Genomic DNA, 144,179 nt, shown 5'->3' on the forward strand with positions numbered 1-144,179 from the left:
AGGGTTTTAATTCTCTTGTATTTTTATGGAATCTTTATAATTCAGTTCTGCTTTGCTGTCTAAGGTATTAATGCACACTGATCTAAACTGATTTTGTTAATATTTTTGCTAGAGCTACTGAGCTCCCTGCTACATTTCAATGCTTTGGCTTTCACATGTCGGACTCAGTGACTTACTCTATAATCCTCTGCGTTAAAAAAATACTGTAATCTGACTTCATTCAAACTAGTTATCACATTGGGATAATCAACAGACAACAGATAAAGAGCCAAAATGAAGCATTAGTGCCAGCATCTCTAGTGTCACAAGAGAAAATACTATCTCCAGACCATCACCAGAGGGCACTAAACCCTGAGAAACCAAATTGCCTATAAAAGGACAAGTGAAAATATTAATGATTTCACCGGAACGACACAGGAATTTACTAAGATGATGCAATTTCTTATCTTAACATTGCAATTTAAGAGGCAAAACTGATGGAGTGGCCTTCTCCCAACCCCACCCTATTCGGTAATTTGTTCTGTGAGTGTACCCACATCAGTGCACACCCCATCACAATTAAACACCGAAGTTCACTTACATTGTTTAGGAGCACTTTAGCCATATCAATAGAAATATGTCCATGACAACATGACAAGAGAGAAGGATCAAGCTTCACACTTGTTACTGAGCAGATTTTGTACATATTCAACCATCCTCAAGAATCTTTCTACCAGCAAGAAAGAGATTCATTCTCTCTACTCCCCAAAACACATCATAGCAATTTTTTCTTGTAGGGTTGGGGTTTTTTGTTTGTTTAGTTTTTGGGGGGTTTGTTTGTTTTATTGCTTGTTTGTTTGGGGAGTTTGGGTTTTTGTTTGTGTTTGTTTTGTTATGTTTTTGGGGGGGTTGGATTTTGGGGGGGTTGGTTTGTTTTTGGGGTTTGGTTTTTGAGGGGAGTTGTGGGGTTATTTCGAAGAATTGTTTAGTTTTGGTTTTGGTTTTGGGGTTTTTTTTGTTGGTGTTGGGGTTTCTTTGAGCGGTGGGGAGGGGGCGTCCGGGGTGATGAGGGTTTTGCGGGGCGAAGGGTGAGATGGTTGCTTTGAACTATTCTCTTTAAGAGGGCTTTGGTGGCAGATGGAAACCGGGCAATGCAGCTAAGGGGCTGTGAATGCGATATCACAGAACTAAGCCGCCTGTCTGACCCCGAGAGGGGATCCCGGAGCTCTCGGGTCTCTCCCGCACAGGGCACAGAGCGCTGCAGGGCTGGGCTGGGCTGGACCACGCCCGGGCGCTTTCCTTCCCCTGCAGGCACTGCAAACCCAGCCTTGGTTTTACTTCTGCTATTGCCAGCGTGTAGCGGCGCTGGCCAAGAAAAACACGGCTTTGTAAAGTCATCTCTTTGTTCCGACACTGTAAGTGCTCATGGCTGGCTGCGCTGCACTCCGCAACTTCAGCTGACTGAAAAGTGATGACGTAGGAAAAGAATGCAGTGACTAATGATGAACTTTTCGCATACTTGGTAAAATTTTTACTTCCTTCGAGAGGCGCTGGCACTCTGCCGCGTCTTACCACAGCGCTTAATGGCACTCCCTTTCCGTTTCCTGATGGATTGAGCTGGGTGGTAGCCGGCACACAGAATCAGCTGGCTCTCGATACACGAATTGACGTGCCCATCAGCAGCTTTGCTGTGTTTCTGAGCCCCTAACCAGCTGTTTGAGTAGCTGGGATTCCCTGCGTGTAACAGGAAACAGCAGTCGGATCTCAGCCACTGAGTCGTGTGGAGGGAAGAGTTTGTGGGGCAGAGACTGAAACCCTGACAAGCTGCGACTTCCCTTGGGCTTTCTCTTTCGACAAATTGCATTCTTTCCTTTGCAGTGGCAAGCTCCAAGGCGAGCACAGGGTACCTCATCCATCCCTGCCTCCTGCCTGGCTGGCTGTTCCCTCTCCACAGCGACAGGCTGGTGTGGCAGCCTGACACCAGGACAGGCTGATCCCCTCTCAGCAGCTGTCCTGTGATCTCCCACACTGAGACGTGTTCAAACTTTAACAGGTGTTATTGCCTACGCGTGTTGATTTGCACAGCCAGGTTTTCAGCAGCAGCGCGGTCACAGAGGTGGCTCCTGTGAGAAGCTGCTGGAAGCTTCCACCATGTCCAGCAGAGCCAAAGGCTGGTGGCTCTGAAGATGGACATGCTGCTGGCCAAGACTGGGACAACGAGAGAGGCTGGTAACATCTCTGGGGTGGCATATTTAAGAAGCAAACACAACAAAGTGGGGCATGCACAGTGTTTTTCTAGCCAGAGAAGAGGAGGAGGTAAGAACATGTGAGGGAAACTCCATGGAGACACCAAGGATAGTGGAGAAGGAGGGGGAGGAGGTTCTCCACGTGTCAGAGCTGAGATTCCTCTGTAGATCATGGGGATGACCATAGGGAAGAAGCTGTGTCCCTGCAGCCCATGGGATCCACAGGAGATGCAGAGATCCAACCCCAACCCCTGGGGATCACTGGGGATGCAGAGATCACCCCCAGCCCATGGGGATCCCTGGGGATACAGAGATCACCCCCAGCCCCTGGGGATCCATGGGGATGCAGAGATCACCCCCAGCCCCTGGGGATCCATGGGGATGCAGAGATCACCCCCAGCCCCTGGGGATCCATGGGGATGCAGAGATCCCTGGGGATGCAGAGATCACCCCCAGCCCCTGGGAGGTGCCCATGCCAGAGCAGGGGTGCCTGCAGCAGGCTGTGATCCATGGCAGAGCGGTGGGAGAGGGGCCCTGCTCCCAGGCTGGAGCAGCCTGGCCCTGGAGGCTGCAGCCGTGGCAGAGTGAGCCTGGCACAGCAGCTTTGGGAGCAGTGTGTGCCTGTGGGGGAATCCAGGCTGCAGCAGGGGTGGTTTGGCTGCTGCTTGTGAGAGCACTGCAGAAGTTCACTGGGAGCTGTCTCCTGTGGGAGGGACCCCACAGCCTCACAGGGAAAGGACTCCTCTCCCTGAGCAGCAGAGGAAAATCTTGGTGATGAATTGACCAAAACCATCATGCCCTGTCTCCCTGTACTGTTGGTGGGAAGGAGGGAGGGGCTGGGGGAAGGAAGAAAAGGTGTTTTAAGGGCTTATTTTACTTCTCATTATCCTGCTCTGATTTTGTTAATAATAATCCACTTTGTACCTCTAAGTTGAGGCTGTTTTGCCCTTGGAGTATTTTCTTCTGGTCCTTAACTCGTGAAGCCTTCATTAAATTTTTTCTTTCCTCTGTCCAGCTGTGGCAGGGGAGGGCAAGTGAGCAATTTTTTGTGGGTGCTTGGCATTTGGCCAGCATCAAACCATGAGTTTCTTGGTGGAGTACGTGGACATCAATTCCGCTGCCTCTCGCAAAAAAACTCAGGTTATATTTTCACAGATGCTTCCGTGCCAAAAGTTTTAGATAATCCTTTAAGTGGAATTTTTAAAGTTGGCATCCCAGGATTTCTTTCAAACAGCCTTGGGGTATCTACCTGAGACAACAATAGGCACTGAGATGTCTTTGAAATCTTGTCCTCCAGTCCCACTAATTTTCCGTGTTTATTTTTTTTTTTTTTTAATAAATGTGAAGGCCTAAAAGTCAGTTGCATGGTTTGGAAAAGGACAAACAATGGAAAGGAAGACTTTATAAGAGATACAAACTACCTGTTCTCCTTTAGCAAAAAGAAAGAACCCTTTTCCACTGAATATACTAAGTATATTTGCTGCCAGCAATTTTGGTGAGGCTTGCTACCTTTACCCACAGCTTTCTAGGTATTTTATTATTTTTTGGTTTATGTATGCACTGTATTGGAAATAGCTTTTTAACTCCAAAAGCAGAAATATTATGGTGTACCTGGCTACTGTATTAATATTTTAGGAATAAAATAGTGAAGTTCACCATCTCTTCCTTTATTTTGGCCTTACCTGTTGCTTGCAGTGATTTGTGGAACTGAAAGCCCCCAAAAACCCCAAACTAATAACATGATAATTTGGTTTAATAGGTTGACATAAGTCATGCATCACCTTATCAGCATTCCTTATTCAGAGCGAAATGGAAGGTGGAAGGGAAAAAAGGTGTGTGCCCTTGGAAGGAAGCGTGGTCCCAGATCACTTGGGCAAGCTGTGAAACCACTGAGTCGGACAATGGCTGGTTCAGCTCTGAATATGCAAGAAAACTCAGCACTGGGTATTGCCCAGACCTCCCCTGCGCCTCCACCGATTCCTCATTCTGGAGGAGCATCCTTCTGTCCCATCCCTACCACAGGCCACTGTGCAATTGGCACAAAGTCAGTGCTCAGCACACTATCGGCCTGTGCAATTACAAGAGGCATTAAAATCTTCTTTGGCATGCTGGCTGAGGCACTTACAGAGCTTCAGGTATGGTTGGGTTTGCTGCTGGGTGGAGCTGGGAACAGTGACCATGCAATTAGGAGGAAAACTGAGCAATGACCATGGCAGTTCTTGCTCTTTCTGGCTCTTGTTGAATAGCAACTCTAATTGCATCTTCTGTGGCCACACAAGCATTTATCCAAGATATGTAGTGCTAGGAGGAAATTAAAGGCTTAGGAGTACAGCTCTGAAACAGAGCATTGTGATGTGGTGCACTATATGCAGTCACAAGCTGTTCCAGGGCATCCTTTGGTGCACCCAACCCATCCTCTTTGTTCCCACCATCCTGCATTGGGACATGAAAACCCCAACTAAACATCTTGGGCTTTGGAGACCAACCAGACACATTTTTAGGTCTTGCTCCTGAAAATATACTCCTTGAAGCAGTTATGTTGCACAAATAAAGGCTTAGTACTGTATATAGATCTGAAAACAAGCCCAGCAACTCAGCTGACTTACTTGATTAACTTTTTATTAAGAATTCCATTAATTCGTATTGGTCGTGAAAGTGCTGTTGTGTTACAGTTGCCTAAGTAACAAAACTCCCTGTCAGTTTGGTGTGTAAAGTGGTACTCAGGTAGTAGAAGATGAATATACAAAAAGTCCATTTGAAAGAAGGCCTGAGCTTATAGTAATGAACAAAAAATGTATTAAATAAATTGTGAGAAATGCCAATCATTTGTTTTTAGAATTTTTAAAAGTTTAATAATAATAAAATGGTTATAAAATAGTAATACAATAAGAGTAATAAAAATTTAGAGTCAGGACAATTACAAGACAATAAAAAGCAAAGAATTACAGATGTCTGGATGTTTTTGGACACTAAGCTGCCAAAAACAAGCCTTGTGAACAAAGGAATAGCCTTAAAAGCAGTAGCCTGTTGCATATTCATATATTTCATACATGATGCATAAATTCCTTGCAAATTAAGAACGTTCCCAGTTTTTGTCAACTTCTTCCCCTTAATCCTGGTGGTTCCATAAAGATGGAGAGAAGGTGGAAGAATGTCTTTTCTGATAAGGAGGGGGTAACTCTTTATGTGCCCTTTTGCTGTTATCTCTGTGCAAACAATTTCTTGATTATCTCATCTCTTTCTTTAGCTGGTTAAAAAGTATTTTAAATAGCATAGTTTCTATTTTAACATTGTGCTATAACCTAGAAATATATTTAACATGCTACTTAAGAAAATAAATACAGCATAATTTTCTAACATTACACATAGAGTATTCATTTTAATATTTGTGAAAAGCCAATCATATGCAATAAAATATGCATTTTTCACATACATATAGTGAACAAAGACTGGTTGAAAGTGTCTCAGATGATTGAAGGAAGGAGTAAGAAGCTAGGGCTGTTAAACATGGCAATGGTAGCAGCTCCAGGATCAGGGACAGCAGCTGTGAACGGACCCTCACGAGTTAAAAGTTACATTTCTTCATAGTGTTATAAATGGAAATTTATTCAGACAGATTAAAAGTAAAAATAGTTTTAGTAGTGGTCAAATTCTATCTAGCCAGCCATGGAAAACACAGTGCTGAACCCGGGAATTGACCCTGGGTGTGTGACAAGGAGTTGACCTCAGCAGAGGTTTTCCTCTATGCCCACACCTCCATCCTGGCACAAGCAGGATGGAAAATTATAGGGAAAATTCTGCCTGAGGCCAAGATTTTGGCAGTCTGTCTTTTCTTCCATCCAGAGTTCATAGGTTAATAAGATTTTCTTTTTTGGTGATGAGGAAGAACAATTCAATGTCCGGAGTTGTTGAATCCCTTGATGAAATTTACGGGAACGCTGCATTCACATGTGTCTGTCCGAGGATTTCCATGGTATTCATCTCGGGTCCATGATATCCATCCCAGGTCCATGATATCCATCCCAGGTCCATGATATCCATCTCGGATCCATGATACCCATCTCGGGTCCATGATATCCATCTCAGGTCCATGATATCCATCCCAGGTCCATGATATCCATCTCGGGTCCATGATACCCATCTCGGGTCCATGATATTCATCTCGGGTCCATGATATCCATCTCAGGTCCATGATATCCATCTCGGATCCATGATATCCATCTCAGGTCCATGATATCCATCCCAGGTCCATGATATCCATCTCAGGTCCATGATATCCATCTCGGATCCATGATATCCATCTCAGGTCCATGATATCCATCCCAGGTCCATGATATCCATCTCAGGTCCATGATATCCATCTTGGATCCATGATATCCATCTTGGATCCATGATACCCATCTCGGGTCCATGATATCCATCTCGGGTCCATGATACCCATCTCGGGTCCTTGATATCCATCTCGGGTCACTTACGCCATGACCAGCACCTGGGCATCCCCAGATATGGCCATCTCTTGGCCGAGCCACTCGTAAATTGGGTTTCAACTTAACCAGGTTTTCCTGCGAGGTTGGGGGGAGGGGGGGGGGGGGCTTCTCATGCAAACGAGCATAATATAACAAGTATCCAGTATTACACATTTCATACAAGGAATGGCGCGAATTATGTTTACTACACATAACAATAGCAGCTTTTATGGGTGTAATTTTTGGGTTTGCGATAAGTGCCGATAACAGAGGGCTGTTTCAGACTGAAACGCTTGCGCTGCGCCCAGGCGCCTTACGCTGCTGGGGGTGCACACGCCGCTTGGGAGGGGACGCAGGCGGGACGGCCGAACCCAAAGCACACACGGCGGGCAGGCGGCTCTCGGGCACTCCGCCTAATTTCGGGCTTGGCTGCGCCCAGGCCAGCCCAGCCCCCGGCCCGGAGCCGCCCCGCTCCGCCCCGCGGGCAGTGCGCATGCATGGGCCCGCCCTGAGTCACCGCTCCGCGCCCGGCGGAAAGGCGGCGGGCGGCCACCATGAGCCGCCTGGGGAGGAGAGCCAACGAGACCCTCATCGAGATGGCTCTGTCGGCGGACGGTAGGACAGGCGGCGAGGGGGGAGATGGTGGTTCTGTTCCGCCCCTGTGCCCCGCGGGGCGAGGAGCGAGGCGGGCGCAGGGTGAGGGTCTGCGGGCTCTGGCTCCCCCGGTTCCTCTGCCCAGCCGGCGGCTGTGAGGTGGGGCTGATCTCGGGTGAGTCCTGGCCTCTCCCGCCTCGAGCCTTTAATCCTTCGGCTTTCACTGGAGAAGAGCAAAACCACTTCTCCGTGAGCACGATCCAGCTGTGACTCGATCTTTATAATCCTCAGATAAAACGAAGGCTCTCGTACCAGCGCCCTGCCAAGAACAAAAGCTAGAGAATCCGCTTGATTCTTATCTTTACGAGACAGAGCAGATAGAAAGGTCCCTCTGCCGGACAGCAAACTTCAGCCGCCCTGGAGAGCAGCTGGGACGGGGGCTGGCTCCCAGGGCTCAGGTGGCCCTTTCGGGGTGGTCCCAGCGCCTGGGGAGGTGTGAGCAGCCTTCCCCCCTTTCCTCCCCCTTTCCTCCCCCTTTCCTCCCCCTTTCCTCCCCCTTTCCTCCCCCTTTCCTCCCCCTTTCCTCCCCCTTTCCTCCCCCTTTCCTCCCCCTTTCCTCCCCCTTTCCTCCCCCTTTCCTCCCCCTTTCCTCCCCCTTTCCTCCCCCTTTCCTCCCCCTTTCCTCCCCCTTTCCTCCCCCTTTCCTCCCCCTTTCCTCCCCCTTTCCTCCCCCTTTCCTCCCCCTTTCCTCCCCCTTTCCTCCCCCTTTCCTCCCCCTTTCCTCCCCCTTTCCTCCCCCTTTCCTCCCCCTTTCCTCCCCCTTTCCTCCCCCTTTCCTCCCCTCGCCCCGTCCCAGGTGCTCCAGACAGACCCCGGGACAGGGCATCTGCAGCCACTGGGTTTGTGCCCAGGCCTTGCTTTTTAGCTGTAGCCATGTTACAGTTTCCAATTCATGTCAGTGTGGGATGTCATTACTTAAAATAAATGTGGTCCTGTTAGGATTTTGTGAAATAACGTGACGTAAGTGTGTGTTTATCAGCACCTCACCTGGCAACGTGAATCAACAGTCTGAAGCAAGAGAGCATGTTGATGTTTTCAGAGTGAGACTGTATAGTTTTGGGGTTTTTTTTTTCAAAAAAGGAAAATGCTGACCTAGAAAAATTTCTTTTTTTTGGGAATAATGCTTTGTCATCAGTCCTAGAAGTGAAAATCTTAAAGCAGGAAAGAACCACTAAGTCCCTGTGTTGGCTTCTTGGGTTATCTGTTCTCCTTTACAACTTGTCTGTTTTAGAAAAACATATATAGAGCCATTTTAAACACCTCGAGCACTAGCGGCAAATCATGATTTTCAAAATATTTGTCAGTCTTGTTTCAGAGAGGTGTGATGGCAACATTGGCTGTGAAAGGAACCAAAAGAGGAGCTTTGTAGTGGCAGCAGGGAGGGGTGTCCAGCCGTGGGGAGGCAGCAGGTGCCAGCCGAGCTTTGCCCTCGCTGAGAGCGCCCGGAGGAGCTGGCAGGAGGAGCCGGTGGAGCTGGCAGCTCCTTGGGAACCCAGCAGATGGACACTGCATTCTCCTGGCCAGAGATCCTGTTCCACAGGCGATGTGAGAGACCTGAGTCATTGCCCATCCCATTGCCCGGGAGCGATGCAAAGTGCTGGGACTGAGCTGCTCCCTCCGTGGGTTATTCTTCTGAAGTAGCTTGAGGCTAAAAAATATTTACAGAACACACAAAATATTCCTATTTAGGGAATGATTCTGTGAAGTCAGATTTGTAAACTTCATTCTGCATTATTCAGTTTTCCCATGAGCCTTGTGGGGTTTTTATAGTAAAAAATAGAGAATATAAGGAGATTTGAGGGGTTTCAGTGTTCAAGGATGATTAAGAAGGATTTGCCATATAGTAGCACATAACTCTCCATACAAAATCATATTCTAATTCAGTTCAATTTTGTTAATTAACCACTTTTCTTAAAGAGAAACAAATTGAATATGGGGTGAAGTGAGTAGGCTTTTTAAAAGTTATGTTAATTTGTTGCCCAAAAGTCTCTCAAGGTTAAAAAGCCCACAGAAAATTCCTTAAATTATTGTTTAGAAAAACTAATGGTTTACATATACTGCCAGTAGGACTTCTTATACATCTAAACATATGCTTTGTACCTTTTAGGAAAAGCCTCTTAAGGCTCTAGGTATCTGATGTGAACAGGGAGGGCCTGTGCAAGTCAATAGGAACAAGGCAGGAGAGAAAACATCTGTTACTCATTTTCTTTAAAGACATGTTTCTATTTGGGTAGTACATGTCTATGTAATTCTGATTTACTACTGTTGTTCATTAAACTTGATTTCCGGGGAACAGGTTATGGGGTGCAAAACTCTACCAGCAAGAGAAAGTTTAACTTGCCTGTTTAGAGCCTGTATGCCAAAACTTTTACCTTGAAGGAAGCATCGTGGCTTCCTGTTGAATTACATCTGTGTGAGGTAAAAAATTCCAATTTTGTGTGTGTGATTTTGCTTCCTGTTGGAAGGTGTGTGTCATTTACCCCAAATATGAAAGTCTAAGAAAACTGAATTTGAAAAATTGAAATGTAAATATTAGAGGAAGGAGGCTATATTATGTTGCTAGGATTATTTATGTTTGCGTTCACTTTCAATAGCTTTTTTTCCCTAGCATGTTTAGGCTGCAGTAGCTAAACATGCTGGCGAAATGTTTATATATTTATATATATCCCAAGTCTGCCAGTTTTCTGGAAGCTGGCTGCATGCCGTGATTTGAAGTATGCTGCCTGTATATGCATGGCTCCTCTTCCAGAACTTCCAGGAGCCTGATTTGCACTCAAAACGCTCTTAAGTGATCTTAATTCAAATGCTTACTTAGGTTGGTTGTCATCTTGCTTGCTTCCCTCTGAAAAAGGTGGAAAAACCTCAGCAAAAGGCAGTGGTGCTTGTGCCACAACAGTGCTTGTGCCAGTGTGTTGGCATCTTGCATTCAGGGCCAAATCCTGCTGTTCTTTATTAAAATTGTACTGAACTTGATTGATCAGAATTCATACCAGTAACATAAAATACAGGCCTCCGTTCAAAACTACATCTGTCTCTAATTACTGTCATAGTGTATGTAGTAATTTCTGATCTATTTGTGGAAACGTTGAATGGGAGATCATGTTCCCACAGGCCGAAACCAAAGGGTTTGTTAAGAGGAAAGCTGTTTGGTAGTTAATTTGTAGGTAATGAAATAAAAGCTCCAAGAAATTTAGACGTAGTTCATAATAGAAAAGGCAGGGGAGAAAATACACTTTTAGCCCAACCAGTGTCTGGTTTCTGAGTGGAATTTCTTTACTGGCGGCCATGTGTCACTGCAGGGGCACAGTGTAAATATAGGTTGTTTATTGGAAGTTAAACCTCTTTCTAACAGAAAACCCCTGTTTGTAGCAGGAAAACCTGCTTTTGGGAACTCATCCCAACAACTTGTGTCATATCACTGTATAGCTATGGTGCTTCTAATGTGAAAATGAAAATGTCAAGCCCATTCCACTGCAGCTGGATTTTTCTCCAAAGATTGTGTCAGTTTAAAAAAAAATTGCTCTTGGACAGCATTTTCATTTTAGGTGAGCACCCTGCATACGAGATTAAACTCACTGTCTGCAGTTCAGTGAATAGGAAAGGAAGGATTAAGTCCCCTACATGCCATTTAAATCCAGCAGCAATTTTGTGGGATATTCAGGCCACATTTTGGAAAGCTGGGAAATACAGCTGGATTCCTAGAAATCATTAAGGTTGAAAAAGACCTCTGAGATCCCTCAGGTGCTGAGCTGAGGGATGGTCCTGCCATCACAGATGAAAGCATTTTAGTCTCTTTGTAACAAGGGACCTACAATTTCACTTTCCCGCTCAGAATATGAAAGAAAATGGTCTGCAGCTGTCTCTCCCATTCCTGGAGGAATGGTTTGGCTGAGTGAGGGGCAAAGATTCTGGATTGTGAATGCCAAATAAACACCCAGAAAGCCACTAGGGTCTCTTCTGGTGTAGGGCAGAGTGGTGTTCTCTCAGTGATTCCCTCTCTATCAGTTTGCTGCTGAGGCATTGCCTGGTGTGCTGTGCTGTTCTGAGGTGTTCCCTACAGAAATAAACGGATAACTGGATTATCAAATGGAAGTACACTTTAACCTTTATGTACCAAGACTTAATAATTACTGTGATACAAGGATAAGACAAAAGGGCATTGATGAAAATATCCTTCAAAAATTGTGCTTGTGAACTGTTGGCATATAATTTGTGAAAAAAACCCCAAACAAGCGAATAAACAAAACCACCAAGAAACCAAATAAAATGTCTTCATATTTTGTATCTTTAAACCAATGAGTTGCATATGCACATGGAGGAAACAAATAGTCATCTAACCTAATTGTGTCATCAGGAAGGTATAGGTAATGTGAAAATGTGATCAGCTGTTAAGAGGCGAGGTAATAATGCAGTGAATTTTTGCATTAGTTTTTATTGTAATCTGGGGATTGAGCCAAAGAGCAGTGTAATTACCAGGTTGTATTTTCTTATCTAGTAGTAATTTTATTATATTTGCTGATAGCTTTCCACGTGCATGTGTGTATAAATGCAGAAAGGGGAAGGAAGGTTCTTGTGTTCTATTGCTAGGGATAGTTCTTGCAGTTATAACAATAGTTGTAGAGGGATTTACTGTTATTTGCTGAGTACTGAAGCTGAATAACATGTCAGAAATTATTTCTAGAATAAAGTTTGTCCGTAGTTACACATTGTGTAGCCTTGTTTATTTTGTTGTAACAACTATAACATTTTGTGTTAGATTAAACACTATGTGGGGCAGGAAGTGAGTCTGTTGGGATTTGTTTATTTGAATTTTACTATATAGATATATGTTTTTTTATTGAAATCTAAAGTTGTTAAAGCTGTGGTGTTCATGCCTTTGTTCACCAGTGGCTCTCAGCGAGGACCAGTAGACATGGTGAAGTTCCAAACATATTTTTTAGGGAGTAGATCTTTGCATGAAGGGCAGTCTTCTAACTGGAAATCCCAAGGGATTCTCATCTTCTTTACTAGGCTTGAAAGGGTAAATATGAAATTTGAGGCCTTTGGCAAGCTAGCAGAACCCCAGCAAGCCGTGTGGGTAGGGCTCACGATGCAGATGGTTGTCCTTTCATTGCTGTACTAGCCCTAAATTAGAAAGGGCCCTGTGGTTTGTTATTCAAAGGGGTTGTCTTAACTGTTGGGTAGGAAATCAGAAAGTCTATGTTTGCACAATTTATAGTGTGCTAGAAATATACCATGCCAACAAGTAATGGTTAGCAGATGTGGATTTCAGGCCACTTGGTTCTGCAAACCACTTTGACTACTTTAGTTCTGTTAATTGACTGGTGCTTACATACAAAAAGTTTAGGCAATGGAAGCCATGGCCCATTGCCCTGATTTTCTTGATTGATAGGAGCAGTTTCTCTTTGGGATCAGTATAGGAATTCCATAATTTTTAAAGTAATTTGGACAAAAATGCAGATTCTTCTAAGTCTTGCAAATCTGCCATTTGTTTATAAAATGTCTTCCTGTACTGGTATATTTTCATGTTGTGTAATGTGAGAAAATGAAATACTTGGTGAATACAGTAGCAAAATTTACAATGATGCATTTCATTGGAAGCATAACCAGAAAAGTACTGAGTGAGGTAGAGCATAACGAAGCAGAAGGAGCAAAAATTTGCCATTTAAATTTGCCAAATTAAATGTCTGGCTAACATTAAATTGAGGAATACCACCAGAGGACAGTAAACTTGAGGTGATTTTTTAAAAAATACATATTGCTATATTTACATAATTCATTTCCTAGTTTATGTATCCCTTTTCATTTACAACATCTATAGAAGATCTGTCATACAAGGGTAGGAATGTAATGTGTGTGCACAGAATGAATAGTTCATTGGGCCCTCCACTAGTTTTGGATGCTTGTGTACTGCAAACATGGAAAGAAATTGGAGACTGTTGCCTAAGGGTTTGTATCAGTGATTTCAGTGGAAGTTGGAGAAATGCATTAATGAGTGGTGCTGTGAAGTGATCATTGTGTCTCTGGGCACACTGGAAAAGCAAGTCTGTGCCTAACACTTGTTGAAGTGCTTCCATTGGGCCGTGGTGAAAAACATTCCCGCAGTTCCTCTTTCTCCATTGTAGCTTGAGGGAGAGGCAGGAGCACCTGGCACTTCCATGTGTGTGCAAGGCCATTGCTGGAGCTGTTTATTGCCTCTGCAGTCAGACAGTGCTGATAAATCCAGCCCTGAATATATAAATACTCTTAAAGGCAAGCAAGCACAGCCCTAGTGCTCATGCTTTGTCAGAACTCCTGCAGTCTGGTGTTTCTACCATCCTGTTCTGCTGAGATTTGTTTGGCATTCTAGTCCCTCATACTTGCGTGCATGTAAATGCTGTGCACTTTAAAAATACCTGACTTAATCAATCTATTCCTACTCTGGGCTTTCTTTTTTAACTGCATTTGAACCTGTTAATCAGTTTATGTGTCATTCTGCAGAACAATGATACCTGGGAGGTCTGAATGCTCACAGCATGCTTTGAGTCCTGCCTGTGCTGGTACATAAAATATGGTGATGATTATTACCTGAACTGCATTAAAATGCCATTCAAGTTCTCTGTTACAACACTATGTTTGTGGGTGTTTTGCTAAAAACAGATTTTCACAACTTCTCTTTTTATTGAATGTATTCCCTTTTTTGCTATCCCAGTGGCTTTTAATCAAAAGGGGAGGTGGTTTTGTGGTTCTTTAAAAGGGAGGCAGCTGAAGGTAAACATCCCATTTTGATTTAAAATACCCAGTTACTATACTTGAGATTAGGACTAGAACCACGTGTTTTTTCCAAATGCTAAATGAGATTTCATTACTATTAGGAACAGATTTCCAAATATTGATGCCTATGTAAAGTTCTTTTACTTCTGATGTGTTGATAATTACGTCTTCTCTGGAAGTACTTGTCTAATAATAAAACACATGAAGAAAATTACTATGTCAGTGAAGCAGCCTACACTTGAATGCAATCTTCTTCTCTTAAGGAACTAACAAGATTCTTTTAAAATATTCACAATAGATTTTCTTGGCTTTACTGAGAATGTTTTCATTGTTAAATAGTTTTAAATTTTTAGAAGCATCTCTGTGGGTGCATGCATCACCACTTCAGTCATCATTTTAGGATTGAACCTTTAGCTCAGCAGCAGTTTTACTCTTCAGACAATACCAGCTGGAGTAGCAACCTTATCTTGCTTTCTTACAAGTCAGCTCAGTGGGTTTCCAGTTCCCAGTGGCAGCTCCATCCAGCTGTGGAGGATGTGATCAGTATGTGCCTAAGTTTAGTTGATAAGTCATTTTAAAGCTGCTTTCCTTATATATGAAAGCACTTGAAATAGTCATTATGATGCTTACTTGGAGGAAGCAACTCATTTTTCTTTCCTGCTGGCCAGGCCTGGTCATTGAATAATGTCAGGGGGTTTATCAAGATAGTAACTTCAAAACATCTAGGCATAATGTTTTCTTTCATAGCATGCTAAAGATGAATATTGGGAATTTTCTTCATAGTACAAAGTAGCTACTTCATAACAACTGCAGTGTAAGTTTCAGGATTTCTTAGGATTTTTGTTGGTTTATCTGTTTGTTTTCATTTTACCTGGACCATCAAAATTTTGCTCTAGGGATAGGCATGTGTATAAACTAACATGCCAATGTGTCAGACATGTGTAGAACAGTGTCAATGGTCTGAGAGCTCCTTGCTTGGTTTTTCTGGCTGAAAAGGATGCTGTTATTGTGTCTCTGAAAATTGTGGAAATAATTGAAAGCAGAATTTTGGAAACAATACTGAAATAGCAGAATCAATAATAATACTGTCTTGCTGCTGCTAAACACCTGCATGAGAATCCTGTCTGTGGTTTTTCCTGTGGAATAGCTGTATCACAGGTCTTAAATGTGCAAATGCAAATGATTTTCTAGTTTTAGTAACAAAACAAATTTTGATCCCTAAAAATGTCTATTCATCTGCCACCTGATTTTTGAGGCACCATTTACATATGCAAATGTTTTTAGTGGTATGAACAACCTGTCAAGAACTCTACTTGGTGCAGATGAATCAGGATTATAGAAGTTTGAAGAAAGGGAAGCTTAAAAGCCTTCTCTTGCTGTGTTTTCTGATGCAGAGTTGCTCTGAACTGTGCCAGACAGCAGCATCTGCACACCAGCTGCACCATGCACAGCTGTACCTCAAGTGCAGCATCATCAGCCAAGCTTTTTTCTTTGCCACCTCCCAGCAGACTTGGACTTACTGAGGGTGCTGAAGTAAAAGGATTGTCATCTTCCAGCGAAATTGTGGGTGAGATGCAGTTAAAGGGGCTGGAGCATCCGTGGCTGGGACTGTGCTAGTTATTATAACAGCCAAGGATTTTTTCATTGGCTTTTGAAGATGAGTAGCACAGTCCAGCCACACCTGCATGGCTAAAATCCCTTCTCTCCCTAGCAAGGCATATTTCTCTGTAATACTCTTTTGGTGACCAGACTCCTGTATCCTCCAGAGCGTGCTTCTTCTCCAGCTAGGAGAGTGCTGGAAGCTGAAAACGTTCTTCAAAGCTGAAAAACCATTCTTCCAAGTGCACCAATAGTTGAGTAAGAAGTCCTGTGGTTAGGTCTGTCCTAGGGCTTTTACTTGCCTAGTCGAGGCACTGCTGTTGTGGCCAGGATGTGACCTGTGACAGGTTGCATTCCTCCCACAGAAAGTGCAGTTCCTTTTCTGGTGCTGTTTGCCTAGCTGCAGCTACTATCAGAAAACAGAGTCTGTGGGAGGCCTTGACTTACAATGCCATCCTTACTTTTTTGCAATAGCACTGAACACATGTACTTTTACTTTTTCCTAACTCATCAGTTTTGGCATGAAGAAAAAAGAAGTGATTCTGGCACTGTGAACAAATTTGAAGTATTGTAGAATTTCTGATTATTTAATTGCACAGGGAGCTATTTTTATGCTTGTTACATAAATCATAAGATTACAGTAATGAAAGGACCTGTTTTGTGAATAAACTACTTATATTTTAAGAAATTAAATCAACCTTGATTATTTTCTTCAGTCTTCAGTACCAAATGTTCATTTGTGTTGTGGGCTACTGTTGTTCTTGTCATTCGGGTCTGTAATTGAAGTAGAAGTGGTCTGTAATTCTTAGGGTGGCATACCAAAAGTTTCCAAGTAGGTTGCCCTGCAGCTGGGTGTAGTTTGGGACAGCATATGTTGCCTTATATTGCAGAATTATAGGCCATAGGAAGGTTATTTATTTACAGTAACGTGCACACTGCCAAGGCAGATGTGTTTAAGGAGTTACACATAATAGCTGTGCTGAAGACACCAGTTACACTGGGAAAGAGGCATTTCTTTCAGGTAGGATACATGCACTCCCATGAACAACAGTGATTTGAACAAATAATAAAATTACACATTTCTGAAATAATTTAGTGAGGTTTAATAGTCATGGAGTTGCACTGGAGTTAGTTTTGAACAAAAAACATTTCAAAGAGTTTCTGCTATTTATACAAATTTTATAATAAAGGGCCGCTTCATTTAGTAAGTGTCCTTGTTTGTTGTTCTTGGCGTGCAGATATTTTTAGATCTGTTTATATACCTAAAAGCATGTAGTGTTGAAGAATGAGGGCATACCCTTAAATAGGGAATTTTATCAGAATATTATTGTTTTACTCCCATCTTTAGATATGAAGCAGTAATTTAATGAAGAATTTCAAAAGCCTTTTCTTGACTAGTAGAAACTGTTATGGTCCTCCCCGCAGCTGATAAGGAAAAGTGGCATCCTTGTTTGTGTTGCTGAATAAAGCCTGGACAAAAAGGTGAATGTTGGTGTTCCAAGAGGAGCCAGTGCCATGCTTTCTGTCTAAGTTGCAGTCTCTGGTGTCCAGGGCTTATTCTTTTGCTTTGTAGAGTGGCTGTATTGTAAAGGATAGAGAAGAATGATGAAATGGGTTCATGTTGAAGTGAATTTTACTTCTGGTTCTTACTGAAGTGTTTTTTCCTTTCAAAGATGACATTGCGATTCTCACCAAGTTCAAGCCATCACATTCAGAAGGTATTGTACTAACCCGTGTTTTACCTTTCTCCCTTCTTCTGTTTCCTCTATCCATTTTTCTGGTTTTTTTTCTGCTTGGAGCCTATTGCAAATCAGACTTCAGTTAATGTGAGTCATTGGTATCACATGTGAGCCAGGTCTTTTGCAATGTGATTTGCAAGTCAGTTGTTGGCTATCTGTTGGCAGCTCTCCTGCTTGAGACCTAGCTGTGCATTTACATTCGTGGTGCTTGGTGCAGTTCTGGGATGAGGCCTCTTTACACCTTCCTGTGTGGTTTGGGTGTGCATTGCTTGTGCTGCCTGTGTTCAGGAATCTGATTACATGTTTTACAAGGAGTGGACATACTCAGTATGTTGTACTTTTCAGTTAATATATGTCTTGAGTTCTCTTTTTACTTTCTCGTGTGCTGCCCTAGGGTTATTCAGGTTTATTCTGGTGGAGCAGAGATACCAAGAGGATTTCCTTCCACAAGTTGCATAAGTAATCAGCTGTGGTACTGGGAAGGCATTTAAAATGTGGAACTCTCAATTTTATTTGTTCTCAGGTTGGACTTTCACAATTACAGAGAGGATAAAATTCAGAATGGCTGCCCTCCCCCACTCCAAGGCTGTCATAGGCCATTGAATCTGTTCAAGTTCACCAAGCAGTATAGAAAATGGAATGTTCCTGCTGCAGGGACCAGACAGTTTCTGGCCTGGAATAGGAGAGTTGTGTGACAAAACATCTGTGTTTCTGCTCCTGGGCCCTGGGCTGATACTTTTGGCCAAGTCTGCAGTAGCACCTGCCTCCCAGGGCTTTAGACAGCACAGGTAGCAGAGCGTGGTAGGGATGCTCCCATTCTCCCTGGTGTTCAGATTGTCTCTACTAATACAAATTTTCCAGGTATAGTTTGCCTTAGCAGAATAGCATGCAACAGTGTTAACTGTCTTGGCATTCAGAAACTTATTTGTTGTATTTTACATACCATTGCTTGGTTTCTCATCATACCATATGTATAGCTAAAAATTACAGAGACCATTTTCTGTAAGTGAACTTTGAAGGAGAAAAATTGTAGGAAACAAAATGCTCTCAAGGTGTACTTAAGTAGCTTATTATATATTTTTGAAGAACGACTTTATATCCTGCCTGGATGCAATTTTCACATCAAATATTTGCAGATTACAAAAAGAAAAGTAGGCTCGTTTTATTGGCAGAAATAATGTAACTATAGTTGTCTTGGCAGTGGTCCAGTGTAAATCTGTCCAGTCTAAGCTACTCAGCAGTGCTTCCTTAATGGAGAAAGAAGATGAATCCTCTTTTCTGAAAGAAAGAGACAATGGTATCTCTAGACACAGTCTAGATTTTGATCAGCTGTTTTCAAAACTGCTTATCCTTTTCTGGTGGAGTGATATAGATGCCTGATTGAAGAGACTGGTCTGCCTAATCAGCAGAGATGGTTGCTTACAAAAACCTTCTTGGAGCAGGAGCCTAGCTTATGGGCTCAGAGTTGTTCTCCATAGGAAACTGGTGACAGTGTAAAGTCAGAGGCACAAACCCAGCCAGTGTTTTGATCCAATTTAAGATTATGAAGGTACTGAATAGGATTTTCCCTTTAGCATTAACATTTCACCAATAGTGTCTTTGGTGAAACGATTGTATTTGTGGGAAAGTCATGTTAGAGTTCACTACTGTTGTTAAAACAAAAGCTGGTTTTTTTTGTTTAGATTGTTTTATCAGCTGTTGTTTTGGACCTGAGATTTTTAGGGTTTGTTTTTTAAACAAGAAGCTAAGTAATAAAGTTCATTTTACTATTCTTGATCCTGTTGTCATGCCTCCATGACATGGGCATTTGTAATCTTGAGGTTATGCATCGACTCCTTCACAGAAAAACCACACCCTAATTTGATCTCTAGCAAACACTTCCACAAGTAATTTGACGTCCATAACCAAGGCAGCAAAACTCTGAGTTGAAAGCCTCTTAGACCTAGTAGATATTTGAGACAAGAAAGGTAAGTGATGACAACAGATTTTTTTTCTATCACAGTTAAAAATACATTTCTGTGAATGCAAGGTTACACCAAGGTAGTACAGACTGAGTATATTGTGTCTTGCAGCATTTTGTCTCAAGCATTCTTGCAGTTGTATGTATTTTGAGTATTATTTTCCATCCTTTACTTGTTCATAGTCCCATGCCTTCAAGGTCCACATCATATTCAGAAACAAAAATATTTTTTTAAAAGGGATGTATTTATGTGAATCTCTTTTTCAATGTTCCTTAGGGGAAGAATGCAATGGACCTGAAACTATTTCAACTGCAGGATCAGAAATCCCAAGCAGCTCTGAGGTAAGGTGCAGTAGGAATGGTGTTAGTTAACATACTGCTTGGTCAGAGGGAAGAATAGTTGTTGTGAAAAAGACAATTAGCTTTCAAATCTAATTAGATTGTCTTGTACCTCCTTTTTATCCATGTAAAAACTTTCTTCCTGTATTGTTTTGAAAGAGCAAAGCCATGAATATGACGTGACATTCACTGAGTCTCAGAAGAGACTTACCAGTGTTAGTGCTACAGCACTGGTAGAAAACAGTATGAGCTTAATGGTGTTCCCTGTATCAGTCTTGAAATGAGAATCACAGGATCTTTAAATGTTTTGACAGTTGGAAAAACACACTGGTCCTGCACAAACCAGGTAGTTTGTTTTGTGCTGTGTGTCATATTGCTGGCTTGCTGGGGAAGTCAAGGCACACTAGAGTTACATGGCTCTGGGAACCTTGTGACAGTGCAGTAAGAGTCATGAGAAAGCAAATTAAGATTTGAGTAACTAGAGTACCTCATTATGTGCAACATGGAAAGCATCACCAGCTATACATGTTTTCAGTGCTTCATTGCTTAATATGTACAGTACACAATGTCTTGAAGAGGTATTAGTGTGTGGCCAGTATTCAGTTGAGAAACTGATTCAAAATGAATATTGAAAATATGTCATCTTTACATTGGTATTTTATATTCATTCCTATTGTCTGATTTCTTTATTGTTGTTACATGCTTAGAGGAAGACAGGAAGTTTTAGATAGGAAACGAAACAGCTGTTCTGTCATCTCATACTGGCCATGAGCACTGATCAGAAAATATGTCTGTTGAATTGAGTGTTGAAAAACTGCAGCTGTTCTGCTGAGTTTCTTAAAAGTGAAACATGTCCTCAGCATCTTCTGAGGACCAAATCTGGAGTTGTTCACACAAAGAACTCAGAAGGGCTTCCTAGATTGCACAGATCTTGGTCTTCTTAGAACATTCAGCCATATCATCCCAATGTTTTAATAAATTTACCAGTTCCATTTTAAAACTTGTTCATATGTTCATGCTAGTCCCTTCTGAATCTGTTGTAGGAGTTGTAAGCATCTTTTTCTCCAGGAAAGTTTTCGGTGAACGGCCATATCAAATGCTTCACTGAACAATGGCCATCATACCAAGATTAAGCTGATCCTGAGCTAATTACTAGAATCTCTGAGTGGATGGAGATGACCTATTTCACCAAAGCTTGGAAAAAGTCAATTCCTGACTTAGGACGTGTGAAAAGGCAGGAAGCATGGGAGAAAGAGTGCAACATGTGTCATATATGTAGGGAAATGGGATTTCAACCTTGTTTGAAGGATGGAAAATTGATGATGGGGTGGGAAAGGAGAAGGCTTTGATCTTCAGCACATTCATGTCTGGGAAAAATTTATGTGGTTATCCTCTCAAAAATCTCTCCTTGGTAACTTCATGCAGCCTTTTCTCTTATCCTCTGCTTACATGTTTCCTTACATAATTATTTTTCTTTATACTTTGTTATTAAATGTCACAAAGTATTGTGATTGTTATATTAGCAATATCAGTAAGTAGTTGATAACTTGGGGGTTTTGTTTTGTTGTTTTCATTGTTCCCTCTTAGACGGCTTGTTTGGCCTTAGTTTGTTTCTGCAAATCAGGTGTTTATCTGATGTTTGCTTACATTTAAATTAGCACTTTTCAGTGCTTTGCCCTGTCCTACCCAATGAACCTTAACATGTCATTTATCCCATTTTTGCTTTCCATGCATTAGCCAGACATAAAGTTACAGTTACTCTTGATCTTCTTGCCCACACTCTTATCAGTCATGACAGGCTTAGTTCTTGATGATTAATATCCTAGAATTCAGGTTAAGTCTATATTTAAAAGTTCTTCTATTAATTATTTGCAATAGTAAGATAGACCCTCATATTTATGGGATTTTTTTTTTCATATAGTGTTAATCTTTTGTCTTCATGTGTTGTCACAGTTTCAGTTGTCTTCTGTTTAAACTGGAAGAATTTCTTTTCACTCAGTTATTTTCTAGGCTACCTTTAACATGCTTGATGCATTCTGTAGGAATTCAGCAGAACCTTCTATACCAGCATGGTTCCTCCTCCTTTCACCAAGGCCCTTCTGAGCTCAGGTCAATATGCTTTGTTCTTGGCTTGACAGGTAGCAAAATTATTTAATTCCCTATTAAATAATTTTACCTCTATGATAGGCTGGTAATTTTCTTGTCACTTAATAATGTTTCTGCAGTTAAAAAATATGAACATTTTGAATTCTTAAACCAATCTACGTTAAGTAATTTTAAAACAGAAATGGAATTAATTTAAAAAAACATTAGGAAAGAGTGAAACAAACTTCCATTCCAGTCACTGCTTCATTATGCTTAGGCTGTCTTTTATTTTAGAAGAGAAGAAACATAACATCCAGCAACAGTAAGCTTCTGTTCAGCAGCACAGGAAAAAAGCTAAGGCCTTATTGTTGATTTAGCAACAGAAGAGGGATAAAATAAATCTAGATTTTAATATGGAGAGCAGGAACATTACCCACCCATAATTCAGTGGTTGTTTCTTTCTTTCTTTTGTAATCTGCAAAGGGATATGTGATTTGGATATAAGGAACGATGCAAGTAAAGCAAAAAGTGAAGAACAGTCTGTAGTTAAGCCTGCCAGCATATATGCAAAAGTTGGATGAAGTCCAGAACTCAAAAAGCATTGGAGCACCAATAAGTGGTGCATTTGGTCCTTCATGATTTTGCATTCTTGCCTATTTCACCTTGGATTTTTTCCATTTTTTTTTTAAACTGCTTCTTCTTGAGTCTCATTTTTCTTATTCTTGAATCTCCCATGGGACCAAAAGAAATAAGATCACTTGGACTTCATCAGCTTTTCATATTCCAAGACTTGCAGCATAAATAATTTCTAAATGCTTTGTCATGCAGGGAGGCAAGATGTTTTCCACAAACAGCAGACTGGATAAGGGGAGAAAAAAGGATATAATGGGAGTATTTTCAAATAATTGCTGCAATGGGGACTGCTTCAAATTGTCCTTGTTAAATCAATAATACTTAGCCACTTCTGTTAGGGATGGGCAACTGTCTTCAGTGAATCCCTGCATAGAATCTACCTGAATCAGTCTTTATGGAGTTCTTATTCCAAGAAATACATCAATGCCTCTGAAATCCTTTCAAGCAAATTGGAAAATGAATGAAATAAAACCTGAGAAACTTTTTTCCCTCTGTGCTTTCTATTTGTGCAGGAAGCACACTAGAAAAATACATGATGGTGTGTCTGCTCAGGGATTGTAATTAGTTCAGGTTACTAAGTAAATGAAGACTAAATACACTGACAAAATAGAGTTCCTGTGCCTAAGAGGAAACAAGATCATTCAGTTATTTCAAGATTGGTGGAAAGGTTAAAAATTTGAATTTGTATTACATTTTCTAATAGTAAAAGTTCAGGCCATTCAGGTGCGATGAATGTAAAATTAGTACAGCTTTTATGCAAAATTGAATCACCCTGTTTGTAGTTTATCAACATCTGCAAAGGTCCATCTATACAGAGGGCTATTTGTTATTCCAGTTAAAAAGCACAAAGTAATGTAAGATGTTTTCTTGGTATGCATGTGGACTCTGCCTCATAAAAGACAGGAGATTGCACTACTGCCTGAGTAAGATTGCAGGAACTGTGCCCTATTCTACCTGTAAAGAGATTTTGCACAGTTGAATTGATTTTGCACAGTTATACATTAAATTTTTACCTTTCCATTAATTTCACACCAAGAAAATACTTATTAAAAATTCCTGTTAATCAGGATTTTCCATAATGTCACTAGATAATGAGAAAATCTGTGAACAAGCTGTCTTTATTTAAGCCAGGTTAGCAGAAGTAAATTGATAAATTTATTAAAGCAGTGCATTTTTACCACAATTACCACTTGACTCATAGGTTGTCATTTTTCAGAGCAGCAGGTGCTGCAGGTGTTCCAAATTAATTGGTTGAGGTGCTTTTTCTGAAGAAACACCATCACATTGTACATTACTTCTCATACTTGTTCATTTTTCAATTCAGACTTGTGGATCTTCAAGTAGAGAAACATGAAATACCATTGTTAATGTTGCAAAGATAACCAAATTGGTTTCAAAATCTAGAAAGAAGTAAAAAAATTCTTCCAAGTCTAAAAGAAACACGAGGGCTCTTTTGGGGAGAGCCAGAGTGCATTAAAGACTTAAGAGAGTGGATTCCAGAGTGAGAGGGACCAGCTCAACACTGCTGCCACACTGCCAACCTTCTCAGTTTTCATCTCAGCAAATTTGGGTGGATTATTTGAGTTGATTCTTGTTTTGCATGTCATGTGTTACCAACGCTGGAGCTCCTTTGTGCTGTACACAGACTTTGGCATATCATGAAAAAGCAGTGTGTTCCTATCCTCCTGCTTGAAATGTGCAGGAGAAGGTATGAGCACCAGTTTAAAAATAGTTAATCCTAATGACTTGAGCTAATTAATTTCTGACAGTTACACGGAGCAGGGTAAGATCCCACGACTAACAGGAAAGCATTTAACAGGATGCACAGGAAAGTACAAAGGCCTTTGCCAGCTGTGTCTTCACCTCCCAGCTTTGTGTTTCACTAGCTGTAGTAAAATTCTGTCTCTGAGTGAAGCAGTGTGGCAGTAAGGACCAGAGGGTGGCTAAAGCCTGTATTTCCATCTAACCATGCTGGTTAGAGGTGGTGAGCAGTGGGTGGGAGGAGCAGGGGATGGAGAGCTGGATAAAAGCAGATGGAAGGGAACCAGAGTGGCTGGAGGGGAATGTGTGCAATGGGAGGTCAGGATTCCATCCAGCCATGGAGGAGGTGGTGAGCAGGGGATGGAGAGCTGGATAAAAGCAGGTGGAAGGGAACCAGAGTGGCTGGAGGGGAATGTGTGCAATGGGAGGTCAGGAGCCGTAGGGCAGCATTGAAAAGCAAGGCTGTGCTTTCATCGGTGTCAAGTTTGTGCAGTGCTTTCCATGGCAAGTATTTATGGTGTATAATTGGAGAAGAACTTCCTACTTAAGTGTCTCAGCCCTTAGTTCTTTACTCAAGTGCAGGTTTTTCCAGTAGGATCAGTGACAGGAGGATTGGACCTTTAAACCCAGTTCAGACTACCTTATGGTAAGAGCACAGTGCAGCTATTTATATTTGCACTATTTCTCAGGGGGATCCCTTGCCAAAAAACAGATTGATCTGTTTATTTTACTGCATTCTGAAGAGGATATTTCTGACTTATTTAGATAAGCAAATATCCAGACATGGCATCATTCAAAAAGAATGTAAAGATGTGTGCATTTATTACTTGATGTGTAACCAGGACAGGAATGGACCTCAGTGATTTCTCTCAAGAAAAACTGTATTAAAAGTGAAAAGTATTATTTAAAAAATGATAAAACAGTAATTTATGAAAATTGGATTTGGGGTAATAAACTTTCTGAAATTTTACATCTCTAAACCAGTAAATGATACAGTAATAATAAAATTCTGTTAGTATTCTTCTATTGAAAGTTAATTTAATTCCACTGGGAGCTATTGCGTTTTCATAATGGACTTGCACTGTTTGGTTGCACTTTTTAAATCTGTGGTTTGTATTCAAAGCACACAAAAGCAAGACAAAAGTGTGGTAAGATACTGGCTAACAGAATTGGATATGGAGAAATTGGATATGGATTCCAATAGCAGCACCTGATCTCAAAACCCATCGCTGCTGCAAGGCCACAGGGGTGGCAGGAGCCAGAGAGCTGCTGGCCGTGTGTGCAGGATGGCTGTGCTCAGCAGAGGATCTGCTCTGGGTGTTCTGTCTGTCATTCCTGTGTGGATCCTGCCCTGAGGCTGTTGTAGCAGCCTCCACACTGACTTACAGGAAAACAGCACCCAGATTTTGTACAATTAAAATTAGGGCAGGGCCTCGCTGGGTGTGGATCAGAACTGGAAGCTGGGAAGCCCTCGCTGATCTCATTAGGTATAACTGCAATTACTGGTACCAATTTACCTTGTCTGCACTGTGAGTTTAAGGATTCGTCTCACTGCATTTGTTTCCCTTCAGTGTACACTGTATAATTGCAGTTTGTAGTTAAAAAATAGCCAGGTAAGGAGCAGCACATTTTTTTCCAAATGCCCAGTCATCTATGCTGTGTACATTTTCTCTCTTTGGGATCAAAAGAAATAAGAATACTATTAACAGTTGTCCTTCACCAGTTTATAAATCTGTACCAACTTGTTTAGACTGTATTTCTTCTAAAGGAAATTATGAGAAATACTGTTTAACTCTTAGCAAAAGTTGTAATTATTACTGCTTAAAAATCAGTATGGACCATGTAAAAGTTGGTACTGTAGGCTAGAGACCAACCTGCTCTGCAGAATAGAGGTTTGTGTAAGCTCTATCTCGACTGAAAATACAAGTATCACTCAGAAGAGCTTTTCAGCAGCTTACAGCAGGAACTACACTGTTTCTTCTGAATTAGCCTTTACTTTTAAATCTGAATTAGCCTTTGCATCATCGCTAACGACGTTGTTTTTCCCGTGATGCCACTGGCAGGGCCTAAACAGCACTGAGACTACTTTACTCATCCCTGAGCATCAAGTGGTAAGCAGTAAGAAGTATTCATGCTTCCTTGCATGAATTTGTGTGGCGTCTCCTATTACAGTATGCCAAAACGTCCCTCACCAGAAAATTTTCCAGTTTCAAGGATGCCATCCTTCTAAAACCAATTTTTTCTAGTTGATAAAAATGAACATGGTTTTGCATTTATTCCTAGAGATGACTTAAGAGATAAATTCAAATAAATCAAAAGGATAATGGAAAAAATTGAAAAGTTGAGATTGGTGGAGAAAACTGGAAAGTTTGCTTTTTTATCATTGTTTTGGTTTGATGGGATATGGGATGTATTCTGACTCTGGTGTTATTAACAGTGTGGGATTCCTTTTTATCATGATGGCCTGAGGGTTCTGTGAGTCAGCATGATACTTTAAAATGTTTTAAAGAGCAAGAAACAAACACTGACATCATTTGAAATATGTTGCCTCTTTTTTTTGATTGTAGTAAATAATAAGGAAAGGCTCAGGATAGTCACTTACTGAAATTCACAGACAAGATAACTATATAAATTCTCAAATATATCACAAAACTTAAAATAATCATTATTGTTTTTTGAGAAAAAGTTAAAGAGTAATTTAAAATAACTGAAGAAGTACATGCTGAGGTGTATTAAAACTGTCTGCTTGCTCACTTTGGGCTCTGGTGTCTTCCATTAACATGTATGCTCTCCTAGCTTACTTTTTATTTTTCTTGGTTCTGTTCTTGTTTAATGTATTCTTTTATCCTGAGAGGCTTTTTATGTGCATTTATATTTCAGTGCAAATATCTTGGTGTCTTAAACTGCTTTGAAATGCATGTTTTCAAGCTTTCAGATTTTAATGTGGTTCAGAATTGAAACAGAGTGAAGGTGAAAAAAGCAGCTTGCAAGTTTCAGCTACAAGAAATACATGGGATTTTGTGTTTCTTGGAATGGGAAAGGTTATAGTTTTGTGTGCAACCTTATAGCCTGCATGAAGTAAAACTGGAAATTGGGATGGGTGGTGTTAAGAGTGTTGTTAATACATGTCTTCAAAGTGAGTAAGCTCTTCAGTTGCATAGATTCCTTCAGGGAAGAATAATGATGAGAACTTCATGGAAAGGGTCTCTGGTAAAGTGGGAAAAGAAATATGCCGTTTTGCTTTTCAGGAGTTACCTGCATATTTGTGTGTGTTCTGTAAATGTATTTCCAGGAACATTTATATTATTTAGATATATATTTATAAAGTTATGTGTAAGTTATAAATATATATATATTTATATTTAGTGTAGCAGCACTTAAATCCATGTGGTTTTCCTGTAGCATGTTTTAATTCAGTGAAAAGGAGGAGTATAGAAATATCCCATGTAAACTGGAGATCTAAGTGAAGGTGATAACTTTGTTTTTAAGCTATTTAATGTTTCCTACCCTTTCAGTTATGGAGACATTTCTTGTATTTTGATTCAGCTTTCAAACCTTATATTTTTGTCCATTTTTGTATTCGGAAAGCTTTCCTGCTGTAGATTGCTAATTCATAAATTACCTAGTTGCATTTTAATGTAGTTCCTTGGGGTTTTTATAGTGTCTGTTTTACGTTTAATTTGCTGTGTGATTATCAAAGGTATGCAGTTAATAAAATAAATATTGTGTTTGCAGACTGTATCTTTTAAGCCAGCAAAATGTTATAAATCAGTTTAATGTTGTAGTTTCAGGTAGATTTTTTTGCCTGGTAATGTATGACTATGATAAACTAATTGAATGGTATGCCGATGGAGGATCATAAAAACCATTTCATGGTATTAATGTAACATATAGTCTTTCTTGTTAGTCACAGCCCGAAGTGTTTCCCTCTGCTGTAATTAATGAAGCTAATGGGTTCCTCCATCTCTGCTTGGTTACTGAAAATGCTGCTCTAAACCACCTTCCCACAAAAAAAAAAAAAATACAAGATACAAAAAGCAGAAGGGAAAAGGGTGCTCAGTCAACCTGCAAACCTGCAGTCCCTGCTCTGTGGGGTTGGACACTTGGGAAACCTTGAGGTGTGAGGCACTGGATTTGGGAACGGTGTTTCTGAACATAAAGAACTTGCAGTGTTCTGACTGACTAATAATCTGAAAAGTATTGCTCTAGGACAAGTTGAGGTGTGGACATGGAGAGGGCTGGGATATTTATTAGCAGAGTGTATTTGGAGGAAGCTCCTGCCAAGCTGAGAGCTGTGTAAGTGACCTGAAAGGCTACATTTCCTGTTGGGTGGATAACCAGAAATAGAAGTCCCTCACAGTCCCATAAAAACATACAGGAGTAAATAATTCAGGTATAATCCGCAAAGCATATTTGTGTTTTGGGTCACTGTCAGTGTGCCAGGTGAGGCACGGAGATGCTGAGCAGGCTCAGCTTCAGCCGCAGTCGTTCCTCCGGAGCTCTCTCTGTGCCAGTGGTGGTTACTGCCACTTCCAGCAGGGCTTCCCTCCCCAGCTCCCTGTGCCCACTGTTTGCCTTGGCATGGAGAAGTGTCTCAGAGGCACCTGTGGAGGGGGCCAAGGACTCCTCAGCAGCACGGAATGGCAAGTCTGGGTGGATCTGGTTGCCAGCCAGCATTTACACACCGTGCCCGAGCCCGTCTGGGCAGAACGGACCATGGGCTCTTCACCTTGAGCTGTGCTTTGTTTTCTTGCTGCCATCTTGCCCTCTCCTGTCACCTGTCCTTTGAGCCAGGGTTTCCTACTGCAGGGCTTGCGACTGTGAGGTGAGTATTGCAAGCCTGGGTACTTGGAGGGTTGTGTGGTTGGATGTGGTCCAATAGCCCAGCCTCTGCTGGGTGTCTAGAGAGAAATCATCAAATATAGAATAACTATAACTATCGATATAATACAGTATGAATCCTGTTAGTTTGCACTTACGCCACATGAAAAGAAAGTTTATCTCTTCATGATAGACCATTATAGCTTTCAATTAGCACATGTCCACAAGCTGAGTGGTCACAGTTCTTAGAGAGATAACTAGGCTAATGAGTCTGGAAAGCAGTACAGGATAACAGGAAGACGTTATTTGTGTTTGGAACAGGTGGGTTTTGTAACTTGCTTTGTAGTTGATAGATTTATTCGACATTTTGAAAGCCTTGGTAAATGCTGAATGTCTGCAGTAATGTGATTGCATAGAATCCTAGAGTGAACTTGGATTGGAAGGACCTCTGGATGTGAACTTGGATTGGAAGGACCTCTGGATGGCTGGCCCCCTACTCAAGGCTGTGCTGGCTTCAAACGTAGATCAGGTTGCACAGTCAGTGCAGATCAGTCCTGGCCTAGGATAATCAGGCTGTGTTATCTCTGAGGATGGAGATTTTGCAGTACACTCTGTTGTACCCATTCCCACTCAACCACAGCTTCTCCTCCAGTAGGAATTTCTCCTGTTATAACTTGTGGTTGCTGCTTCTTGAGTTTTCACCATATGCCTCAAGGCTCCATCTCTTCTGTAGTTCCTCATTGGGCGTAACTTAATTAGTAAAAAGCTTCAACTTGCTATCTGTACTGTGTTGGGAAGCTTTAATTTGGTTACTTGTATTATAGGCAAAAAACATTTCATAATATTTTCTGTGATGAGGTGTACCTTCATTTAATGACTACAGGTTGTTGAGGATCACTAATTGCATTTATTCCATTCTGGAAAGAGCTGTTAAGAAATAAGATGTACAAATGTTTAATGATTCACTGATAGAATCAATGCAAATTACAAACTTTTTGCATACATTAAATTTGTAGGCACACATGTATGCACAAACCTGTGTGAATGTGCAAGACTGAGCTTGTTCTCCTTGTGAAATCCAAATGCAGCAAAATGGAAAGGAATAATTTATGGGTTAATAAGCAGGCCTGTCACTATCCACAATGAATAATCCTGTGTCTCAAAGGATAATCTCCAGAAGGAGAAAGAAATGATAAGTATAACCCTTCTAAAAGCAGATCCAACAATGACTACTGCATCTTCTTAAATTGATAGTCAGACCTTAAATTACTGAGGATTCTGATACATCCTAGAAAATGCCCAAATTTTGATGGCAGTAAAGATAAAATACTTCTTCAATTGTATTGAATAATCTAATTGTAACTATGCAACCCAAACAATTTGGGGTGCTCTTTTGGCAGGAGCTTTTTTTAAGTAAATATTGATTATAATTTTAATTCTTTGTGTATACGAATTTAGTGCACTAGAACAATTTCTGTGCTTGTGAAGTCACTGTCTTTTTTTAATCAGGGATTGGGACAATTGCTAACATTGTAAGTTTGGGGTTTACTTACTGTAATGCTGAATAATCACAGAACTGTTGATTTTATATAGATGTTGGCATTGGTTCTATGCACTGTTTTAACTTCATTAACTTAGAATCTGAACTTGCAGTTTGCATGTAGTCGCAATTATATTTGCTAAGAAAGACCTATATCTCTAAGTACAAAATATAGTAGAAAAATGCCTTTTCTTTTCTGCTCTTGGATTCCATGATTTTTGTGAACCATTTAATAATGGAAGATGATGTGCTGCATTTGGAAGCAAAAGCATTTCTGAGGTAGCTGTCCTGATTTCAGCCATATGAAGTAGTCTAATTGATCTGCTGTAACTATTTCTCAAGAAGATCAACAACAAAAAACCTTAACAGATTTGCTGAAGAGGAAGGGCAAAGAACGGATGGCAGCATTTTCAGGAAATAATCTCCTTTAGTTTTTTTTGTGCTGCATTGATTTGCAGCAGTGTTTTGTACCTCCCCAAGGGCTAGGATCAGAACACAGGAGTTCTCGTTAATGGATGGCTGCTTCAAGTGTCTAATTTCAGCAGTTACTAGTGCGTCTAATGGAGATGCATAAAGTTGTGCACCAGCAGGATTTTCAATTATTTTTATTTAATTTAGCCTATTTAAAGATAAATACGTGAATTATGTGGATATTATTGCTTGTAGTTTTGTCAGCTCTGGAATGATTGCTATTTGTCGTTTTATGTCCCAGTTGGTCCCACCAAACATGAGCATTACAGAAACATGCATGCACTATGCATGAGCCAGTGCTTTGGTACCTTTGCTCTACACTCAAAACCACTTTTTTACTATTTTTAAAATCTGCTGAAGTACCCAAATGATAGCAAGTAGTATTCTATAATAAGTCATTGTCTTAAAACATTTTTGCTGCCCAAACGGATTCCAGCCCAGCTTTGCTTTTACTAAAAAAGACATGATAATCATATTATTTGTGGATGCTTGTGTTTTTCTGATGTTTGGAGGCTTTTCCTGGCTTTAAAGGACATGGATTTCTTGCTCACTGTGGTTGGGGTGTATTGTTGGCTCTTGGGGAGGAGCAGTGGGCCTGCTGACTCCTTGTTGGTTATTCCAGCAGAGTGGAAGGAAGTATAATCTGTTCCTGAAGCGACGGCTCAGGGTAAAGCAGTGATCATGCAAGTGGCTTGGATGCTGCAGAAATAACATGCTTCACTGTGTGCTGCCTTTTGTTAACTGGGAGCAAGGGTCACAGTTACAAATAAATATCCTGTGCTTTCTCAGGGAGCACATGCATCCTTGCATGGCATGAGAGGGAAAAGACAGAGACATAGTACTCTGCTTTGTTCCTACTCTAATAAAATAAAACCCCAATTCAGCCCTATGCAAATACACTTTGGCTGATATGTGTGGTTGAAAAAGTAACAACAACCTTTCTCAGCACAGAGTTACATTTAAACTAGAATATTCACTCCCATGGAAACCACTTTGCTGTGTCTTGTATGTGATTTGATAGAGCTGAATATTGATATGATAACAAACAATATTACCTAATGATATAACTTCCCTAGGAGAGTGGGGTTACAGGCTTTTATTTGCCTAACATTAATTACTCTGGCCTACTAGTGAAAAAGGTGGATGTTGTTATTAGGACATTCTGGCATGTTGGTAAATTAAAATATTACCTTTAATAGATCAATTGGAATACTAATTACACTGTTACATTGATATCTTTTATTAGGTGTATTTTTCCCCATGAAAGTAAATACTCAATGTTGAAACATCCCCCCTGTATTTTTGTGAGCTATATTTGTGTGGTCATTGCTGGGACATATGTCTCTGTGGTGATTGATTTAGTGAATCTTGTTATGTAGAGGAAAATGCATGGAATTTACATTTTGCTACCTGCTTCAAGTATTCACAAGTATTGCTACACTAACATATATATTTTTTTTCTGTACCAGTTATTTACTTGTAATGCTTGTGGATATATGCAGTTAATTTTGAAATCACTTAAACTAGATGTATTCCTTGGTAAAACTTGCCCAGATATATCTTCATCTGTAAAGCTGAAGAACTGTGGCAATGTGGGGGAACTTCTTTGCCTTTTGTGGTATTTTAGAGAAACAGCAGTGCTTGTTTTTTTATATTCATATGCCTGTATCTTCTACAGATTGATAAAAGACATCAAAGCAAAGATTCTATTTTCTTCAGGGATGGTGTCAGGAGAATTGATTTTGTTCTCTCCTATGTGGATGATCTTAATAAGGAATGGGAAAAAAAGTTGGTAAGTTTTTCTTTTTGAAGTCTTCTTAATTTTTATTTGTAATAAGATGACTATCAGTTACTAAATCTTTCAGATCACTAGACTCATCTGGAATAGAATTTGCCTAAAAAATCTATAGCTATTCCATATATGAACATTTCTGTGTAATTTACTGTTGTTTGTCAGGATCCATTTTATTAGATTCTTGTGTCTATGTTTATTGAATTGATCACTCTTCATTACTTATGCTGAGCAATATATTATACAATGGAGCAAAGTAATCCAAATTATTTTGCTTCTTCATTTAACTGTCCAGCTAAGACTTTGGAGAAATATCTGTAAATACTTGCACCTGTAAGCACTTTCAAATGAAGGAGGACTGTTCTTCTAAATATGCAGACTTCATCCAAACGAGATTTAACAATGACTAATTTTTCATACCCTTTGGCTATAGTTAGAGGAGAAATAGATTCTTAGCTCCAAGACTTAATGCAGTTTTCGTTTAATACTTTTGAGACTCTTTTCTTAAAATATACTCTGAGTAACACAAACACAGCATGTTCTCCTGGAGCTTTTCCCTGTGTTTGACCCACTGTCTACATATGTGTGTTCATTCTTCTAGAAGAGTATTTAAAGTGGCTTTGATAAGAGCTCTCCTATGTAACAGAGCACAAAATCAAACTTTCTCTAAAATGCCACTTAGTGATTATCCTTGAACTTGCCAGCAAGACCCAGTTGCCTGAATGGTAGTATTAGTCAGATGGAATCAGTTAATGACAACTGTTTGTTACATGCTCACACTGACACATGAGGTCTCACTTGCCTAACATAAATTCAAGTTATATAAAAAATCCAGTATAATGAAAGGCAGTCAAGATGACAAATTTTATATAAAGCACAATATTAAAAAAAATAAGGATTTAAATTTGTTTTTTCTCTGTATTTGCTACCTTCTTTCAGAGTCAAGAAAGGTTACATTTACAAACTAGTCTCTCTAATATATAATTCAAAAGTTTATTCATGTTAAAAAAATTTAAAAAGGAGAGAGACACTAAAAATTACATTCTCAAGTAATCATATGTTTCTGAAAGATAAGGATATCTGAAAAAAACTACTTACACCAATGCTTATGACAAAATCATGATCAAAACTATTGGTCTTTGAAACAAAGAACAGTTAAAATCTTTATCTTGTAATACTGAAGTATTTCCTAATTAAAAATTCAAATTTCCTTTGGAAAAATACTGAAAGATTAGGCTGTTAAAAAAATTGCATATTGCTTTCATACTTTTATGAAGAAAATACTGTTTTCATTAAGAACTTCTGCTGCCTGTCCTTGCATCCAAATACAATCCAGCATAGAACACAGCCCCACTATCCTACTCTTATTATGTTAAAAAATCCAAATATTTGTCATGTCACTGTTTGATGCTTTTCCCAGATTAAGCATCTCAGTCAGCTTTGCTCAGCTAGCCACATTCTAAAGATTTTCTTGGGTTATTGTGGTACCATAGGTTTATATACAAGCATACATTTTCAAACTCACCCTGACTCTTTGTCAGGCTGTAGTCCTAGCTAGATGCTTTCTTCTCCCCTGAAGCAAAATGCATTTCAAAAAGGAAGAGAAGGCCACTCAATGGAGGGAGAAGAAAGACACCCATACAAAACTTGTCAAAGCAGCTCTTAAACTTTTCCATTAGTCATATTTGAATTATTTAAAATGAGGGGAGAAGTGAATACTATTTAGGTTATGTTTTGGGTGGGAAGGAAGATGAGTCAGATGATCAGTCCAGGCACTCACTCATGGTGTGTGCAGCAGTTTCCTTCTCACTGGTTTATTGCCCCCTTCTCATTAGGGGGTAGTAGGAATCTTTGCCAGACCAGAGTCTGTGTCCTTGAGTGTCATTATTGACTGAAGGACTCACATGGGAAAAAGCCCAAGTGTTAGTAGCTAATATTGTCCTTCCTCTTTGACATAAAAATGCTCTTCCTAGGAGAATATCTCTGTCTTTCAGAAGGCCTAAGCATCCACATTAAGTCTTGTGATATTTATTTCTGTGTATGTCTGTTCCTTGCAAAACAGTTTATGGCCTCATGGAGGGATGTCAGGGGCCATGTAGATAAACTCTGTGGTCACTGGACAAACAGTCATGGAGATACCAATTTTTTTGCACAGTTTTCATGTTGCATATGCCCTACAATTATGTTCACCATAGACCTTTATGCAATTAGTATGTCCATAAATTAGTGCAGACTTCTTAGCATACAAGTGCTGTGCTATTGTCTTTGTGGTAACAAGATTTAAATATTGATGAACTCTGGAGTTTGTCTGGTATACACTGTACTTGCTATTGTACAGTTGTCATAGAAAGAAATGTTTGTTTTATGGCAGTACAATGATGCAGTGAAATGGAACAGCTAAGAATAGAAGTGTTTATATGAGGAGAACAGTTGTGACAAAGGGTTTTGTTTCCTAGTCTCAAGGATGAGAGACTAGGAATTTTATTCTGCATTTCTAAGAATGGGATAAATAACTTCTTTGTGTTTCAGCATATCCCTAATACAGATGTAAGAGACAGAGTTTTCATCTTCTCTCTTAGCTTCATGCAGAAAAACTTTTAACTTTTTTGATATTCCCAGATACATTCCAACTTCAACTGGAATGCTGTTTTGAACTTGCCTTCAGCTATAAGCTACATGAATAGATCCAAACCACAATGGTCTCTGAATAAAAATTAGGATTACAATTTTTTGAGACAATATTATTCCTTAAAGCCTCTAGCGCATGTGGAAGTGTTTCACCACCATATGAACATAAAAAAATAAATAGAATTTATAAAAATATCTAACAAAGTATTGATGTATGACCACAACATACTCCTTATTGTCCATAAGTCTATTTCTTCACAAGAGCTACGGAGCATTAGGACTGTGCAAAGTAACTCCACTATTATGTTGACTGGAAGCAAAGACCAGTGAGTGACAGGACTCAAAGGAATGGCAAGAAGCTGAGTCAGGGGAGGTTTAGGTTGTGTATTAGGAACTAAAGTTTTTTTACCCAGGGGCACTGGAACAGGCTCTCTAGGACAGTGGTCACAGCACCAAGCCTGACAGAGTTCAAGATGCATTTACACAACACTTTTAGGCACACAGTGTGCCTCTTGGAGCATCTTGTGCAGGACCAGTAATTCATAGAGTTAAAGAATCACAGATTATGCTGAGTCAGACTGGACCCACCAGAGTTGGACCTGCACTGTTACCCATTGTTGTAACAGCATTGTTATCACAATTGGGTTTAGAGAAGTTATCTCTCTTCCCTAGGTACCTGATTATGCAGTGTTTATAATAGTATTGCTGGGCATAATAGTACTGCTGGACTTTGGACTTTAATCTTAGTGAGATGGTTCATTACAGCCCAGCACATGTTAGATGATAAAGTTAGTCTGTGCTTATCCCACATTATGTGAGATAGCCACATAATATGCTGGATATGATGACTTACAGAGCTTCCCTCGTGCCTCTTTGCAGATTGGCATCTAAAGCAGAGTCAGAAATATAGGTACCAGGGATAGTTTATTAGGTTTGGAGCAGTAAGCTTAAAATTGTAAGTACACATTAAAAACAACCAGCTCTGGTCCAAGGATGGGTTTTGTTCATTTTAAGCTTTTGGTGGTGACATGAAGAAATCCAGTATTTGACAAGAAAAGGGAGAGGATTTTTTTTTTCCCAGCAGATTGATTTCATTTTAAAAATATTTTTCCCATTAACTGGAAAGTATAGTACATTTCATAGGTTTCAGGAGGGGGCTTATTGGAGAAAAGCAAGGTAGTAAAAAGAGCATAATTTCTATTAGAGCACTGCAGTTGGTCACACTAAGTGTATTGCAAGGAAAGATAAGTAAGATGGTGCCAGACCCTTTGGCTCTGTCTGTGCTGGAGCTGCACAGCTGGAGAGAAGCTGGCTGCTGTCTGGTGGCAGAAGCCTCTGACCTGACTTGCTTGGCTCTCTTCCAGTGTCTGCTGGAGAAAGAATGCACACCAGTCTGCTTTGTTAGGAGAAAAAGTGATATAGAGTAGCATTTAGCTTTGGGTATTATGCTTGAATGTCAGCTTTTCTGTAGCATCTTAACATAGATTCTTAAATGACCTTTCTATAGCATCTTAACATACATTCTTAAATCACCTTTTAGTTGTGGTGTTCTCTATCTGATTATCATGTCAGCAAACCAGAGTTTTCTGACATGTTTATACAGTTGCATTTAGGCAGGTTTGTAGGAAAAATAGTGCATGGAATTGCTTTTGCCCCCAGCATGTGCTAGAACTCAGGAGTTAATCATATTCATAAGTTTATATAGTCCAGTGTCTAGTAATACTTGGCAAAATCAGATGTGACATAAAAATGGGTGGCCACTAACACAGGAAAACATCTGAGGGCTTGGAAAGCTATTCTTCAGTTTGCACTCATTTGCCTGAGTAGGTTATGCAAACTGAAATGTAGAAATGGCAGTCCTCACTGACATGCAGGAAAAGAAAACTGGGTGAAAACTATCATGTTTTGGGGTTTTTTAAGATGTTTGAAAGCTATATTTTAAGACTTTTCAATAGTAGACATATTAGACAGCATGGCAGAGTTTAGCTAGAAATAAATTTGAGGTCTAGCTTGTTCATTTTAAAGAGAGTAGGGCTTAATAGTTGGCTTAATTTATTGTTATTCTGGCAGTTCAGCAAATTTTGTATAATTAAGAGGAAATTAATACAGTCTCTCAATAAGAGCAAAAATTATACAGAGAGGGAGAGGAGGAAAATGTTCTTACCTAAAGACACAACTTAGGAATTACTTCGCAAAAAAAAAGAGTTCAAGAATATCAAGCTCACACAAGTCATGCAGCCACCACACACAGCCGTGGGCAGGTTTGTTATCTCTGCATGAAGTCCATGCTTACTTTATGCAAGCTAAGCACATGCAGTGATTTGTTGGTTCTTATCGGTGATGTTTGTGAAATACTGTTTGAATTGCCTGTAATCAGTACTTGAATGTCTGTATCAGGCATCATCGTGTAACTAAATATACAAAATAAATAGATGAGGTAAATGGATGAAGCTGTAAGCACTCAGAAGCTGTAAGCTTCCAGAATTTTTCTTTCCATCTTTCTCTTGGAAATACAGCTAAACTTGAACACACCCCACACACCAGCCCCCTGAAGTCAGAAGTGCTCAGTTGCTTCTCTGATGACCCAGAAAGTCCAGAAAAAGCCTTTTCCTACCCAGTGGGTGCCCTGTGGCCAGTCAGTGCAGTTCCTGGTGGGCTCCCACCACAAAGCTGGCCCTCACTAGCAAGTGGCCTCTGTGTATGGGCTGGTTTTTGTCAGCTTGCTTTGAGAAGGTCACATAGCCTTAAGGGGTTGTCATCAGGGCAGCTGAGAGAAGTGAAACCCAGTGAGTCATTGAGTGATCAATTAGTTGCTAACTTCATCAGGTACTGAAATGTCTTTGTTTCTCTTCAGGAAAGGAGAAAAGAATTTGAGAGCAACCTGCAAAAGGCTGGTTTGGAGCTAGAAACAGAAGACAAGAAGGTAAAAAAAAAGAAAAAATAGGACCAAAAATAATAGGACCTGGAAATTAATAAAACACTTTCTCTGAGAAAAATTATAAATTATACTAGTGGATTTCAGTGCAGTGTGACTAATTTAGGGGAAACAAGGTTAATTTGAGTGCTTTTTCCTGATTCATTGATAAGAATTGTCGAAGCAGAATAATTTTGATTCAAGAGGAAGCTTTGGTTTTTGCTTTCATAACAAGAATGCAAAATAGCTGTAATTTGGTTTATAGCCACATAAATGGGAAGTCTGCTTACAGCTGATTTTAATCCAACCTAACAATGATAACAAGTTTGGAAGGCAGAGAATGGATTAGTTGTGCCCACTGGATGTTGTAAGTATAAGGAAGGACCCTGTAACCTTGAGGGTGTTTGATTAGTGGTACTGTTTGCAGTAATAACCGGAGACCTGTGATTTTGATTGATGGAGTCAGCATGCCAGAGGCTGAGTTGAGTAAAATAACCCTTGATGAAGTTCAGACTGTAACATCCATAGGCTGGGAATTCACTGAGCAATATTAAAAACCCTTCTGATTGCCAGCTTCTACTGTGAATGCAGAGCAGCACTAGAAGAACATGCATGTTACATGAAGTTTATGACAAGATTATTCTATGTGTTTCTAGTGTAATTAGAATTTTTCATGCTTCAGTGTATGAGATGAATATAGTTTGAAAAGCCTTTGTGAGCTTATAGGAGTGCAAAGGTTATTTTTATGAACAGCCAACCACTCAGATAAGGTTTTCAGTAAATATATATATATACACACACACAGAAGGTCCTTCTATTCCCTCCTACTTGATTTTTAAATCCCTTAAAAATACGTAAAAGACAATACCTTTTATATGAAATATATTCCCATAAATCTTGCAATAAAACACAGTTTGGTCAAATGTCTGATTTAACTTTTCTGGAGCAGGAATCTGAAGATGGAAAGATTTTTTTTGTGAAGATCCATGCGCCATGGGAGGTTCTGATCACATATGCAGAAGTACTGAACATTAAAGTTCCCATCAGGGAAAATGACATTCCCCCCATGGTGGAGAACCCCCTGGACTGTGTGCTTTTCCCACTGAGGCTGCCTGAGAAGGTGATGCACCCTGAGCCGGATTATTTCACGGCACCGTTCAGCAAGGACAAGCAGGAGCTGTACCTCATCAATGATGAGAGCACTTTCTTCTCACCTTCCATGAGAAACAGAATAGTACGTATGTGAATCTGGCTGCTTTTGGTTACATGTAGATTTACAGGAGTGAGTATAGAAACCATGGTAACTGAGGTACAGAGAGGCCTGGGTACCTGTGCATCTTTCTTAGAAATACAGAATAATTGTTGGAACCGATCTTCTGGATGTCTACAAGGCATCTGTGCCCCCAGTATTCTTGTATGAGATAAGGCCTTCTGAAGAAATACCTTTTATTCTTGCATGTTGTTCTTGCAGATTATACACAGTTCACATCTATTATAGATTTCTATTAAATGGCCTTAGAATAGGAAAGGTCTGAAATTCTCATTCTTGTATCTCAGGTTAATTATATTCTTACACGTTGCCCATATGGAACAGAAGAAGGGAAGAAAAAATTTGGGATTAAGAGACTGCTAAACAATGGCACCTATACAGCTGCATATCCTCTTCATGATGTAAGTATTTCAGCTTTTTGCTCCCTTGAGCATTTCCCAGTGTTTGCACTCTTTTACCTACTGTGACATTTGCTGTTCCAGGAGATATGAAAATATACACAAACCTTTCAATTTGTCCCAGTAATTGATTCTGTTTTATAACACAAGACATACCTGTCAGTCCTACTATTTGGCTTTTATGTGCTGAAATGTTTCTTCCTATGGATGAGTTTTTAGAATATGTGTCAGTCACATCATTTCTTTAGAGACTTACTCCATGATGTTGCTGTAATGTTGATTGCACGGACCACACAGTAGTACCTTAGATTATAACAAGGAATTAATCTCTACTGTAGATGAATACCTTCATTAATGTGTGTGCATAGGGTGTGCACACACACATGCTGTAGTTACACAGTACTGCACACTACCTGCAGTTACAGAAAAACTCTTGGCATCACACAGTTTTGGGACTGAAGTCAGATAAGTTGCCTGAACCCTGCCACTTCAGTGTGGGATGGTGACTTGTCCATCTCCCAGTGACCTTTGGGTGCAAATACTGAATACTGCTAATGTGGTAAGGATAGTAAATACTATGTTTGGCTTTGCTGTAAGGTCAGTTTTTAATATGATATGTGTGGATTTAGTCCTGAAACTCCATGGAGAAAACAAGAGAGAGATGGGTTACAGTGTTTTACGTGGGTTTTTAGCTTTAAAATTTTTTCCTCCTAAATTGTGATTAATTTTTTACTTAAATCTTAAAATTCTGTGTTTTTCAAGGTTATTTCAGATGTCACTATGCTTTAGTGAACTTAAGTTGCTTATTTATATCTCTGAATTCTACCATAAGACATTATTAAATATTGTATATAGATTTATATTTTTAAATGTTTGAAAATGTTTTATTTTCCTTAGAAAACAAAAATTAGCATATGGATGTTCCTTAGGTTTTCAGGAGGAAAGTTTGGCTGATTAGGATCTAGAATGCTAGTGTAGGCTGGGAGGTTCTTTGTACTGTTGGGATTACCAAAACCACAGGCAGTAAAAAGTAAGAATCTCTTCTATACAACTACAACCTACTTTAAATGCTAACAAATCTTATGAAAATATTCTAAAACTTGAGAGACAGACTCAAAAATCTTTGTCTAAAAATAATTATTTAATCTTTCAGAATATTTTCAAAATGCAAACTTTAGGTTACTTGAACTTCTATTGGTTGCTTCCTATTTAGAAACCATTTTTCATGCTTTTCTTTGTGATTGAGAGACATTCGGAAAAAAGGAGAACCATGATCACAAAATGAATAATCGACACAGCCAAATATTTCTAGAAGTGGAGTTCTGGGGCACAAGATAAAAATGCAAAAGCTGTCAGAAACTGTGGTTATTTTACACTGTGTAATTTGTAGGAAAGTGTTTGTGGATATTCTCAGTTCAGTCAGAGAGAGAAAGAGAAAGATTTCTCTAAGAGAAAAGCCTGGGAAGAAGTCCTTAGAGAGGGATATAAACAATCTGTTATCTTGCTTTCTGTCCATATTGTTTATAGATAAGTTCTGCCACACTGACCTAAGTCCAGCGCACCAATCAGGTGAAATGTTTTTACTTTAAGACCAATGGAATTAATATTCACGTTCTCTATAAAAGAGAGAGGTACTTTTGAATAAAGATCATTCTTTGCCCTCTGAAGATGGAGTCCCTTCATTCCCATCCCTGCCTCAACAGCGACAGCGACAAAGTTCCAAATTTTTCATAGTATTTGACAGTTGAGATACCTGACAATGACCAACACCACAGTCTTAAGAGGGGTGTAGCACCACTCCTGTTTGTCTCTTTGGATGCAGTACGTGGGGCTGAGGTGTGTTCCCTTGTTGTGCTTTGCTCTCAGTGCCAGTACTGGAAGAAGGCGAGTGACCCGAACTGTGACAGCGAGCGGTACACGCTCTACATGGAGTGGGCCCGCTTCCTGCGCTTCTACAAAGAGCAGCCCCTGGATCTCATCAGGTGAGGTACTGCCTGGGGGTCTTATGTGTCCTTGCTTTTCCCTGGAATACAGTGGATAATCATCTGTAACGTGATCCTGCTAGCAATGATGCCTTGAGAAGGCTGACATAGAACAGACCCTAGACAGAGCTAAAGAATAAAGTAGGTTTTTATTAAATGGATCCACCTTGGGCAGCTCAAGAGCCCAGCCAGGGCTGCACCCAAGGTAAACCAAAATGGTCACAAAATGGACAACCGCTCACAAGGTCTCACACTTGTCTAAGGTTTGGGATGTTAGCATGTTGGAGTTAATTGTCCAATTATAACTTCAGGTTATGAAGTCCTGTTGCCCTGATTCTTAAGATTTTCTAAATCCTTCTGAGTTTACATTCTTGTAGAGAACTTTCTTACACAACTTTCTGTAAACAACCTATTGCTTTGCATTCCTCCATAGAGGCAGAGAAACTTGAGTTACTAGTAGTTTGTCCAATGTCTTTGGAGAGGTGGCACATTCACCCTCCAATCCACTGTCACCTTTGGAAAAATATAAATGCTGGAGTCAGAAAATAAACCTCCTCTTTTTCACCTTTGCAGTAACAGCAGCTCGCGTCGTGCCTTCACGTGTCCTGTAGTGACAAAGTCCCATCCTTCTTGTTTTCTCTCTTTAGTCCACATTGTTTATGCTCTTGGGCCTGAAACTTGTATAGGCTATCCTTGGTCCCCAGTTAGAGAAGGAATTGTATTATCTAACTACTTGTGAAGAGATCTTACCATCACTTAATATGAAGCTCAGAGCTACACACTAAAGCAGCACAGAATCTGAAATATATAAAAGCCAAAATTTAAGGCATCCGGAAATCTTTGCCTCTTTTAATATCCAGTGAGAACTGGATATTAATTGAGCACTATGTCCTGGGAGAGCATGACAGGGCTTTCTACTCAGAAGTGGAAAAATGCTTTATCTCAAATCAAGCCTCTTTCCATCTAGCCAGTCTTCCTGGGGTCAGGTGTATTACAGGTAATTCAGGTGTTAAAGAAACACATGCATAGAATACCTCAGATTTTTGAAACAATCTCTACAAAAAAATGTTTAAAGTTATTTGAAATGTTAAAATTTCACTGCAGATTTCACTCCAAAATTTCACTTGAAAAAGATAAAATCAGTTTGGAAGTCTGACTCTTAGTTCTAACCCCAAATTTAAACTCTCTTAAGATCTCTTTGATTCAGCTGATGTGATACAACAGAATGTTGCTTTGTTCACAGGTTACACTTCCTTGTTTGTAACACAAGTGGTTGTATTTCTGTGGATTACCTATTTGTTTTAACTGGTCAGAACAGTTGTGCTGTTTCATTTGTATAACTTCTAGGAAAAATCAGAAAGCAAGTCTTCACTTACAGTATCCTGTTGAAACGAGAAAAGAGCTATTTTAATGTTAGTTTCTGCTAGGAGGAAAAAAGGGACAAAAGAGGCAATACTTCCTGATCATTCACCTTGTTCATACAGCTTGAGTAACTTCTCACAGCCAGTTTCAGCCCTCATTTTCCACAGTACCTCAGTGCATTTATTCTTCTGTTAAAGGAGAATTTTGCCAAGGATTTCACTTTTACTCTGGCCAGTTTGCTCTATTACAGTTTTAAATTTTGCTTTGTATTCCTATTAATTGCTTTTGGTTTTTTTGTATTCAGAAAGTACTATGGTGAGAAGATTGGAATCTATTTTGCCTGGCTGGGATTTTACACTGAGATGTTATTCCTTGCAGCAGTTGTTGGCTTAATCTGTTTTCTTTATGGTTTGTTTACAATGGATGAAAATATGAGCAGGTAGGTATAATGTTGAAAATCTCCTTGGCAAAAGCTAAGCAATGTGAAAATTTTATTCCTGTAAAAAAGTTTATTCTTGTTGTTACTCAACAGGTAACAAGCTTTTAAAGCTTGTCAGAGCAGACAAATTTGTTCTTCAGCTGTCTTTATTGACTGTAAAGGTGGTGGACCACTAATGCAGAACTTGTGACTATCAATTAGTAAGACTCAACTTGTAGGTGAAAAGCAATATTTTGTTAGCCATAGCTTTCTGTATTGGAGAAGCTGCAATATATGAAGACCTGAGAGTACCCCTTAGATCTCCCAAAATTGTTTGAGTGTTTAAGCTCAACTATGTCATCTGTCTTGCAGAGCAGTCTGACCTTTTTGTGCAGGTCATGATTTGTACTAACCAAAAGCATGAGTAAAGCAGATCAGCAGTGTTCTCCCATAAAAGAGGGATCCAAGAGCTTAAAAGCCACAGTTTGGTGGGTTTTTTTGAAGCATAGTATTTGTTTTATCAGAAGTCCAAAGATTTATTGTATTCAGGGATTCGGGGTGGGGAGAGGAAAAGAGGGTTTACTTCTCGTTGCTCACTGTTTTCTGTAAGAAGGCTTCCATAAAATTTTGAGTTTTAACTATAAAAAATTACAAGTTAAAATTCTCACCTATTCTGTTGAATAATGTAATTTTGAGACTTGTATTTTATCTAGGTTAAGAATTCATCTGGGAATACTGTTATAGGTATTGAGATTTCTCTGAATACCAAAGGACTATGATAGAATTCTAAATTTTACCCACTGTCATTGAATTGAAGTAACAAATTTTACTGCTGATATCAAAGCTGAAGTGGTCTCTCTGCTTTTAGAAAGGGTGTTTTGATGTCGTTGCTAACCTAATGAGAAATAACATGGTTTATTTATATCTTGCCCAAAAGCAGTGCATGTACAGTATAGTTCTTATAGACTCCCGATTCATTGCTGGTGCAGTCAAAAAGCCATATCAAGGGAATTATTAATTCTACTCCTTGTAGCAGTTGCTTCATTCCTCATTTGCCTTACCCAGCCACTGGTTAATACCAGTGAATGTGACAAGATGTGGCATCTTTGCTGTGCAGCTGCAAATGTTGAGCTTCGAATAAATGAAGCTCCTATTTACTTTTAAATGAATTTCATTTCAAATATCTTTTAAGATGCTGTGGAAGCAGGTACTTTACAATGTTTTCCTCCTTAGCAAAGAAATCTGTGACCCTGCAATTGGAGGAGAGATCATCATGTGCCCGCTTTGTGACCGAGACTGTGAGTATTGGAGACTGAACACCACCTGCGAGTCCTCACAGGTGTGTATCTGTTTTTTTGTTCATTCCTGTTCATCCTGAAACCTGGCTTGGCACTGACCTGTTCCTGCCTGTTCTCTTGCAGTATTCCCATTTGTTTGACAACGTGGCAACTCTTTTTTTTGCCATTTTCATGGGTATATGGGGTGAGTACATTTGATAAAGTTTTATGTCAGGCAATAGGGAGATCTTGGCCAAGCTGCTGAGGGACATGGGAAGTGGGAAGAATGGCTTCACGTTAGTATCCTGCCTCAAATGCAGAAGTGATGAATGAGTGAAAATAATTTAAAAGTTACAGAGGAATTGAGACTTAAACCCAAGCAGGCATCTAGGATACCATAACCTAAGCATTGTGTACTCTTAACTGCTAAGATTTGATTCTTTCTGTAGTAACCAGAAACCTTACACAGCCCAGACAAGAGTCCTCTCTGCTCAGCCCTTCACATCATCAGTGTGTCAGGGAGGGAGTGGGCAGCTTTGTGCCCTTTCACTGGGTGGGTGATGGTCCATCACTGCCCTGTATTAGCTGCACTTCTGGGAGGGGGAAATCCATTGGGATCTACCCCAGGGAACTTCATACACTGTAGTGTGTTTTGATGATGTAGAAATAGATGGATTTCTGGCCTCTATAATCATAGTTTCACACCAATGATACCTCTTCAGACTTTTAAGAACATTGTGTTGAATACATGTTCTTTTCTTCAATTCTGTGAAGTTTTATAAATTCCAGATAGCATAGTTATTGCTTCTTATTTCCTTAAATACAATCGTCTTGTTCCTTGTTTGTATGAAATGTCATCATTAAGTGTTCAACTTGTATATAGATATTTCATTAACTCACAAAGATTCTTGTGTGCTAATAGAAAACGTGTATTTTTTACCAGTGGATCTAATCTCTCACTTTCATATAGGTTATTTAAAATCTAATAAGATTGTTGCTGTATGGCTGTTTTCCTAAACTTTTCTTGGTTTGTAAGAACTAGCATTTGTGTGACATGGATTAGTCATTCAGGAAGTACCAAAGAGTTTAGAACTGCAGAAGATAAGCTTTCCTGTCTTTGTCTAAACCATAAAACTTCCTCAGTTCAGTAAAGATCAATCAGATAACAAGATTGTTTTAAAGTAATTTGTAAAGGGCTCTTAAAATGTTATATTGTTTATATATGAAATCAATTCCCTCTAATGTCTTAAAAAATTCTTAGGCCAGCCCAACCCTTGATTGTATGAAAACCATCAGATGTTCACTGTCTTTAAAATGAACCAGGTGTCCTGGTTTAGGGCAGATTTGGGAGGAAACCTCCAAAAGGGTCCCTCTAGAAAGCAAATTCAAGTGGCCCCTCCCAGACTGAGAGACATAAATCTCCTTTGAGAAAATTGGAAAAGACTGTTTATTTAACAAACAAAGTATTCACAAGCATAAAAAATGAATAATGTTAAAGAATGGAATCTGCCATTGTTCTGAAGAGGTGGCAAATTCAGCAAGTCCTTTCCAGGGGCAGTAGCTCAGCTCACTCTGTCTCCATCAGTCCCTCCTGCACTGGAAATGCTGCATCCCAGCCCCAGTGGGCCACAGGTGTGAGCTCCAGGTGTTTCTCTGGGGTTTCAGTCCAGAGCAGGTTCAAACAGTTCCAAGAAAAAGAAAAGCCATGCTCTGGGGAACTTTTCTGCCTCAGCTAGCTAAAAAAACTGACTAAAAGCAAAGGAGAGTTTGGTCCTGCTCGCTGTCCGTGCTGCAGGCAACACGGTCTGAGAGAGAGAGAGAGCTGAAGCTCTTATCTCTGTTTTGAATACAGCTGCAATAAAATTCCACCCCTTTTCCTTCTCCCCCTTTTACTCTCAGATCTAGTTTTAAAGGCACAAACCTTATTTCTGGGCTAAACAGATGAATGAGGATACAATTCATTATCATAAAGTCACCCTAGGGACACCATGATATTAAATAAGCATCAAAAAAGCAACAGAAGTGTTGGACCATAGTACTTGAAAGCTGTTCTGCTTATTTGTTGAATATTTATGTGCTGTAGGTTTATACATAGTAATTAGTTGAATTATCAGGTTCTTTTCTTAATTCCATGTTGCTTTTTGCATACACAGAGTAGTTAATTGAACATGGTCACCATAAACATGGAAATATCCATATCTTGTCTTGGCATCTTCCTTGTCATCCACTCCTGGAATCCAATTAGCTGATATATCACTGGATCCATATTGTGGTCTTATCTGTGAACTGTAGTTGGTAGTCAGTAAAAATAAGTGAGTCACACTGTAAGGATAAATAATAAACCACAGAAAAGAAACCAGTGCAGATGTTTAACTTGGTTCATGAATTTGTTCACTTCTTCCTTAACTCTATTTTTACATTTGCAAATTGTAGTTACACTTTTCTTGGAGTTTTGGAAGAGGCGGCAAGCAAGACTGAAATATGAATGGGATTTGGTTGATTTTGAAGAGGAACAGCAACAGCTCCAGCTGAGGCCTGAGTATGAGGCAAAATGTACCCAAAAGAAGAAGAATCCTGTAACTCAGGTATGAAAATGCTGTGCTTACATGTGTGCAAATCCAGTTGTATTCTGAAAGTTTTGTAACGTGGAAATTGATATATTAAATCAGGAAAATATGGGCAAAGTTTATAGCTTTTATGTGTTTTTACAGCATCTTTCACAATTCAGAGTAGCAGTCTCTGAAACTTTCATGCCTTTAAAACCACTCATTCTTATCCCTACACAACATATGAAGAAACAGTCACTGTGATCTAAAGTGGTGAGTTGGTCTAGCTGTGGTTGGGGGAACACCAGAGGGATGAAGGTGGCCAAAGTCCTTTCTCTGAAATGTAATTGAGATGCAATTAGTGACCCCTCTTAACTCTGTTAAACACTCTATATTAATACTAAATGTTAATTGTTTTCATCTAAATTTATTTTAGGTAGGAGTTATTTGACAAACTTCAGGATCAGCTGGTTGCATTCCAACACAGTATCTACCACACCCATTCAATGTATTTTTAAATCATCTTTTCCCTTTCACGGAAGTGCTTATAAATAGCTTATTCTCGCTAGTCCTACTGAGATAACACAGTCTTCAGAAAAAAAATGGAAGCTTAGACAGAATGTGGGAAGAGTCTTTGTTCTAAAAACAGTAGCCTTGTCTTTCAGGGCTCATTTCCTCAGTCATTAGGAAATACATATCCTAATCTTATTTCTCAGGAGAGAGAGAGTTTTCCCCCATCCACATACACAGCATTAATTGTGCTGTTGTAACTAGTGCTTTGTACCTTGCACAGAGCTCTTTGATAGCAGTGCACTGTGTTTAAGAGTATCGCTCTGCTGAAGCATTACCTTCTGCATGTTCAAGGAAACAGGCTCAAGTAAATCAATTTTTATTAGTTAGCTCTCTTAATTGAAAAGACATGCCTGCCAGTTATGTATTATTTGCTGGTTTGCATGCCTGTGATGCTCAGGCTCAAACCTCCCCACCCCTTCCATGGCTGCGCAGGGCTCAGACCCTGCCAGATTGCAGTGGCTGTGCTGAGACAGTAAAAACTTAACAAGGTAGAAATCCATTTAGATTTAAGTGAAATGTGCCACTTCAAGCTTACTAAGTATGCTGTTTAGTCTAGTGACTGCAGGCCTAGCAAAACTACCCCAGCTAAAAAGAAAAAATGCAAATTTCCACACTAAAAGATAAAAAATAAAAAAGACTTCTCAGACCTTAAAACAAACAGAGCAGAGTGACCCAAGAGTTCTTTCTATGCTTTCTAACAAAAACTAAGTACAAGTGTAACTAACTAAAACTGTAATGTAAAATCAGCAAAATGAATGTGCATTAACCTATTGTGAAATTCTATGCATATAGAAATTAGGGTAATAAAAAAAAATCAAGTGTTCTCAAAAGGACACGTGTCCATCAAAGAGCAATAAATTCCGACATGCTTCCACAGCACTGTAAATAAACATACCATTCCCTACAAATCTTTGTTAGAATTGTAGGGTTTAATTTTTCATCTCATTTTGGTGCTGCAGCTGAGGGAGGGAGCAGGAGGAGCTCTGTGCAGCAGGCAGAGCCCGTGCTGCCCTGCTGAGCTCTGCAAGAGAGGCTGATCCTGTTAGGAAGGCACTGATGGGCTGACCAGGTAGCAGTGCTTGTGTACAGCATGGACCAAAACCTCTAGCCTGAGGAGGGGAATCAGCTGTACCAGAGCACAGCCAAAGGCTTGGGTGTGCTTGTATATTGTCCTGAGGGAGAAAAAGTTGTGTCTCTAAATTAATCCAAATCCCTTAGTTGAGATAGGGGTTTGTGAACTTTATTTAGGAAGTAGAAATGGACTCTAATACTCTTATCTCAATGTGAGATACTGCACTCCTCTGTACTTTCTAAGTATGCATTAACAATTGCCATAAAAATTCAATGACTATACAAGCCTTTATATTACAACATTACAATTTACTGTCTCAGTGGTTTTTCAGAGGCTTTTTTGCAGAAGGGTTTATCGGTGATCCTTATCAGTACCCAATTAATTATAGGCTAACCTGTACAGGTAATAGTGATTTCCTTCTGTTAGAGCATGTCCTATAGTGAACACATGAAAGGTCAGTGCAGTTACTTCTGCAGGAACCAATAAGGCTGTGTGGGTACAGGACAGTGACTTTGTGTCCCACAGCTGGTTTTGCCTCACTCAGAAAATTATTTCATCATTATTCATGATTCAAAGTTTTAAGTGCACTGAAACCAAAATTGCTGATCTTGAGGCTATCATGAGCATACTTGTTCATGGTGCTAAGCTGTCTAACAAGATCATAGCTAAAATCTGGGTTTGCTGATCACAATAGAATTGTAATCTACATAATGAAACATTTGATTCAAACTTCGGCTCTGTCATTGCACATTACTGCCTATATTACATTTGGGATTGCAGCTTCTGTAGTACACAGTGCCACTTTGCTGAAGAGGAGTCTAAGCATTCTACAGTGCCTTGTCCTACAGATTTATCAAATTGAGGTTATTTTTCACTATATCTTCTTCCACTGGCATTAGTTTTTAAAGAGAAGATTGCTTCATAGAACATGTACTCTGATATTTTAAGAACTAGAATTGGTTGCATAAGCTGTGTGAGCATTGAAAATTGTTCATGTGTTGTCTGGGGATACTGGCATGACCCAGTTGCCTGGTGCTGCAGCAGAGCTTGGCAGCTGCATTCAGCCATTTCATAAACTAAAAAAAACAAATAAAATTGAAGGAGTGGAGAAAAACAATGTCTGACTAGCACATCCAAATGACAAATTTTAAGCAATCTTGGCATGAAGAATTTATAAAATTGGAGTCCTGTTGTGGACTCAGAGCTGTTTGGCAGCTAACCTAGCATTACAGTAATAGTTGTGGCCTGCTTCTCTCAGGAAGTTGGTCTTTTTCCTTTAGCTGCTGATTGATTTTGTAAAAGTTTAACCATTCTTTCCAGGTACTGTCTTGTAGCAGTTTTATGGCAGCTTCTGTCCTGATCATTTTGCCCTGCCCCATCCACCCCCTGCCATGCCCCAAGTTATGTTCTGTGCCATTTGAGAGGGGCAGGGTTCTGGATGGTTTCCCTGGAATGTGAACACTTTTCACACAGTTGGTGAGAGCTCTGTGTGCTGCTGGAAGTTCCAGTAAGATATGGGAATAACTGAACTGTGCTGTACTTGACTGTTTCAGGAGATGGAGCCTTACTTGCCTTTAACCAGCCAGGCTGTGCGATTCTGCATCTCAGGAGCTACAGTGTTGTTCTGGGTGAGCACCTTTTTGAATCGTCATTTTGACATGTATCCGAGATGCTGTTCATTACTAATCATCACCTTAACACAAATTAGTTTTAATCATGATGTTAACACATGATTTTATTGCTGTTCTGCACATTTCATGCTGTCATTTAAAACACTTCCATTCTGATAATTTTATTTTTAAAAGGGCAGTGGAAATCTGTCATTAATTAGTCATTTGATTGGACATTTTAGCATAGGGGTAACTTTCTCTGTGACTTACTTGATGTTGACAGACATACCAAAAATATTGTGGTAAGGCAAACAAAAAAAAGAATTCACAACAATGAATGCAGAGTGATATTCAGAGTGGACAGTTTAATCTGACTTGTCTTTTCCATCTCCTGTCTATACTTTTCTGCACTTTCTCAGATATTGGTAGTAGGTTGTCAGCTTTTCTTATGTTAACAAAATAATTTTGTTGGTTTTAATGTATACAATATAACAAAGTATTTTGCCTGTGTACTTTGTGTTTCAGTGCTGCTGAACTCATACCCCCAAAGAATAAAATTTTAAAAATATAAAGCATGATGGTTTACTGTGGCAAGCACATTTTTTTCTTTCTCAAGATTCTTTATAGAAGTGTACAGAGTGAAATGAAAGAAAAAACAATTTCTGTTTTTATTCTTTGTTTTTCCTATGTGGAATGTGTTTAGAAAATTGCTTACCTGAAGTGAGTACTTAATTAAGTTCTAGTGAGGATTGTTTGAGCCTGATGGCCAATCCAATCCACCTGTGTCTAAACTCTCAAGAGAAAGTCACAAGTTGTGTTAGAATTAGAAATAAAGTCAGAGAAAGTAGTATATAGTTTTAGTATCCTCCTTTTATATAGTATATGAATGTATTTTAGCATAGTTATAATAAAGAAATAATTCAGCCTTCTAAATTAAGTCAGACGTTGTCTGACGTTAGTTTTACCTGCATTTACAGTAGTTTCCACGCTGTGTTTGAAGCTGCCTGCATGTAGCTGTGGTGTGCAGTGCTAAGCTGGCAGTGCATTGCCCTGTCCCTGCCCCGCAGGTGTCCCTGATCATCGCCAGCATGATCGCCGTGATCGTGTACCGCCTGGCCGTCTACGCCGCCTTCGCCAGCCTGATGGAGAACACGCAGACGCTGCAGCCCATCAGCGGCCTGCTCACCCCGCAGCTGGCGACCTCGGTCACCGCCTCCTGCCTCAACTTCGTCATCATCATGGTCCTGAACTTCTTCTACGAGAGAATCGCCATCTGGATCACTGACATGGGTGAGCTGGGCTGCCTGGAGGCACAGCTTGGAAGGAATCCTTGGTGGTTCCGTTGCACACCAGCAAGGTGTTCCGGCTGTTCTCAGCCCAGGCACAGTGCGAGCTCTGTAGCTCACAGTAGCTTGCAGCAATGACTCAGGAGTATCCATGCCATACTGAATGTTTTCCCAGCGTTTCAGTAATTCTCCGATGTCACTGTCGAGGCAGGACGGGAATGAGAAGACTGACTCAGAAGGCTGTGAGAGTAAAACTCCGATTTATTCAAAATACACTGCTCTTTTATGCAGAGCTCCACAAGGACCAAATCCATTGATTCTGAAGTGAAAACAACCCACAGCATTGGTGCAAAGTGCTTGATGCACAGTGATAGAACTTAACTATAAACAATGTGAAAAATGAGAGAGATAAAGAATTATTTACATTCTTCTCCAACTCTTTCCCAGGCCTCTGCCTGGCTAGAAACTCTCAGTTTCTTCCTTTGACTGAATCTGAGTCCCACACTCCTAATCTAGTTTCTCTTCATATAATGCTTGTTTATATTAGAGACAATCACAGACCTGAACATAGTCACTTGAATCACATCTTGAGTCACCTAAGCAATATCAGACTGCCTTGAGCTAGCAGTATTTCAGTTAAAAATCCTGCAAATATATTTGAAAAAATAAATCATAGCTGTCTTTACAAGAAAAAAGGACAAATCACTACTCTTAGTCTGGGGAAAATGGTGGGATGAAATAGTTCATTTTCCATGTTTTTCTGAGCATTGTTTCCTTCAGCTCTGGCTGTACAGATTTGGAGTTACAAAGATGAAAGGCATAGGTTGAGCAGGATGAGAAGCTGTGCCCAAGATGTGCTATTGTGGCAGTAGCTATTGATAGAGCAGTACCCCTGCTTCCGAGCTGGCGGCCCAGAAAGAGGGCCTGCTTTTGTCGTGTATTTTATGTTTGACTTCTGCTTGCATGCTGGAAATTCCTAAGAGCCTTTGTTAGATTTTTTTTAAATTTTACTTCATTTTATTTGTCCTTAATGATTTAGAGATAGAAGTCCCTGAAGGTGTTTAATAGGAAGAAATAATTGCAGAATACATTCAGCTTGGGGTGGGGAGCTGAAAATATTAGGTAATTGCAGTTTGTGCACTTGTCATAAAAACGGTTGATTTTTTTTGAGATCTTGCAAGCAGAGTCAAGAGTTGAAAGGTGTTCCTTGCAGAATCTTAAAAGGATGTTGCATTTGGTTTATTTTGATTTACCATGGACCATCTCTGAGATCTGTATTGCTTATCTTTTTTGGCCAAATCAGACCAAACTGAAACAGAAAAAGTAGTAACTAAAATTGCCCCTAACAAACACAGAAACAAACAGAAATCATAATTTTTTAAATCTTTCCTGAGGAGCAAGAATTGTAAGCGTGAAGGCTCAGCGGTGTTATTTTGCTGATTTGCAAGTGTGGATAATGATTTCTCAAGTGGCAGCACCACCTGGGGCTGTGGGTTCCAGGGGGAGCATGCCAGGTCACTGGTGTGAGCAGGACTGCTGCCCTGCTCGGGTGGCCTGGGTGTCAGAAGTGTCTGCCCAGACTTCATTCATCTCGAGCTCCTTGAAAGGGTTAGGCCAGATTTGGTGTTCAGACAAGCAGGATGATCTGCCTCTGGTGCTCTGAACATTGTGTGCCTCACATCAGTATTTTAACAACTCACTGAAAGTAAAAACATTATAGGGAGCTGCAAGCTAGGCAGGCTGCCTCACCTGAGAGCTGCCTCTTGTGTCCTACACTCTGATGTCAGGTTCCCAGTAAATGCCTCATGTTCTTCTGGCATGCAGACTTACACCAAGCTTGGAAAGTTTACTCAGTTACATGAAACAACTTTACAATAAGGCAGATAAGTTCAACACATCTGCCTCACCAATTCAGAGGGACTTGAATGTTGTATTTTCTTACGGTACCTCCCAACTTGAATTGGTTATATGTTATTGTTTGACAGGACATTTGACAATAGCTTAGGGCTTCCTGCTGCCCTCAAAAATATAAATGTGATAGACAATGAGCAGCAAAAGGCAGCAAAACCCTAAGCAAAGGTTTGGTGATCTACAGTAGCTCCAAGATGCTCGTACTCTCCCCTGTTGTTCTGCCCCTTATGAGCCTCATCTTTCAGAGGCACATGGGCCTTGCAGTTTTGCTGATTTTAATGATATGCATACAGTATGTTGGTGAAAAAATATTGTTAACATACTTCTCTAACACAAAAAAAAACAATAATCATGTGTTCCCAACAGGGAGATCTTCATACTACAGGAGAGCCCTCTAGTTACTGTTTGAGATTCATCTCAGATCTCCTAAAAGAGTGTAACATCTGGGGATGGACAAGTGCTAATGAACAGGACAAAGAAGGGGAAATTAAATTTTATAGAGGTTTTAAATTTGAATTTCCTTTGAGTGCCTGCATCAAAAGTTGCATTGCAAAGTAAGGGCAGGGTGTCTGAAAGCAGGAACTCCATCTGCTGAAGTGTTTGTAGGTGTTATCCTTTTTTTTTTTTTTTCCTTTAAGGGGCATGATGAATATTTGTGAATTTTTATCCTTTTAAAGAGAATAAAGGAACATAAAAGTATTGTTTTCTGGTTTCACAGAGATCCCCAGAACTCATATGGAGTATGAGAACAGGCTCACTATGAAAATGTTTTTGTTCCAGTTTGTCAACTACTATTCATCCTGTTTCTATGTGGCCTTCTTCAAAGGGAAGTTTGTTGGTTACCCAGGTGCCTACACATACATGTTTAATCGCTGGCGAAATGAAGAGGTAAGGTTTTCTTAGTTAAGGTGAATTGTTCCCTTCAGTCTGCACAGCTGTAAATTTCCAGCTGCAGGCGTGGTCTGAGCTGAGCTGCACCTCAGCTGGCTATCCTAAAGTTGATGCTTCCAATGACTCTTCCTGCTGTTGCTAGTCAGGGCAACACCAGCAGTGAAAATCTGGCAGTCACAAGAGTGAAAAATCATAAAGCTTTTCTTAGTCCCAGCTCTCCTGAAATACCAGTGGGTCTCAGCATGGGTCTTAAAAAAAAACCTGGTGCTGAGAGTTCATTGAGTGCAAAAGACTCACTTTGCTGGGGCTGAGGGGTGTGTGCTGCACGCAGATCCTGCTGAAGCATCTCTGAATTACTCTGTCTTCATGTGGTTGCTATGTTTTGGAACATGTTTTGTCTCACACTTGAAACACTTAAAGCCCTTCCTGAGAGAGTGGCTTAGCTGGCAGTCCATGTGGAAATAGAGTATTGTCCTTAGAAGTTTTAAGATATCCTTTCTTGCACTTACACAATAGTAGACTATAGTTTATCTGGGTGATACCCATTATCCATGTCCATTGACACTCAGTTTGTCTCCACCAGTGTGATCCTGCAGGCTGTTTGATAGAACTGACGACACAGCTCACCATTGTCATGGCTGGCAAACAGATCTGGGGGAATATCCAGGAGGCTATTGTTCCGTAAGTTCTCTCTGACACTGAGAAATTCTTGGGAGGAGTGATTGCCATGTGAGGAAGATAAGAAGAATTCTGTAAATTAAGTGCAAAAACTTCTGACAGTTATTTCATAAAGGCTTTTAGTCTCTTGTGAAAGCCATGTTTGTAAAAGCATGTTTGTAAAGTTGTATTAAGAAGCCTGCTCAGATAAGGGGAGGGACTGTGACTGGTTGTTTGCAATTAGAGATGGGCTGGAGGAAGATGAAGTGGTTTGAGGCTGCTGGGGCATAGTGACCATGAAATTATAGAGTTCTCGATATTTGGGGAAATCAGGAGGAACATCAGTAAGACTTCCACTTACAAAAGGCAGACTTTGGTCTTATTTAGGAGACTTATCCAGAGTTCCTTTGGAAGCAGCCCTTAAAAACAAAGGAGTCCAGGAAAGGTGGGCATGCTTCAAAACAGATCTCAAGGGCACAACAACAGACTGTCCCTGTGTGCTGAAAGATGAGTCAACAAGGCAGATGTCCAGCCTGGATGGGCAACAAGGTTTTGAAAAGAGGATGTGTCATCTTTGGAAGGAGGATCAGGTCTCTCAGGAAGTATTTATGGGAGTTGGTAGGGCTATAGGAAAAAAATTAGGGAGGCCAAAGCTCAGTTCGAACTAAATTTGGCAGTGTAAAGGATAATAAAAGATGTTTTTACAAATATATTAATGGCAAAAGGAAGGGTAATAACAACCTTTGCTCTCTGCTGGATGCAGGAGGAAACTTAACTGCAGGTGAGGAGAAAGCTTAAGTGCTTAACACCATCTTTGCCTCAGTTTTTAGTGGGAAGATGACTTGCTTTCAGAACAACTGACCTCTTGGGTGGGTTGATGGTATCAGGGAGCAGAATGATCCCCCTGTTACCCAAGAGAAGGCAGTCAGAGAACTGCTGAGCTGCTTGGATATTCATAAATCCATGGGACCAGATGGGATCCACCCCAGGGTGATGGGAGCTGGCAGATGAGCTTGCCAAGCATCTCTCCATCATTTACCAGCAGTTCTGGCTCACTGGGGAGGTTCCAGATGACTGGAACTGGCCATTGTGACACCCATTCACAGAAAGGGTGGGAAGGAGGATCCTGGTAATTACAGACCAGTCAGCCTGACCTCAGTACCTGGTAAGGTCATGGAACAGTTACACTGAGTGTCACCACACACACTTACAGGATGGCCAGGGTGTCAGACCCACCCAGGAGGGGTTTAGGAGGGCTAGGTCATGTTGACCAACCTGATCTCTTTTTATGACCAAGTGGATGCAGGAAAGGCTGTGGATGTGTCTGTTTGGTGCAGTCACCATCCCTGGATGTGCTTAAAAAAAGACTCAATGTGGCACTTGGTGCCATGGTTTAGTTGAGGTGTTGAGGGGCATGAATTAGACTCAATGATCTTGAAGGTCTCTTCCAACCTGGTCAGTCTGTGATTCTGACTTCACAGAATATTCTGAGTTGGAAGGGACCCTCAAGGATTGAGTACAGCTCTCAAATGAATGGCCTGTACAGGGACTAAACTTGGTGTTATTAGCATGGTGCTCTAACCAAGTGAGCCAATCTGATCTGCTTCTCTCATTGTTAACATTTTTCTGCATATACAGCTGGATTTGTAACTGGTGGGGTCGTCGGAAAGCCAGAAATAATCCTGAAAATTTATACAGTCGCTGGGAGCAAGACCATGATCTGCAGACATTTGGAGCCTTAGGCCTGTTCTATGAATATTTAGAAATGGGTAAGTTCAAAATTACACATTTGGAATTGAGGACAGGACACCTTGTACTGACACTTCCAAAAGAACATTTTCTTGATTAATTGTTGTGGGTTGATGCCACCACTTTCATCTGCATAGTGGGAGGATTAACTGCTGGAAGTTATTAAATAGGTCAGCCCAGTTTAAAAAAAAAAAAAGCTGTCTTTGCATCTTGAACTGCTGGGAATTTCACAGAAACACTGCAGACTTTTGTTTTCCTCATTTGAATGGGGAACGTTATTCTCAGTGCAGCCAGCTGCCTCTGTGTCTGTTCTTGTGTTGTTCCAAAGCATATTCTTAGCTGATGTCAGTGGAAATTTTAAGTATGGGATGAGTGCCAAGTGTGCTGTAAGGCATGAGATCTACGAACTGGCTGGAGGAGAATCCCTTCAGATTTAGTGTGGCACTGATCAGTGCTTCCCTTCAGGCAGTTAGACCAGCAGAGGGAGTGTGGGCAAGGGAATCTGGGTTTTCAAAGGTAACGCGAGCATGTCAGCTTGTAGCAGTAGTTTACAAACCTGAGAAACTGAAACCAAAACTAAAGCCAGGTTAAATTTAAAGGATGCTTTAAAGAAGTTAATATTTGATTATTACAAGGATACATTTTGTTGAAAAATGAACCTTTATATTGTTTTATTTCTGCACAAATAGTTTGAAGTGTTCTAGAGATGCGTAGTGTTATTATCAGTTTAATTTGACACTGTGATCATGTGAAACTAATACACTCAGAATACACAGTTGCAAGCCGTGTCCTTGCTCTTCCAGAACCAGAGCTATGCTCCAGCATAGTGGAGGGCTAAGTTAGCAGGTGTTTTGTTGCTTATCTGAGGTGAAAAACTTACCACTGAAATAATGGAAAAGTGAATGACTGTTGTATGGGAATTCATTTTATATACTACCTAAACCATAAAAAATACTCTGTTTCTTCTATTTGAAACACTGTGGCAGTATTGGCTGTGTACTGAGGATTATCACATTCTGTACTGAGAAACTTAATTTTGGTAACTGAAACTATCATTTGTATATTCTCGTCACAATTCTTAGACTAATGTCAGCACTCCCCAATGGAGCTATTGCATATAGAGGTGTTATGAATGTTTTGATTAAATCAATAACAATAGGTGAAGATAAGGTTGTGAGGTGTGTAGTTGATAAGTAAAAGAAGAACAAGATGGTACAAACTGCAAGAGAACAAAACTGGCTTGATAACAGTTGAGAAATTTGATGGATTAATTCATCCCAATTCCCCTACATTTACACACCATTCATATGAGAACTGCAGCACCCTGAAAGAATTGGTATCCAGCACTGCTGGCAGCATCATTTCACAGGATGCACATGCCCATTTCTGTGGGTGCTGCTGAATGGCAGCCTGAAGGGACTGGAGAAGTGTTGGGACTGGGGCTGATGCCAGGGCTGAGGATGACTTGTGCAGTCTGGCAGAAGTTTGTCACTTGTCTGCTCATAGTAGACCCCATCACTCTGAGGATACTTTGAGAAGGGCATATTTTGACCTACTTTTTTTCCCTCTTGCAGTCATTCAGTTTGGATTCATTACTCTCTTTGTGGCATCCTTTCCCTTGGCTCCTCTTCTTGCTCTGATGAATAATATCCTGGAGATTCGTGTGGACTCCTGGAAATTAACCACTCAGTTCAGAAGGCCTGTGGCTGCAAAAGCACATAGCATAGGAGTGTGGCAGGAAATCCTCAATGGCATGGCCATCCTGTCTGTTGTCACCAATGTAAGTATGTTAATACTTGCTTAGGTATGTGATGTGTTAGCTGGGAAATCTCAAGTTGGAGAACCAAAACCACTGTCTTGTGCTGCATCAACATTGATTCTTCCATGTACTCAAAATGTGAAGAATTAAAAACCACCTGATGCTTTTTCTCCTTCATCAACACTGTATCATGTTAACCTACAAAGATACCATCAAACCACTTAAGTGGTTTGGCTTGTCCATATGTTGGCAGTGTGCAGCTCCCTATCCACATTTTATTTGCCATAATCTTTCATTCAGTTGTCTGTGTTTTCCAGCCTTTTGGAATGGCATAAGCCAGTATGAAGCTTAGTCTGATGAAGCACACTGATTGCCCAGAGGGAGCTGTAGGGGATGGGAAAGGTGGATGAATCCTGTGGGTCAGATGCATTTTTGTCCTTGTTGCTGTGAGGCCTGTTCTGTGAGAATTCTGCTCCTCTTCTGGATGCACCTGTGGGACCAGTGGCTCCAAGTAATTTTTATAAACTGGTAACTAAATGCTATGCCAGTATTTCATTGGAAACATACTGTAAAGCAGCCTGCTGAACACAAGAGATGCCTCTTTTTAGTGTACCTCAGGCAGCAAACCCACTTGCAGGTACTGCCATAGCAGCAGGATACCTCAGCACCTTAAGTATCTCAGGCTTCCAGGAAAAATGTGCTGAGGCTGCAGTCAGCATCTTTCACCAAGTGCCCCAATCATGCTTCCCACCCTTTCTTAAAAGAGTCTAGAATGGGTAATGCTAGAGTCACAGAACCACAACGCTGTTACAAATCTGCTGACAGATTTTGTGTGCTGCTTTCCTTATTTCTTTTTCCAATCTCTTTTCAGGCTTTTATTGTTGCATTCACATCAGATATGATTCCTCGTTTAGTTTACTACTATGCTTATTCTGAAAGTGAAGACTCGCCAATGTCTGGATACATAAACAACAGTTTGTCAGTGTTTCAAATCTCAGATTTTCCTCTGAGAAATGAACCTAAAGAGAATCCAGAAAACTTTGTCATATGCAGGTTGGTGTCGCTTTGTATAGAATACAGCATAAAAATCGAAGTTGTCCATTAGAAAATAAATTATGTCATTCTCATTATTCCAAAGTGAGAGAGGTAATATTTAGACTATTGATGAGGTTGAGGTGGTAAGAGATCGAGCCAATAACAAAAACGATCACCTCAAGAAAAATCACCACTAAAAGTCTCATTGCTTATTTGCATTTTGCTTTTTCTTCATTTTACTTTTTGTTTACTTAATTACACTATTGATTTTTGAGTGAGGAAGGAAATTAATGCCCCTAAAGTTGCAAACTTCAGCCTATGTTTTCAAAAATTTTCAGGCTGAGTAAGGAAAAGAAGGCAGAATAAAGGAGATTATTAGATCTCAAAGCTGAAAATGAGATATGGTGTTTAAAATCAATCCTTATTTTGCTTGATCAGACCAAAAATCAGACCTATCCTGCTTTCATTTAAAAAGTAGTCCTTTCTTGCTAGCCAGAAGCATTGGAGATTGTAGAATAATTACAAAATAACTTTGGAAATGGTAAAATAAAAGTATTGATTGGATGAAAAAAATCTCAAAGCAAACAAAACCACCCCCCAAACCAACCACTTCACTTCTGGAAATGGCTGCATTTGTTTGGTGGTGTAGAACATGCACTCAGGTCTGTCCTTTCATGAAACCCTGCATCTGTCCAGTCCATAATCTGCTCGTGTGTGTCACATTTATTCAGTGCATGTCCATTACCCTGTGATGCATCCCATCACCCTGTCCTGCATTATTTGATCATTGCCTGAAAAACAAGTCACCTGTGTGCCAAATTTCACATCACACATCCTCATCTCTGCTCTGTTGCTGTGTGTGTGAGGATGTTTAAGCAAACACAAAGATAGGAGCAAATTGAGAGACAGCCTTTTTCTGCAAAAGGAAACAGACCATTTAAAACAAGAAAAGGTTCCTTAAGTGGCAGCTGTACTTGCTTGTAAGTGTCACTAAGCTTGTAATCTGTCCCAGGCTGGATGTGACATTTCACCTTTGCATGTCTGTCATTCCCACAGGTACAGAGACTATCGATATCCTCCAGATCATGAGAGGAAATACTTACACACTATGCAGTTCTGGCACATTCTTGCTGCAAAACTGGCCTTTATAATTATTATGGAGGTATGTTCCCTGCAAAATTTCCTTCTGACATCAGTACCTTGTGATTTATCTAGATAGTTAGTAGTGTAACAGCAAATAGATTTGCTGGGAGTATAAAATAACCTGTTCCCTAGACAATACCAAGTATTCATGTCCTAAAAGATAACTCTTACTGGGTCTTTTAACTTCAGTGAGCTCACCTCAGAGTAGGAAAAGTGAAGATGGCTGAGGAGATTGCAAATGCTGATCAAAATAATGAGGCAAATAAAATAGGTAATAAATTTTTTTTTAAAAATGCCAGTGTAAGAGATGAAAGCCACCAGGACTCCAGGACTAGCACTTCCACTCCTCTTGCTTTCATTATGGAGCTGTATGTGAGATGACTGTGTTCAAAATCCACACAGCATTTTGCAGTGATGTATATTGGTTAGAAACAGCTAAATCAATAGTTTGGATTGGGACACCATTGTTAAGCCACTGCTTTGCAAGTTGTGAAGGGAAAAGGGAGAAAGTTCAAGTGCTCACCTCATCACTTTTCCTGGTGTGTTTCCTCAGCTCTCAATAGCTAAGTGTTATCAGCACAGCTGTGTGAACTTTCTGACAAGCCACACAGAGGAGTTAAAAAGTGATGGTTGAGATTCAGGCCTTGACACTTTCCTCTGGGGCTTGCTAAGTCATTAACACTTTGGAATTAACATTTCTGCATAAGAAGATGGGGTTTAATCTTCATACACATCTTAGATACACATTAATTCAATGTGTATTATTCCAGGACAGCGAAATGAAATGTATTTTATTGTGAACAAAAAGTGACCTATTTGGTGTCAGATAAAACAAGAGGTGCTTCTTTTGGTAATGAATTGAGGGGGTTTTTTTGTTTTTTTAGCATGTTGTATTCATCGTCAAATTCTTTGTCGCATGGATGATCCCTGATGTTCCTGCGGATGTGAAAGCCAAAATAAAACGTGAGAAGTATTTAACACAAAAAATCCTACATGAGTATGAACTTGAAAAACTGAAGGAGAGACTGTGCCAAGGTGATAAACGAACCACAGAAAAAGAGTTCATTGCCACGGAAGGGAGAATGGAGCTGTCCAGAGCAATGTAACCAAAAACCCAGCTTTTTGGGAATTTAGCTTGTTCTAGCTTTTTTTATCTGTGGTTTGCTCAGTATGCATCATGTTGAAAGCTGTAGGAGAGTTCAACCCTTCTCTTTCGGTCCAAAGATTTTATAGTTTTGTTTAAAAGTTTTACTGAGCTTTCAGAGTTAACTGTATGATTTCAGCACTGGTTTTTATTTACCCATGACTTTGAACAGTAAATGTAGTCTTGTAATCCTAGAATTTGGACTCCTGGGATAGGGACTGTTAACCTCAAAGGGCTCACAGGACATGATAAGGTCATTTACCACCAAGCCCTCTCCCTGTTGCTAATTGCAACATTCCAGGCTGTATCCCAGCTGGCTGAAAAGGATACCACAGAGGACCACTGCTGTGGAAAATGCTGAAAATTATCATTATTTTATCAAGTGGTAATTTAATAGAACACTTCTGATACAAGGATTAAGGTTTGGGGCTTTTTTTTATATTCACTATGTCTTACGAAACATTGGTTTGAACTTCTATACATTTTGTAGAAAGAATTGATTTTTAAAGATATATTGGCGTAATTCCACTTGGAATTATTTATAGGCACAAATTCTGTTAATACAATAGTGAAGGGAATAAAAAAATCAGTGAAGGGAGAAAAAGCCATAATATATGTTCATAAATATACAATTTATGGAACAGTTTACTCTCTAAATGCAGATATTGTGGAATCACCTAATTGCAGTGGGTTTTGAAAAATATGTATGTGATTTGGACAATAACAGTTATTTAATTTCTCATTCTCAAAAACTACCATTGGAAGATTATGTTTGACTCTTTTCTGGGGCTACAGCTGCTTGTTTATTTATTTATTTTGCTTGGATTCTCAATGAATGCCAGCAAAGGGCTTAAGCTGTGTGTCTGTCCTCCATGCATACTGTGGAGTGTGCCTGCACTCCATGGCAGTGGATTGGGAGCTGGACCACCATACCAGTTGATTTAGCTGAATGGTTTGGTCTTGGATTTTAATCCAAAAGATTTTAAGCATGCCAAATAATCTATGTTTATGGTGTTATTTTCCTTATACCTAGTATCCTGAGGCTTGGGGGTTGTTCTGTTGGGGCTTTTTTCTCCTTTTGAATATTTGGGAGATTTTTTTTCTTTTCTTTTTTGTTAAGAGGCTTTTCTACAAAGTTACTGAGTTTATAAATACATAATAACTATTGTGCAAAGTAGCTTCCAGCTGTTTTAAGAATGTGCCCTCATTTTCTAGTTTGAAGCAGGTAGGCATTTTTGTGACTTTTGCTGTATATTTAAAACATATCAGTGCTTCCGTGCTTAGTGCCTTGCTTCTTTGCATTTGGCAAGAGGTGTGAAAACGATCTCTGCAGGGCAGTGCCTATTTCCAAACTGTGCTTGCAGGCATTAGCACACTGTGACCCTGCAGAGAGCTGTTCAGGGTTAGGAACCCATGCCTGCCTTGGCACATTCTGTTCCAGTGCCATGTGGACTGTTGGGGAGCAGTTCCTGCCTATACTGCAGACTGAGAATTGAATTCTCTGATGCTGAACACACAAGGGAGACGAGATTAGGAAACTTTGCTCTATTTGCACTTTGAAAGTTGTACTTCCTTGCAAGTATACACCTAAAATTGAGATTGGTATGCCATATCAGCTGAATGATGTACTGTTTACTAGTACCACAGCTAGTATTTTGTTTTAGCAAACCTTGCCTGTGTCTTGGAGTACTTAATGTTGTAACAGTTTTAAATGGATGTCTTGAGTGGAGCTGTTATTAGCAAAAGGATGAAGTGCCTACCTCGAGCACACATCACAGTTTGGCTGCCAGTCAAGGAGCTGATGCCGATGTACGTTTCTCATTTACTGTAAGTTATTCACCTTCATTCTCTAAGGCTGCTTGATCAGTCAAGCATGTTGGCAATTTATGTTCATGGTGAACTGTTCATGTTCTTGAATATTCATATATATTTGAAGTGATGGATCTGTTGGAGGAGTGCATGTGTAAATAATTTAGCTCTGCTGCTTAACGTGTAAGCCAAAGAAAAGTATCAGCCATCAGTCCTGATCACATATCAGACACCACATTTTGCACAATGAAAGCACTGTGCTGCATCTTGCACATAAACTGTTAATTAAACTGCTTAATTTAGATGTTGTGGGTTTGTTACTGTTTGCAAGGCAGACAGATGCTTCAAATAAAAAGGTGATGAGATGCAAAAGGATATTTCTGTGCAAGATGTACAACCTGACTGAAGCTGAAAACAGATTTGGAAATTCAGTGTTAGATGCACTATTTCTGCTTATGGAAGATTAGTTTCTTCAAGTAATAAAGTGTCCTAATATACTACCCTTGAAAAGATATCAGCAAAATAGGTGTGAATGAACAATGCTATTTAAGAGCAAGATGGAGGAAAATAAGGAAATACATGTGTTTTGGACACAGCATTGATATGCAGACCTTGAATTTGAATTGAATTTTTGACTCCTACTTTGTGCTTCTTACAAACTTATTTTTTAAGATCACTTGGTATTTAATGCAGTACAGATGTTTTGTATATGTTGTATGATGCAATAGAAAGTGGAAAAACCCTGGGATCAGCTTATTTAGAAAGAAATATATATCTTAAAAACAAGTCATTACACTTCACAGCATTACTTCTTCGTATACAGAAACAGTTGAAAAGAGAATCTGTTTTCATACCAAAAGCTAATGTCACATAAAAAATTAGTCTTGACACCTTTTTACATAATAATTTTCCATTACTTGCCATTAAGCAGTATTTTGACTAAGGGTATCGCTATGGTTGGGTTTACAATGGTTCACATAAGTTTCCTGAAGTGTTCTTGGAAAGTGCAGAAGGTAAGGAAGGCCTGGTCAGTTTGAAGATGTACTGATTCTTACTGTTGTAATAACTTACTTTGATGTCATTCAGTGTCTAAAAGTGTCCTTTAACCAAAATGAATAAGGTTCTGTGTTGCAATTACTGTAATTTAAGCAACAATAGACTGCCTTGTTAGAACTAGTTACACAAAACAAAATTGACCTTTCAGGTGCAATACAATCAGGGATTTTTTTTTGTTGTTTTTGCAGTTAAAATTCAGGTTGTTTACCTTGGGAAGGTTTAGTGTGGTATGTTCTAAGCAAAGGACTGCAAAAGAAGAATGCTACTATGAGACACTATCATATTTTTTCTAGAATTTTTTTTTACTTTGCTTTTACTTTTTTATGTAGTGCTGTCAATTTGAGGCAACAGAACTGAGTGAAAATAGATGGAGTTTCTGACTATTCTACATGTACCACTTGTTTAACTTGTACTGTTGTGTAATCTGAGTGGCGTTTTTGTCTGCTATGTATGTTGCTGATATATATGATACACTAATGTCAGAATAAATTTTTTAAACATTCTGCTAACATTTAATATACGCATTTAATAAGTTCCAAATCTAGCAAATAAAGTTGTGTTCATTTTTCATGTGCTGTCAACTTGTGTGGGAAAATTCTAAAATTGAGAGAGGAGCCGAAGTACTAAAAGTCAAATACCTGGAGCACCTTGTGGAAGAAAATATTCATGCAGATTTCTGCAACTCACAATGTATGTCATGTTTATACAGATCCATTTTCAGCTTTCAGGCTGCTTTTCCCTGCCTTATCTGGATACAGTTTTTATTCCTGCAATGCCAGGACCTGAGGTGACTTCTCAGGTTCTCAGTCACACACACAGTGTTCACATATATGTATTTTAAATAGCTTGGAGTACATTTACTGCAAAAGATGGCAGGGCCGAAGCTTTCACATGGGACTGGTCAAGTCTTACTCTACATGTTTTAATCTTCCTTAAAAGTCACTTTTTGGACCAGTGAAAGGCTTTGGATTAAATCACAGGGAACCTGGCTTGAAGTTTCTGCCTTGCTCTCAATAGATGTTTTTATCTCCGCATGTCACCTCTCCTGGTGTGTCACCTTGTCAGGATTCTGGGAACAGGGTCAGCTGCCACCCTTGGCAGGTTATTTCCTTTGTAACTTGGAAATTGCAAACTAAGACACATGCAATTTAAGCAAATTAAAGAAAAGCATAAGATGAATAAAAGCATCATCTCTAAAAAAGGAGAGGAAAAAAATACCAAAACAAGCAAGGAGTAATTACATAATATGGTACCACTACTGTGCTCACTACTCAGGTGAGATAGGGTACTTAATTAAGTATGAAAATTAAAAAAAAAAAATAAAAAATTAGAGGTACAAGAAATTGGTAGCAAGAAAGAGAGGAGCGAAAAAAAAGATGAAGGAAGGTGCTGTTGATATGCAGGATATAGGGGACATTTATATTAAGTTATGAGTTTTCAGGTGCATTCAAGTTTTACTGTTGGAGGTTAAACTTTGCCTCCACCAAGGCCTGTAGTAAATGGGTCATTTAAATTTAAACTAGGAGAACAATGTCAGCCAAAGCCAGGTATATTTTATAAAAAAGAGTAGCATGGTAGCTTGTGAGAAGACATTCACAAATTCTGGTACAAACCTGGCTCTCCACATTATTAGAAATAGTAGCTACCCTTCAAAAGTCTTAATTCCTTCTTTAAACTCATGCACCACAATGCAGTGGTTCTACTTTCTGAATCAGAAAAAAACGGTAAGGCATCTATATAATCTATCCAGTTTAAAGAGTATTTCTTAAAAAACAGTCCAAGTTTATTCTATACAAAGAAAAAAAAATACAGGGAACACTGAAATAGAAGACATTTTTCCAACATTTGCATCTCAAATGGTGTAAATTATGTTGTCTTACAGGAGTAGAAAAATAAGTAACCCATTCCATTATCAGTGGATTATTGGGAAAGAACAGCAAGATGTGGGAGAAACAATATGCCAGCATCTGAAGTCTGCAATTTGAGTTGTGTAGGCTGGGAAAAAAAAAAAAAAATCTTGTCTAATATGACTCAAAATGTTCAAAATTAATTTAAAAACAGTGTTTCTGAAAATACTGTCTTAAATGTTTAGGACACACTGCTGGGAGGCACAGAGGAGGGGTCAGGGGTCCTGACATCTGGTGTGCAGAAATTGTATCCAGAGAGGTGAAGGGACCCCTCACAAAGGATTTCTTTTAAAAACCTCCCTTCCCTAAACAGATGGAAAGAAGTAAAGGGGGGGAAAGGATGATCATTGCCATATGAAGGGTAACACAATTATTTCCAGACTCTATGAGTTACTGTGTAACCTCATTCAGCCACAGCCACTTTTTCTTGTCTGTCTGCCTTCTTAAGGGTGGTCATAATAATTCTTGCCTTGGCATCCTTAAAAAGGAGCAGCTAAATTAAATCTCATTCTGGTTTTAAATAATCATTGTCTTAACATTTACATCATTCATATGCAGCTCAGGAAGGTTTTTTTTTATGCAAGTACTGAGGAATCTGCTGGGAGATGATGAGTAGGATGTGAAATTCAGCAGCCATATCAGTTTTTGGAAGGTGCATACGCACATTACCCTGCAATAATTAGTGACTATGCTTTCTCAGCCAGAAATGAGTCAGTCTGAACAGTTTGATAAGGGTAGGATTTTTTTTTTTTAAATTATTCTTTTTGACTCCTCAACAAACCAGTGCCGTTAGCTTGTCAGAAACATTTGTATTTAAATCACTGGCTGACCTTGCTTGGCCCTTGGGTGTTCAAAGCATCCAACGCCGTTTAGCTTTTCAGTTTGGGTGCTGAAAGAAGCAGGGGCCACAGCAACTGCTTCTGTCATCAGGAGGCATTAAATAAAGGAGCCTTGTTGTTATGTTGGCCCCTCGTTAGCCACAGTGTGTTTGGAACACCTGAAGTTGTGGGTCTGTGTGGCCCACGCCATCCCCAGCGATGAAAAGCTGCAGAGGTGGAAAAGCTCTGGCTCGGGTGGCTCCTAGATCCCTGCTGGCAGCTTTTCTCACTTTTCTCAGCTGGTGCTTGGTGAAATGTGATCCACAGAGTGCTGGGTGTTCCAGGACTGCATGCTCAACAGCTCTCTCAATAGGTTTTCCAAAAAGGGAGAGAAGGACTCCAGACAGAAGGTTTTAGCAGGGAAAACTGGTAGGAAGGCTGGATTCCCTGCCGTGGTACCTCTTCACAACAGACAGTTTTGCTGTCAGGTTATCTCAAACAAACATTTCTGCTGATAGGAGCCCATTGCTAGTGCCAGCAAACAGCAATGCTGCAGGTAAGCCTCTTCTCTGCTGCTGGCATCTGTGTATTACTCTTCACCTAAAACTCTGTCTCCATCTAATATAAAGGGTACTATTATTTTCAGATATGGCCAAGATTCCAACATCTCTGTAAGAAAGATCCAGGTAAAAAAACAAGCAGATGAAATAGGTAGGCCAAGAGATTTATATATAGCTCACCATGTCATAGCAATTTGTTAATTTTAAAGTATTCTTTCAGCAAAGAAGAATTAATGAGGATCATTTTGAAATCTATTAGAAGTGCTGGAGAGTACAGGGCAGCTTTTGAAAGACAAGCAATCGATTTCTGAAGCCTTTTGGAGAACACTACACAGGGTACAGGACACGAGTGAAGGAGAGGTGCTTGTGTAGATGGGAAAATCCTGTGCAGGGTGAAGCCCTGAGGTGTAATGCCAACCTGCTGCCAAAGCAGCTCTCAGGGGTCTGTGATGTGTCCTGGTGATGGAGCACACACTGATCAGAGAGGGATTCATATTCTTGTCATAAATGGAAAGAAAGGGGCATCCTGCCAGGGGAATTTGTCTATGAAAGCAGAAGCCATCTCAATGCACCAGGAGTGGCTCAGTAACATGAGACTGATTTAACACATGGATTCAGTGGAGATCTTTATTTACTCTATTTTTATTTACTTTTATTTTTATTTTATTTTTATTTAGGATTCCTCCAGGGAAAAGTGTTTTCATCAGTCAGTGAGGCCTCAGAGTAAAAATGGGTTTGGAAGTGAAGAGGACATGACTGACAGAATGTATTTTTTGGGATTACTTGCTTTCCAGCCATTCAGTTTGGGGATATGTATTTCAGAGCTTTGATTATTATATTATTACTCCTAACAGAAAACAAAAAAATATCAAGCCTGTTGTTGTAAAGGCACTAAATCTAGCCTTTGTAATGCTTCTGATGTGTTCAGCACATCAGAAGCCAGAACATATCCGCAAAAAAAAAAGAATATATAACATCATGGTAGGTGTGAATTGTGGATAAATTGGCAGTCTCAGACCAATTACTAGACACATCAAAACAAAACAAAACTAGGGAAAATGAGTACCTAAAACTCAGTCTATCATGATAAGGAGAAAAAAATGATGTGTACAAAAAACCATTCAAATCACTGTAATAAAATTTGGGTCCTTTTTTCTGAAATAGCAACAGTGATTTTATTGGAATTATGTACAAAGTAAGACATACAGTGTGGAAATATAGGAAAATATTAAGTGAGAGAACAAGAAAATAGACCATTAAATTTAACAACTTAAGTGTTGCAGACATTAATTACCTGGCTGCAGCCCTGGGGTGTGAACTCAGGATATCTGGCAAACAGCAACAAAACTCTGCTTGCAATCTCCCTTTTCTTACATATTTATTCACATCTCAGTCTTGATCTTTGCTTGGCTTTAGCATGATGGACATTTTTCATGGATAAAGCAGGCTTAATATCTAAGAAACACCTCAGCAGGGCTTCAGAACAAACAAATGGTAAGACAATTTTTTGAGCAAGTGGCATTACTTCTGAAAGGAGAGCATAGAGGATGTGAGAATTCTATGGAATCTTTCTCAGCTGGTAGAATGCCATGAGCACATTTAAATTAGTTCCATACAGATGGGCAGATCCTGAATTCCTTTCTGAATATTATTCTGAGGTATGCCTCTTGCTCTACTAGGTAGGAACACAGTCCAAGCAGAGACTTTGGCATTTGTCTCTTTGCTCCTTCCAGCTGTTATTTTTTCTAATAGATTGAGAAGTTTCTGTAGCACTAAAACAGAATAAATAGCGTTGTCTCATGAGAGCTTTCCAGCTGCACTGTGGTGTTTGGCTTTGGCAAACAGAGTGGGATCCCAGATCCCAGCAGAGCAGAAAAGGGAAACAACCAGCAAGTCTTTGCCCCAAGAGCAGTCAAAAAATGACTTAATTACAGAATGAGTGGTAATAATCAGACATAATTCTATAAAAGTCCATGGTAAAGGCTCAGAATATCTCAACTCTTAAGATTGAGGGCTGTTGTAAAGAAAACCAAAATTCAGAAATGCTTGTCCCTGTCGCTGTCGAGGCAGGACAGGAATGAATAGACTTGACTCAGAAGGCTGCTGAGAGTAAAACTCTGATTTATTTAAAATACCCTGCTCTTTTATACAGAGCTTCCAAGGACCAAATCCATTGGTTCTGAAGTGAAAACAACCCACAGCATTGGTGCAGAGTCCTTGACGCACAGTGATAGAACTTAACTATAAACAATGTGAATAACAAGGGAGATAAAGAATTGTTTATATTCTTTCCCAGCTCTTTTCCAGTCCTCTGCCTGGCTAGAAACTCTCAGTTTCCTTCTTTGACTGAATCTGAGACCCACATGTCCTGGGTTTCAGGATGGAAACACCAGCTTCAGAGACAGACAAGGAAACCTTGGGCCTGGTAAGGGACAAAGGCTCAGCACAATTCTCTTGGACTGTTTGAACTTCCAAGTCTTGCAACCAGGGCACAGAACAGGTAATTAAAATTCACTTCCCCCACAGAAGAAACACTGGAATAGCTAAAAATGTCTAAACTGGTCACGCAGAGACTGAGTCACACAAAAATCAGCAGATTTTTTCCAGGGGAATCAGTTAGTTGATCTACCAGATCTGTGATGATTTATTTATAACAAACAATAAGAAAAAATAGATGCAAAATATTTACACTTAAACACCAGATTATAAAATGAAATGCATATGAAATCTGAGCTCAATGCTGACATTCAGAAGAGGTGTCTGAATAAGGAACTTGATATTTTTAGTTACATTTAGAGATCACAGATATTTTTAAATGTATAGCTTGAGTGCTTTGGCCTGAAGTAATCTATCTGTATGACATCCTGATTTTCCCCCCTCCCCTGTGGAACACAATGCAACCACCACTGAGGTCATTGCCAGTGCCCTCAAATAAAGCAGATATTTTCCTGTCCTCTTAATTTATGTGCTGCTCTAATATTTCAGGGGAGAAGGAACATCTTAAGTATTCCACATGTCAACAAGAATAGCATTTCTGTCTTTTCATTCCCTTAAAATTTTTTACAGTCTTTGGTTTTCCTTTGCAAGAACATGAACACTTGGATGTTTCTGCCTTCAAACCCATGGCTGTGTTCTCCAAAGGAGGTATCTAGCCCTTCTGAAGTGTTTATGAAAGAGGTGAGACCTTGTGGTTTAGAGAAGACTCACACATTGCCCCTCAAAAGATACAGCAACATCAAAGAGAGCTTCTGCTATTAATGAAACATGAGATCAACACAACAGTATACAACAGTATCTAACTCTGATGGCTTCACTCCTATTTTCCAACAAAATGAGACATTTCTTTTTTTGTGTGTGTGTTCATTTCCTTTCAGAATTACTTTTGAATCCATTTTGGTTCCCATTTGGCAGAAATATGAATATGCCAGCATTACAAGTTCCCTACAATAAAAAAAAAATATATAATTTACCAAAAGCAGTGTTCTAAAGGAAGATAAAAGAGGCACAATAAGGAAGAAGGAAAAGGCATGTCAATGACAGGACAGAAACTATGCTGACAAGAAAGCATTGGAGAAGGTGCAGGGGAGGACCTGAGTTCTCATAGATCCTGGTGTGAGGAAAGGACAGTAGAAAACCAGGGCTGCTGAGGACAGGCAGCCTCAGAGACTCAGATGGATTCATTAACAGCTGGACTCAATTACCTTAGAGGTCTGTTCCAACCTTTATGATTCTATGATTCTATGTTTCTGTGCTCACAGAACAAGCAATAGCTGATTTTATATTATATTTAACATATAATTTATATATATATATTTATATTTAATATATAATATACATGTTATATATTATATTATATATATTATATTTCATATATAATTGTATATTTTATATTTAATATGTCAACACATGGGCACTATATCTAAATCCTCAAAATTATGTATTGTACAATGATGGGAGTATTCTTATTAAAGTATTAGTCACTTGAAGACATGCTAGCAGTGATAATGTGGGTTAGTGTTATCTACTGCAGATGCAAATGTATGACATAAGAAATCTGCAGCAATTTCACATTCTCCTATTTTGGATCCATATTGGAGACAATACTTTTCTGCTAATTCCAAGAAAATTCAAGAGAATTACATTCAGTCTTGAATTCATGCAATGATTGTCAGCTTGTCAAGAAATGAAGCCAAAGAAGAAAATCTGGGATGAATAAAATTCTCCCTCAGATTTCTTTCTTGGGAAAGAATAACAATTACATTCTACAGACTCCACTAACCCCAAACATCAGCTAAACATATACTTCCTTCTTATTTACTTTTTGCTACAATGAGCTCTACTCATTATCTCAATATCCTTCTACAGAGGAAAGTTATGGCTTAGCACATGAAAATACACTATTGTCAACCAGTAAATTATTTTTGTGGATATACGTTGTGAATGCAGGCAAACCTGGTGGGAAGGGATGATGGTGTCTGACTCAATTCAGAAGGCTGAATGATTTCCTTATTATAATTGTGTTAGAATACATTAATATACTACATTAAGGAAGATACCATAAACTACAAACTTACTTGTTCTAACTCTCCCACAACTCGTGACCCTCTCTGAGAGTCCAGCCCCAGGTGGGTTGGATTGGCCATCAGGCTCAAACAATCCTCACCAGAATCCAATTAAGCAATCACCCCAGGTAAACAATTCTCCAAACACATCCCACATGGGAAAAACAAGGAGCAGAAATAGAAATTTTCTTTTTCCTTTCTCTCTGTGCACCTCTGTGAAGAACCTTGAGAGAGACAGAAATGTGCCTGCCATAGGTATGGATTCTAATATGTATTTCTCCTTAGGAAAGCAACTTGATATGTAAAATAATCTACACACAGTCTTTCTACACAGCATTTACTGTATTCTGTGTTAGTCTATTGAAAAAGCAATATTTATCATAAAGAAGAATAACCCAAAAAAAAATCGAGGCACATTAAAGCTGAGTGACAAATTTGAGTTGTAATATCAGTCTCAGACCCAACAAGGTAGTCCAGAACCTGCTCTACCACCTCAGACATCAGTTTTCTGTTGTACTAAGCACAATTATTTTCCAGATATCTGTTATGAATTTTCTTGGGTTGTTTCCCCCCACCAGGAACAGTTTCCTGATCAAATGATGTATCTGATCTACTTTTGGTATCTCAAGTATTCTAGCAAATGAAAGCATATAGTAAATTTGAGCCCTGTTCAGATCAGTGAAACTTGTGACCTGAATCAATGGAAATTCCTCCCCAAACTTTTCTTAGTGCATTTTAAAATGCTGCCAAGAGACAAGTCAACAGAAAATAAAGGACTACTGTAGCCTTATAAAATCTGCTTCTGGTTTTCTAATTCTTGCAATAAAAAGCCACCATAATGCAGCCTTCAATTGCTACGTTTCTCACAAGGTTTCTCATGCAGTGAGAAGAGACCTGACTGTCACTAAGACCAAACTGACCCTTGCATAAAAGCTTTTTCTAAGCTCTTAAACAACCCAGTGATGGTTATCCTGGAATAAAAATATAATGGCAGATTAAGGATATTAATCATCATAGTAATAAATGATAGGATAATGTACTGCAATCACAAATCCTTGGCTGAATTTTGTTATGGGTAATTGCATCCCACTCACCAAGTGTTGCCTTGGGTACTGAGAGAACTGTTCTGTGCCTGAGCCCCAGAGGTGGGAGCATTCCTGCCTGTGTGACAGGACAGATGGCTCCAGTCCTTTGGGATCCTCTGCGTGGAACAGCACTGGAATTCAGAGGAACAGATGTTCCTGTAATATGTGGGAAGAATATAAGCTTCACCATTTACTTTTAAGATAAATGTATTGAATGCTGTTACATTTCTGCACAGAAATTTCTCCAGAAAAAAAAAAAAAAGTAATATCATTCCTTTCATGATTTAAAAGGCATTTGCTGTTGGGTGGATTTTTATTAGTTTGTTGGGGTGTTTTTAACAATCTATCTGCTGATATTAAAAATTAACTAGATTTTAGACAGGAAAGGCAGGATGGAGAAAATAAATGAATCTTTCTGTAACATAGCCCAAAAATTTCCAGCCGTGGAGTAGTCCTATATAGTAACTGCAAATCATCTAGTGATTTTTTTTTCACAGTGAAATCTGCAACACCAATAGAACATAAAAATTGGCTGCAGTTCTAGTCATTTACCTAGCCCATTTACCACTAGAGGGCTGGAGGAACAGCTTCAACAGCTAGATTCTGATAATTAGGCACTATTAGAATGAAGACTAAGAATTTACATGCTTAGGAACAAGATATTCCTAAATTTAAAAAACAAACAAAAAAAAAAAAAAAAAAAAGGAAAAAAACCTGGACTTTGTAGCATATCTTTAGAATATTTCATCATCTATGTTAGTGCAGAGATCCCTGAGCAAATTACCTCCAGTTTGGTTTAAAACTAGAAACTGCCCTGAAAAATGTGTGAAACTCCTGTACTCTACCATGTTTCATTTCTTGTGCCCATCAGACTGCTGGCAAAGCAATGTCAGAACATTCTGAATCAAAGCATCTGAAGGAGCAGCCCAATTTGCAAGCACTGAGCTCCCAAATACCAAACTCAGCTGAAGCAGTGGAAAAGCCACTTTGCTTGACAAAATCCCCAGCCACCTTCATGTGGCCAGATTCCTGCGAGGTTTTTCTGTTTGTCCCTGTGATGGTGGCCTGAATTCCAGATTTTTATTTCAAAAAGGCACAATCTGGCTGAGAAGGACCACGTGAATGTGTAAGTTCTGCCCAGACACTTGCATTCTTTAGCATATTTCAGCCCAGGCATAGTATAGGCACAGCCCATTTCATAAAATATAGGTTTAGACACTGCTGGATGGGCCTCTAAAAGGCAAAATTATCTATAAAGTGTTGCCAGCCCAACTTTACGTAGTTTTAACTTAGATTTAGGAATCTTTACAGCTTGGCATGCAAAATTCAGCATAGACACATCTTTAATATGTCAACACGTGGGCACTACATCTAAATGCTCACAATGATGTATTGTGCATTTTTCAAGGGGTTTGTCCAGCAGTGAATCATCGTGGCTCAGGAGAATAAGACAAAAGCCCACCAAAGTTGTTCAGGAAGTTATCCTTGCAAATTTTTAGGGAAAATGAGAAAAATTCCTGATTTAAAACAATATTTTTGACACATTTTTCTGCCTCTTAAGATTTGGCACAAGATTTTCTTTCAGTCTCTTAATGATAGAATTTCTTTCAATAAACAGTTTACTTTAGAAAGAGTTTAGAAAGCTCTTGCTTCTTCCAGAAAGCCTTCTTTCTGGTGGCCCGGCAAGCATGATGATTATTTTGGCATTGCTGTGTGATTTTGCAGTTCCATAGTCCCAAAGAAGGTAAAAAATCACTTTTTACCTTACCTTTGTCACCTGTTCTTCAGGTGACATCAAATTCCATTGGATTTAATGGACAGCTACCATAAAGAGGAGTAATAATCAGATCATAATTCATATTTTTGAGGCATGTTTATACTATCCTCAGTGTCAGAAGTGTGTATAGGGGGTTTAATAGCATAACTAACATTTTGAGCACATGATTTTTTTCCTGAAGATGACACTGTATTATTGAGAGCAGTATTTTGTCACCTTTCTGTAAGCAGGAATAACAAAATGTCTTAGACTTTGTATGTATGATTATATGAAGTTAAAGTAACACATATTTGCTTTTTCAAAATGGATCATAAAATATGTGTCAATTTATAAATTCTGCTTGCATGACACTTGGGAAAGAGAAAGTTCATTTTGCAGTGAATCAACAGCAAAGATAAGGTCAAAAATAGTATTTAAACAATTTTAAAATTTTAAAAGTTATTTTTAAATCACTGGTAGTTGAAAATTACTGTGTAGTCTTCTTGAGAAAGACTGAAAGTTAAAGAGAAGGTATTTATGTTGGAGTATTGGCTTTGAACTTCTCTAAGAGAGCTATACAATATTTAGGCACTATTCTGAGGGTTAGCATAGAAAAATTTGAGATTAGATACATAGCAACAGGAAAAAATGAGCTAAGAACCACACCTGTAATTCTTCACCACTGAAAGAGATTAACTTATTGAAATAACTCAGTTCAACATTTGTAAAAATGAATTTATAGAAATAAAAAGGTAAAGATTCAATCCTTTAGCCTTCACATGAGCAAAAGTTAAAGAAAATACAGTGACATGAAGAAAGTTGTATTTAATTGCAAGATTTCAGGATGAAACAATGATTTTTGTGTTCTGTGAGAAAAGCACAGGCATCTGCAGCATCTTGGATTCCAGCAGCTCATCCCACAGATGCTGTGAGAGCCATTGCAGCTTTGGGGTGAATCTCTTTCCTCCTGGTCACTATGTGAACACTCAGCAGTGATCACCTGGAGCAGAACATTCTGCACTACTTCCTATTTCCCCTTACCACTGACACCAGTGGAAAGAGCTCATTGTGACTTCACTGAAGTTCAAGTGCACTTTTGTGAGTGGTCTATGACAGGTGTTTGTTATAAAAATAATTATCAGCAACAATTTTGATTAATGCTATGTGCTGTTTCTTCTAGAAACGGCATATTCTACCACGGTTAAATACTTAATATATTATGTTTAAGAAGCTGAAAGGCTGTACAAGTTTTGTATAAGTAATGAGATTAGCTGCCTACTGCTCTCGTGGGAAGCCAAACCAGCTGAGATTGATCCAGACGTGACTCAGTAATATCTGGATGTATCATATGATAGACAAAAAATTCCTATTTCAGATAGCCACAGCAGCAGAGCCTGGTCACTATGGGATGTTACTGTATCAGGGCTGCTTGCTATTTTACATATTTTATGCAATTAAGGACTATGTAATCCTCCTCTACTAAGAGAAACAAGCAGGAATGTGCCATCTGGGCTTTTCTTCTCCATTATGGTGTGATATGATAAATTATGTACCTTTCCCAAATCAATCATCATTTATTTATTAAATGCTATTATTTTGCTAATAATTATTGCTGCTACTTAGTAGCCATAGCATCAAAGCCATGCCAGTGCTGAGCTTTCTAAAAAAAGGGCCAGAGCTCCTTGCACAGCATAAATAAACAAAGCACCCTTGCCCAGCAGGCTTTACAGCCTCAAATTCCAGCTCAGAAAAGGACTCGGGACCTTTCTGCAAGGCTTGAATTACAGAATCCAATCCCGTTTAATGCATCCCTGCAAAACAATATTCCGTTCCTGCTGCCTCGCAGGAAAATCTATTAATATGGGTTTCCTTTGAGCATCTGCAATGGCACAGTGGAGCCATGCTGCCCTGGGAAGAAGTGCTTATGTAACTGTGCAGCTTTTCCTCTCCTGGGAAAAAACCTTCCAGGTTTGCAATGGCACTGACAGTGCTGCAAACCACATCCAATAGCCAGAAATCAGGGCTGTGTTATGATGCTAATTAGCAACATTTCAACTTCATATGCTTTATTTATAATTTACTTTCTGTTCTAGTACTTTCTAGTTCTTCTACGATTTTGAAAGGAATTGTTGAAATTCTACGTGGACCAGTCATTATGGGAATTTCAATATTAAAATAATTGGTCGTGTATAAATGTGCTTTGGCGCTGTAAAACTTCATTGACCCTCCAGCAGAGGGCAACATCTGAAAGAAATATTTCTATAATCCCAAAGTGCAGTTCCTTTTAGGATTGTAACTACATCATATATCAGGGAATAATCCTTTGAAAATACAGTTTGGATTTAGTTATCCACTGGGCAAGTGAAGGACCTTAATAATATTAAAAGGAATTGTTTAAAACAGAAATTTATTTCTTTAAAGTAGCACATTACAGAAACTTTAAGATTAAAATGAAATAAGAGGAATATAATGGTGATGGCTTAGAAATACCGGTTTTGCATCTTCCATTTTCTTCAAAGAGATGAAAGTTTCTTATTATTCGATTCTGAAAGGAAAAATAATTCTCTTCAGAATATGCTCAGTTCATTCCAGTGCTGTAAACACCACAACTCAAGATTGAGCGTTGCAGTGGCCTACTCAGAGGCATGAAAACAGCCAAAAGAGAGATGGAATATATGGAACGCTTTAGAGAAAGCAGTCCCTAATGGATTCCTAACATCATCTAAAATAAGCTGTGTGAGTAAACGTGAATACAGCTGTAAAGATACCTATATAAACCTGTATGTATACACCTATATAAACCTGTATGTGTATACCTATAGAAACCTGTATGTGTATACCTATATAAACCTGTATGTATACACCTATATAAACCTATATGTGTATACCTATATAAACCTATATGTGTATACCTATATAAAGCTGTCTGTATATACTTATATAAACCTGTATGTACATACCTATATAAACCTGTATGTATATACCTATATAAACCTACATCTATATACTGATATAAACCTGTATGTACATACCTACATAAACCTACATCTATATACCTATATAAACCTGTATCTATATATCTCTATATCTATATATATATCTATATATCTCATATATATATAATATATATATTATATATATATAATATATATTATATATATATTATATATATAATATATATATTTATATATATATATATATATATATATATATATATATAATCCTGTATAATCCACTTACATAAACCCACAGGCACATAAAGCAGCAAGGCAAGTGTTCGGCCCTAGAGCAGCAGCACTGCGCCGTGCCCGCTCTGCCAGGAGCAGGATGCCCGCCCGGGGCCGCGTTCTTTGCGCCCACCGCGCCGCGCCGGGAGCGCCATTGCCCGCCCGGGCCGCGGCGCTGCCCGCGGTGCTGAACTGAGATTTTGAGCGCATCAGGATTTTTTTTTTTTTTAACCCTGAAGATGCATTATCGAGAGCAGCATTTTGCCAGCTTTCTGTAAACAGGAATAACGGAACGTCTGCGACTTTGTGTGTGTGTGGCGGTACAGGCACCCAGCGCCCGGGGAGCGGGCAGCGCTGCCAGGGAGGGAAGGAGGGATGGAGGGAGGAGGGGGCGGCGGCTTCGGCCGCGGCTCCGGGACTCGGCAGCGCCTGCCCAGCCGGCTCTGCCTCCACCCAGACCCCGAGCCGGGCATGGCCCTGCCCGGTGCCGCCGAGCCCCGGCAGGGAGAGAGCTCCTGACCGTGCCCGGAGAGCTCCTGACCGTGCCCGGCACCGCCGAGCCCCGGCAGGAGGGCAGGGAGGAGAGCTCCTGGCCGTGCCCGGAGAGCTCCTGGCCGTGCCCGGAGAGCTCCTGACCGTGCCGGGAGAGCTCCTGGCCGTGCCCGGCACCGCCGAGCCCCGGCAGGAGGGCAGGGAGGAGAGCTCCTGGCCGTGCCCGGAGAGCTCCTGGCCGTGCCCGGGGAGCTCCTGGCCGTGCCCGGGGAGCTCCTGGCCGTGTCCGGAGAGCTCCTGGCCGTGCCCGGAGAGCTCCTGGCCGTGCCCGGGGAGCTCCTGGCCGTGTCCGGAGAGCTCCTGGCCGTGCCCGGAGAGCTCCTGGCCGTGGCCGGCGCCCCCGGAGCCGGGGCTGCCCGCACCGCGCCCCTCTCGCTGCGCACACAGGCGCGCTCCCGGCCTCGCCCCCCGGCTCCGCGCGTCCCCACCTCGCTCTCTCTCTCTCACACACACACACACACAGGCGCGCACTCTCCCTCTCGCTCTCCCCTCAGCCGCAGGTGCACCGGCAGGCACTGAATGAGGACGAAAAGTTAAGGGATTAAAGCAATATGAACCATCGTTGCTCGTAGCGGTGCCGTATCCAGAGCAGAGCGTTATCCAGCCAGCATCCCCAGAGGAATGGAGTCGGTAAAACAAAGGATTTTGACTCCCGGCAAGGAGGGATTGAAGAATTTTGCTGGAAAATCTCTTGGTCAACTCTACAGGTAAGACCGATATCTCTTACAGGATTCTACTTCCCAGGAAAATCTGGGAGCTGTTCGTAAGCGCCCGTTGCTGCAGGAGCTCGAACGCTTGGAGGTTGGCGGTGGCAGGGCTGGAGCTGTGGCATTCTGCTGGATATAATCTAGCTCCTGGAAACTGGTGCTGGAGCTGTTCAATATGGCACCCTCGCAACTTCCCTGTCTGACTCGTACATGGTGTCAGTACAGATGCAGCAAAAGATTTCCCCACCTTTCTCCCACAAAAACAGGATCCCATCTTGAAATCCTAATCAGGAGAGAGCAGCGACCCGTATTTTTGTTCCATCTTAATTTCCCAGTGCACTCACAGGATCTTGCCCTCTGCCCTTAACAAATAATTTTTTAAAAATCTGGTTTTGATTAGTCTCGTCCTTTATGTAATTCGTCGTCAGATGAAGGTAAACATGGAGATGTATAAATAATTGATATCCGAACGATTTTTTTTCTCCTGAAGCTGAAACATATAGAGGAATGTGTTTAATTATTTATACATCTGCCTTTAGAAGCATCTGCTTGTCCTATAAATGATATACAGCTGCAATTGCTAAACTCAAAAGCATTACTCTTGTCTATTTATGTGTGCGAAAACCATTTCTATCGTCATCGAGCCCTGTGCACACAGATAAATAAACCCAGATTCTTGCATACCTACGAAGAGCGTGCACTAAAGTTCACACGTTGCTCTCCATCCAATCTGGTGACTTTAGTGACCTGCAAGGCGTTTGAAAATAGTCTGTGAAATTCCAATTATTTTCGATTGTACCGTCTGCTAGAAATTACTCTGAAATATTTGGTTTGGCTTAGGGTGCTTTGTTAGTTTGGTTTGGGTTTTGGTTGTTTGTTTGGGGTTTTTTTGTTTGGTGGTTTTTTGGTGGGTTTTTTTTGTTTTGGTTTGGTTTTTTTTTTTTTCGTTGGTTTTTTGGTTTTGGGTTTGTTTTTTTTCTTCCCCTCGAATTGCAGCTATAAGGTAACTGCGGATTTGTCTGCCCAGGGTAGGTCACGTAAAAATCTTTTTTCCATACCTATGCGGCAGTGCTGGGCACAGACACCAGGCTGTTTCACAGCATGAGTCACAACTTCTGCTGCCATTTTAAGGGAAGGGGACGTATCAGTGAAGTGATATAGACAAAATTAAAGCTTCCATTTTCATAGGAAGTGTACCATTAAGAAAAGCCAAAAGCAAAGTTAAAGTTATCAACAATGAAATTCACCTCCTACAGTTTTTTATTATATTTAAGTCATTTTCAATAGCTGAAAATTAATAATAATAATAAATTATAATCCAGAATAACTGCTTAAAATGTAATTTAGGAAATACACCCTTTTTTTCGTTCTTAAAGACTCTACAACGTTTAAATAAAACTATTATCCCTACTACTTGTAGTCACAGAGTGAATAATGGAGAAACGGTGTTTGTATTTTTCAGCAAAACTCCGTTTGAATTCACACCTCGACTGACAACCGGGCGATTTGTTAATCTTTTTCAGCTCACGGCAATTAAGTACTTTGTTTACTTTTCTTAGAATCTAAACCATTTTCTTGCCTCTTACACATTGATTTCCAGTCTATTTTCGAAGACAAGACGCCCATTCAGGGAGAAAACACTCCTACCCTTATCCGCACGAACGAATTTTGAACATAAACCCACGGTGTTTTATTTTATTCACAACTTAAACACATTTCTTAATGCCGCGATCTTTAAGCGTGGAAATCATGCTCCTAGAAAAGAAAAAAATCAGGAGAATTGCAGCTGAGTGGTTTTTGGAGAAAATCCCTGTAACTTTCTCCCGAACACGAACACGGCTAACCTTTTTAGCCTTATTCTAAGCTAATTGTTAGTGCCCTATCAGCCGGATGAGTTAACCTGAAAGAGATGCTCCTCCGAGTGAGAAAACACTTCTACAACAGAGTTGAGAGGTAGTGGTTGTAAAGTCCAGTGGCAAATAGTCACGTCTTTGCTTCTCAAGACGGCAAAATTGGTTAGCTTTTCTGGTTTTTAAATATCTCATTGATTTCAGAAGAAGATTTAGGGATTCAGGATGGGGCACTAGCTCTATAAACCTGATTTTTCTTGCTACCGACAGAGCATTTTAAAAGGTTGTTTTAAAAAAAATCTGAATGTTCTAAATCACCTTTCGTGGTATTTTCCAGCTGATTAGAAATAGCTGCGAACAACAATTTCCCTTCAGGTTTGTGCTTTAGGATTTTCAGGTAAAACCGAGGGAGTGAGGGCAAGGAGATAGCACCAAAAGCTGCTCTGGGGAGGTTAAAGCTGCTGAGTGCTCCCACGCCCGCAGCGTGCAGCCGAGCACCGAGACCTTTGGGGAAGCCTTCTCCGGTGATGCCAGCCCTCGCTCATGTTTTCTTTCACTGCAGGTGACAGCCATTTTGCAATTCTAAAATAAATAGCAATATCGCCCTCTCCTCCTCCTCGCTCCTCCCTCCCGTCTTTCTCTCTTAACATTTCTTTTGTTCCCAGACCTGAAGCGAGGTGCACCCCGAGATCACTCCCTTGGTGTTTCTAACACAGCAAGGAGGTAATAAAAGCTCCAGAAGCCTGTTTTTCTCTATTCCTGCGCCTCTTGGGCTGCCAACATGGCGCCTCTGCAGTGCTTACAGATGATGTCTTCTTGCTGCGTCCTACATATTTAAGCAGAAGTCTTTAATGATAGATGAGCAATTCCCAGCTAGAGCTCCTCCCTGGGCTGCTGCGGAGAGCGGCGGGAGGAGCTGGGGATGACTAATCCTGACTCCCGCAGGTCATTGCTAAGGAACAGCTGAAGGTGAATGGGAAGCAAGCGATGAACCCTCAAATCAATCTCCGAGCCAAAGGAGCCGAGGGAGTGGTGAATTTAAACCTCCGGCTCCCCGAAATTGTTGTGCCTTCAGGCGGCCAGGCCTTGACTTTCTGTTCTTGTGTCGGGCAGAGTCCTCGAGAAGAGGCAGAAGCCCGGGGACACCATCGAGCTGACGGAAGATGGAAAGCCCATGGAAGTGCCCGAAAAGAAAGCCCCGTTGTGCGACTGCACGTGCTTCGGGCTGCCCCGGAGGTACATCATTGCCATCATGAGCGGACTGGGATTCTGCATTTCCTTCGGCATCCGCTGTAACTTGGGAGTGGCCATCGTGGATATGGTCAATAACAGCACCATACACCGAGGAGGAAAAATTATAAAGGAGGTGGGAACTTTTCCCTCGTAAATGCCACATCCTCCCCGGTACAACTCTCAGTCAAACACCTCAGCGCAGGCGGGACGGGCTCTGGATGGTTCCGCGGCATTTGCCCCACCTGAGCCCCGATTCTCCCGGCCCCTTTCCCCCTGCCGGCCCCACCGCTGCCCTTCGAAGGACGGAAATCCCGTTCTCGATGCAGAAACGATTTCTCCCGATTATTTCTACTTTTTCATTTCAGTTCCTCGCCCCAGTTTGTGGTATTACTGTGCAGGCAATTCGCCCCCCGCCGTGTCTTTCCCGCACAGCCTTGAAAAACGCAGATAACTCCTAAAACAAACGGGAGTAGGGCACGGGAGAAGGGCGGCATCGAATCCGGGCTGTTACGGGGGTACGGGAGGCAGGGAGGTTTTGCAGAACGTTTGAGAGCACTGGGGCGAATTTGCTTTGACAAAAATGATGAGAGCCATTTCAAAGCGGGGTGATAAAGACGTGACAAAGGCAGACGAGTCTTTAACACCGTATCCAAAGAACCCCTCAGGGCAAGAGGTGGGTGCGGGCTGTGTGTGCGGGCCGGGGGAAAGCTCTCCAGCGGCACAGTTACAGCTTCCCCTTGTCTTTCTCTCCTTCTGGCCCGGCGCCTCGCGTTGGAAGAAAGCGAAGTTTAACTGGGATCCCGAAACGGTCGGCATGATCCACGGCTCTTTTTTCTGGGGATACATTATCACGCAGATCCCCGGAGGGTACATCTCGTCCCGGCTGGCAGCGAACAGGTAAAACGCAAAGGTGTCGTGCGGGCTGGGTCCGGTCTGGGCTCCGGTCCGAGCCCCGGGCCGGGCTCCGGTCCGAGCCCCGGGCTGAGCCCCGGGCTGAGCCCCGGTCCGAGCCCCGGTCCGAGCCCCGGGCCGGGCTCGGGTCCGAGCCCCGGTCCGAGCCCCGGTCCGAGCCCCGGTCCGAGCCCCGGTCCGGGCTCCGGGCCGGGCTCCGGGCAGCCGGGGCTCCGCAGCCCTCGGCTTACCCCGCTGACGGGCTCGGGAAGGGCAGGACTGCGCTCCGCTGGGATGGTGCGCTGCTCACCCTCCTTCCAGCAACCCCCCGGTTCTGCGGGGATGCCTCGTATTGGTTTCCTTTTCCTTTAGACACTCACTTAAGGAGGTCGTGGCAACGATATTCAAACAACACGTATTCAGAGGCAAATTCAAAGATCCATTATTTCATCAAAGCTTGAGAGGTTAGGTTTTTTTTTTTCTCCCCTGTGACTGAATTAAAGAATTTTATTATTTTTTGCTTTAATGAAAAAGAAAACCGTCAGCAGGAATTTTTCATTAAAGCATAAATGAATTTAGAATGGTCAAAAAACATGCTTAAATGAGACTTCCACAATGAAAAGAAAGTGCAGATGGTCCGGGGACTTAAGGACTCGTTTCTATGGTGTCTGGCAGTTTTTCAAGCACCCAGGGTGCGATTCTACCTGTTAATTAGATCCACTGAGTATTCGAGACACATGAGGCTTTCACATCCCTGCTTAATGCCACAGGCCCATCGTTTGCAGAAGCAGCAAAGGTCCTAGTGCCACTCTTCAAACCGGTCCTGCACTAAGTGCAAATGGATGCTAAACTCAGCCACATGTAGCTTTAACTCTTCTCAGGAGTGGGCAACATGAAAGGTAGGCCTGGATGGGCAGGGAAGCTCAGCCTAATGAGAAGGATGGCTTATGTGTGCTTGAGAGAGTGTGGCTAAAGCAAAAAATGGTCTCCTCAAATACCTTTTAGACAGATCTGCAGTAGAAACGAGTATTTACAAACAGAGAGATGCTCTGTAATTGAGAAAATACTCATATCCTACCCTCAAAAACAAATAAATCAAAACACGTAATTTTTAAACTGGGGTGTCCATTGCCTTTCTGTTTACAAGTGACATCTTCCTGATAATGGTTCAGAAATGTAAAAGGCTTTTTCAATTAGCCATTAACAGCCATTTAAAGGATTATTTACCTTTTCTTCCTCCTTTAATCATTTTTGCATCTTTACACAGTCTGTAGCTACTCAGGATTAATTGGAGTTTTGGTTGAGTAAAGACTGCAGGATCTGACCCAGAGAATCAAAAGCTGTCTTCATTCACCCAAACATCAGAAAAGCCATTTGAACCAACTCAGATGTAAAGTGGTGCAACTACAAAGATTTGCAAGACAATGACATTGCCAGGGAAAGTCCATAGCAGAAGCACAGGAGTTGTCATGTCAAATCAGATTTTTCTCTTCCTTACAAACATTTACACTTATGACAATAACTGAGGACTACTCCAGTTAAGGTAGGTGTATTTTATCTAGTTAGGTACTATTCCTGTGGAAGCACTTAATGACTCAGGTGTGTTCTGTCATTCCCAGGCTTCTCACTACCTATAGATTCTGTAGGGAACCTAGGTTTTCTGGGGTACCTGCCCCAAGGGGTGCGATGAAACACCTTCTTTTCTTTTTGTGGTTTTCACAACCAAGTCAGCAACTGTAACTGGACTAGTGACATTTTTCACACTGGGAGATGATGATTACCTGGCCAGAGTTTATGAACCTTTCAAAGACTCGGATACCATTATGATACTGCTGATACTTGCTGTGGTCTTCACATTTCATCAGTCATTGGGGGAATATGCATAAATGATGATAAACGTGTGGGTACCAAGGGATCCAGTCGATCAAATGATATAGTAAATGTTTGGTTGACTGAATTATTTTCAATATATGACAGTTGAGTGCAAGGTAACATCAGGGAGGATATTATGAAAAGTAGTCTTACTGAGTGGGATCTTCAGCCATGTGGGACTAGAAATGCATCACAAGCTTCCAGCATGATGGTCTACTAAAGTAATTAGTGTAATCCCAGAATGTTTATTTTGCTTTATTTAGTGCAATGAGTGTATTTAAGTTAATGATGTTAACCTTGGATTTTGTGGGTAATTTGGACACATTCATATTAGTATGGGTGTTGAAAAATTGGAATTGCTCTAGAGATCTTTTATTTCTTCAAAAATGACAGTATAACGTGATGCCTAGTGAAAGAAACAGCAAGAACTATGTATTCAGGATACATGTATATAAAAAGATTACTAGGAGATAATCTGATTGTGAGTATACATAATAATTCCACTGGAAAAATTGCTTGGTATAAGTGTATGCTTTAGTTCTCTGGAAAGAGATGACAAGAATCAGCTATTGACAGCCATACAAATGAAAAAAAGTGTAAATAGTAACAATGATGACTGCCCACTACTGGTCCAACCACAGAAATTATGTTGTAGTCTTTTTTATTGGGTTTTAAATTCCTATAATGGAAGTTATGCTTTAGCTATTGTGAAACGTTTGCAGTAGAGGGACAAGTAAGCAAAATATAAGAGATAAACAAGGTTAAGGGCTGTTGCCATAGTGAATTTCAGGCTATGTGGTCCTATAAGTAAGCACATGTTTTGTTTATAATCTAGAAATTTAATAATTTAGTTCAAATGAATATTCCCTGTTTCACATTCATGCTACTGCAGCTGTCTGTGAATAAACTGCCTGCTGTGCTCTCACACGTGTATGGAAAGGTGTGAAACTGTGCTCAGTTTTATCCCTTCATCTCAAGATAATTTGGGTATCATATTTTAAACTTCTGATACACCCTTTAAATATCCTTTATGTTGGAAATCTATAACAAATCCTACAAAAAGCAGTAGTAAAATGCTGTGGCAGAATTTCCTCACTGATTTCCAAAGTGAACTGTTTAAACATTTACTGTAAATCAGGAAAGATTATTTGAAATTAACCAGGCATTGTTAGATTATGCAACAGAGAATCAATTCCCAATGCAGTTATATATTTAAAATAGAAATGCCATTTTTGACTGTATGTGCCAAGCATTTTTTCAAAAGTAAAAATCTGCAATAATCACAGATTATTTTTTATGAAACAAAACTGAGTAACCATTTTAGCTCATTTGTGTATATTCAAACATTAGAACCTTCTGACACAAAGAGACCCAAAGGGCAGAATAGAATGCCAATTTTTAAAAAATTAAAGTCACCTATGGTAAAGCCATATATTTCCTATTATCTGTCAAAGCTCAAATCCTGGCACTGTTCACATTAAAAAATGTAACTACATGACTATACTACATTTCTCTTTGTAATTATCTCTCATCTATGCTGAACTCTTAATCATTGTCATTCTAATCTGAATGATATGATACCAATTAACATTTCCCTTCAAATTAATCTATGTTTCTCAAGTGCCATTCTTCTTGTTATTAAAGACTAAATCTTTTTTCCCAGAAAGTAATCTGGTAGGATTATTGGTATGAATAAAAAGAATGATATATCAGATGACTGTCAGTGCATCTTGTCTCAGATTTTCACTGACACTGTCTTTAGCATGTCAGTGAATCAGAATCTCTCCAACTCAGCCTTAATGACCACAAGCATAACAATTTAAGGTAAACTATAGGTTTAGAAATACAAATAGAAAGATGTCCAGAAGTCCATATCTTTACATTTTAAAAAGAGAAATGGTTCCATTCTTTTACCAGGCAGGCATATTGTGCATTTTCTGATTGGCAAACAATGATTAATTCACAGCGTGAGCAGGGGATTAGTGGATGATTAAACAAATGCCAACTTCTGAACTTCTGAGGACTTGGGGTGACCTCGCACTGTGAGGGGACCCACAGAGCTGCACTGCCAACCCCACCTTTCATATTCAGCCCGAAATCCTGCAGGCTGAGCTGGTCTCTGCTCCCTGGCACTGCTGTGGGGCTCATCTGCTTCCAGGCAAAGGAGCCAATATTGCACAAAAATCCCCAAGATGATTTTGTCACCCCACTGCATTGCAGATTCTTTGAAGTGCCAGCCTTCCCAAGAAGGGGACTGGGGGAGCTGGTAGCTGGTGCTGCTGCTCCCTCTGCCATATGGTTCAGGGCCCTTCCATTTGTCTGTCGCGAGTGATGAAGCTGTTTTCACAATTTAATGATGCAACAAGGGATTTAGGTGGGGGTTTTGCTCGATAAAAGGGGGCCTCAGATGTGTGGCAAAAATTAATAATGTATCCAAGCCCTTATTATACCAGATTAGATGGCGGGAGGTCGGCTTTTACATATTAATGCTTCATGAAGGGCTTATAATAGGATTTAGTATGAAGAGTACAGAGACACATCCCCCTCCTCCCACATACACATGTGAATGAAAATAACCTGCTTTATCTTGATTTAAGAAAGCCAAATAAAGCTGCTATACTATGGCTTCTGGCCACAGACCATTTTTAAAGAGGTTTGGTCTTAAGCAATTCACCTGTGAAGCATGTTCAGCTTAGGACTGGTGCTAGGGAATATGTGTTCATCTTTAATGGCAAAGGTAGATTATTCTCTCTGGTTTTTTGGGAGGCTGAGTTCATCAACCACTCTAATATTCATGGCACAATCCAGTTTTGTTAGCCCTGTGCTGTTTTATGAAAATTAAAGGCCCAATTCAGAAAAAAACACTACATTCTGTCTATCATTTAGGAAAACATAAATTGCCAGGGTGAGCATTTCACAGGGATATGTTTACAGTAGAGGGGTCAACTGAGTTATTAGGAAACCAGCCTGTACTAGACATAAGTCAGAATGAATGTACATGCCACAGAATAGCTGAACAGTGTCTCCCCATAATGGCTTCAGTTCTACTTAGTTAATCTGAACTACATAAGCATAAATAAAAGTCATCCCAAGAAGGGTTATCAGCATGATTACAGACTGAAAAAAAAACCAACTAGACTAAGACAGATATTATTGGGAATATATAGGTTATGAAGGAAATGAAGAAGTGAGACGATAGGTATATAATTTTAAAAAAATCAATACAGGTAGTGTAAGTCTTCCAAATGAGTGGCTACTCACAGTTTGCAGTCAAGGAGATTAATACAAAGAACAGCTGAAATTGCATGTGGAACAACTGGAAAAAAAAAAAAAAGAAAAAACCTCACACTATTATTAAGCCAAACAATCTTTTCAGAGTCAGTAAGAGCACAGTTTATGTTTATGTACATTGGAAGCAGGTAAACCATCATTAACAGTGCTTAACTTTTACCTTTCAAGGCACCTCATGCAAGACTGTTGCAGGCTAAAATGTTATTTTCTCTGGTACTGAGAAGCAGCTGTATAACACTACATTGACAAATGTGGAATTTTGTGGAGTAATCCTCAAGACACAAAATGCAGAGAACCAAATTTATCCTTGACTAATTTTTTTAAGACTAAATCTAAAACTTTCAGAATTTAGCCCTCCTTGCTGAGCTATAGCTACAGGAGGAGGGTTATGTTTGAAATTTGAGCTTATTTTTTGCATTCCATCTTCCATTGATGAAAAGCCTTTGAAACCCTTATCTGTATAAAATCCACTATACAGTTTTCATAAAATTATACCAGATACTTTCAGAAAATCCTAGAATGGTTTGGGTTGGAAGAGACCTTAAAGATCACCCAATTCGAAGCCCCATGTCATGACACCCCTTTCAGAACAAGCTGATAAAGAAACTTCTTAATTTTTAGGATTATATCATCTATATACATCAATGCTGTCAAATAACTTTGCCCCCAGTTCTCTTCTAGTCCTGAGTCTCCACAATCCTTACTGCATTAACAGTGGTATCTAATAAATAGAAGTGTCTCTGACAGTTTTACAAACAAAACCCAGGGATGCTTCTGAGCATTGATTGCATGCACTCTGTGCAACAGGTATCCTTAATCACCCCACCAGCTTTGCTACTGCAGTCCAAAACAATTTGTACACTGGGGTTGATGCAGCAAAATGTTATCTAAGATGGTTGTGTAAAAACACTGTCATTTTGCTCTGAAGGAATCTGCTTCTGCTCTGAGCAATCCCGATACAATCAGCTCTAACATGTGCCCCATAAATCAGAAAACACTCCAAAAAGCAGGACAGAAGCCCAGCTTCTGAGTCCCACACATAGCAGTTATCCTCCCAAACAACTGCACAAAGCATTTTAAAATGAAACCCACAGATGATTCCTTTGATAAACGTGTCACATATCTCTAAATCAGCAGAGACAGTTGAACCACAGCCTGAGCCCTGCGTGTTGGTAAGGTGATTTGAATGAGACAGTCCTGGCTTGAAACATTATTTAGCAGATTACATATTTAAAGAGCAACCTGTCCCAAAGCTAATGAGCTAGAAGGAATGACTCAGAGCTTTATCTAGATATATATAGATATAATGAGTTGTAAGACAAAACCACAGTTTGAGGGATTCCCCAGCTGAATTCAGACAGGAAAGAGAGGATTGGTCCAGTGAGCAAATGAATGAAGAAAAAAAGCAAGGTAAGGTGTAGAGGATCTGATTTGCTTAGTGATGCAAAAGCAAGAAAATAGTATTGAGGTTGTGGAAACTGAAGAGATTAAAACCATTAAAATAAAACAACATGGGTAGAAGACATATACTGGATATATGAAGCAAAAGGCTGGAGAGGAAAAACTAAGTATGGCAAATGCTTGTAACTTCTCAGATGGAAACTGATCTGTTTATGAAAGGATAATGTAATGCACTTGATGGTAAGAACAACAATTTGAATTTAATGACCCAGGATTCTTTTACATTTGGCATCCATTCCAATGATGCTGCCATCCAACAGTGCCCAAGTTTTTATAAAATACCCTTTGACATATCAGAAAACAGGTCTGAGAACGAGCAATGGAAGGCGCAGCCTGAAAGCTGATTGTGGCCTTGGTGAGCCAGTGGCATCAGTGGGGTTTGAAGAAGGCAGAAATGTAAAGGGCTTCTTCTTCTTCTGGCTTGCTGATACACATCAGCAGAATCTCTGCATGGCACTTCACATCGGGGCTTGATCCAGTCCCTTCTATCCTCAGTTTTGCTAAAAGTCTCATGAATATTTTGAGATTTTTTTAATCTTCCAGCCTGGCAGATCAAACCGTAGCAAATTCAGGTCATCAAAGTGCAATGTGCAATGTTCTGTATCAAAGGCTTAGAAGGCCCTCATCACACCTGATATAGGTAGAGATATGCTTTGTGAGGAGGGAAATGTTAAGTGTCAGTTAACCCCTGAAATTTCTATATATTCAAAGAAAAATCTGAGCTAAGAAGTTGATCACCAGCTGTCATTGCCAGCAATGTTTACAGAAAAAAAGCTTCTGAAAATCTGCTGTAAGCCCACAGACATCCCAGTTAGCTTCTGCCTTGCTTCTTTCTAGACATTGTGTTTTACTGGAAAAAATGAAGCATTTAATACAGCATTGAGCCTTGCAGTTCCCCTCAGACCAAATATTATTTGGATTGTATGAAAATACAACGTAAGCAAGTCCATGTCCTGTTGCTGCCCTTTGCAGGAGGAGTGTCACAGATGAAAGACAGTAGTCAGGTAAAATAATAATAGTCAAGTAAATAGTAAAAGAGTCAAAGAATACATTTTAGAAAACTTGAGCTGACAGAATAGTCTAAAAAATCACATTATGTGATACATATTCTGCTACTCAGAGCTGCTGCTGCACGAGGACTCTCCCAGACAAGCACTGTTCAAGAAAGAACAGCAAAAGGGAGTCAAAACCCAGCTCCAGTTTTTATTTATGTCTCATAAAATAAGTCTTTGTTCAACATATTTCATGTGATTTATGTAAGTAGAATGGCAAACCAACTCACCAACTGGAATCCAGACAAATTTCATTTATTTTATAATGGCAGGCTTTTTTCATCTAATCTTTAAACTAGGTTGGGAAAACTTCACAAGAAAGTTCATGTTTTCAATCCTCTATTTTCCACCCTATTTACCTAAGGAATTTGTAACTATGACTACAGAAAATGTTTTGTCACTGCTTGCAAATCAAGTATTTGATCAATACATACATATCCAATGAAAACAATGTTCTCTAGAATATGATCAATATTCATGTGAAATTGTCAAATCAGAGGTTTTTTCAGAAAAGAAAAAGGGTTACATTTTCCATAGGTTACTGTTTACAGTCAGAATAAACCAATTTATAACATTTTGAATTTAATTTATTGTAGGGGATGCAAAATGCTTTCACACACTTCCTCACTCTATGATTCCCTAGCAAACTAACAAAATAATCAAACTTTCCCATTCAGTAGGTAGGTCTTCCATTAAATGATGATCAGTGGTGGGAAAAACTATTCAGATACAGACCTGAATTAATTTCCTATGGAAGCCATTAAATACTTTCTATACTTTTATATTTTTCAATGCAAATCTGTTTAAATACACGCAATAGTGTTTTGTAGTTATAAGTGACCAAGACTTACTGTTCTTTGATTATTTTGAATTTTAAAGAAATTGCATTAATAATTCACTGATACAGCAAATATCTACACATTTAAAACTGCAGGATTTTCTTGTTTAAATAAATGCTTTAAAAACTTTTTTATAGATACAGAGTTACTTTTATATTGTTTTTAAATTTAGCTAAGGTAGTTCATATGCTTTAGAAAATACTCATTCAATGTGTATGTTTCATTTTTCCAAGTGACTTTGCTTATTCAGAGAATTGAGACACTGCTAATTGTGGAATTTACCAAATATATTAAAAATGGACATAAATAAAAATACAAGCAGCTTAAGATGAGGAATTGATCCCACCACATACACATCTAAAAGGATCTTTAGTTGTATGAATTCTTTGCAGCAGTTCTCACTCCCAGTCACTGGGTAAAAGGATGCCCCCAGGAGGAGGCTGTGCTTTTTTTTGGATATCTGATCTGTAACTCGAGGTGCCCTCCTCCATCTGGCACTCAGCACTCCCAGTGCCCAGCTCAGCTGTGCTCAGCTCCCTTGCTGGGCTGCCCCTGCTCCCAGCTGTAGAACAAAATCTGGAACAGGCTCAGAGTGCTCACAGAACCTAAAAATAAATGTATTTTTAGGTTTCTAATCTCTGCATAGATGCAGAGATTAGAAACCTAAAAATACATTTATTTTTCTTGTGCTTAAAAGATAAAAATGAGCCAATTGACTTGGAACCCAAACAGATTAATTCCCCCTGCAACCTCCTTCCATTCTAAGCACTTCTGAGCTGTCAAAGTAGTTTTATTTCTCTTCTCCCATCCCAAATGTCTCACATTCAAATATGATTTTGCTATTATTACTATTTATATTACAGGAGGATTAAAGTCACAGTTCATGACCTTCGAGGCCAGTGTCAGCAAAACACTGACACTGTTTGAAGATCAGTGTCAGATTCTGATTTTTGGGACTGAGTCTAATTTTTTGTTTCAGGACTGCTCACTGTCACTTATGAGGACCAGAATTTATTGGAGTTTTGCCCCTCTCCTTGACATACTACTACTGTATTTATGGTCTTCTTCTGTATATGGTTATTTTCTTTCAGATATAGTTGCACAGTTGCTGATTTTGAGTCAGAAAGGGATTTTTTTGCAAGGTTGGGGGCTGCTGCATGACATTTAATTCCATCCTAATGCAAGGCCCAAGAATTATGGCAGTGTCATTGGTCTGCTTTATCTCTGTGATAAAACTCAGTTTCCCCAGAGTTTACCTTCAGTCTGCTAAAGTTCTCACTTTGTGCCACAGCATGAAACCTTTTGTGGGGTTTGGAGTGTGCCCAGAATGAAATGGATTTTCAAGGATAGCTCTGAGTGAAATGAAACACAAAGGATCATCAATCACTAGCTTAATAGACAGAAAAAAATGTAAGAAAAAAAAAAAGGATTACACAATTTGAGGGTTTGATAAGTGAGTCAGCAAAATAGTTTAGAAATGTCCTAGGAACAATAAGGATGTTCCATTTCCCGACTAAATATATTCAAATGTGAGCCGCATTCAAATATATTTTGGTTGACTGGAGTTCAAAATGACTTTTACTTGACCTAAATAATAATAAACATTGCTAAGTAAGATATTTAAGCAATAATGCAGTAAGGCTTTACAAAAACCAGCACTATATAACAATAATTTGTTAAGTAGAATTTAGTATTTATGGAAATAAACGTAAGAAGATTAAAGAGCCCAAAGGAGAAATGCTTATGATATTTATGATTATGTGCTGAGAGATGCAAAGCAAATATAGGAAGATTTATTTGCTTTTGATTAAGAGTTGTAGAGGACATGGACTCAGTAAAATAGCCATGAATGACATCACTTCTAATAGGGACTCACAGAAAGACATTTCTTGCAAGAATCATTATTTAACTTATTCTTCTTTTAAATCCTTAAATTTCTGGGGGGAGAGAGGAAATCATTCTTATAAATCATAGTTCAGAGAGAGAATTGACTCACAAGTGATGCTGCAGAATTATTTAATTGTCTATATCCTGATGCAACTGAATATTCACCAGTATTTGTGTGTTTAAATCCAGGCAAGAGTTTAATCTGGAAGAAGCATGTCTCTGATCATTCCTTCAGTTACATTTTCCTTTGCCTTCTAGAAGGAACAGACTCAAGGAAACAGCTTCTCTCCAGCAAACATGAGAACACAGGCAATTCTGGCAAACAAAGCTTTCAGCTGTGTGCAAACAGAAGCTGATTTCAGACACAGGATTAAAAAACTAGAGTAAATTTCCTTGAAGAAACAGTTACCTACTGCAACAACTTTCTAAATCTCATCCTTGTAAAGAGATGGCATTCTTTAACATCCTATCTTCATGTGGTTTTAGCAGGACAAGACACCATTGGTGTTTATGTAAGGAGGTATTGCATTGCAAGGAAATGAAGTGCATGTAGTTTTGGAGTAGAAACATACACAATTAAAAATCAAGAGTAAAAGACAATTTAGGCCAGAATAGTCCTTACAGTGCAACACAATCATGTGCCCAGTCAGTCCCAGCAAATGTATTGGACATGCTGACGAGCAAAGCCAGAAATACACTGTACAGAATGTTCTTTAACTTGAGATGGAGATCCAAGGGAGCACAATGAGGAGACAAGATTTAGGGCTCTCGAGCAGATTCCTTACCATGCCCTTTAATATGTGTCAAATATGTGTCAAATGCATAAAAATATGCATGCACTCAGTTTGCTACTTGAGGATTTGTTTCAGGCTGTGATTCTAAACACAGAATGTGGAATAGTGTGTGTTTGTGGAGAATTTTCATCCTGCATCTTTAGCCCAAGGTCTGTTTCTCAATGAGTTATGGCACGGTGCTAGTTTCTGAATAGCACAAGTGAAGGTCAAAGGTTTCTGTCAAATCAGTTCCACATCAGATACTGTGATGTCATGTGTCATCAGATTTATATTTGTATTATATAGCTTTAGACAAAAAAAGGCACAATAATGCTGGAAAAAGGTTTTCTCCTACAAGAGGTGGATATTAATCAAATCAAATACAAATTCAGTCAAATCCGTGGAATTGAAAATGAATCATCACTTCATGCATTTATTTGGACTTTGTAATGTACTTTATTTCAAATTAGGATGCCATGGAATCAAAATGAGCAATTTTCAGTGAGTAGCCTCTGAAAAAACAGCAGTAAGAATTATTACAGACATGTTTTTCCAGGTTGATTAAATCTTGTGTCTAAGAAAATCCCAGCTCTAAAATTATTCCTGATGCTTTTGGCCTGTATGAAAGTGAATTCTCTTCTGCTTTATAAGGAGTAAATGTATGGTGTCCCTTTCTTACAATTAAAGCACATGAGAAACTCTTTTACTGACCATCTGTTTTAGCACACCTTTTGGAGACAAAATTCTAATTTTGTTTTCAGAGGGTGGAGAACACAATGAGATTTGGTTGAAATTAGTGTGAAAATTAAAGTAAAGTGGGTGTTTATAGGGAAAGTAATATCTATACCTGTGATTACATAAGATATATTTCCTTAGGAAATTATGCTAAATAGATAAACACATCCATGTTTGGTCGGGGTCTTATCAGACAGCTTATTACACTAGAGAGAAGTAGACACTTATCCAGTGAATATATAAATATATAATTATAAATATATATAAATATATATATAAACATATAAATGTATATAAATATATATACCCATATAAAGAACATAGAGGGAGCATCTACATTGATATATGAGTTTATGTAGAGCAAGTCACTTGGGAGAGCACTGAAGTCACTTACTTTCCCCTTTTTGCCTCCTTTGCAGAGTATTTGGTGCTGCTATTCTGCTGACATCTTCCCTCAACATGCTAATACCATCTGCAGCCAGGGTGCACTACGGATGTGTCATCTTCGTTAGGATCTTGCAGGGCCTTGTAGAGGTATGGAAAATTGCAAAACAACTAGTAAATGCTTGTTAGCCTTTGACTAGCAACTGTAGCTTTGGAAGGAAGATAGAAGTGGTTTCATATTTATTAGTGGTTTTGAGTGTAAAGGATTTCAATGTATGGATTGTAGCTGTTTGATCTTCCTTCAGCTATAAAATGTCATGGCAAAATGAGAAGCCAGTGAGATATGCATTTAGCACTGCTGTTTCACTAAACTCCCACACTGCATAAGGCTTGTACTGCTTTAATTCCCAACTGTTTCTTGTTGGTCATCATCACAGAATAAATATATAGCAAAAACCTAGGGTTATATTTTAAGTCCTGACCATGCCACACTTTTGTTGGAATGAATAAGAGATTTACCATAATTTAAAAGAGAAAAAAAAAATAGTCTTTTTCCTTTCCTTTCCTTTCCTTTCCTTTCCTTTCCTTTCCTTTCCTTTCCTTTCCTTTCCTTTCCTTTCCTTTCCTTTCCTTTCCTTTCCTTTCCTTTCCTTTCCTTTCCTTTCCTTTCCTTTCCTTTCCTTTCCTTTCCTTTCCTTTCCTTTCCTTTCCTTTCCTTTCCTTTCCTTTCCTTTCCTTTCCTTTCCTTTCTCTCCTTCTCCTTCTCCTTCTCCTTCTCCTTCTCCTTCTCCTTCTCCTTCTCCTTCTCCTTCTCCTTCTCCTTCTCCTTCTCCTTCTCCTTCTCCTTCTCCTTCTCCTTCTCCTTCTCCTTCCCCTTCCCCTTCCCCTTCCCCTTCCCCTTCCCCTTCTCCTTTTTTCTTTCCCTTTCCACTGATGGCTGGTTCCAGGCTCCTCAGAGCCACAAAACCTCTGTTGCATGACCTGCTTTTAGTGTACTTTATTGTATTAAAAGATTCAAAAAAAGAGTGCAGAATTTCCTGAAATTTAGGTGACTGCCAACCAATTCCTTAAAGAGTAGTGTATATGCATAAATCTAAATCCATTCCTGGTGAGTGACCTGCCTGCACAGAGCTGTTTCACTGCAAAGATGAGAGGAGGAGAAGCAAGTGGGTAATTAATTACACAATAAAATAGCTATTGTAGACTCACGCATTTCTCCAATACTGTTCAAAGGAATTATGAATGCAAATAATTCCAAGCAAGACTTTTTGAAGAAGGTTTATGATAAATAATGACAATCTTATGATTATATCTTTATATTTTTTTTAATTGAAAAAACACTGAAATGAGCAGAAAACTGGTTACATGATCTTCCTTCAAAAGAAAAGAAGTGATTTTACAATTTTTTACATATTGAGGCTCATCCTCTCAATATTTTTGAAACCCTCAGTAATTGCAAAAAGTTACTAATTTTTCTAATTTTTGCAGAGGAAAAAATATCAGATTAGGAGAAAAGTAAATTTATATAACCTATATAAAAAAAATATATGGTCTATATGCATATACCATAATTTTTAATCACAATTAATTTGTGTGCATTTGTACATCTTAATCAGGAATTACTGTACATTTCATATAACCTCTTTTAAAATTTCAACACTGCAGGTTTAATTTTTTTATTGCTAAGTTAAAAGCTGGTTTTGAAGAGAGACATAAAAGGTAGCTGGCTTAAAATAAAGTCAGATAATTCATTCAAATACTTGCTTTATATGCTCAAGTATGTTCGTTAAAAACAGAGTGAAAAACTTCTCTTAAGAGTATATTTCTAAATGGTTATAGAGTTTATTTTCTAGTTTTAGAGCAGTGGCACTTCAATCTGTATTTCCTAAATTGTGCTTTAAATGTTAGGTAAAAAAAAAAAAAAAAAAAAAAAAAGGGTTGGATAAATTGGTCCTGCATTAGAAAGACTGAAGAAGGTCTGTGTTGTCATCCTTCCTTTGACTCTGGTTCTTGTGCACTAATACTCTTTAATTATTTGGAATTCTTTCCTGGAAGTGGGAGGGGAGCAAAAGGAAATATGTTTTATATTTGTTTAATACGGTCTCTTTAATGATTTGAAGTGATATATAAAACCCATTTCAAATTGAATAGATATTGACAGTTTTCTGTGGCTCTGCTCAGCTTTCGCTATAAAGGTGCAAAGCATTCTCAGCCTGTTGTTTATAGCAATTAAAACTAAAAACTCATGCAAAGCCAATGAAGTGAGAGAGCAGCTTTATTCCTCATTCCCCAGGGGGTCACCTACCCTGCCTGCCATGGGATTTGGAGCAAGTGGGCCCCCCCTTTGGAAAGAAGTAGGTTAGCAACCACTTCCTTCTGTGGTAAGCAGCTTTGCATTTTTGTCTTCCTTCTGTTTGTAATGCATGAGTGTTTTGGAACTGCATTTTTCCTCCCTGCTCATCCCCATGTCTTGTTTTGTAGGTTCCTATGCAGGAGCTGTCATTGCAATGCCTTTAGCTGGGATTCTGGTGCAATATACTGGGTGGTCTTCTGTGTTCTATGTATATGGTATGCATTTCTGCTCCTTTCATTCCTCTTCTCTATGGCCTTCCTCTGCCCTTTCTAAAAATGTACTAGCTACTGTTAAAGGATAAAAACCTCAGAGAAGTGGGACTTCTAATCTAAAAATACAGTCTAGAGAAAAGAGCAGTGAGAGAACAGAATTTTAAGAGAAGAGTATGTAAGAAAGCAATATAATAAAATAAGAAAAGCTAGCTCACATTGAAACCTTCATTACTTTTAGCACAAGCAGTGCAAACATCTGGGCAGATCTATAGTGTCACATTAATATCTCTCACTCTGATAATACTGCAAATTCAGAGCACCTGCCCTGAATAAGTTGTCCTGATTTTTAACTGAAAACCTACATAACTTTATTCACACCAGCTGTGTTAGCCTGCACTGACAGAAAAGAATATCCCCAGGGAATTCATTCTGCATTTATGTGAATTAAGTGGAAGCATTCTAGAAATTTAATAAACTACTCAGGAAGTTGATTGCTATGTTGAAAATGTTGCCAGAGTCTTCTATTCTGCAGGTAAAAAATTTAGTGCAGTAATCAAAGAGCAGCATCTTAAAGCTGAATGAGCCTTCATTTACAGTTGGGTGAAATGAAATGGAAGCTGTTTCATTCCATTGTATTGTACAAATTGATGTTAAGATCAGTGAATATTTACTTACAGTGAAATAATTTTGTAAACAAAACAAAGACTATTTCACTGTGCTATAGTTCTGCATGTATTTTGCACAAGTATTATTCACAGGACTAAACTCTCTGTTGGAGAGTTATCTCTACTGAGAGAACTCAGAAATAAACACTGACAACAATTGCCATTTAAATTTGTTGTAATTCTTCACAAATTTTTCTACTTTGTTTGCTGCTTTATTGTGCATCTCATTTTAAAGTCTTTCTTTCCATTCCAAAGGGAGCTTTGGTATAGTCTGGTACATGTTTTGGCTTTTGGTTTCATATGAGAGTCCTGCAAAGCATCCTACAATTACAGATGAAGAAAGGAGATACATAGAAGAAAGCATTGGAGAGAGTGCCAACCTCCTAGGTGCAATGGAAGTAAGAATAAATATTACCCACACCCTGCTTTCCAATGAGATAGTGAGAAAAAGAAAATCCCAGCAACCAAATAAATACAACAACAAAACCCCAAACAATCTCATTAAGATCTAGAAGTGTATTTTGAACAATTTGAACAAATGTGCTCCTGGGGGATGGGAAGATCGTAAATCTGCTGGTGGGTTTCTGGGTGGATTCTGCTTTTGCATTAAGAGAACACAGGTTCCAGTTCTTCTGGCAGATGACTCATGGGATTTATGCCTCTTTGTCTACTTCAAATTATAAAAAGAGGTACAGCTACATTTGCAACTGCATCTTTATTTAGACTTTTCTTGTATCTTGAGCTGAAAAAGTCAGTTTCTTTTCTATATAGTAATTTCTGGAGGGTTTTCTCTTCCTAAAAGCAAACTCCAGGAAAGACACTACTCAGTGTCTCTTGAGGTCCCCAGAACATCAGAAAATGCCCATCCTTATTATTTTATGTTTTTTTCTGCCAGAAGGACTGCAAGTTGCAGTAGAGTATGTTTGAGATCTGTAGAACAGCTCCCATTATTGCAGTCATTTTGCTGGAGACATAATACCAAGCCTCTCATAATCTTAGTTCTGTACTGGTTTAGTTCTCAAGCACCATGTATGACCTAAAATCCATGTGTGAACTCTGAATTTTCCAGCCACTTAACACTCCAGTTGTGCTAACTAATAATCATCTTATTTCTGTAACCGCTGAAAAGCTTTAAAGAAACTATTACCATGTTTCCTCACTCACTCAGGAAAATAAAAAAAATTGTTTAAGCCTCACTTCATCTGCTTAAATTTTTCCACCATCCATTCCCAGTAGACCCTCATTATGCTTTCTATTTGGTCAGAGCACTGGTTCTTGATTGAACTCAGGAATTAACAGTTTTTGACTTAGTAAAAACATTGCTTAGTATTAAATAAGGAACTGAAAATATTACAGAGTAATTTTTTGATAGCTGAAATTTTTAAGTGTTATTGGGGGCCTGTCTCAGTTGATACTCACCAGCATTCAGTAGGGTTCATGGTTTTGAAAATCTGATGTGAAATTAGTTACTCTGAAGGATGTCCAGACAATTCTAATATGGATTGTACAATTTCTGTCTATTTTTTATTGTGGCTTTTTAATTAAACATTATTTTTTCAAAGTGATTATCTTGTATCAATAGTTCAGTTGCTTCTAAAATAATTAAGCTGAAATTCTTCCCATACCATCAAGTTAGATTTTCTGGCTGGCTTCCCATTAATTAAGTCACTTAATCCTTACCTCTCACTTAAGTTAATTTAATAGGTATACAAGGATAGATGTTGCACATACCTACCTATGGGCTGGGTTTTTTTGAGGAAAAGCCAGTATTCAAATAAATAATAGACTGAATTCAGCCTGAATTCTTGCTGAAGATTTTCAAGTACTTATCTGGGTATGGATCCTGTGTTTGGATCAACACAGATGGGTGGAAGCCTGGGCTTGTGGACAGGTGCTGGGACTCAGCAGGGTTGTCCATCTGTCTTTCTTTTTTTCTTTTTGCAATTTATTTTAAAAACACAATAAAACAAACAAAAAATATATTGACCAAGCAGTTTCAGCTGAGATTTGATAAAAAAAGAAAAGGTTGAATACTGCCATTAACATTTAAATGCTAAAATACCTGTTTGCAGTAAATCTGAAAGAAATAATGTAGTTAGTGTCAAATCTGTTTCATTACATACAACAACAATGTATTTTAAAGACATTATTATTTAAAGACATTATTATTATTATTATTATTATTATTATTATTATTATTATTATTTTGGTCTTATGACTGAGATAAAAGCACTTGTACATGAGTGTTGTGATACAATTGAGTATCACTGAGTTTCTCCATTTATGCATTTTGTAGTAACAATTATATGCTGTGCATATATGTGCTTGTTGGATCATAGCTAAAAAAAAGGGTAAGGAAAGGGAAGATGATAATGATCAACATGGTAACTGGATCCCCTTTCTATGTTTCAGAAATACAAAACACCATGGAGAAAATTTTTTACATCTATGCCAGTCTATGCAATAATAGTTGCAAACTTCTGTAGAAGCTGGACTTTTTACTTGCTGCTAATTAGTCAGCCTGCTTATTTTGAGGAAGTGTTTGGATTTGAAATAAGCAAGGTATGTAAAAAGAATGTGAAGATTTTATCTTAACTATGTAAATATCAGAGCTGTATTTGTAGTATTTATTAAGAATAGGAAAGAAAAGTGTTACACATCTTTGTCATGGATTTGCATCTTAAATCTTACTCATCCCAGTTCCTGTTTCCTTGACCAGCATGAATAAGTGAAGTAACAACTATGACAGGATGGGACAGGGAAAGGTGGAGGCAGGGTGAGATTTAGTGATGATTTACTTGGGGATACATTGCAAGTTAAGTGCTCAAAACCAGATCCTGCTTGGTGTTAGGAAGGTGTCAGCAGCCCCATTGCACTCTGTCCCTGATGCCCCAGGGGTTGCAGAATCCCACCAAAGCTTATAGCAAGCATTGACAAATGGATTTTTCCAGGTGCCTTTTAAAAAGCAGGGCCAGCCTGTTCTAGGCAGGACAGTATAATTTGTCACCTTTCTATAGGCACCTTTAATGTAGTGAGAGCTGCTCCCCCTTTCTCGTTTGGAAAGGAGAAAACTCGGTGGCAAAATGTGAGATTTAGGGGTGATCCAAGGTCCCATGTGATTCACACAAACTTTGGGTCAGACCTGTAAGGTAAATATGGGTACACACATATAATCTATTGGAACAGGCATCACAAAAGTACATCTGATTTTGCCATGCAAGCATAGCACTTGGAATACTACCAATGGATATTTAGGATTTTATCTTTCACTACACACAAAGTTTTTCAGACATATCTTTTGCCCAAATACACTTTGCAGCTTGGTCAGAAATCAAAGAGAAATGGCCATTGTGCATGTGATGATGATCCACAGGCAATTTGTTTAGGCATGTGAGGTTTACTGCAAAGCTGCACTAAACACCATAAGAAATGCAGCAATTCAGTTTTACACTTTTGGTTATGAATTTTCTGAAAATTCTGATGCAAGGACTATAAGTGAGGGGGGAAAAGCTTTAGCTTAAATATAAACTATGAAAAAAGTGTCATGGCATCAGGGGTTCTTAAAAATTCTCACTGCATTTCATAAAATAAAACAAAATAAAATAAAATCTTCAGATCACTATTTTTGTTCATTTTAGAACCCAACACTTTAAGTTTTAACACAGAATGTGACCCTGAAAAGAAATAATTAGCTGCTGAATGCTTCAGAAAATGAAGAATCAAAATTTTCTTATGGTTTATACTTCACTAATTATAATTTTAATTTTAGGTGGGTATTTTATCTGCTGTGCCACATTTAGTGATGACAATTATTGTTCCTATTGGGGGACAAATTGCTGACTTTTTAAGAAGCAGGCAGATTGTTTCAACGACTAACGTGAGAAAGATAATGAACTGTGGAGGTAAGTCTTTCTATTTTACTTAACAGTTTCTTGAAGGGATTTGATGTTCACGTTGTGTTCTGTATAGAATAAAGAAACAAACTGCACAGTTGTATGCTCTTAGGAGGCAATACTTCCTGCATTTTTTATGCAATGCAGATGCAGTTACTAAATAAAGTAAAACACTGGTGCTGTCATTAGCCATTTCCATATAGTTCATTGTTATTTGGAAACCATTTTGAGTATTATAGAAATAGATGAGGTTTTGGAGGGGAATTTGCCTACTCTTAGCTACTTACTCAGTTCTAGCTCCTCACCTAAACATCCTCTGCACTAAGAGAGCCCAGACAACTCCCTGAGATTGCATCCTCGACTTCTGAGGGGTTAAAGCCACTTTAGGTGTGGTAAGGGATGGGAAATTCACAAGCAGGTTACCCATGAGAGTTGACTGGAATGACTGAACCACATCACAAACGTTTATTTTCATCTTACAAATGACAGAAAGTGGCAATATATTAGCATATAAAGAGTAAAATAGGTATTATTTGAGAAAGGAAGAACACATGTTTTTTTAGAGTTGAAAGAAATACCTGATTGTATCCCACTCTGAAGTAATGTTTTATTTGTGTTCCTATGAATTATGAAATATCGTGGCATCCTAAGGCCTGCAGTATTTGAGAGGGAATTTAATTTGATGCCTGGTTTTATTTATTATTTCACCAGGTTTTGGTATGGAAGCAACTCTTCTTCTGGTGGTGGGATATTCACACAGCAAAGGAGTGGCTATTTCATTCTTAGTGCTTGCTGTAGGCTTTAGTGGATTTGCCATATCTGGTAAGATTATATTACTATTAACACTAAACTATTTTATCTTTAAGAGACAAAACATCTATCTTTGCTTTTCTTCATGGATAGTCATTAAAAAGCCCACTCACTTTGGAATTCCCAAAGAACATTATTTATGATCATAATAAAGGAATGTACAATGTATAATGCACAATCTATAGTTTGGTATTACAGCTTTTGTATTAGATTATTTCTGTTCAAATAATTCAATCTTTTCCATGTTCATTGCAGCAAATTAGGCTCTCTTCTCATTAAGATGCTAATGTACACTACAGATTTTTCTTGAAATCAAACATAGAAGACAAATGGACTTGTATTAAATAATAATACCTAAATCTACACATCTTTGTTTAAGTATTTTATTTTTTTCCACATTGTGCTGGTTATTGCTTTGTTAATATTGTAATATTTTTTTAATTTGGCACCTGTTAGTATTATATTATTTTGGGGCCTAATTACTAGAATTTCTTCTCTGAATTAAATTTCAGCTATTCCCCTTTCCTGCTGATTCATCAACCCTTTGCCTTTGCCTTTCCCTGCTCCAAACACAAGTCACCTGTCCTCCCCTTGTTTTCCAACTGTGATTTTAGCATCCTCTCCCATGCTGGTTCCTTATGTCTCACACAGGCTCTCTTTCATTTTGTGCCAAACATTAAAATCTCCTCTAATCAAATCTGTCCTTAATCTCATGTATTCTGCAAGGTATCATTCTTGCTTTGTACAATTTGGGAAGTGAATTGCACTTTCCCCAAGATGACCATATCATACTGCCTGCCCTTTCCATTATACTATCTCTATCCCAAGGTTTGGTTTCTGTTTTCACTTATTTAAGTACTTATTTTGGGAATAATTCTTTCTGCTTCTTTAGATTATTTAAATAGTTACTGCAGACATTTTCAGCAGAATCGTGCTGCTGAAAATGCAAGAGAACAAGTAAATATCTTTCAAAATTAATTAGTAATTTAGTTATAGATACTGTGTTTTCCCTCCAATTTAACACTGAAGAATAGAAAAGAACTCCCTTCTGCTGGTCTATGTGACAAAAAGTAAAATGTGGGCAATAGGAAAAGAACATGTTAGATACTGGAAGGAGAAAAGACTTGTTATTTACAGCATGAAATGGTTATGGAAGGGACTATGAAATACAAATTATTTCCCTGCCTAAATATCTTCTGGATTCTCTACTCCACACTGACACTGCTGGGAGGTTTTGGGGTTTTCTGAAACTGCAGTTTTGGGAGAAAATTAACCTGGTATCCCTCTAAAATATTTTCTTAAAAGGAAATGAAAACCCAGAGTCTCTCTAGGAATATTTAAGCATTGTAAGTCTTTTAGGGATAAAGAAATGCAACTAAGCAGCCAAAATATGTTCTAGTAAAAATGTCATGTCCCTTTTCTCAGCTGAAGTACTGCTCTGCTCTTGGTGTGAAAGCTCACTGACCTTTCTATTGCAGGATTCAATGTCAACCATTTAGACATTGCCCCAAGGTATGCTAGCATTTTAATGGGCATTTCTAATGGAGTCGGGACCTTGTCTGGAATGGTTTGCCCTATAATTGTTGGAGCAATGACAAAGAACAAGGTAAATGGAAATACAATTTTCAAATCTTCCTGTTTGATACAACTGGTTTCAAGAAAAAGACCTTTCTGTAAAACAGCCTGCCAGGATATCCATACTGGGTCTGGGACTTGCATCCAGGGATGCACGTTTGAGGCAGGCTTCACTATGTGCCCATTAGGTTGATGCTCTTGTGGGCTGATAAATTTTTCAAAGAAAGATGGCTATAAATATTTCTGAAACGGACACGTGAATGTTTTAGCTGTGCTATCACAACCTCAAGCCTTAATTTAAATCTTGCAGCTCAGAAGAATTAGGTAAATCTCTGTGCTACTCTGATTTAGCAAATTTCCTCTTTACAGACACGTGAAGAATGGCAGTATGTCTTCCTCATTGCTGCTTTAGTGCATTATGGAGGTGTGATCTTCTATGGCATATTTGCTTCAGGAGAGAAACAGCCCTGGGCAGACCCTGAACAGACAAGTGAAGAGAAATGTGGCTTTATTCATGAAGATGAACTTGCTGAGGAGACAGGGGACATTACTCAGAATTATGTAAATTATGGTACCACCAAGTCTTACGGTGCTACAACCCAGGTCAATGGTGGCTGGCCTAATGGCTGGGAGAAAAAAGAGGAATTTGTACAAGAGGAAGTACAAGACTCATACAACTACAAGGAAAGAGATTATTCATAACAAACTTAAATATTTGGTATATTTTGTAGTGTTTGTGATTAAATTCATTGTGATTGTTTGCACACAGAAATAAAATGTGGTATAAACATGTAAACACATATCAAACAGGAAGGTCTTACTGTAAAAAAATACATCAAAGTGCAATCTGTATGAGTTGTGATGTTATCACTTTCATTAGGTTATATTTGTTCTATAAACATTAGAGTTTTAAGGGTTTACTGGTCAAAACTATAGAGGCAAGTAGATACTTTAAAGTATACAAGAGCTAAAACTCATAATTACAGATTAAAGCACAACTAAGCAACCAAGTTGGCACATCTAATGCTCTTTTTAGAAAGCCAAAATTACTTGATCATTACAAATGCACTTATATATTTGTTACACTCTATTGAGGTTGTGTTGAAGACACACATTTACTCAGTGCAATGTAGGAGTTGTGTGTTTAGCCTAGGACAAGGACTTTCTTAGAGAAGAAAGGTTGAGTCCTAGGCGTTTACCAGGATTGATTCAGTTCCCTGAAGGGTAATTGCATCAAGCCTAAAGAACAAATAGGGCATATTGTATGTTTATCGTGGTTACATGCTGCAGGCTACTCTGTGATAAATAAAGGAATTATTTAGGAGTTTTATACTGAATGTTTGGGCACAAGTTCTTATTTCTATCCTTTACAGAATCTCATGAAATTATAGACATTGTCATGTTCTTCCCTGCATTTATCAACCGATATAAAAACAATATAAAATATTGAGTCTGACTTTGCTGGCAGCCTGGCAAATCCCTTTATCAAAAAACAAGCTTTATTATTCTATTCTTTGCAGTGCATTCTGAATTTGTACTGGTGTCTTTAGAAAGAGAAAAAATACCCCAATATAACATAGAAAAGAATATAGTCTTTTACAAAATTCCAAAGAGAAGTTTACTATGAGCAAATAGCCCTATGAAAAAAGATGCATTTGTTTTGCAGGATATTTTGAAACCAATAGAAGAAACAGAGAATAATTTAACCCTTATTCTTCCCTTAATAGCTTTCATATTTTTACACACTGTGCCACAATTGTATACATAGATATGTTTATTGAAGATACTGTAATTATAGAAAATGTTATTTTAGAAATCCCTGAAATAAAAGATGTATTTGTCTTTCAAGCAAACCTAATAATAATGGACACTGAATATGAGTAACAGAAAAACTCACAATAAACCAAAGTGGTAAATAACTAGTGTTGGGTTGAAAGAAGCCAACAAGCATCACGCTTGTCTTTTTAGCATAACTCAACAGTGACTGCAACATTAGTGTACCAAGCAATAAGTGCAATGCATCATGAAGTGCATAATCTTCTAGATGATATATTAACTTACATTTAGCTTGTTGTATATACTTGGGGTTGTTGGGATTGAACCAAACTGAACCAACTGAAATTAGCAACACCAGACCACTTCTTAATACTCTAAAATGACAACAATGATCCATTTCTTAATTCAATCAAATTAATATTATTGTATGTAATAATCCATTCTGGATTCTTGGTCTGTTCATTGTATTGTGCTAGTGATTGGAAACCCTGCTACCGCAATATACAACTTGAGGATTGTTTTTTCTCCTTTTTTTTAATGCAAATCATACCTTGACCTTAAGAAAAGAAGTATTTTGCTTTGTGCCTCAAAGTGATGTAAAACGTGACCATAGCTTTTGCTGTGTTTAATGAAAAAGATGTGGACTGTGTCACTTTTGTTGCTGCAAAAAAGTGTTAATAAAATGCTCTATTTATCCTTTTATATAAAAATGACCACTAGAGTTTCTTGTAATTTTTAGATGTGTTTTAATATAGACGACTAAAATTACAGTCTCTGCAGAACAAATTCTGCTATGGACATGGAGAGAGTCTCTCAGCTGGGAGCTCTGCCCCACACCCAGCTTTTTACTCTGCCTGTTCTTGCCTCCAACCATGTGCACGCCTGTGTGGGAGTTGTACCTGTCTCAGATTGTTTGTCCTCTCATGAGGATGGCTGACATAGATGTGGAAAAAAAAGGAGAAGTAGGATCAGTGTGAGAGATGCAGTGAACCTAGGAAGGACAGATTAACCTGTGTCAGCGAAAAAGATGGCATAGGTCAAAGAAAATTAAAAGCTACACATCGCTGTTTGTGGAATTTTTCCTTTTCTAGATTATCCAACAAGGCTCCTTAACTGAAACATACTACTTTCCATCCATTTATTAGATAAACCCCACAGCAATCAGTAACTTTAAGAAACCTTATATTAAAAAATAAGTATTTTTCTAATAAAATTTTTTACTTTTCAATAATTTTCTTTCATCAAGTAGAATAGTACAGAAACATCAAACTGAGCAAAAGGCTTCAGAACATGAACCAGAGGCAGTAACAGGCCCAGGGGCTTCAAAATTACTGTTGTATTTATTGTGATAAATGGACAGGTCAGAAATTACAAGCTAAATAAAAATCAATTCTTCTTAATTTTCAGTCTAATCTTACATGTTCTCTATATTGGAATTATTTAAATTATTTCCTTTCATTAAATATAGGTAGGGTTTTTTCTTAGCTTGAGACTTTTGAATGATGGTAGAGCAAAGGAGAGACTTTAATCCAGGCTTTAGACACTGCACTGTTCAGCCAGCTACATCTCAGTAAGGACCTAACAATTGCCTGTGAGTGCTACATTACTCAAGGGATCTCCACATTCTTTTTTTTTTAGCTCTCTGCTTCTGCTTTGGCTTCTTCACTTCCTCTTTCACTGGCAGAGCAGAAGAATCATTCTTTTGGGAAGGAGAAGGAGCATGATAGGTCTTAAGGTTTTTACTTCTTCACAGGCTCCTATTCATGTGAAAATACAGGAAGCAATTATCAGGAACATGACAGAAGGAAGAAGAGAAAATGGAGAACATAATTGGGTTCTTCAAAGACAAGCTCTGTCTGCTTTAGGGAAAAGGAGAGCTGGGGGGACATGCCCTTTCATCTAAGCCTCTATATTTCTTCTCGGTAAATAGGTTTATGTTTTTCTCTTGCTACTTCATTTTTCTAAAGTAGCATTGCTAAAATATACCTCTTCAGCCTCTTCTGAACTGTGCTCTTTCTGCTCAGAGGTTTCTCTTCTGCAGAGGTTCCCAGACTTTCTCTGCAGGCCTGTTGCACATGCATGGTGTAGTGCTGCTGTCCAAGATTGGAAGCACCAAGATGTTTCCTATCACCATCGGAGTAGGAGCTGCCTCGGGACAGGTTTCCTTATCTCCTGTTAATGGCCCACCAATGTCTGCCACATGGCTCAGAGATACTCTCCAGAGCTATTTCTGTTTAACAGGGGATCAAAAACCCACCACATGGCTCAGAGATAACTCTAACACTCAGAGATACTCCCCAGGAGCCAGTTCTCTTTAACAGGTGATTTGTGACTCAGAACAAAATCAGCCCATGGTGAGATGCCCCGCCCAGGGGGAGGAGCCAGGCATTCCCACCTGGATAAATCCAGGGATTTCTAGACAGAGAGGCAGCCTTCCCACAGGTTTCTGAGAGGACACAGCAACCACATCTGCCATCTCAAGAGGACTGCAGCCACTCCAATTTGGACTGCATGCTGGCCAGAGGGGTGTCAGGTTGTATTCTGACTTTGTCAGTGGTCTTCCTTTTGTATCATTGCATGGATTTTTGTCTTTTTCCCTTTTCCCAATAAATTGTATTTCTGGTTTTGCTTTCAAACCAGAACTGTTCCCCTTTTGGAAGTCTCAGAGGCTTGAATCACCTCTGTTTGTCAATCAGACCCTGTTCACAGTCACTTAATGGTTTTGTCTTGTCACCAATTTCTGTTCTGTTCCCCATCTGGTACTCCCCGCTCACTTACTATGTTGAAAAAAAAAGAAAGGAATTGTTACTCACATTTTTATTTATTGCTTGGTTATCTTTTCAACAAGATGAGTAAAAGGAAGGGGAGGAATCCAGGCTCCATTTAAATTGTTAGGAAAGATTGCATTTAGTGGGCTAGAATAACACTTCAGATGCTCATCTTCATGTCCTTAAATGATTCCATATAGACAGTATCAGTCAAATTGACAAGTCTCAAAATATTTGAATCTCCCTCAGTGGGATCCCTTCTGTTAACACATACTCTTTGTTGCAGAGATAAAGCTATCATAACGTGTTCTTTACTTTCAAAAGTGATCATGAAATTCAATTGATCAAATTTTAAAAAAAACTTGCCTAAGGGGAAAAAGAAAAGCCTCAAGGTAAAGGTTGAATAAAAGTTACAAAAGAATATCTGCAAATACGAATTAAGTTCTCTTTCAGCATGAAGCTAGGAATAGGAATGAGGGTGAAAGTCAGAATAAATGTCACAGTTCAAAGCTGTACCATAAGAATGATAACATCACAGTCTCAGTTGCTGCCTCTGAGAGATGAAATGTTTTGTTCCTTTCATGATAAGCTGTGAAGGAGTTTAAAGGCTAGTCTAAGTCTAGATTAACTACTTAACAGCAGCTTCTTTTGTACTTTTTGGAATTTGTCTGTGTCTTTTGCATGAGTAATTTTCATTGTGCTGGCAGATTTAAGAGTAAATAATCAAAGGACTTAGAGCTACAATCAGATATTTTAATTGGATAGCTATGAATATCCTCCCTATCCAGCTAGTGTGCTCATTCCAGCTGTGCTTAATGTCTCTTCACTCAGCTGTGACCCCCAGCACAGCAAAGAATGAAATGTATTATCTGTTTACTTATGAGACACTACAGAAGCCTGTGTGCTTAGTTATACTGAGGTCAAGTGCTTAGAAAATATTTGCCATGTTTGGGAATTAGTGTTCAAAATGATTATTGGCAAATGGCTTTTTGGTAAAATTTTAACATTAGAAACATATAATCCTTGCAATTTTTGTTTCAGGTGAAACAGTTTATTTCAAACACCACAGGTGAGATGTCAGAAAACAATACAAAATTACATTTTTAGCAACAGTTTAACCTGTGACAGGCTCTTATCTTTAAGAAAGTAGGTAAAGAATAAGTATGGAACAGACTTAAAGTCAGGCATAAAATGCATGGATAGATTGGGAATTACGGGAAATAAAGCATGGTTCTGATTTTTTTTCCATCTATCTCAGTCATACTGACCCAATTAAAGACACTTCTCTCTCATTTTTGTACAGTGAGGACATTTACTTTTGAAAGGGACAGAAATGAAAATCTAAGAAACCACAATTTCATTTTCAGGGAAATTATTCTAAAGGACATTTTCGTGTGTCTTTGTGTTTCACATGAGTAAAAAGTAAAGGTAGTTTTCCAAAAAGCATTTTCTAGTTCATTTATTTTCTTGACTTAGAATATTTTTATTAGCCTAGAAACTTACTCATACAATGCTAGCCTTATGCAACAGTAATTTACTGTTTATATCACTAAATGTAAATACTCCACATTTTATTTAGAATGGAATCCTTTGGGCCATCAGTGGCTTATTCGTTCTTGTGCATGTATTTAATTTGAAAGGAGACAAAAACTACTTGACAGAAAGCATAGAAGCTGAACTAATTCTGGTTGTGTTGAAATAGCAGCACAGTTTAACATTTAACTATGGGCACTCGTTTAAGATCAATTCCCTAAGTTCAGTGTGACACTTGGGAGAACAGAGTGCTGTTCCTCTGTACCAATACCCAGTTCTGTTCCCTGTGGAGGCAATGTGTTTTGGAGGCACTGATGTCACTACAATGAAGGTAAGCCAAGTTCCTCAGAATTGTCCCTATTAATGGGTGACTAGGCACTCTGCAAGCCCTGAAATTCTGTTCTGGAGGTGTCACCACCAGGTAGGAGAGTCCCACAGGGCTTCTGCTCACTAGAACCCGCTCTGTGCTCCTTTTTAACGGAACAGAAGGAACAGAGAAAGCCCTTCCTATACATTTCCCTCAAATTCAGAGCTCCAGGAATTTGTTCATTGTCTCTTAGAATGAAAGCTTTTTTTCCACAGGACTTAACTGCGATGTTTAAGAGCAATTTGTGATAAATTAAACTACTTAAGTTTACAATATAGCCCCTATATCAGCTGCAGTTAAAAATGCTCTGTTGTCATCAATCAGATGCACCATATGACCAGAATCAGACTGCATCTTCTCTAGCATCCCAGAAATAAGAAGTACAGTTATTTAATACCTCTAAGAAGTTTTGCTTCTGTTTTTTTAATAGCTTCATAATGTTCAGTCTGGAAATGTTGGAATAAGAACAAAAGGAAATCACTTAATTGGGGTGGCATTCAACCACCTCAAGTAAAACATCATCCCCTTTTCCTAGTAACTTGCTAGCAATCCTCTGCCTCAGCCAAAACACATTTGTCAATTAATGGAGCAAGCTTTTTTTTTTCATTGACATGAACTATTTTCTGTGTAATCAATTATCCAATTATTTTTATGTAAACAGCAGTGCCCAGTTCCCAACTCACTGCCCAGCAGACCAAATCTGCAAAGTGCAATTACCAGCCCACATTTATTATTTCAGCTTCCCTTGATTCCTTAATCCAGAGCACCATATTTGGACAGCAAAATTTTGCCTCTAATCTGTTCATATGCCAATCCTTCCCGTGGTTGGTAAGAGCAGCCATAGTGGTCTACATCACCCATGAAGTCTTTTTCATGAGGATTCTTTAGGAGATGGAACTCTGCACACAGAAAAATGTTTGTGCCCTTGAGTACAATGAAGTGGAGCATGTTTTTTTCAAAATTTCAGTGGACAAATGTAATGATTGGACATGCTGCTCTGGAGTCCAAATATTTCACTGCATACTTTCAAAAATTTCAAGGTTTTAAGTATTGCATATCGATTTAACTGTCTAAATGAGTAATTATCAATTTCTGAAAAGTTTGCTTCTTATTGTGTGAAAGAATATTTTCATTTTTTCATGTATGTTGCAGAAACAGGCAAAAGGGGACAGGGATATGTTGATAGAAACAAAGCAGCAGGGTTGCAAAGAGATAGTCATGCAACTTTGGTAGAGCAGCTCTGTTCAGGTGATTCAGGCTAGGTTAATAAGTATAAGTGCTCCATACATTTGTAATTTAAATTTTGGATGATTTCATCTATGCACATTTTTTAATGAGATAACACAAAATGAATAAAAAGTCAGGCAAAAACCCAAGTAACAAATCAGTTTGAAAATGCCTATCATGAAACTGCTGAACTACTTTATAAAGAACTTCTTTCTTCAAATATTTGGGTCATTTTTCCTAGCTATTTACTTAAGAATTAAAACCTCTATATACATTATAGTAAATGTAGAAGAAAAACCCCTTAAACAGACAGTGAATCATGTGCAGCTTAGTCTAAAAAAGGCAACTCCACAAGGAGCCACTAGAGTATAAGAAATTTCACTTATTTGTAAATTCATGAGAGACACAGTTAGTCAAATCCAGGCAATGAATGGTTCTGAGCAAATGGGGAAAAATTGTACATACTGTACAACTGACAAAGAACAGTTTGACATCCCAATACTGAGAAAAGTACTGAATATAAAATAAATAGTAACTGAGAATATAAAAATATATTCTTCTATTTCACAGTGACCAATCTAGTGGTGAAGTATACAGTTTGAAGGTGTTGCCCTTTGTTTCAATAAAGAATGAAATGTTTGCAAGCGCGTGAATTGTGTTATCTTTCTCTGAGTTGCCTGCCCATCTTTTACTTAATAATATCTCTTTTTTCAAACAGCTGTTTTTAAAGAGAGAATTTGGCTACTAGCTCCATTTTGTGAGTGTATGAAAACTAGCAGTGTGGCTATTATTATATTTGGTAACATCAAAGAAGAGCTGGCAACATGATGTGCCATACTCTCCAAAGTGTAGTTGTGTACTTCCAGCTATTCACACTGCTGCATGCTTTGAGATGTGTCTCAAACCTTTATCTCTGATTCCTGAAGGTTGCTAATCTACCCACTCTAGGTGAGTTGATTGGATCCAGAATATACAGAATATATACTAAGAACAAGCACCATAGCAGGGGGGTTGGAATGAGATGACATTTAAACCCAAGCCTTCTCTGGTTCTATTATGGGAGCTTGACATGACAACTATTATGATTTTCCTTTCAGTAAGATTAATTGCTTTCAGGATTTTCAGATCACATTGGTATGAAGAGAAATATTTCCCTGACTGAAAATTTTAAACAGAATTCAACATCAAATATGGCAAGTGTGTTGAGTTTCATTTTAATTCTCTCATGAACACCTCTTTCTGCCTGTATCATAAAAGCCTATTAAACCAAATCTTTCTCCCTTTTCTCCATTTCTAAGTTTTCTGTCAGAATTCTGGCATAAAAAGGCCTTGTGAATAGATAGCAATCTATTTTTTATGTCCACCACCAAAGTTAAGCATGCACATGTGACTTTTTCTCTGTCCCCCTAGTCATATGCTCTGCTCATATAACAAATCTGGCATTTGGAGGAGAAAGAATTAGTCACTGAGCAATGAGGGAGAGCTACGGATTCTTTACAAAAGCTCTGCCTTCAAACCATGTGTCTGCTACTCATCACTCCCTTCACATGAGAATTCTAAAATATGTACCATGTTTTATGGCAAGTTGCCTTTCAAAAAATAAAATCCTAATAATGGGCACTGTCTAACAGCTGCCCCATGGTTTGGAATACGAATACTGGTCCCAGTGGAGGCAGATGAGAGGACAAAATACAGATCAAATGGTGAAAGGTTATTAGCTTGAGACATGTATTGCCAAAATGTATCTTGGAGATCTTTAGGGCATAGCTGTCCCATTGTGTGTACATCCCTGGTTTACTGTTGGTTGGGTGCTTTTTAATGTACAGTATATCTAAAAACAAGATTACATATTTATTATATATTGTTAGACCTGAAATAGCATTTAGCAATCTTTACAGAAGGTTATGAAGCATAGTAATAAAGAAAATGTCATTAGTATGTCATATGGCATGACCCTGAGATGAGCTCAGTTGGTGAGATTATTGCACTAATAACACCAAGGTTGTGAGTTTGATCCTCATAGGAGCCATTCACTTAAAGATTGGACTTGATAATCCTTTGTGTCCCTTCCAACCCAAAACATTCTGTTAATATTCTGAGAATGTTTTGTATTAGGAAGTAGATTAATTACCTACAGAGGAAAATGATTGGACCAAATATATTTCCTTTGTCCAAAAGTTAGTTTTTCTATATTATATGTATATTTCTATATTTTTCCTACCTAAAGCCTGCACTGTTATAAAATAAAATCCTATTTTTTTTGCTGTAATCTTTGATTTTCAGGAACAAATACTGAAAATTGTCATAATCAGCTGACTAGCTTTACTACATGAACATTCTGCAAATAGATATGCACAATCACTCCAGCTGCATCAGATATTGCACAGAAAACCTGTGAAAACTGCTGGGAGCCACTGTCAAGGCTGGGAAATAGGATATGCTGTGAGATCATCAGGAAACATTTCCATAATTTCATCATCTGATGAAGAACATTTGCAAAGCAGCCCTTTCTTGCCTTGCTTAGAAGAACACTTCCTTCAGCAAGAGATGAAGAAAGCTGAATATGTTTTGGCCCAAATTGAGCTCTTTTCAGGATTACAACATACAAAATATGCTATCATGTAATTTTTAGTGGCAGCAACATATTGCCTAAGGATTTACTCCCCTCTGACACTGCAAAAGGTAAAGTCTGCTAAAATCTTACACAATATGAGATTTCTCACTTTTTTCCTCTTAAAGACACCAAATACACAGTAAATATAGCATAGAAATGTTCTTAAAAGAATGTTTTAATTACGCACTTGACATTTGGGAAATAGATGAGGTAGACATGCTTCTGAAATGTCAGTGTGTATATCTTTCTATACATGTATGATAAGGTTTTTTAGGCATCAGTTGATACATGTTGCACTTATTTTGCACGTAAAATGTACAGAAAGACAACATTGCTAAGAGCTCTATGCTATTTTAAATTCTGCTTTTTCAAATACTGAAAGTCCTAAAAAATTCACTATTTAAACTATTTTAATACTTTTTTTTTTGGTAGTGTTTTACAATGATATTCAGTAAAAGCGCTTCTATCCAGGGAAGCATGTTTTTATCACTCTGAACCTCCCAGGAGGAGCTGCAGCACTGAGAGAGTGATCAATGCTGCAGAAAACATCAGACACATGCAACTTTTTTCCCTTTAGAGCATTAGCACACAGGCTCTGCAACTTGATGCTCGAAAACTTCCCTTAAGGTCACTATCTCTAACAATTCTTAAGTGGGAGGATAAGACATATATTAATAGGCTAATAGTAATAACTTTTTCTCCAAATAAAATTCAGTGCAAGTTTGGAAAAAGAAATTAATAGAAATAAATACATTGTAGAGACCCCCTGAGTAGAGGCAGTTACTGTGTACTGCCAGTGAGCACTGTCAGGATAGATAATTTCATTACTGGAACTAACTCAAGAGAAAACTCAGTTGATTATTGTCTTATACAGGGAGTGACATTAGCCCATGGCTCAGTAGTGGAAAATAATGCAGCTTTGTGGGGCTTTTAAATCTAGCAGGTGGCAGATTGTGATACTGACAAGGACAAAGACTAGGAGCAAAAGACAGTTAACTTATAATAGCAGAATTCTTTGTTCAAAGTCAGGTGAGATGTAATATTTTGGGTTTTTTTCATTTTCTTTGCCCTCTGCCTTTTTAGAATTTACATGGAGGCAATTCAGATGTGGCAACTATGGAACCCGTGAAATTTCAATTTTATCATGACTATGTCTTCCAAGTGGCATATGTGAAGTTGTAACAATCCTGATATAAAACACCAGTACAAGCACAAATCACCATGAAACCAGCCTTTATCATCTCTTTGGTTCTTCAACTTTTTTCCTCAACATTTTTCTCAAATATTCAAAGGAGTATTGTGGCAGGCACATTTCTCTCCCTCTCAGGATTTTTCACAGAGGTGCACAGAGAAAAATGAAAGAGAAAACAATTTCTGCTTCTGCTCCTTGTTTTTCCCATGTGGAATGTGTTTGGAGAATTGTTTACCTGGAGTGAGTGCTTGATTGGATTTAGGTGAGGATTGTTTGAGCCTGATGGCCAATCCAACCCACCTGGGGCTGGGCTCTGGAGAGGGTCACGAGTTGTGTGAGAGTCAGAGAAAGTCATATGTAGTTTTAGTATCCTCCTTTTATATAGTATATTAATGTATTTTAGCATAGTTATAATAAGGAAATAATTCAGCCTTCTGAATTGAGGCAGACATCAGCATTTCTGCCCATTGGGTTCACCTGCATTTACAATTGAGTATTTGAAAAAAATGATAGCAGCTCATACTCCTTTATGCTGCTTTTAGATGATGTTCCTTGGGCATCTCTTCCATCATGCAAGTTGCTGTCCTGTGGCCTGGCTGTCACCTGGCATGCATTTTGGAGATAGGCTGTGGAGTGTGCTGTGCTGGGAGACATCAAAGGTCCTGCTCCAGCACTCTCAATTCTGTGACCATGCAGAAGGGCTGATGTGCTTGCCTGGGGAACAGCAGAGAACAAAGAAGAAAGATGCAGCTGCAATACAACTGATCTAAAGTTTTTTTCATGATGTCACCAAAGTTATCATATGTTACCTGAGTCATCTCAAAGATGTTTTCACAGAGAAAAGAGAGCATTCTGCTGTCTTACAGGTGGGTAAATCTAAGGTCAGTAAACTACAACTGAAAGGACCACGACACATTTATACAGTAAATATAGCTCTGCTATGGGCATAACTAGAAATAGTTCCCAGTTTCTAGCACTAATGTACTATAGAACTATGGCTTTGGTGAAGAATTAAAAATAGACCCATACTTGGATGAATTGGAGTGAGGTTTGATTAATTTCAGCCTAATTTAATTATTCTCACAGAGCATTTGACCTATTAGAGTCTGAAAACTGTGGCTGAGCTGCAGGGAAATATATTCTCCACACTCATTTCTGTCAATGGGACTCCTGTAACATGAGGCTGTGAGTGCTGAATATGTTCAGCAATTCACAGGATTTAAAGCTAGTTCTAAATAATTTGATGGGGAAAATTATTTCTCTATCTCAATTTTGGAGCCTCCTGTCTAAGGCACAGATTTGTGTTTCCATTTATAGTATTTCTGGTTTTCTCCTTCCAGCAGTGAATTGCAAGAAACAAGTTTTTACTGGGTCCTTCAGTGACCTGCTTGGAGATTCTTAGCTTTGCAGAGATGCAAGGAATGAGTAACAAATGCTCCTTGAGGGATCAGAACAATTGCCAGTGAATGAGATTACATGCACAGGCTGTTGCTCTGTCTTGGTAGCACTCACAAAAAACAACTCTAAGAAGATATTAAAATTATATTATTAGGGGCATATACAGCTGTTATCTCCTAAAAATCAACATCTGTATTTCAGGTTCTACACCTCTCAAAAATGTAGCTTTCCCAAGAAAAATGCTTTAGCAATCATAGCAATCCTATGTAAGAAAATGCAATTTTACTGATTTTTCTGCATTCATAGTTCTTAAAGAGCATGAAATACACATTTCCCTTAAGGGATAGGAGTCTGTGAATTCCTTTTTTGTAATATATATTAATTTCTATACAAATGTTACAGAATAATACAGAAAGCATAATAGTTTATCCTTGAGATTAAGGAACAAAAGGCCTCTTCACTTTCTCATTCCTAAATACAAGCCAATGTGTTTCTCTGAGCCACAAATCACAAATATACAAGAAATCCAATTAATTTTGCAATAAAATATGTCTACTTTGGATTTAATGTATGAAATAGAAAGATTCCTTCCTAAGACAACAGCAATGCTTTTATCACAGTGGATGACTTAGCTACACAAACCAAGGGCAACAGGAACTTTTGTTGCCACCAACTTTCACAGCTTCTCTCGCTTTCTCATTGTGCTGTACAATAAAAAATGCATACAAGTAGTTACCATGGTAATTCCTGCACCACATGATAGTCAGAAGCTGCTGCAGAGATACAGAGCATTTTCTTAAAGAAGCATGCATGGATGCACAGAGGTAACAGATAATAATTTCTAGATCAGTGTCCTTGTACAGTACATCTTTAATTTGATCAGGTGTGAAAATGTTAGCAGAGAAAGAAATCATGTGAAGACTTCTCCACCTGTGCAACTCTAACAATGAAAACACATTTGCACATAACTAGTTCAGCAAGAAGAAATTAATAATTAGATTTTAAAACTTCAGGACAGAACTTTTTTTCTTTAGCAGTGCAAAGAGTATTGCGCATACTTTTAAAATAAACGTAACAAAAACCACCACCAATTATTTCCTTTGTAAAATAGGCCTGAAAGCATTTGACAGACCTGGTAATAAGGTATCTGCATCTGTTAAATTAAACCCATTCACTCATAGAGAAACAGAATAATGAATCTGATTTTGAAATTCTGGATTTTTTTTCAAATGTGGAAGTAATAACTTTCATTAGCTAATGTCTCTTAGGCTTCATTGGCAACCTAAACATGTATGAAAAAATTATCCCAATTATTCAAACAAAATACAGCATTTCAAGCTTAGGGGCATGCCCTTGCTTCACCATCTGAGAACAGAGCTCTTGTTGCTTTTGAAACAGCTTGTCTTCACCTGTGAAGAAATCTTTTATTAGAAAACTCTCTCTCTAAACTTCTCATTTGGTTTATCTGAGAAAATGCCTGGTGAGTAACCAGGGAAGAACATGGTAAGACAGACAAAATAAAAAATGCTCCATGAGAAGATTTGCTTACATGTGTGGAAATAGCAAGGAGAGAAGATGCAGGAGGCCACACAATTATCTCTGTCCCCACATCTCTTTTGTTTCACTAATGCAAGTACTGAGTTTTGTATGGCTCACCACACATGGAGCACCAGAGCCCACCAGGCAGCCTTTTGCTGCTCTCTAAAAAGAGCCAAGGCTGATATTCTTTTTCAAGCAAAGGTTGGGAGAGAAAAATAAAGCAACTCTAATTAGGGATAGAAATTAACAGTATATTTATTCTGTGCAAGGAATTGAGACTTTCAGCTTCTACCAGAATCTGAAGACCAGGAGAGTCATAAGCACTTCACAAATGCTTTTTCCAGTACTTGGAACATTTTTTTTGGCATATATTCTTTGTCTATTTTCCATATCGGAGAAGGCCCCATTTCTCCTGTTCATCACCATAAGGTGCTTAGAGTTACAAAACTGAGTCTCAGGAAAATGTCAAGCACAATGCAAAAGAAAGAGGAAAAAAAAATTACAAAAGAGAAGAAGTTGGCAGTGAGTTCTCCTCTGGGTCTCATTCTCAGAGGTTTGGCAAGTTCTTGTGTTTCATCACTAAACCAGGCTGCCAGCTCAGCTGCCTGTTCCACCAGGGACTGTCCCTGGACAGAGCACTCCTAAAAATGGCACTGCAGCTTGAGAACCACTGCAGCTTCACCCTTCCTTCCTTCCTTTACCACCAAGCAGACTGTGAAAGAAATTGAATATAACAATTTTGATGAAGAAAACACGACTTTAGTGTTTAGTATTGCAATGAGATGTTCAAAGATAATTTTGAGGATATTAGAATATATAGATTGATCAAAAACCTGTGAGTATAAAAAAAGATGAGGTTCTCCAATAAGAACTACAACACTGAGAACCCTTGACAAAGGGGAAATGCTACTGGCATGTCAGATATAATCAGTATTTCATTCTAGCTCTTTGAATGACAGACAGACACAACAGAATAAAAAATATACTTACAGTTAAATATTAAGCTAGTGGGAAAGTGGCCAAAAAAAACCAAACAGGAGGCATGTCAGTAATTTTAAAATACATTTTGTTAACCTGTGTGTTGATTTTGTATGTTGACAACTGGTTTATGCCTAGAGCACAATTAAATCTTAAAAGAATAGAAAAAATAATATCAGTCAGACCACTACAGAGATGTATCTTGGAACCTCCATTAAGATTCCAAAGATTATAAATAACATAAGGTTTTCAAATTAGCCACAGTGAACATTAAGGTACTAAAGACTATAAGAAGAAAGTGGTTAAATATTTATGTTTAAAATGAGTGTAAATGGGATTCTCCATTCATCACTTGCTGATGTTTAGGAATATATTATATCATTGTAGAAATCTGAAAATCTATCTTATCTTAATATCCTTTAGCAGCAACAGAAATCTGGGAATTGTCTGAAGCCTGAAACAGTGTGAGATAAGGATTAAAGTATAAACTAGTTTATATTAATAGAAGTTAGTTAATCAGTTGTCCAACTATCTGACCAACAAGATCCTAAAACTACTTTCTGTATGGTTGTTGAAGGGAAGAAACCTAAATATTTTTAAGATGAAGTTTGATCATGTAATAGAAGTGAGTGTGTAATGTGTTTGTTTGAATAGCAACAGAGTACATATTTGGATTCACAAGTTTATCTCTAGTCCTTGCAGTATGTGAGGTTACTGCTAAAAGGAAAAATATACTTTTGGGAAATATTCTTAATGCAGGCCTCTCAACATCACATCCACAATATGATGCTGTTATTATTTTCTTTAGTAAGATGGATTCTGCTATAGAAATTACAGTCTTTGGTTTTCTTTTACAGTGAATTTCTAAGGCAGAATTCCTAAGGATTAATCTTCAGACCGAATAGAGCTTTCTCCAAACGTTTCTGACGAAGTGATTATTGAAGCTGGGTCTGCTCGTGCTTTGGAAGCAACATGGATGTCTCTGTTTGGATTTCAGGTCTGCACCAAGTATGGTAACACCAGGCACTTTCCATAGCTGCTGATTCAGACTGCCAGGTACAACAGGATCTGTTCTCTTTTTTGCCCATATGTTTTCTGGTTGTGAAAAAAAAAAAAAAAAAAAAAAGAGTTTTAATCTCTAAATAACCAAACCCATCTTCTAACTTTTAGAAGTATGAAAAAATCTGTGAGGATCAAGATGAATCATTTGACCCACACATATTTCAACAAATACATGGGTGTACACCAGAAAGTTAGTTTTGCTGCTGTTAGCTTTTAGGCCTCAAAATAATCAGGTAACAAAAGTATGTTGTTTATTCCACAGAATTTTCTGTAAAAAACTCTGCTGGACAATGACCAAAGAATTATTCTGAGATTTGAAAGATTGAAACTTATCTCCACAGAAGTACACAGGCTTCTTGTGGGTTCTAGTGCATGTTCTGAAGGTCACTGAAGTGTGATGCAAGAACTCTACCCTTTATTTTCTGTATCAGGATATTTTTCCAGTTCTTTCCTCCTTGCTGCTGAAGCAGATCCATACACCAGGAAGGATCACAGAGGACAAGAATTGCTGTCCTTGTCAGACCACATCTCATTGCTTTGACTCCAACAGTGAAGAAAAGTGAGCTCCTATGGAAGATTTCAAAGGAGGCAGGAGTATGCAGTAATTCCCCTGTTCACACTCTTCTAGCTTCCGAGAATTTTTAGCTGGGAAAATTCCCAAAGCCTGCTGATATTTCTCTACTTAGCAATCATCAATTCATCTCTCTTCCAAATGCTTGTCACTCTCCTCTTGGCAAAATATATTTTGTCATCCAAGATGCCCTAAAGCAAACAATTTCACAGGCCTAACACAACCATAGCTTCTTTCTTGCTTTTAATGTTTTGGGATTTGTCTTTTTCGTTTGGGTTTTTTTGTTTGGTTGGTTTTTGTCAGCCTCTCCTACCCTAATTTGATGGTCCTGATATTCTTAAATTGGATAAGACAAATGATAGTTCACTATCCCTCTAAGTATCTTAAAGACATCTGTCTTGATTAAGCTGCCTTAATTTCCATGTTGAAGATCACTGTCTATGTGAGTCATTCCATTCTTTAGAATTCCTTGTCTCTGAAGGTTTTCTAGTTACAGTATATATTTTTATTTTGTGAGGTCAGAGGACCTCACAATAGATCCATGACAAGGATATTTGACAGGACCTCAAATATCCTTGACATTTCTGGTGTTGAACCATGGATGTATTCAATGGTTTAATGCTATTTTCTTTCATTATCTTTTCTTATTCATGTAATTCCAAATGTTTGATTTTTTTTTTTTTTTTTTTACATTTGCTGAGCAATGGACATAGCATGCATCTCTATATTATGATTCCAATGCCTTGCTCCTAAATGGTAGTGCTGATCTCAGAGCTCATCATACTGTATATGAATGTGAAACAATTCTCCCCTTTTGTGTGACACTTAACACATAAATAAACTCAAAACCTCACAGGCAGTTTATATATATATAAATAATTTAGTCCAGAAATGAGGACTAGAAATAGTAACATGCCAGTGTCACATGGAGAAGAGAGATCAGATTCCTAATATTTACTTCAATAAATAATTAAAATTCTTATATTACTTATTGATTGGAAAGGAGAAGCATAGCTCACCCTTCCTAACTTAATGCTCTCACTGGACTAAAGCTCTCTCCCTTGTCTCAAAGTTGCTTTCTCCCTTGCAGACCTCCATGAATTTTTAATGGTTCAGCACAGCTGGGGCAGCAGAGACTGACAGAGTGTTACTGTGCAGGGTTTCACTGGCTGCTGGAAAAACAGAGGGAGGGAGGGAGAAACGGAAAGGGGAGTGGAGAGTGGGAAGCAGAGAGAGGGAGAAGGGAGGGAGGAAAGAAGGGAGGGAGAAGGGAAGGAAGGGAGAAAGGGAGGGAGGAAAGGGAGGAAGGAAGGAAGGAAAGAAGGAAGGAAGGAAGGAAGGAAGGATGGAAGGAAAGAAGGAAGGAAGCATGGGAGGAAAGAAGGGAGGAAGGGAGGAAAGGGAGGAAGAAGGGATGGAAGGAAAGAAGGAAGGATGGAAGGAAAGAAGGAAGGAAGTGCCTGTCAGCCTTTTCCCCTCCCAGAAATGACATGAGTTCAAGCTATGTTTTTCTCATCATGATTTCCTGGTGGCATTTTACAGCTCCTGGGTCAGTACTTCTGCCTTTGCACAGCATATCATCACAGCCTGGCTTTTTCTGTGCTGTGCCAGTCCCGAGTGACTTTCTGATTTCCACACCCTGGCAAAGCAAACAAGTTAGGGTCTGCCAGGCTGGCATTATGAGCCCTGAGGTCCCCTTGCCACTGCAGTCTCTAAGTTAATATAAAATCGTTTTCTGTAGCACAGAGAAGGTATGAAACTTATTAGGTTCCTATTAAATAGAAATAAAATGGCTCATTATTTAAGGTTTGTTTTTTTTTTTTTACATGACACTTAAATTTCCAAATGAAGTAAATCTTGACACAAGGCTGAAGCCACAATAAGTACTTTTAATATGTGGTGCTTTTGGAGCCTCCACAGCAGTTCATTCAGTCTCCCACATGTGAGCTTATCATGGCAATGCTTCATTAATGTTTCATTTCTGTGATTTTATGCCTTCTTGGGGGCATGGTTTATTTTACACTGTGTGTACAATACTTAGTGTAGTGGGGTCTAATCACAATTACAGGCTACAGCAACTTTGGCAGTGGAGTGACCACTGTTTAATTTATAAGTCAGGCTCTTTAGTCAGTAGTATATACTTTTATGATGTTTTTCATCAACTTACAGAGAGAAAAATACTTTCAAGATTGTGATATTTCTGGACACCGCTGCTAGTATACTAACTTCAAATATTTTCTTCCCTAAATGGGAAAAAGAATCATGAATAAGATTAGCAGTCCCTCAAGGTGCTTTTAAAATCTAGGCCTTTTGCATTTATATGTTCATTTGCAATTTAAATAAAAGGGATATAGCCAAATACCCTGTGCAACTCTGAAAACTGTTTCTTGAGATTTATGGCAATGTATAAAAAGCTGAAAAGGAAATTGTTTCCCCAGCAATAGTATGCATTATTTATCTGTGTACTTAGCTGCATTTTCATTTTACAGCAAAGAAATAAAAGTGCTGGTAAGCCTACTGACTTCATCATTTAGTCAAATTCAAATTTAGGACTGTTTTCATGAGTGGTAAAACTACTTTTGCTCAGCTATGTGTTGTGCATGCTCTGCTAAGCTATAATGCAAACTAAATGCTTTTTTTTAGGTATTTAAAATAGTTCATTATTACTAAGAGTTACACACAACCAGATTTAAAGAAATATGGCTGGATTTAAAGATCACAAACCCTCCAAAGAGCTAAAAACAATAAATTCTTTAGGGGGTTCTGGAGCTTTTAAGTCTGTTTCTGCAGTACAGAAATCAGATGTGGATTATAAACTGGAAACAGTGCCCTAATAGCTTACAGTATTATTTTGCATAATGAAATTGCACAATTCAATGTGTACACTGCATAGTATAGTGCCCCAATCTGCCCTTCTACATGTCCTCATTGATTTTATCATTATTTAAGTACCTCAAAACATAAAGAAAACTATTGTAATTTTTTTTTGGGGGGGGGCATATTTTAATGACATGTATAGTATTAATGTATTCTATGCAACACGGCAAAGTTTTCACACAGGCCAAGTGTTCCTTTGGCTCCAAAGATGTAGAGGCCTTCTGGAAATGAACTGGGGCAGTTCTGCTAAATGAAGGATTATTGCTTTTGAGAACCCTCACCAAATTAAGGATAACTTTATTATAGCACAATGTTTGAGCATACAGAATCAGAGAATCCAGAATTTCATATCTAATCTTTAGCATTCACAAAGTATCAGTCAAGCCTCAAAAACGGAGTGTTTACGGGGAAAAAAAAAAAAAGTAAAAATTTTTTGTGAGTCAAATATTAGTTTAATCAGCTGCTCACTTGTGATGAGACTTTTGAGGCAGGCAATACAATACAAAGCAAACAATACAGAGAAATTAATGCAGTTCTCTGCCACAGAGCATTTCTGTGGAGTCAGATCCAAAGGGTTTTCAGCTTGCTTCCAATAGCAGAGTCCAGACATGACAGAGAAGGGATTTTTAAGCAAGGACAACTAAACCAAATAGAAATAAAGCTGTCTTTTAGGAAAAATAAAATAATTATTTTGCCCAACAATGCTTTTCTCCACCAAAAGCTGGAATACTGGTTTCATTGAAATATCTTTTAGTTGAAAGTCAAAAGAGATGTCAAGAATAAAGCAACCTGTTTTGGCACATCTGATCTGAAAGTTTGTAGTTTTTCTTACACACCATGTGGAAACAAAATAGAATGTTTCAAAACATCTGTTTCCCAGGATTTTCATTTAAGAAATACTGAATTTTAGATACATTTTCCCTAAATTGAAAAGAAATAACTGCTGAAATCTCCATTTATCTACAGGCTGAATCTTCTGTCCTCTGTAGCATTCGGAGAGTTCCACCTGCCCAGAAAAGAACAACCATCTTTGGTCTACAACCTCACTGGACTGGTGTGCTAAGAAGTAATTAAAACCTGTACTATTGAGCTGTAATTTCCACTCTCCTGGGAGAATGAAAAAAACCCATGAAGGCAGTAACACATCCAGCAGTCTCAATAATGCTTTCAAAAGTGCTGTCACATAAGGTAAGTGTAAGATCTGCATTATATTAGATAGATATATTAGATATATTAGATTAGGCTGTTGTTTGGCAGGCCCAGGCTCAGAAAAACAAATAAACAAACAACCCACCAAGTGATGATGTCTTGAAATATATTAAAATAACAAGACATATTTAGAATCTAGTAGAATCATTGTATAGATTCATGGTAGTCTTGTAGTCAGTTCTTGCACAAATCTTCAGCTTGCTCACACAAATAAAGGCAGGCAGCTTAAGGAAACCTTTGCCTCAATGTACAAAGAAAATACTAAATATGTGTACATTTATTGACCCAGCTTGTTTGACCACACCTATGATTTCATACTACTCACTGCAAATACAAAACATATGTAAGGAGAATAAAAATGTATAGATTTGCACACTCTGCGTGCTCATACAGCTAATAAAAAGAGATTTGTGCTTCAACATCATGGTCACACGTCTCTTTAAAAGATATATAAGTTATTATAAAATAATTTTATGAGATTTTAAATAATAGCTAGTTCGAACATAAAAGGAAAGTGAATATTAAACAACACTTTTGTTGTTAAAAATTTTTAAATTAGGTTTTGATTTTGATTAGGCAGAGAGTTTTTGTCAATATTTACTCATCCTAAGTTTCCTGCTTTTACGTGGATAGCTACCATGCATCAGAGCCTTAGCATCCCCTGCTCTGAATTCTTTGCTGCTGGCAAGCCTTGCCCATTGTCAGGATGCTCCCTGCTCCCCGTGGCTCACAGGAGCTGTGAAATCAGGCTCTGATATTTGTACATATAAAGGGGTGACAGCAAGGGGCAGAATGCAAAGAGGGGATGGCTGCAAGGGGCAGAATGCAAAGAGGGGATGGCTGCAAGGGGCAGAATGCAAAGAGGGGATGGCTGCAAGGGGCAGAATGCAAAGAGGGGATGGCTGCAAGGGGCAGAATGCAAAGAGGGGATGGCTGCAAGGGGCAGAATACAAAGAGGGGATGGCAGCCAGGGGCAAAATGCAAACAGGGGATGGCAGCCAGGGGCAGCTTGCAGAGGGACTGGCTGCTCCCATCTGCAGCCCCACATGTGCAGCTCTGCCTCACTCCAGCCCACAGGGGACATTCACACCAGTGCAATGAGCTTTCCTATACATCTTGTTAAGCCAGCATTAGACTGAAAAATGCCAGTTTTCATCCACATGTCACCATCTCCTGAGCCCTGAGCTTGTCCTAAGATCTCATAAAATACTTGCTTCCACCTGTTTCCACTAGTATCCCCTGGAGTTTACCATGAATTTAATTGCCTACCAGTTTTTATGTCTGCTTAAACTGCAAGACCTTTAAATAATTTATGTCCTAATTACTGTCCATCATTTTTTAACTAGAAGGTTCAATTCCATTCACACAAAAGAAAATTCATGGGATTCATTCTGGGGAAATACTTTCAAGGAGCCATATAAAAATAGCAAGTGTGATCACGGTTTTGAAAAAGGAACTTAAAATTGCTCAAATAAAATTTCATAAAAACATTCATCATTCCCTTCTGATATGGGTCATATTAATTTTGGCACAGATGCTATTGAATAATTTAATGTAAAATGTAATACCTCAGATTTCTGAGTTTATGTATTGATCATCTCATTCAGGGCTACCATTCTGCTTGCAATTTATATTCCTTGTTTCCAAGCAGCAGGATTAAACCCAACTAATGTTTCAATCAATCTCTACTAACACAACCCCAGGCTATCAAATTCAACTAAGATTATTTAGAGCAAAAGCCTGCAATGCCTATGAGCTACAGTTCAGAATTAAACTTCTCTTTTTGGAAAGGGCTTTTTAGTGGTTTTTTCAGGACTACAGTGTTTTCAGGAATAAGCAAGTAATGCTTAAAGTTGCTCTATGATTTGTGACAGAGCATCTTAGGGAGAGGGGAAATCATTTTAATGGAGTGCTGTAAGTTTCTTGAGTTCAACAAGTTAATGGAAGACACGTGTCTGGAATGATTTTACTGTTCGCATTTTGTCTGAGAAATACACACAAAGGAAAAAAAGATGAAATTATAGGACAAGGGTAGACTAAAGGCTTTTTGAAGTTTTACTGTTGCTACCAGGAATAGCTGTAACTCTTTTACAGGTTTCTGGTATTTCTGTTAAGCATATCCTGGCTATTACGTTAAAAAATCCAATTGCATATCCATACATGATTGCTTCTCAGTTTTTGCCCAACTGGGTCTATTTAAGAGAGTAGGGGCCAAGAATTCCAATGGCCGATGCAACCAGAAGCTCTAAAAAATTAGTTCCTTGTGAACTTGAAAAATACATGCCTTTGTAGACAGAATTAGGTGTTGCAGGAGACATTTGGTTATTGAAATATTTACTTAAGAACACAAAACTGTTAGAAGCTGACCACTTTAGAAAAAAAGAACAAAAGTGACTGCTCAGACATGTATTTGTATAACTTTACTTAAATGACTAGTACAATATTTATGAGTAAATTTGGCAATATATGGATGTCTTTCCTATGTCTGTGTGCTGGATCTGACTCACCAGTGTAATTCAATAGTGATCTCCAATTCCTTTTTCCCTGGAATCCTTCAGGCACAACCTATCTGGCCTTTGGGGTTCTGAAATGCCACATTCCTGGGCAGAACAGCTGCTTATAGCATCATTGAATGAGAATGTTTAAACACGTGTATTAATGAAAAGAATTGCATGTTTGCTGTTGCATGCCCTGGTGTACATGCATTGCATGCTGGTGCCTGTCTGCATTAGGCCACATAACAAATACCATGCAAGCATGGAACTAGGGAAAGAAAAATACATGGTCCTTCAATATTTTCAGAACAGACTATTGACATTTCTTTATACTCAAAAGATTATGTAGAACTGGAACAGATGGGGAAAAAAAGACAAAAATCTTCATGTCAATCCACTCAGTTGTGGAATTTTAAGTTATATAGGAGATAAAAAATTTCCATCTGATTTTCTGTACACCTTTTGGAGCAAATGTGCTATGCCCCACCCCCTCCCCAAAAAAACAAAACCAAAGCAAAAAGCCCAGTACAATCAAAACTGGCATATTTAGATTATGAAAGTAATTTCTCAGTTGCCTACATTTAGCTTGTTTTACTTAATACCTCATCACATCTGAGCTTGGCTAGCCTACTTAAGAAGTGCAGTTAAGTTTTTCATCTAATACTGAAAAAGGTGGCAAAGATTTCTGAGCCGATTTTCTTCCCCAGCCTTGTCCAAAGGCTTAGCTGATATTCTGGTTTTTCCCTTCGGCAGAGGCAACTTATGGAAATAATAGAGGGCAGATATCACTTTATCTCTCGTTATTCACATTGTTTATAGTTAAGTTCTACCACTGTGTGTCAAGCACTCTGCACCAATGCTTTGAGTTGTTTTCACTTCAGAACCAATGGATTTGATCCTTAAAAAGCTCTATATAAAAGAGCAGGGTATTTTGAATAAATCGGAGTTTTACTCTCGCAGCCTTCTGAGTGAGAGTCTTCTCATTCCGCCCTGCCTTGACAGGGACACCAGCCAAAGCATCTCTGTGGGTGTCTGTAAGGAACCAGCTCCGGGCCACCGAGGGCAGCTGGATTCTGCTTTTTTTGTGACACTGAAGGCTGTTAAAGGCAGTAAATGCTTCCCACCTGTTTCCAGAGACACATACCTGTGTCAAAGCACAGTCAGACTCTGCTTCCACACCTTCTGTCCAAGCTTGGAACTGTTCTGCCTTGCAGAAGCATGCTTTGCATGATTTCAAGCATGCCGTGGGATAACGGGAGCAGTCCTTAAAGCCAAATAAAGAATTTTATACTAATTCATGTATACACATCTTCTCTCTGATCATTAAAATTAAAAGGAAATCTGTTTCTTGTCAAATTGCTTCAAATACAAGATTTTTGCTTCCCTCATGTTTTTGGTTCAAAATCAGATAATTGCATTCACTGCTGAAGGCACTGATGTGGATTAATGAAAAGAATTACTATATGCAACCTCCTTAGCATTGCTAATATTGCTTTGCCAAATGCTTTATCCCAATAATTTTTATTACAACAGGGAAGTTCAGAGGATGTTGCTGCAATAAATTATTCTTCATGAGGGAGATTAAAGTCCTCTGACAGTGCCCCATGTGTTATAATAACCATGAGCTGTAACTGTTTCATCATGCTGTGGTATCCCTTGTTGATTTATTACCTAGCTAATGCTCTTCAGAGGGGAGACTTGTTAATAATTTTAATTCACTCCACACTCAGTTCAACACAGAGAGCGTAATATGTACCATCACACTGTGAACTTTAACAGCCCAAAAGCCTGACTGAGCAGCAGCTCTCATTTACAAAGAATTAATCAATACCTGAAGGCAGGGATCTTTTTCAGACAGAGGAGCACTAGGATCCTGAGTTGTGTCTCTTAAAGCAACACAGACTTTCAAAATCCTTTCTTAGTATTTTACAGGACATAAGGCTTCACAGCATTTCTCACACAGCAAGAACAACAAAAGCCTAACTAACTAGTAAAAAAGACAGAACCCTCTTTGTTGCATACTAAGGCTTTTTTCTTTCCAACAGAACTCTTCATGGAACAGTTCATGAGCTGCAGAATAGCAATTTCTGTGACTATTTTTAAAAACCCTAAAAAATGAATATATACTTAATGTTTATATTAAAAATAGTGTTGTGTCTTGGAAATAAAAATTGTTAATTTGTACAACACAACCATGGAAGATTTAAGGGGGGGGTTATTTTTCTTAGGTGAAAGCCAATCACTGACTGAAAATGAGACCATTCACTAGGAACAGAACTCCACACATTTTACAGGAGTTTTCCAGGTAGATATTCTCAGAAGTGATCATGAATTCAGGGGCCCAGCTGTTAGGAGAAACCACTAACAATGATGGTGCCATTTAAAAGGGGGGAAATAGATGTACTTGTAATAGCGTAGATTTAAGTTTCAAGTTATCTAAAAGTTAATTTTGATGATGTGACTGAATCTGTCTGGGGTTAAAGCAGAAATTCTATTGACTTCAAAGATTACCCAAAACCAATGAGCATTGATTGGAACAAATTTGGCTTCAATAAATACACTGGATTACACTGTAAGCTTCAAAATTAAATCCTGCATTTTGTCTCAATACTGGCATTTTAAAGAAAGTACTGAAAGCCTAAACCCTAAACCACGTGCAGTGAGGCACAAGTACTACCTGTAATGTATTTGAACACTCTTATTTAAATTGCTGACTGCTATTAGATACTAAGTAATGAGGATTTAAACATCTATTTTATCAACTACTTCTCTCCATTGAAGGAAAAGCAGCAGCATAGCATTAAGATGCTCTAATCTTCTTACAAGGATGAATCAGATTGGAAATATATTCAGGTTGATGAGATAGATGTATTCATGCCTATTCATTCCAAGTAAAGGATACAGAAAACCAAAATGTCTGCTGGGATTCCTGAGCATGTTCTCATTCTAGTCACATTGCTGTTCATAGCATACAGGAAAAAAGCTCTGTGCATTTAGTCTAAGAATTTCAGGAAGAACATTGACAGAAAGACACAAGGTACATCCTAGTTATAAAGAAAGCACAAGAAAATTTAAAAGCACATCTGAAACAAATATAAATCAGATTCTTATCCTTTTCTGCTCTTTTTGGTTTTTTTACAAAAAATCAGTGGATAAAGAATTATTTAGTTTTCAAGTCTTGCTCTACTGTAAAAGTAGGTAGAGACCAATACCCAAACATTAAAATACCCAGCTAATACCAGTTCCCAATTGTTTTTCCTTGTCACTGAACCGATTTAATGAATTTGCAGACTTCTCTCTTATTTTGTACAGAAAAAATATTTTCTTTTTAAACAGATGAAACTAAAATGAAGCAGAGGAGAAAAAGCAGAACATTTGTTTTACTCAAAAGGTATTTCCCATTTGTCTGAAGCATTGCAATTCAATCAAACCCACTAATGTTATTGGTAGTCCCATCCAGTGTTGATTTAATCAAGCTGATACAGAGCAGTTAAAATCAGGGCCTGGCTGAAGTAGCTTCCTCAACAATAATTTGTTTTCCTTGAAGCCAGACATTAGTTTCACAGCCTTTGACCCTTCTGATAATGAAAACATTGATAGCTTGGCACAGTTGTGAATTAAAGCCACGGGATCAGCCTCTTTGTCTATTGAAGGTATTGCAGGAATCTGATGCCACCCTAAATTATGCTGCTGGGCATAATTTGGCCAGGCTGGGCTGAAGGGACTCTGTGCAATGAGAGCAAGGGGAGTGAAGGCAGCAGCATGGGCAGAACATCACACATGTGCTCCAGGAGAGGGTGGATATACTCAGAGAAATGCCTCTCAGACACCCGAGGGTGGATCCTATTGCTGCCTTCCACTGCTTTTAGGAGAATGGGATTGAAATCTTAGGGATATACACTGCTGAAACAAAGGGAAATGTCCTAAGTGCCATCACGTATGAAATTTGTTTTCACCATGGAAGTAGCTAAATACTTGAGAGAGGTTGCTTAGAGAGGCTGTGAATTCTCTGTCCTTGGAGATACTCCTAACTTGACTGGACAATCTTCTCAGGGATTGCACCCAACAACCTCCACAAGTCCCTTCCAGTTTGTATTATTTGTTCCTGTGACTGTGTCAGATAACACCCCCAGTCTGTGGCTGTGCCACAGATATGTGATATCACCATCACCTTCCTTTCAATCACTGCATTTACATCTGCAAAGAATGCTACATTTTCTGTCAGTTTTATCTCACCAGGTACATGTTTTTGAAGCACAGATTGCTCTGGCTTTAAATTTGGGGACTACCAAGTACAGTGGGATTGAAATAATGATATCATATTTTCTATACTTCTCAAAATTTGATTTGAAGCCAACATGAACTATCAATATAAAAGGATTATAAAAAGTTAGTGAGTTTTTATTTGTTCCATTTCATAAGTATCTGTGTCATAACTAAGTTATTTCCATCTTGTTTGTGATATTTGTTTTTAAATAACCGTTATTAATGTGTGACAAAAATTATACTTCTGCTTCTTAAAACACTATTACTGTATTACATATTCAAATGTTAACCTTAAACCTTAGATCAGGTGGCTTATTCATTATATCCTCCAACTTTCAAATATGTATTACATATATATAACGAAGAAACAAGGCCTATATAATAAATGTAGCTGAGATCTATTAAATATCATTAACAGTTACCAAAGAAAAACAGTGTAATCCAGTAAATAGCATATAAATTGAGGAGACGGCCACATCCTATTGTGGTCTTTGCCATATTTTCCTGGGTAACCTTATCATGCTAACTAGTCCCACGGTCACATGGCTTCCTAGTAAATTTTATCTTTTTCTTCAAAACTTTTAACTATCTATTAATTGTAACACAGATAAGATTAGGCTTTTGGTGTCAGAATGGATATAAAATTTGAAGGTGATGTCAATCTGCAACATCATATCACATACAGAAAGGAAAACAGGATGTCCCCCTTCTCATCTCATTATTTTGTTCAGAAACACACCCCCTGCCCCCAAACTATTAGGAAATATGTTTTCAGTTCATTGTGCATCAAAAGTGAAAAAAGTAGATTCAAGGAGAAAGGAGAAAGGGAAGACAAGAAGTTAAAGAACAACTGTTTGACTGCAGTACCTCTAGAAAGATATAACAGAAGAAATTAGTAACTTAAGATTTATAATATCAACTGAGTTGATGCTCTCCATCTTCATGAAGTATTTTCGGGAAGATTGTGACATTGTAATAATACTTTCCTATTTATCTGATCTAAAATTCCCTAAATTAATGGAAATATTTTTATTAATAGGGATAACATGACTGATTTAAGAGGTAGTTTTGTGTCTATGGATTGCACTCAAGAAAATCTCTTCAAACAGCAGAATTTATTTTAAAATTATGGAAAGGTTAGGTTCTAAGGATCATTTATTACTCCTGTGTCCCTGCAGAGTAAGTAAAAATAAATACAACCAATTTCTACTAATATACAGTATTATTTCATGGAGATGAATGGGTAATGCTGCATGTTGTGCTGTATTCTATGCTTGTTGAACTCTGGTTTTTAAGTGAATATTGAATTCAGCAAGGCTTTCAACATTGCCTCTCACAACATCCTCATAAGCAAACTGAGGAAACGTGGGCTGGATGAGCGGGCAGTGAGGTGGATTGAGGAATGGCTGAGCAGCAGATCCCAGAGGGCTGTCATCAGTGGCACAGGCTCTAGCTGGAGGCACGTACCTGGTGGTGTCCTCCTAAATTCTCCGTCAGTGAGCTGGACCAGGGGACAGTGCCACCTCAGTGAGCTGGACCAGGGGACAGTGCCACCTCAGTGAGCTCAGCTGGTGACACAAAGCTGGGAGTGGTCAATACCCCAGAAAGAGAGATGTCGACAGGCTGAGAGATGGGCAGAGAACTGCCTGAAATTCAAGAAAGGGAAATGCAGGATCCTTCACCTCATGTACCAGTACAGGCTGAGAGCTGACCTGCTGGAAAGCAGTTCTGTGGGAAGGACCTGAGCATCCCAGTGGGCAAGAAACTGTCCAAGAGCCAGCTGTGCCCTGTGGCCAAGGAGGCCAGTGGGGTCCTGGGGTGCTCTAGGGTGGGTACAGTGGGGTCCTGGGGTGCTCTAGGGTGGGTGCAGTGGGGTTCTGGGGTGCTCTAGGGTGAGTGCAGTGGGGTTCTGGGGTGCTCTAGGCTGGGTGCAGTGGGGTCCTGGGGTGCTTTAGGGACAGCACTGCCAGCAGGTCCAGGTTGGTGACCCTGCCCCTCTGCCCAGCCCTGGTGGGGCACACCTGGAGTGCCGTGTCCTGTTCTGGCTCCCCAGCACAGGAGAGAAGTGGAGCTCCTGGAGAGGTTCCACAGACAGGGACAGAGTTGGGGAAGGGATGGAGCCTCTCCCTCAGGAGGAAAGGCTGGGGGAGCTGGGCCTGTTCAGCTCCAGAAGAGATGACTGAGAGGGGAACTGTCAGTGTCTGCCAGTCAGTCACCTGCAGGGAGGTGTCAGAGCATGGACCAGGCTCCATCATCTGCTCAAGGTGTCAGATCATGGACCAGGCTCCATCATCTGCTCAGGGTGTCAGAGCATGGGCCAGGCTCCATCATCTGCTCGGGGCTGTCAGAGCTTGGGCCAGGCTCCATCTGCTCCGTAGTGCCAGCAATGAGGTGAGAGGCAATGGCAGAAACGCATGCACAGCAAGTTCTCCCTGAATATGAGGAAGAACTTCTTTATGATGTGGATCACCATACATCAGAACAGATTGCTCAAAAGTCGTGGAATCTACCTCACTGAAGATGTTCAAGAGCCACTGGGTTGCAATCCTGTGCCACGGGATGACCCTGCTTGAGCAGAGAGGTTAAACCAGATGAACCACTGTGGTCCCTTCCAACCATTCTGTGATTACACAAATCATGTTGAGAATCAGAAAGCTCTTGTGCCAATAAAGCTCCGTTCTATAAAGTACACCTCTAAAATTTCTAAATGAAACATTCATTAGAATTCAACATTTAACAAAATTAGAAGAGTAATATTGACTAGCTGCAATTGAACACTAATTGCTTATCACAGTGTGAGGGATGATTTTGTTATATACTTGATTACATTTATAAAATATTCTGCAGCAGTACTGTTCTGTAATGAAGAGTCTGGTTTTCTGGGGTAATAATATAAAATAATTTATAGCTTAATATTATGAAAAAGAGATGCATTGATCACTTTAAAATCAGAGCAGAATTATCCCCTATGACTCACTGTGTATTTTGATGTTCTTCCAGTTTTACATCCCTCTACAGAGCTTCCATGAATCTTTAATTCCCTTTGAACGCAGTCATGCCAGAATCACTTTTCATCATCGTGTCCACTCAGTGGAATTCCAATGATCTCCACAAAGCAGAGTATCAAACATATTTCTGAGATTGTTTGCTTCACAAATTATGAGCTATAGTAAACAAACATTAAGTTTCATTACCCCACATACTCTTCTTGAAGGATTTTCAAGCAATATTTCCTCTGATTTTTCCAGGTGCTTGAAAGTATAACAATGTGGAAAAATAAAAGCACTTTCAATACCAAAACAGATCCTTTTGAAAAATTGTTCCCATAAGCCTGATAATTTTTTATAAATTCTTTCATTGTAGAAGTATTTCACTGCAATTGTAGAGAGAACTGTAGAAATGTCTTTATAATTAATGTGATTTTTTCTTTTTGATGAACATTATCTTTTGATGCTTGGGACCTCTCATTTATTACTTAGCTATGCCACTTTTCTTCCCAATTTTTCTTAATTTTAGTACTCTAATATATTTGTATTTCATGTTAATGAATCATGTCCATAAAATTTCTTCTCTATTTTCAGATGAACTTCCATGTTGTTTTCTTCAATATTGCATTGCTTGTTCCTGCTTTGTGAAGGAGAGAAATGCAAGAGCAATGCAATTTTACTTTCTGTTTGCTATATCTTGAAACCAATAAACAAAAATATTTTTTAATTTCCAATTTTTTTCATAATATTACATTGTTTTCTTAAGTATCTTACATTGGAAATTAAGTATTTAAGTGTTAAAAAATCTAGACTTTTAAAACTCTTTAAAGTCTTTCATAATATATTTTATAGTGTCTTTATTTTTTAAAAATATTTATTTCTAGTGCTAGGAAAAAATCCCACATTAAATAGTGGAAAGTATATATTACATATGTTATATCAGTATTGGGACCCCTGACTCGGGAAGAATGATGTCTGAACTCCAATGATATCAGAAGGCTAATTAATGACTTTATTATACTATATTATACTATAACTATATTACACTAAAAAGAACAATCACTAACTAACTAACTAGAAAACCTGTGACTCTCTCTGAGAGTCCCAACACACACATGGATCCAATTGGCCAATTAATCCAAAACACCATCACCAGAATCCAATCCAGCAATCACCTTGGGTAGAAAAATCTCCAGAGCACATTCCACATGGGCACAAACAGGGAGCAGTGAATGTGGTAAGAATTGTTTTGATTCTCTTTTCTCTGCTTCTCTCAGGAGAAATTCTATCTCTGTCTGTTCGGGGGGCATGTGAATCCCACAATGTTGTATATTTTACTTTGCATGAAATATGTGAGAGATACCTAGCCCTTATGATTATTCCTCTCTTGCTATGTTAAAAGCACCTAAACCTGTAATTTCCCACTTTGAGTGGCCCAACTTTACCTCTGACTCTAAGACAGGGTGTGGTACTTACCTTTGTACGTAAAACTTGTTATTACCTCTTGGTGCTATTCTTAGAAATAGCAAAGCTGAGAAGATGTAGCATAATTCTACTGAATCATAAAGTACAGCTGGTGAAGACTTTCATATTGGAGAGGGAGCAGAAAAAACAATGGAGAAGAATATAAGTGAAAAATAAATCATCAAGGAGCTCCTGCCTCCATTGAAGAAGTTTCGTGGGAGGTGAGAGCACATGACTTCACTGAACCCAGGAGAATTCCCTGTAAGTGCACGATTCTCCTGGTGGCAAGGCAAGTAGAGTGTTCCTTCCACGCTGGCTCACCATGGGATGTTAGAGCAATTCACCCCATTTCCCCCTCTCTGTGCTGCATTAGACCATGGACATGTCCAAGTGTGTACTAAATGTAATCAATAGAGCACAATTTGTAGGTAGGAAGTGCAATATATCAAACATTTATATTGTAAGGTAGTCTGCTTTCTTTAATAGATGCAAAAATCTCCATTTTTCTTTTTTTTTCCCCTGTAGTTCCTGTTTCTTAGTTGTCTACAGAAATGATCAGCTAATAATATTCTCTGTATTAAGAATACACAAAAGTAGCACATTACTATCTACTGAATTATGCCATATATGAGCTCAAAACCAGAAGCAAATCCCAGCAGTTCAACATCATCATTTCCTGAGACAGTTTTATTAGAGCTACAGCTAATAAACAAATTTTTCAATATGGGGCAGCGGACCCTGAAAGCATGGTCTGACCAGATGGGTACAAGGATGCAGACAAATAAATAATTAAAGATAAATGAAGCTTCGCAGCTTCTGCAGGAAATGAGTGACAGATCTCATGCTCAGAGCATTAACATGACATGAATTCAAAAGGCCTGAAATTTATGTGGACCATTAACACTGCACACATGTGCACAAACACATACAATTCCTTAATCAGTCCTGGCTCTGTTTTCATGTACCAGCCCTGGGTCAGAAAGGGTGAATGCTTCCAATCAATATCCAGTTGTTGGAGTAACAGCCATGTCCGTTCTGGCTGGCTGGGCGGGTGAAAACATGTTTGTTCTACTTAATGTGACACAGTCCCGTCAAATTAACAACCACGGGAGCAGAAGCAGCCTTGCTTAATGGGCTGAAGTCAGTTCCTCAGAGAGTTACTGCCAACACTGAGCCAATAGATCTGAAACCTCATTACTAAAGGTTTATTTGCTGTTAATAACTAAGGGCACACTTTATGTACATAGGTGTTGTCTAATTTTAAAGCTACAGCATGATACAGTACTTACTAAACAGATTGTCTTTAAATTGACATAACCTCATGATAACATCTGTATATTATGTGAGTAGTAGAGTTATTTAGACACACCCCCCCCTTCAGTTAAACTACAAGAGGTACTAACCTTGTAAGTGCAAAGAATTCCCTTTTTCTACTGTGAGTCAATGATAACTGTACAGGATATGCAAGAAAGCTGAACCCCAAAATACAAGCTGTAACCAAGGTCTGAAACACAAATTTTAGCTCCCCTGTGTATAGCTAGAATAGAGTAACCAATAGTGGTTAAAAGTCAGCTTCAGTCTGGGGCAACTTCTTGCCACAGGCACGCAGAACTCCATGCCATTCTGGCATTTCCATTGACAGACCCTCTTCCCTTTTCCATTACTAAGAGAATGATGTATAGAGGTAAAAATGGGAAAGTCAACCACAGACATTCAGAAAAATGCCTTTTAATCAGAAATGTCTGAAATTTGTCTGACTTGATAGCACTTGGTGCTCAGCTATGAGATGCCGGGATACAGCCCAGGTAATTCTGCCATGCAGGAGGGAGAGTAAGAAAGAAGAGGTTCAGAGCTGGGTTTACTCCTCCTTTGGGGGCAGAAAAGTGAAGATGGTGAATGATATTTGTGGGGCAATCTTTTTCTTTCCAAAGGGGTACCATGGCTAGCCTAGCTTTGCAGAGCTCTCAGCATTTTGTTTTCCTCAGCTATCTGCCAAATGATTACTTTGCCTTTACACAGAGCCAGCCCTGAGCATTCCCATGTGCAAAGGATAATTTTACATAGCTCGTAGCCTTGGCCATTCCTGGTTGATTTCCACTGGGAAATCAAAATTCAGCAGATTGCAAGATTAATTCCCTGCCACATTTCAAAAAACACACTATAAGCTACATAAAGCCTTAGTAATGCATATGGGAAATTTTCATATTAGTGTAATTCCACCTGAAATTGCTCTCTGTAGCTTTAGTTTTGCTTTTAAATATTGTACATTAAATTAGTAATCTATCACTAAAAAACTAAAAAATGAAATAAAATAGTTTATATTTTTATATTATTATTTATATTATTAATTTCTGCTAATAAAGGAAAATGTTAGGCCCATATATTAAATTTTCCTGTAAGTAGGTTTGAAGGAAGTGTTTCATCAAAATTATTCTGTAGAAGGCCCTCCAAATTATTCCATAGAAAATGTTATTTTCTGTTATTTTTATTATTATTATTATTCTACCTAAAAAGTCTGCTTGCTACCAACAGCTCAGAATTTTAAGTGGGAAAATAAAATCTCTTAGATACTGGAAAACAGAACTGTTTTAGCTACAGCTAAACATTCTTCGATTGAGAGATGCTGTCACTTAAGAATGATAGGATTTGGAATGCAGGAGCTTTTTTTGTGAGGTAATGAGGGGTATGAGACACTTCATGTCTTTACACAGAGCACATGCACTCAGTAGTGTCTGTACTTAGGAAAAGCAGAGGTATGACCAAAGGGCCTGTAAGAGATCTATGGTTATTCCAATTTCTTTATATATTGGAACAAACTGCTAAAATACTGCAGTTCTGCCACATATGTTAAAGAAGGTATATTTTTGAAATCTCAGAAAATTTCGTGAAAGAAGACTAAGATGTGAGAAAGTGTGGGAAGGTTTAACCTACCAGTGTCTCACTAATACAATTTGTATTTCCACTATGTAATTTGTAAAGAAATCTGTAAGAAAACAAAGTAATCAATTTAATCAATCAAACAGTCAAAGCTTTGGCAGCATCTGGAATTTACAATAGTCAATGAAGGAAAGCAAATAAAGCTTTATTTAAGAGATTATTATTCTAGCATTTGGAATAACTCTCTAAGGATTTTTTTCCCTTAAATTTTTTGCTGCCAAAGATTTCTATACCTCCTAAATCCAAAAGCAATTATCTCTCTGCTTGCCAGCCCTTGGAAAACATACTTTCATCTGTTTTATTAATTTATATTTACCTTTGAGTTTTTCAGCAACACCCTCCCTCACATTGTCTTCTGGGGAGCTATCAGTACTGCCCATTGCATGCCAAGAGAAGTCAGATAGGAGATAAAAAGCGAAAAGAAAGAAAAAAATCCCTTAGTTTCTTAGATTTGGGAGCTAACTGCATGAACATATGGAGGTGGGCACAGTTCATATCTGTTTTAGAGGGCTTTTGTGGTTGAAGTGTAACCCACATCCAACAATTCACTGCATTATATGACTCATGGTAAATTTCCAATTCTTCAGGAATTTCAGGAAATTTGAGAGTTAGCAAGGGGAACATGGAAAAATGACTTAGGGTGAGATCCTGGCCTCACAAACTCAGTCAAATTTTGTTACTTATATAGGCAAAACCAGAATCTCATCTGTTTGGTCTGCCATTTTCTCTTTTTGTGGCCTCAGCTTCATACCATGCCATACATCATAGCTACAGCCTGTGATTGGAAACTGCCAAAATAAATTGAGTTTCAAATAGTTTAGCCAATAAGTAAAAAACTAACTCATTGGGATTTCATGAGAAAACCAAATGATGAATTGCAAAGCATTATGAAATGGGAGGGTGTCTATTTCTGTGACATGTGTCAGGAGCAGGACTTAAGAGATGACACATACTTGGATTCCTCTGCCTGGTAATAGAATCCTCTAAGTCTATCAACACCAACAACTCGGCTGCAAAAACACGGAGTCATAATCTTCTTAAAAAAGAAGGTATGGGGGAAAGTATAAGAAAAGCATTAGTAGGATTCAAGAATAAAAAACGTAACATTTATTTGCTTAAATAGTCAGTAGTTTAACGTATTTTCCTTTTTAGATTAGCAAAATATTTTTAACGAGTTGTCTAAAATGACATATTCATTCTAAGGCTCTCTGTGTGTACAAAGAGTGCTGCCAGCAGATCACAGGAGGTGATGGAGGTGATTCCTTCCTGCTGCTCAGCACCACAGCAACAGCTGGAGCGCTGGCTCCAGCCCGGGCTCCCCAGTACAAAAGCCCTGGGGACATTACAGGTGCAAATCCAGGGAAGGACCACAGCCATGGCAGGGACTGAAGCATCAGGGAAAGCTGAGGGAGGCTGGGTATTCCAGGCTGGGGAAGGTTCTTGGATATCTCATCAGCAGATGGAATGCTGGGTGGCAGAGAGGGGAGAAGAGATGGAGCAGATACTCCTTGGTAGTCCTAGGGTGACTTTTTGATGCTTGTATCAAGTGGGGTTCGCCTGTTCTGCTTATACTGGATATTGAATATTGTGCTTTTAGATCTAACAGTTAAATGGGGGGAGAAGGAGTGGAATGGCTGAGGCAGCTGTATTCAAAACATAGAGATAAGAGCTTCAGCTCTTTCTCTCTCACAGACCTTGTTGTCTGCAGCACGGACAGGGAGCAGGACCAAACTCTCCTTTGCTTTTAGTCAGTTTTTTTAGCTAGCTGAGGCAGAAAAGTTCCCCAGAGCATGGCTTTTCTTTTTCTTGGAACTGTTTGAACCTGCTCTGGACTGAAACCCCAGAGAAACACCTGGAGCTCACACCTGTGGCCCACTGGGGCTGGGATGCAGCATATCCAGTGCAGGAGGGACTGATGGAGACAGAGTGACCTGAGCTACTGCTCCTGGAAAGGACTTTCTGAATTTGCCACCTCTTCAGAACAATGACAGCTTCCATTCTTTAATATTATTCATTTTATATGCTTGTGAATACTTTGTTTGTTAAATAAACAGTTTTTTTCCAATCTTCTTGAAGAACATGTCTCCCAAACTGGTGGGCAGAGGTGCCATTTGAATTTGCTTTCTAGAGGGACCCTTTTGGAGGTTTCTTCCCAAATTTGCCCTAAACCAAGACAATAGGCATGAGAGACGAGGCAATGGAAAGAAATAAAAACACAGGAAATGCAATTTACAATGAAGTAAAAACCTGATTACAGTTAGAATGGTCAAGCAGTGTAAGAGGTTTCTCAAGAAGACTGTGGAGCATTCAGTACTGGAGATACTAAAATCCAACTGAACAAGTTTCTGCTGTAGAATGAGCTGACCTAGAGGATTTACAGCAGTCTTTTCCAAAACAACATTCTGTGATTTTGTAGGCTGAGTTTACAGCCAGCTTTATGTATTATTGCTCTTACAGGGAGGAGGTCCAGGCTTCCTAATGTCACAGACCACATTGTTCTCAGACCATGTTCTGAATTTAGATGACCTCGGGTCCAGAATTTCTCTTCACATATAAGAAGTTGTCTGCTCTTCAACTAGGTGGGAGAGGAGGATATTAAAGGAGCACAAAAGAAAGCTGGATTCAGTAAAATGGGTAGGAC

The 144,179-nt window shown here is 39.0% G+C and overlaps 2 protein-coding genes and 1 long non-coding RNA gene across 16 annotated transcripts; 2 read left to right on the top strand and 1 right to left on the bottom strand.

The window, feature by feature from the left end:
* The first annotated feature begins 6,103 nt into the window (after positions 1-6,103).
* ANO5 (anoctamin 5) lies at positions 6,104-65,896 on the top strand. Of its 14 annotated transcripts, none has more exons than XM_085579870.1 (24): positions 6,104-7,306; positions 15,493-15,665; positions 17,371-17,415; positions 19,674-19,738; positions 26,278-26,325; positions 31,669-31,713; positions 32,725-32,838; positions 38,321-38,389; positions 39,330-39,614; positions 39,938-40,051; positions 41,915-42,030; positions 43,697-43,831; positions 45,044-45,149; positions 45,232-45,292; positions 47,521-47,672; positions 50,832-50,906; positions 51,956-52,178; positions 54,804-54,973; positions 55,560-55,657; positions 57,272-57,402; positions 58,957-59,162; positions 60,013-60,194; positions 61,233-61,338; positions 62,204-65,896. In XM_085579870.1, the coding sequence occupies exons 1-24, from the start codon at positions 6,921-6,923 to the stop codon at positions 62,423-62,425; spliced, it is 3,327 nt and encodes a 1,108-aa protein (XP_085435996.1). In that variant the 5' UTR covers positions 6,104-6,920; the 3' UTR covers positions 62,426-65,896. The 14 variants fall into 14 exon arrangements, with proteins under 14 accessions (XP_085435996.1, XP_085435997.1, XP_085436000.1 ...); XM_085579871.1 differs by having other exon boundaries at positions 31,672-31,713; XM_085579874.1 differs by lacking the exon at positions 31,669-31,713.
* A 4,818-nt stretch (positions 65,897-70,714) lies between these two features.
* On the bottom strand, positions 70,715-79,360 carry LOC146767260 (uncharacterized). The gene is made up of 2 exons (XR_014955499.1): positions 79,257-79,360; positions 70,715-78,561 (listed from the first exon to the last, which is right to left on the bottom strand). It is a non-coding gene; the product is annotated as an uncharacterized LOC146767260 (long non-coding RNA).
* Positions 79,361-79,414: 54 nt separating this feature from the next.
* On the top strand, positions 79,415-108,767 carry SLC17A6 (solute carrier family 17 member 6). The gene is made up of 13 exons (XM_021528538.3): positions 79,415-79,551; positions 80,290-80,502; positions 83,466-83,718; positions 84,364-84,482; positions 96,806-96,920; positions 99,064-99,151; positions 99,252-99,338; positions 100,256-100,398; positions 102,413-102,562; positions 103,770-103,902; positions 104,605-104,715; positions 106,182-106,309; positions 106,648-108,767. The coding sequence occupies exons 2-13, from the start codon at positions 80,417-80,419 to the stop codon at positions 106,978-106,980; spliced, it is 1,746 nt and encodes a 581-aa protein (XP_021384213.1). The 5' UTR covers positions 79,415-79,551; positions 80,290-80,416; the 3' UTR covers positions 106,981-108,767.
* Positions 108,768-144,179: the final 35,412 nt, after the last annotated feature.

The sequence above is a fragment of the Lonchura striata genome, chromosome 5 (assembly GCF_050655825.1).
Source record: "Lonchura striata isolate lonStrDom1 chromosome 5, ASM5065582v1, whole genome shotgun sequence".
In the NCBI taxonomy this organism is placed as follows: Eukaryota; Metazoa; Chordata; class Aves; order Passeriformes; family Estrildidae; genus Lonchura; species Lonchura striata.

Coding starts and splice junctions, on each gene's coding strand:
- ANO5 (XM_085579870.1), top strand. CDS start 6,921: ATGGGTGTAATTTTTGGGTTTGCGATAAGTGCCGATAACAGAGGGCTG. Junction 43,832..45,043: donor ATGGATGAAAATATGAGCAG/GTAGGTATAATG, acceptor TTTCCTCCTTAG/CAAAGAAATCTGTGACCCTG. Junction 54,974..55,559: donor ATCGCTGGCGAAATGAAGAG/GTAAGGTTTTCT, acceptor TGTCTCCACCAG/TGTGATCCTGCAGGCTGTTT.
- SLC17A6 (XM_021528538.3), top strand. CDS start 80,417: ATGGAGTCGGTAAAACAAAGGATTTTGACTCCCGGCAAGGAGGGATTG. Junction 96,921..99,063: donor TCTTGCAGGGCCTTGTAGAG/GTATGGAAAATT, acceptor CTCATTCCCCAG/GGGGTCACCTACCCTGCCTG. Junction 104,716..106,181: donor TAGTGGATTTGCCATATCTG/GTAAGATTATAT, acceptor TTTCTATTGCAG/GATTCAATGTCAACCATTTA.